The 143,264-nt window shown below is 44.1% G+C and overlaps 4 protein-coding genes, 1 long non-coding RNA gene and 2 other non-coding genes across 20 annotated transcripts; 3 read left to right on the forward strand and 4 right to left on the reverse strand.

Annotated features, from left to right (window-relative positions):
• Positions 1–14,308: 14,308 nt before the first annotated feature.
• On the reverse strand, positions 14,309–21,840 carry HMGB1 (high mobility group box 1). The gene is made up of 5 exons (XM_063332185.1): positions 21,657–21,840; positions 18,588–18,750; positions 18,162–18,307; positions 16,980–17,154; positions 14,309–14,958 (listed from the first exon to the last, which is right to left on the reverse strand). The coding sequence occupies exons 2-5, from the start codon at positions 18,735–18,737 to the stop codon at positions 14,782–14,784; spliced, it is 648 nt and encodes a 215-aa protein (XP_063188255.1). The 5' UTR covers positions 18,738–18,750; positions 21,657–21,840; the 3' UTR covers positions 14,309–14,781.
• Positions 21,841–23,010: 1,170 nt separating this feature from the next.
• LOC134514417 (uncharacterized) lies at positions 23,011–69,946 on the reverse strand. 10 transcript variants are annotated; one of them, XR_010070731.1, is made up of 10 exons: positions 69,759–69,946; positions 63,102–63,259; positions 58,091–58,265; positions 55,755–55,825; positions 53,622–53,745; positions 52,829–52,957; positions 50,138–50,329; positions 49,086–49,219; positions 44,688–44,778; positions 30,934–34,226 (listed from the first exon to the last, which is right to left on the reverse strand). XR_010070731.1 is itself a non-coding variant. In XM_063332245.1 (9 exons), the coding sequence occupies exons 1-7, from the start codon at positions 67,414–67,416 to the stop codon at positions 50,237–50,239; spliced, it is 681 nt and encodes a 226-aa protein (XP_063188315.1). In that variant the 5' UTR covers positions 67,417–68,041; the 3' UTR covers positions 44,643–44,778; positions 49,086–49,219; positions 50,138–50,236. The 10 variants fall into 10 exon arrangements, 1 of the variants encoding a protein (XP_063188315.1); XR_010070732.1 differs by lacking the exons at positions 44,688–44,778; positions 53,622–53,745 and adding an exon at positions 23,011–25,437 and having other exon boundaries at positions 34,116–34,226; positions 69,759–69,938; XR_010070733.1 differs by lacking the exon at positions 53,622–53,745 and having other exon boundaries at positions 63,173–63,259.
• Positions 44,572–50,407, forward strand: LOC134514443 (uncharacterized). Its single transcript, XR_010070737.1, has 3 exons — positions 44,572–44,679; positions 45,378–45,439; positions 50,272–50,407. It is a non-coding gene; the product is annotated as an uncharacterized LOC134514443 (long non-coding RNA).
• Positions 69,826–87,213, forward strand: USPL1 (ubiquitin specific peptidase like 1). 5 transcript variants are annotated; one of them, XM_063332195.1, is made up of 10 exons: positions 69,826–69,964; positions 70,146–70,214; positions 75,522–75,688; positions 76,249–76,377; positions 77,498–78,149; positions 80,986–81,072; positions 81,494–81,623; positions 82,891–83,016; positions 83,693–83,853; positions 85,012–87,213. In XM_063332195.1, the coding sequence occupies exons 3-10, from the start codon at positions 75,590–75,592 to the stop codon at positions 86,874–86,876; spliced, it is 3,249 nt and encodes a 1,082-aa protein (XP_063188265.1). In that variant the 5' UTR covers positions 69,826–69,964; positions 70,146–70,214; positions 75,522–75,589; the 3' UTR covers positions 86,877–87,213. The 5 variants fall into 5 exon arrangements, with proteins under 5 accessions (XP_063188265.1, XP_063188294.1, XP_063188304.1 ...); XM_063332224.1 differs by having other exon boundaries at positions 75,522–75,670; XM_063332234.1 differs by having other exon boundaries at positions 75,522–75,617.
• Positions 87,214–92,066: 4,853 nt separating this feature from the next.
• On the reverse strand, positions 92,067–92,139 carry TRNAV-AAC (transfer RNA valine (anticodon AAC)). Its single transcript has one exon. It is a non-coding gene; the product is annotated as a tRNA-Val (tRNA).
• A 263-nt stretch (positions 92,140–92,402) lies between these two features.
• Positions 92,403–92,476, reverse strand: TRNAN-GUU (transfer RNA asparagine (anticodon GUU)). Its single transcript has one exon. It is a non-coding gene; the product is annotated as a tRNA-Asn (tRNA).
• Positions 92,477–99,140: 6,664 nt separating this feature from the next.
• ALOX5AP (arachidonate 5-lipoxygenase activating protein) lies at positions 99,141–108,589 on the forward strand. Its single transcript, XM_063340395.1, has 5 exons — positions 99,141–99,391; positions 103,997–104,096; positions 105,856–105,926; positions 106,882–106,963; positions 107,321–108,589. Exons 1-5 carry the CDS (start codon positions 99,322–99,324, stop codon positions 107,481–107,483), a joined length of 486 nt encoding a protein of 161 aa, XP_063196465.1. The 5' UTR covers positions 99,141–99,321; the 3' UTR covers positions 107,484–108,589.
• The last annotated feature ends 34,675 nt before the right edge of the window (positions 108,590–143,264 follow it).

The following is a 143,264-nucleotide window of genomic DNA, read 5'->3' on the forward strand; positions in this document are numbered from 1 at the left end:
TCCACCTAAACATGAGGAGGAACTTCTTTACTTTGAGGGTGGCAGAGCACTGGCACAGGCTGCCCAGAGAGGTGGTGGAGTCTCCGTCTCTGGAGACATTCAAAACCTGCCTGGACGCGTTCCTGTGCAGCCTGCTCTGGGTGACCCTGCTCTGGCAGGGGGGTTGGACTAGATGATCTCCAGAGGTCCCTTCCAACCCTATGATTTTGTGATTCTATGATCCTCTTCCACTGAACATCAGGATGCGCTAGGCCATTAATATTACTTTATCACTGGAAACTTCGAGGCCTAAAATCCACTCCTCAGTTTGTCAAACGGCCTAATTCATAAATGTTTTCAGTCATCCAACTAATTAGCACTAAATCCTGCATTGTGGTGAACACAATATTGTGTGGTGCTTCTTGCAGTATCTTCTTTGGAAGTTTGGACCCCTAATTTGTCATGGCCCTCGTAGCAGGGAGGCATTTCTTCTTCTAGGGTGGCATCACACATTTTTGCCCTGGCTTTAAAAGGCAGCCAATATCCCTTCCAGCTTCCCCAGGCAAACAGCAGCCAGAAAATCAGTGTTGAGCTTGGGAACATCAACGTCAGGAGGCACAAAGGTGGTTGTCCCACCGTAGGTGTCAGGGGTACCTTTTGGGGACAAGCCCCACTGTAGCACCTCTCTATTTTGGAAAATGCTTGGTCTTTCCTTCTTGAGCACCTACAAGCTCTTGGGGGTGCAGTAGCACACTGGGGACATGGAGGATGCATCTTCTGTCCAGGCACCCGGGGGTTGGAAGCTGGTTTAGGGGCTTTGGTGCTTTTCCCGCTGTTCCCCTGTGGAAGGCAGGGCGGGCGTGAGGGATTCCTGGGTACCGGCAGCACCAGGGCATCCATCGCTGCATCTTCTGCTCCTCTTTTCACGTGCTGCCTGCTCTTTTTGGAGGATGGCAAAGCGAAGCTCTGTACCCCTGGGAGAAGACATTCTGGAAACCACCAGCCTGTTCCCCAACTCCGTTGCACAGTAATTGCGTTTCACCACGAAACGATCTTTCTACCCGATGCGGAGCAGGTCTGGAGCAGCCCCCGAGAGGCGCGGGGCTCTGCATCCCATTAGGGCTCCCCGGAGGAAGCCGGACAGAGTTTTTATTAAATCAAGCTCAGAGTCAATGCTTAAAGAAGGGCTTTTTTGAACTAGGAGCTGAACCTCATGTTTGGTGCCCTGCCAAGCTCAGGATAGTGCGAGGAGGAAAAGGAGATGTATTTTTGGACTGCATGTCTGCGAACAGGCTGTTAGATAAAATTAAAGAGGCTGTTTATAAAGAATCCTCTGGTGGTGAAGCAGATGTGGAGGCCTGAGTTTATGACAAGATATATTTCTGGTGTTTGCATGAACAATCATTTTCATTCAGGACTTTCCTCGTGCTGTAATAATTTGTTGGTTTGGGGTTGGGTTTTTTTGATTTTATTTTTTTTTTACTTATTATTATTATAACCGAAACTGGCACAATGCCCTCATAGCTTGTGATAAACTTGTTTGTTTACTTATGTCCTGGTAACCGGAGAGCTGGACTCTGGCTCTGCTTCCTTGGATGCTGGTTGTTTCCTACCAGAGTACTCGGGGCCATTTGACACAGGTAGCGAAGCAGAAAAAAAGCGTTTCATTATTTTCTTGCCATGTTCCTCATGGATGATGAACACTTCAGCTTCTGCAGTCCCCTGAGCAGGTGCCCATGAGACCTTCTGGCACTCAAACCCCACGGCACAAGGACCCCCTGCCCTGATGCACAGGCAAAATGACTTTCCACGAGGCAATGGAGTTTCTTCACAGAATCATGGCATGGTTTGGGTTGGAAGGGACCTTTAAAGGTCATCTAGTCCAACCTCCTCGAAATGAGCAGGGACATCTTCAGCTAGATGAGGTTGCTCAGAGCTCTGTCCAACCTGGCCTTGAACATTTCCAGGGACGGGGCCTCTCCCACCTCTCTGGGCAGATTCCCCAGAGCAAACTTCGGGTTCGCTCTGGTACAAAACAGAAGCCGAATTTTCTTCTGAACTGATGTTTTTCTTTACTGAGCTATGTTTAACATTCAAGAAAATGCTTTGGTTTATGCTTAATGTTATACAAATACATGGAATGTGTTTAATAGACACTCCTGCAGCTCTAAATGTGTTTTAAAAATACGCTGCTTTTCTGAGCCTTGTAGGCAGCAAAGGCTTCTCTCTGCTTTTACAAGAAAAATTGAGCGCGCAAGCGCATGTTCGTAACTGAAGACACATTAGCATTAATTATACATGGTCTGGGTTTGTGCTGACTTGCCGTTCCTCCTTGGATCCTGCACCGGGTCCTGCCTTTCTCATGGCGCAGATAATAACTTAAAAGAAAGAAGCCCAACACAATGGCCGTGATCTGTGTCTACAGCAGGGCATTGCATATGGAAGACATAATATTCGATGGTAAATTTTTGCTTTGACATTATAGGAGAAGTTAAGCGAAAAGGTGTCAGCCTTGGCCTAGAGTTTCACGAGTGCCACAGGCGGAACACGCTTCTTCGGGTTCTTTTAAACCTTCTTCTGCTCTTCCAAAAGGAGAAACTCGCAATCTGGACTCAATTGAACCTTAAAACCATAAAATTCCAGGTTCCAATAAATCTTCGTTTTATAAAAACACATCCAGCATATATCAAAACAGAGACTGTAAAAGAAATTAAACATGTGTGGGTCACATACTCTGCTGGATGCTCCTTAACAACATTGCAAAATGACTGGAATAACGAGGTGCAGTTTTGCTATGAAGTTTTGGTACCTCCTTGGAGCTGCCTGGGGCGCCCACCCAGAACACGAGCAAAATACACAGGGAAAGAGCTGGCGGCTCCGATCCCACGTCCCCTCCATCCTTTCCGTTCTCCAGCCAGCATCCCCACGGCCCCAGCGCCTGCACTCCGCCGGGGGTTTCAGGATGCAGCGGCCGCGGGATGCGCCCCATGAGCATCCCACCCAGCTTCCCTCCAGGAGGGGCCCGGCAAAGTGGGGACGCGCTCCTCCAGCCCCAGACGGTGCCGGAGCCGTGGTGAGCAAAAGCGCTGTAAATCAAAGGGAGAGAAAAGTAAAGCGATATCTGGGGGGAGGATTTGCCTGCCTGTTCCCGTAAAGTTGAAACGCGAAGGAAAAACGAAAGCAGCTGGGATCACGCTGCAGAGAAACGGGCTTTAACAAGCTCTTTTTCAGGGCTTTAAAAAAAATTCTGCCCGTGATGTAATCTTGACATTTCCTGGCTCACTGGCGATTTCCTCCGATCAAACACCCGGAATGCCGGGGAGCCGTCACCACGCGCAGCTCGTGTTACTCACGGCATCCCAGCAGACGCCGGAGGAGGGAGATGCAGGAACGGGGGGCAGCTGGGATGGGGGCAGCGACCCGCGTCCCTCTCCCCGCGCTCCTCCTCGTCCCGGCTGAGTGAGACACCGAGCACACACCTTCCCTTCTAGAAATTCCCCTTTATTTTAAGGGGTGAGGTTTAAGGCTCCTGGCGGGGGGGGGTCCTGCATCCAGCAGCCTCGGCAGAGAGACTAAAGCCTGTGAGAGATCCAGCAGGGACAGGACTTCAAACTTTATAACAAGATATAATCTATTTTTTTTAAGCATATTGTGTTATGGCGATTATATGAACTTCCAGGTGACTTGCTGGAGCAGTCACAACCAACTCCAAAAGCAGGCAAAGTCCTATAGACTTTGGGAATCTTCTTATCATGAAGAGCCATTGAGTTTCTGCTAGCAATGTGCTGAAACTAGAAAGCTTGGTGGGGGAAGGGGGGAAAAAACCCATCACACTTTATTAGCATTTTACGGAAGTATTTCAGTTATATTCAGAACTCATTTAACATCTCCAGATTCTCCTGAATTCAAGCAGCCCCAGGGAAAATGCCTGTAAGAGGGCTGGGATGTCTGTCCAGGAGGTCCAAACCCATGGGACCCAGCAGCATTTCCCAGCTGTGGGATGCGATAAGTCTGCCACGAAATGGGAACACTGGAATGAGCAGCGGGCAGGCAGCGCATCCTGGGTTTCCAAAAGGAGCCCCATGGATGCCAAGAGTCCCGTCCCCACCTGCCATCCATGGGGACATGGGGACAATGGGGCTGGCAGGGATGTGAAGGGCTAAGACCCAGGGGCCAGGTCGCCCCTCGTGGATGTCTCTTTGCCACTCCCTCGGTATCCAGCACCACGAACATCCCTGCAGTTTCCATCAACCCCTGGAGGGGGAATATGTTAAATCTGGCAGCTCGGTTACAGCGATGAAATGTAAAACCAAGGGGCTTCCATCACACCTGTAGTGCAAAAGCTCCACACAGTCCTACTGATGCCACACTCCAACCCCCCCCCAGCAGGGCCACTGGTTTGGGTAACGTTTTGTCGCTCCTGGTCCCAGAGCAGCCGCTTCCAGTCGGCTCCATCGCAACCCCGGCTCCACCCAAACACAGCAATTCACCGGCACGTGACGAAAATAATTTTTCTGGGCTGTACGTCTTCTTGTAGGAACAGAGGCTTTTGATTTTTATAGACATGAACTATTCAGTCACCCTAAGTATTGAACCGCCTCGAGGAACTGCAGCTTTTGGGAAAAACATCCTTTCAACAGCCCTGCGTCGAGAGAATGCCAGCCAGTGCCGCACAGCTCCTGTGAACCTCACGGGGACATCAGCATCTGCATCCTCATGGGAGAATGCTGGGACAGGACCAGTATCCCGGGCTCAGCCAGAGAGGGGACCCAGAAGGACACAGTGGTGAACCCCCATTCTGACTTGAGATCCTCCAACATCTGCTGTAGTGGGTGGAAGGAGAAAGAAACCCAGCCTCTTCCCAAATTCTATGTCTTCTTTGACGTTATAACTGGTTGGCTGGTTGAGGGCAGAGCAGCAGATGTCATCTACCTTGACTTCAGCAAGGCTTTTGACACTGTCTCTCATAACATCCTCCTTAGGAAACTGAGGAAGTGTGGACTGGACGAGGGGACAGTGAGGTGGATTGAGAGCTGGCTGTGTGACAGGACTCAGAGGGTTGTGATTAATGGAGCAGGGTCGAGTTGGAGGCCTGTAACCAGTGGAGTCCCCCAGGGGTCAATACTTGGACCAGTATTGTTTAACGTATTCACCAACGACCTGGATGAGGGGACAGAGTGTATCCTCAGCACGTTCACTGATGATACCAAGCTGGGTGGGGCGGCTGAGACCCCAGAGGGCCATGCTGCCATCCAGCATGACCTAGACAGGCTGGAGAGCTGGGCAGAGAAGAACCTAATGAGGTTCAACAAGGACAAGTGTAGGGTCCTGCACCTGGGGAGGAAGAATGTCAGGCACCAGTATAGCTGGGAAGTAGTTCTGAGGAGGAGGATCTGGGGGTCTTGGTAGACAGTAAATTATCCATAAGCCAACAATGTGCCCTTGTTGCCAAGAAGGCCAATGGCATCCCGGGCTGCATAGGGAAGAGTGTGGCCAGCAGGTCAAGGGAGGTCATTCTCCCCCTCTGCTCTGCACTGGTGAGGCCTCAACTGGAATACTGCGTCCAGTTCTGGGCTCCCCAGTTCAAGAGGGACAGGGAACTGCTGGAGCGGGTCCAGCGAAGGGCAACTAAGATGATTGAGGGACTGGAGCATCTCCCTTATGAGGAAAGGCTGAGAGAGCTGGGACTCTTTAGCCTGGAGAAGAGAAGGCTGAGGGGGGACCTTATTATGGCATACAAGTATCTAAGGGTGGGTTTAAGGAGGATGGAGCCAGACTCTTCTCAGTGGTTGCCAGTAACAGGATGAGGGGTAACGGGCACAAGCTGGAACATAGGAAGTTCCCATCAAATATGAGAAAAAACTTCTTTACGGTGAGGGTGACAGAGCACTGGAACAGGCTGCCCAGGGAGGTTGTGGGGTCCCCTTCTCTGGAGACTTTCAAGACCCGCCTGGATGCAGCCCTGAGTACTGTGCTCTAGGCAATCCTGCTCTAGCAGGGGAGTTGGACTAGGTGATCTCTAGAGGTCCCTTCCTACTCTGAAATTCCGTGATTCCATGAAATTCTGTCATCTGGATCTCCAAAGGGTGTCCAAATTTGGGTTGCTCAGGAGCTCTCTACTGCTAATTACCCTAAAAAATTAAAATCAAAGGTAAGCAATAAAGGACCCATCTGGGAAGCACTCATGCCATGACCAGGAACCCCAGCCAGCTCTTCCCCACCTCTTCTTCTTCATCACTGGGGAATCACCAGCAAATGGAGCTTCTGGAGATGGGTCACCTGGAGGCTGGGAGCACCAGGGGCTCGGGGCAGTGGGATCCGCGGGGGTCACCTTTCTCCTCCCAGCCGAGGACACCCAGCTGGCACGGGCTGGCGTTGCCTTTGCCGTGTTTGAACACGGGAGCTGCAGCGGAGAGGTTAATGTGTCACCTTCTTTCCCCTCTTAAAAAGTATTTAGAAAAGGTCATTTAAAAGGATATCACCAATTAATTTAGTGCAGCACCAGCATGGCATTAGAAGTAGTATTAAAAAAAATATACCTTCTAATATTAAAAATAATATTATTTTTTTGTAATGATTTCCATGCAAACAGTGTAAATAATCGAGGGAGGTTGTTGCAACCCTGCAGAGCAGAAAGAGAAAGCGAAACGAGTCCAGCCGTGCAAGCTGTGGAAAGCCCTGGGCGGGCAAGGAGAAGGCAAGGCCAGGAGAAGGCAAGGCCAGGAGAAGGCTCCAGCAGGGCTCCAGCAGGGCTCCAGCAGCACAGCCGCCCACCGGAGCACGGCTGTTTCGGGGGGCCGGGGCCCGGCAAAGGCTCAGTAACAGGGGTTACAACAGGGATGAGTTAAGCGGCACCGCAGCTTTGGCTATTTAGACTTTATTCATATAATCCTCCAAGTCTTGGATTAACACACATTGGTTGGGGTTGGTTTTTACCTTAATTATATCACTTTTTATATCCACTTACAGGCGTATCGTGGTGTTTTCAGGCTTATTTTATTATTGCAGGTGGCCCAAATAAATTTCCATTAGCTTTTTCATGCATGTTTTCTAAAGAAAACTGTAAAAGGAACAGTTTAGGGTTTTGAGGTTTTGAATAAGGATCGGGAGCAACTTCCCCATCGGTTTTACAGTGATGTTCTCCACTTTGCCTCACTCCTTGCATCCAAAGGCTGGAAAAATCGTTCATACTTACGTGGCAGGCACAGATATTCAGATACACAGAGCAACTTTTTATTAAAGACATTTCAGGCATTGAGAATTGTGTTACACACCCTGTTTTCCCGTTTCTTTCCTGCATTTTGCTTCACTAAAGACCTTCACGCCTCACACAAACAGCCTGCTTGGAACCGTGGCTTCTCCCGAGGTTAATTTATTACCAATTAATTTGAGGTGCTCAACATTTTGCAAAGGCTGGTGCGAATACTCTGAATCTACAGCTGGAAATCAAATATGGGTAAATGTCTAATTAAAAAGAATTAAAATAAATAAGGACCATGATTAGCAATCTGTCCGTTCTTGGATACCAAACCCAAAAGCAAGAGAAAAAGGGCATGAGCTTAATGCCCACAACCCCTTTTGAGAGCGAAATTACACACCGAGCGGCGCAGTAGGGTCTCTCTTTTAAAAGGTCTTCTGTGGAACGGTGGAGTTGTCCTGAACTTTCATTGTTTTAAAATTAGCGCAGAAAAATGTGGAAAAAAAAATGGAGTTTCCTCTGCAAAAGTCCTGGGTCGATGATTAAGCACTAGGGATATCAACTCAAACTCGAGTTTTGAGAGCGCTGAACGGGCAGAGAAAAGCCCGTGTAAAATTCACGTTTTGCATGTTTGCCTTTGGAAAACCGCCTGTCGAGTCTCCTCCGCCTTTTGCCCGTTCGCGTTAAAGCCAAGGCGTCTCGGTGCCGTGAGGTTTCTGTACGCCCTGGACACAAGCCATCTCTGGGACTTGCAGGCTCCGTGTTTCTATTTCAGCGCTACGCGTGATTAATCCTCCATTGCATTCATTGTCTTCTTACTTCTCTGCTACTGGGAACAGTAAATAAGAGGGAAGTTGTAACAAGAGCCTCCCTTTTATTCGGAGACCTTCTGTTTCCTGCAGGCTGGCGGCTTCGAAAAAAATCACAGCTCCATTGTGCTCCCGAGCCGTGCTAAATGATTCCGATGGAAAGAAAAAGCCACGGCAGCAGGAACAGGGGACTCAAAGAGGAGCATCGGGGACAGCGGACCAGGGACACTGATCCCGGGTGATAGCACATCCTGGGGATGCTGCACCCCTTTGCAGCGCTGACATTAGGGTTTTCCCCCCATTTTGTGGGTCCATGGAAGGCAGGGGCTGCTCCTGACGTTAGGGGTGCTTTGGGGGGTGTCCCCGTGCACCCCGCTTCCCTCAGCCTCCATGGGAATGAGATGGATGCATTGGGTGGCAGGAAAAGCCTCCTGTGAAACCTGCGGAGCCAGGATGCTGCCGTGGCCGGGCAGGGGGAGGCGAGTCGCTCCGGACCCCCTGAAGCTGCTGGGCAGCATCGGGTGCCAGGCAGGGCAGGAGGACAGGGCAGGGAGGGAGCAGAGCCCGGCTGTCCCTGCGCAGAGGCAGAGCTTGCAGCGCCCGAGGTGGTGTTGCCATCACCCAACATCCGATACAAACGCCCCCCCAAAATAGATCGTTTCCTTCTTCCACCCCAGCGGAAGCAGCGTTGGAAGGAGGCTCGTGGGCTGGTGCGAGGAGGGTCCCTATCGCGAGTGGGTTCCCTGGCAGCCTCCTGCCGGGAGCCGGTCACACATCCTGCAGCGTGACCCTGGGACGAGCCACCGGTCCCAGGCAGGACCCAAGGGATGACTCGTGCAAAACACCCAAACGCCTGGGCGATGCTGCACCCGTCAGCCCCCACGAGCAGAAACCCACCAGCTCTTTGCCATGGGTGGCTGGCAGAGCCAAACTGAACCCTCCTGTCCCCAAATCCTGCCATTACAGCCGCTCCCGTGCCGAGGGGCTCAGGCTGCGACCAGCCCTCACCTGCAATTTCCAGTATCGGTTTTACAACACAGTGCTTGTTCCTGGCATTGGCCTTATTGGAAGGTGTCAGAAGACACGTGTGTCAACAGAACTAAACCGAGCGCAAGCGCCGCTACAGACAAGTCTGATAATAGAACATGAGTCACCATTATTCAATCATTTACTAACGCACGTTTTGCAAGAAAGTTATCTCTTCTAAGAATCATCACCACACAAAGAGGGTTTGGTGTTTTGTTTTTTTTATAGAAAGAGCACCGTGATTTTGCTTTTTACTGGGTAGCTGAGTTGTCACAGGGCTGGTTGGTGCCTGTGGTCCCTACCTACATCCTGCCACCCCGCACCCTTTGCCTCTCCCCCTCAAACCTCGGCGAGGGAGACTTCATCCCATTATGCGCACTGCTTTCTTACGTTTCGGTTTGGGAAGGAGCAGAAAGTGTCGGGGATGTCACGCCTCGGCTGGAATTTCTTCCCAGAGATTTCTTTGAAAACGTTGTTTTCCGTCTCCACATAACAAATGCACTCGCCAACCATCGCAGCACGCGTCCTCGGTTTCCCCTCGATAAGCCTGATTTTTTTGACCGGCGTCTTGCAAAGAGCATTTAAATGGTGATCTCCTGGTCTTTCCTGTTTTTATTGAAGAACTTTTGGGAGGTCAGAAATGTGTGATTTGAGCTTTTGCCGCCTTAATAGATGAAAGGCTGCCGGAAGCACTGGGATGAACTTCCTTTGTGCCAAATGCCGGTCATTTGTCAAACGCGTTTTAACAATATAAGCAACATCTTTAAAGGTGCAGCTAAAAAATCCACACTTGCCCGTCTTGCTCGCTCCTCGCTGCTCCACGCTTAGCTTGGCCTCGAGCAGGGAAAGCTTGAGCTTCTGATGCAGCAAACAGGTAGACTAAGCTAATTTATAGCTCTCTTATTCCGTCATCAAGTAGCAAAAGGGAAGGCTCGTCTCTCTCTCGCGGGTCACCTCTAACAGCAATCGCTTCGGCAAGATGGATTTCAAAATTAGGTGCTCTCGAAGCAGAAGCCAGGCTGCATTTTTCAACAGCACAAAGCAGCTGTAAGAGCAATCTGACCTTCATTCTTACTAATAAATTCATTGGGGGAAAAAAATAAATCCATCTTTGTTTTTCTGCTTGAAGGACTGTCGAAAGAAAAGCTGGGGCACAACACATACGAAATAAAAATAGAAGACAACTTCTGCGAAACGATACAAAACTCTCAGAGATGTACTTTTCCTATTTTTGTTACTCAAACATTGAAAGAAAGTCTGACAGCTTGTCTAAATGTACATTCTTTTGGAATAAAGGATGGTGTTAATTTAAAATGAACCTATTTTAGATCAAACTAATACCATCTCGAAGTGTTTTTCAGATGTAGGGTGCAATCCAGTAGCAAAGTCTGGGGAAAATTTTATTGATAAATGCCCACATTTCGGCACTGAATTGGACCAGCTCATTCGTAAAACATCCCTTAATGCATTTCAGGGGCTAAAATAATGCCTGTCGCAGCCTGACGAAGTAAAATATCACACACTCTTACTTTCTTCCAAAGCAGGCCCAAAAAGATGTGGGATCTGCAGTCAAGTACAGCGTGATGGTAAGCTAAAGAATATAAGGAGGGAAGGTTTGAAAATACTTGGCATTTTCCTGTTATTAATAAAACGATCGGTACGTTTGTGTCCTGTAGTTGGTGAGCTACTACTGGCAGAGCCTGGAAATGGTCAAAATTATCACCTCTTGTATTAAATACCATCTTTGTGTTTTGTTGCGTCTCTGTTACAGACTCAGCATTGAATAACATATTACAACCCAACACGGTACATCGGATTTATTCTTTCACTCTTCCGTCAGGCATAGCTGGGAAGGCAGAACGGGAATGGTCACTCTGACCAGCGGGTTTAACCCTAGCAACAGTTAGGAAAGGTTTTATTTTGAGCTCAGCTTGGCACCCATCTAGAGACCCTAATGCTGCGGCTGCAGTCCGCCTGGATCCTCTTCTGGCGGAGTTAAAGAATCACAGAATGGTTTGGGTTGGAAGGGACCTTAAAGATCATCCAGTTCCAACCCCCTGCCGTGGGCAGGGACACCTCCCACTAGACCAGGCTGCTCAAAGCCCCATCCAGCCTGGCCTTGAACACTTCCAGGGATGGGGCATCCACAGCTTCTCGGGGCAACCTGTTCCAGTGCCTCACCACCCTCACAGGAAAGAATTTATTCCCAATATCTCATCTAACTCTACCCTCTTCCAGTGTGAAGCCATTACCCCTCACCCTATCGCTACATGCCCTTGTGAAAAAGCCCCTCTTCAGCTTTCATGTTACACCAACTCATCCTCCTGCTTTCCAGCGAGCCTAAACCCAGCCATTACTCAGCCTTTTCTCCTTCACGCTGGGCTCGTTACACCGCTAAGAGCTGTAAAGGGGCTGAGTGCCAGCAGCATCACCCTAATTAAGCTGCAGAAATCTTTTCAGCCACTTGATACCTGTTACTTCAGGCTTCACGGGGCCCGTCCGCCTGGACAGAAACATCTTGTTAAACAAACTCAACTTTTTGCTGGAGCTGTGTATGATGAGTGAAAGCCCAGCAGAAGGGCTGAACCCTGTCCCTACGTGTAGTTAAACCCGGTTAGAATTACAGAGCATACCTGGAAAGCCACAACTGCAGCTCCCTTCAGGACCAGTTTGAGATAAACAACCATAAAATCGGTATGCCTTCCTTTGGCATTCAAGATATCGTAACTACCACTTATTAACATTCTAGTTCTCTCCAAACCAATACATCTGTTGTTTTGTTGTTTTTTTTTTTCTTAACAGGGAAAGCCCTTTTTTCCTCTACATCAAGCATTTACGCAAAGGTTAAAGCCCTCCGGAAATGCTTTTCGTTTTGACAGCGATGCCAGTGCTGACCAGTTCCCTTGTTGGGAACCAGTCCCTGAACAGTTGCAGTTTCACTGCTGGTTATACCTCAGCAAACACTGACTTTTAGAGATCCCGGGAAAGCAGAATCACGAGAAAGTGTCAGCAGTAACTGACCTCGGATCGAGTCATCTGGTGGTAGTCAAGTCTGACCCATGGGTGCTGAGAATCAGGCGGAGTTTCGACCAAGAGGACTGTTTGAGTGCTGGAGCTCACAAGGGACCACAGCCAGGGAACAGGGAGGTCCTTTCCAGCAACAACTCTTCAGAAGCTTTTTTAAAAGAATTAATCTACCCAACTACGGCTTTCCGCTCCCGAAATAGTGCTTTCATCGATTCAAAACCATTTCCTAGAAGACACGAGTGAACAGCAGTCCGATACGCATGTGCAAGCTCAACTGATGTACAACCGCTGACGAGCAAACCACGGCCATTCTGGAGAGCTCTGGAGGCTTTGGTCACCTCCCAACCATCACCAGCCTCTGCAGCACAGTACCGGGGTTTTTGGTTTTCCTCAGAAAGTAGCATATATAGTATTACCTACCCTCTTCAGCCTTGCACACGCTGCGTTTGTTACCAGCGTGCTAACCCCAAAGATAAAGGCAAACGCCGCGCCTGGCTGCTGGGTAAGCGCTTGCGACTCATCTTTTGAGATCAGCTGAATCCTCTCCGTTACTTCTGTCAACACCAAGCACCGAGAACAAAGGCACAAGATTACAGGGATCTCATTAAGTACGTTTGTTCCAAGAACAACAAATGTGTCTACTTCCCTCTGATGACCTGGGGAAACAAAAAAACCCTTCAGCACAGACAATTTATTTGTAATCAGTTATGAGCATTGGAACGGGTAATATCCAGTTTAAGAAAAATAAAAATAAAATCTATCTGTCCTAAACTTTCTATATCGAGACCTTGCGAACAGCATCATTGTTCTGTTTGAAACAGAAAGCGGGGAATGTACATAATCTGCAAACACCAACACACATGAAAAATAGAACCCCCAACCCCTAGGATATTAAGTGAGCCACTTAACTAAGTATTTAAAACCTCTGCAATTATTAGTTTATTAGTATCATCCAGGATTCAGATGTTCAATATTTCTCCTGAAGTTATACATAAATGCAAATTGAAATAAGAATCTGAAAGTCAAAATTGTATAACAAAACAATACTCCATCACAAAAGCGTGTAAAATTACAAGAATGCTTTTTTTTTTTTTTTTTTTTTAAACACTGGCACTTAAGAGAACCATAATTTTGTAACCACAAAATCGCCAAATTGTCCCCCAAACTGGTAAGCAGGTATATGTGAAAATAGTTACAGTTGCCAGCACTTGAAGTTTTACTAAATATGCAAAAAAACCCTTAGCTTTGGTTTTGGAAGAGAACTATATTTGACCAAATTAGACATTGTTGGTATACCATAAACATTTCACTTTTTAATGCAAAATTTAATAAAATGTACTTTTCCATACAGCTATATTTAACTTAAAAATGGGCAAACATCAAGAGTGCGGTATAAAACCTAACAGGAAAAATACATCTTATCTCATTTTCAATTTGAGACAATATACAACTTTGTTTAAAGGGCTAAAACTAGAATTTCAAGAATACAAATATGAATTTACATAGATTTAACAAATAATAATGGTACCATTTATAGAAATCTTAGAAAGAAAAATCATTTCTCGTGGGCCATTTGCTACCAGGAGAGTTTCATGGTATAAAGCCCGTGGCCATCACCAGACCTGTCACCAAAAAATAATATGGTAATTTCATGCTTTTAACTTTACACATTTTTAGGTACGCTCATCGCTCGAAGTGTTCAGAGATTTACAAATACAACTTCCATTACATGGTAACGGAGTCACACATGTAAATTTCTCTACACTGGATGGACATACACTCTTCCTATGGGTCCTTCTAGGACAAAATTTAACAGTCCCTCCCGCCTCCCCCGCCCTCCCCACCCTCTTCCCCAAAGTATTAATTTCTGTAAAATTGAACTCTATACTTCTCAACTCTCCAAGACTGGTAAACTCATGCAACTCAACAGAACATTACATTTCACAAAAATCTGAACAAATATCAGCTTGTTGAGACTGAACTTTTTTGTTTTGATTCCAGTTACGGAAGAATATTTTCTTTCATCGTATGCCTATATATTTCTTTTCTTACCCTATCATGATTATGCAGGGTATGCGGATCAAAGCTTTGTTTATCAGCTGGTTATATGAAAGATGAAAACTGTAATATTCCCGTGATCCCATACGGGCATTCAATAAAGCAAAAGATGAGTTCCCCTCAAAAAAAAAAAAAAAAAAAAAAAAAAAAAAGAGAGAGAAAAGAAAAAGTATGATTTTTTCAAGGGCACCTATTAAAAGGACAACAATACTAATAAAAAAAAAATTGTATTTACTTTGAAGCATTCAGAATGTCAACAAAACAGCTGCAACTTTTTTTTTTTCCTTTTTGCAATTACAGAGTGGTATTCAGTTAACAGAACAACAATTATTTTTTATGATGCATCAGAGACAACTGAAGATGAGAAATGAACTACATCCCCTCGTATAACTAATTTGTGCTGTGCACCAACAAGAACCTGCTTTAAAACTCCCATGCCAATTTACAACCCCCACACTGTACCAGGCAAGGTTAGTGGCCATTGAAATACCACTAAGGACAGGGCTATCTAAAGACACATTCGGTAGTGTGTTAACTATACAAAAAAAGAGACACTGTACAGTTTAAAAACAAATCTTACACAGCCTTACATTTCAATTTTTTTTTTTTTCTTTAAAAGGAGTGAGTTGTGTACAGGGGGGTTAAATGCTTTATAGACAAGAAAGAAATTGCTCTAAAAGAGACTTATTCATCATCATCATCATCTTCATCCTCCTCCTCTTCCTCTTCTTCATCATCTTCATCCTCTTCATCTTCGTCCTCGTCTTCCTCCTCCTCCTTCTTCTTCTTGCTCTTCTCGGCCTTGGCAACTACTTTTTTGCCTGCATCGACCTTCCCTTTGGCCCGGTATGCAGCAATATCCTTGGAGGAGAAAAGCAGGAAGAATCTCTCAAAGATTTAACCAGCCAAGAGCTCTGAGCAACTTCCAAACGGCACTTGGGGAAACCACGAGCCACCCAGGTGTCTGTCCCTTCTCTGCATCCACTGGGGGAGCACCGGGAGACACAGCTTCAGTTTTGAGGTGAACCCAGGCTCAACACCAAAGGGGAACCCTCTAACACAGAAATGATACTGGCGCGCTGCGACGTGCTGCTTATGGTTCTTGAGGAAGCTGTTAGGCTTCTGGGAACAGGTTGGAAAAGCTGCAGCCTCAGACGGTAAAGCCACAGCTGAGCCCACAGTCCCATAAGGATATGAAGTAGGGAGACCTCTTAAGGTCCCTTTCTAGCCCTACCTTCTACAAGGCCCAAAGAAACGCACAGGAAAATCCTTGTCTGAGGCGCAAAATTGTAATTAGCCATCCAAAACACGTTAGGATGACATGGCCTAATATTTGCAACGTTTTGCCTCTGCGAAGAGCACTTCTACAGAATTCTGCCTAACTGAAGTTTACAAAATAAAAGGTATAAGAACTTGATTAAAGGGTAGACAGTGCCACCTTCTGCATGCAATAAATTTATTCTAGTGGTTTATAACACACAAAATTCAGTTCCTGTTATAGGGGAGTCAAAACTGTACCTGGGAGACCAAGCCAGAAAAAAGGTTAGACTTCCCAACTTTGTGCCAAAATAATAAAAACAATTGCGTAACAGGATTCATCTACAGGACTTAAAGATACCAGCTACAGAGAAACGTCAATACCTTTACTCAGACGGTCCAAATCTTCAAATATTCCCCACCCAGTTAACATTATACCGCTAATCTTACCAATCCCTCAGACTCCCTTAAAATTTTCAGAAGATACGATATCACTCAGCCAAAGGCCAAGCAGTGAAATACTGAGATTCCTACACCTTAAAACCCCATTGTAAGTGTAAGAAATAAAGACAATACTAGAGATTAAAACATCTGGGAACAAAGATTAATAATTCTACCATTTAAAAAAATCTCTTATGAGTTGTCTTGACTGTAGGTACAATTACCACGCTGAAGAGTTTAAGTTGCGGAGGAAGGACAATGCGGGAGAGCTTCTAGACCTGCAGTTCTTCTCCAGCACATAATTAGGACTCAAAGGGGCCACCTTGCTCACTACAATGCTACAATTTTAAAGTGGTTTTGTTTGCCAGCAGGAGAGAAATACCCAGAGGAAGGTCACGGCACAAGAATGGATATAGGGGGTATACATTAGCTATAGGTGGTTGCTGATCCATTGTAAAACATCACCAGGGGAGGCCAACATGCCTCCCCCTCCTCCCTTACTTTTCCTCTTATTGGGATGGGAATCTGACTCTGGAAATAAAAACATATGTAACACTACTCCATGTGCGCAACACATTTCTAGAGCTTCAATTATGATGACGGGATTTAGCTTTAATAACTCAAGAAATCGTATGACATGCTGCTTCATATGTATTATTAACTATGTTAATTACTAGAAAGGAGATGGACACAAAATAGGTACAGGAAAAACACATGTCTAAAACTAGCATCTCATTAGCATTCTGACATTACCCCAATAACAACTTAAAGAAAGTATCTATGCGTATCAATTACCCTAGTGTTCTGGGATGCTCCTCAATACTTCCAAAATTAGGGGAAACCGATTTATTCTTTACTGGCATTACTTAATACTACCAACTTATCTCAGATCCTGCTGTGACCTATTGTTTTAATAACAATACAGGCACCATGGCATCTATTAAACCATCACTGATGGTCCTGAATTACAGATGAATGTAAATAGTTCAACGCAAAGGATGCAATTTAGTGTTATGGTAATAAACCGTATGCTCCCTCATGTGGTATTTTCCAACAAATATCATGACATTTGTCATTACCATATTATAATCTGTAAAAGCAGGTATCAGAGTAGACGAGAAAGAAAAAACCATCTAAGTTGTGGCTTGACCTCCCCAAACCATCTCCACAAATGTTGATGTTACCTTTTCATACTTCTCCTTCAGTTTAGCAGCCTTTTTTTCATAAGGCTGTTTATCATCTGCAGCGGTGTTGTTCCACATCTCTCCCAGTTTCTTTGCAACATCCCCGATGGACAGACCGGGATGTTCTCCTTTGATTTTTGGACGAAACTCAGAGCAAAACAAGAAAAAAGCCGAACTACAGAGGGGAAAAAAAAAAAAAACACAGGAAAAAAAAAAGAGAAGACTATTTTAATTTTAGACTTTACTATTACAGAAAGTTTTGTGGCCTTCATCATTGTTTCCTAAGGGCATTTTGGAGAAGCACCTAAGAGTGAGACAAACGTTTATTACTGTGGAAAGTATCAGAACTGAGTAAACTACTTGAAAAACTTAACACACCCTTGTCTCTTCAGTAACGCCACACATCTGGTCCCATTTTTGGCAAGACCCCTAGAAGGGCAAATTTTTACATACCACATGCAGAGAAAATCTTAAAAAAGGAGAATGAATGAAATACCAGGGGAGCAAAACGTCATGTCAGAACTGTTAAAGACAGAGAAGCTGCAATATCTGTTATGAAATTTAGGATTTCCAGATGACAGCATCAGCCCAAATAGGAACATCCACTTGTACAGGAACCTGTTCCCTTTAGCATTAGCGCCATTTAAAACACACACAAAAATATATGGCTACAAAGTACTGGTGTCTACTACCGGGTGCACCTCAAGTCAGTAGTTTTCATGTAGTGGCTCAAGTTTTAATTCTCCAAGCTGTTCTTTGTGCAAAACCATCCTTCTCACCTGTTCTGTGCAAAAGCCTCCTAATTTTAAGCGGAGTGCCAATCAAAAATTCTGCTCAAGCCAACAGATGGGGAAAGCAGGGCCTGAAATATTTTACTGTCATTTTACACTAGAATTACCCTCTTAACAGAAACTAGAAACATGAGTCAGAAGTGCATGTCGCCAATTTTTGCATCCCCTTTTAAAGGCTGACGTTATTCCGACTTAAAAGAAAGAGGGCCAACCTGAATCCATAAACATGTAATTCCTAACTAAAATTTCAACCTATCTTTATGCCACTGGTCAGGAAAATCATCTCTTGCATCTCTGAAGCTCCTAAACCCGGATAAAGTGATCATTTAATAGATACACTCCAGGTATGATGCTCCCGAACAAGATAACCTAAAACTAAAGATCTACTCACGGAGGCCTCTTCGGTGCATTTGGATCCTTGAACTTCTTTTTTGTTTCCCCCTTAGGTGGTACATAGTTTTTCATTTCTTTTTCATAACGAAGTTTGTCAGCCTTTGCCATATCTTCAAACTTCCCTTTCTCCTTAGAAGACATAGTCTAGAAAGCAATTAGAATCATAGAATATCTCAAATTGGAAGAGACCCTTAAGAATCAAAACATAGGCATTTTCAAAAGCATATCCAAGTCCATTCCAAAATTTCAGTTGGGGGAGCTAAAGGCAAGGCAAGAACAACGAATAGTTACCGCTAATCTTACAACTGCACTTCATACTTACCTAAAACATGAACTTTTAAATAAATAATTTACAGTCTCAAATAGTATTTCACACAAACCAATTGTTAAAGGTTTTCTGGTGCTTTTAAGCCGTTATTCCTACCTTCCATCGTTCTGAGCATTTTTTTGAGAACTCTGAAAAGTTCACTGAAGCATCTGGATGTTTCTTCTTGTGCTCCTCCCGGCAGGTTTGCACAAAGAAGGCGTATGAAGACATTTTACCTCTCGGCTTCTTAGGATCGCCTTTGCCCATTTTTGATGATTTTCTGTTAACAGAGGAAAAAAAAAAAAAAAAAGACACCTTCAAAACTTTTTACAAACCAATGTGGGAAGGAAGCCACAATGAAGGATCATGCCAAACAAGACACGTCGGAGCAGTATTCCAAAATCATACAACAGGAATAAGTTTCTATTCTGGAAAATTTACTGAAGATTCCTGCTGTCACCGTTTAAGGTGATGTGGGTGCAAGCAACCTGAAATCTCAAACGGCCTTCAAAACGTGCAGTTCTGGTTTCCTGCAAACAAAAATGTCCCTTCCATGCAATCCGAAGGCAAGCACTAGCATCAATGCAGTGGAGACTGCACTCCTTGATTACTGCTAGTGAATCAATCCTATGCTTGGAAGAAAAAAAATCATATTGAAAGGAGAAAAAAAGTACCTGAGTACCCTGTCTTAGGTGGCTTCATGGATTATTTTTTTTTTTCCTTCCTAAAGCCTATATTTCTATCCCCCTCCCCCAGAGGCCTTTGGTGCTCATTTGCAGAAGACATGTATTTTTTAATTTTTATTATTATTTTTGTATGCCATCACTCTCCTTTTAAGTGTACTGCAAAAACCTACTCCCTCTTTGTACATATACCTAGAAATACAGGAATGAAACACCTCACTTGGTCAAACATGTTATAACCAAGCCAGGGACGCTAAAAGTATGACATTTACATACGACTAGCAAAGCTGCACTCAGCGCGAGGACTATCTGATTCTTTCAGGGAGTGAGAGGGAATGAAAAATACCTTCCTGCAACTTTCACACCCAAGTCAGACATTCAGAGTATTTCTTCATAACTCCCTGGAAAAAAAACACTTGCACCCTGACAAAACTCAGCTCTTCAGCAGGAATTAAAAGAAAAAAAATAAAATAAAAAATAGGGGGGAAGCGCACGCACCGCCTGCCCGTATTGCCACAGAAGCAGCATTTCCTATCGGTTTGGCGGATAGACAGAAACAGATTTCTGCTCTGTGACTAAACACGTCCGGTTTGAAGTTTCTATCAAGTAAACAAGAGGGCTGAAGAACCGGGAGCCGCTCCTGTCTGCCATGGAGACGTTTCCAGAGCCAGCCTGCACCCGGGGCCGGGCCGGCAGCGGGGGGGAAGGCGGCCAGGGCCGGGGGACGCGGGTCAGGGGGACTGCCGAGGGGCGGAGGAGCTGCGGGGAGGACCGGGCAGCCCGACCCGCAGGCTGCAGCCCTACGCTGGCCTTTAAAAGCCTCCTTCCCGCCATTTTGGACGTTCCCCCTGCGAGAGGGGACAGAGGGAAACTTCAGGAGTCCCCCAAGAGGCCTGCTGGGGATGGGAGGAAAAAAAAAATAGTAAAAAAAATAATAAAAAATAAGAGTCCCGTTATTAGGGAAAATCTGTGAAAGTTTTATTTTGTCTTCACGCGAGGGCTCGCGGCCAGCTGGCGGCAAGCACATGCCCAGCAGCCGGCCACCGGGGCTGCGGCTGCCCGCGGGCGGCGACCCCCGCTCCCAGCCCGGGGACAAAGCGCCCTCCCGGCCGCCGCCCCCGCCCGGCCCACCCCCCGCGCCGTGCCCGAGGCCTGCCCCGCTCCCCGCCGCCATGAGGCCTGGGCCAGCGACGCGAGGCGCGGCCTGCCCGCCCCGCGCGGCCTGCGCCGCCGCAGCAGCGACGGTGGCGGCGGGAGCGGCCGCCATGGCGCAGGCTCCTGGCGGAGGAGGTCACCCGCCGCCGAGGCTCCTTCCATTTTGTGCGCTGAGGAGAAGCGAGCCGCCACCCCCCCAACCCCCCCCGCCTTTCCCGCCCCCGCCACCACCACACCCCCCCCACGGCCCGGCGGGCGGGGCGGGGAGGCCAGGCCGCGGGACCCCCGCCGAGGGGCCGCGGCAGGGCCGGGCGGCGACCCGCGGCGGCAGGGGCTGGGGCGGCGCGGAATGGCCGCTGCTGGCGTCGCCCGCGCCCGCCGCCGCCGCGCAGAGAACATGGCTCCTTCCTCCCTTCCCTTTGTGTGAGCGCGCCCGCTACCCTGGCGCACAGGCTCAGCCATTGCAGCCGGGGGAGGGCGGGCGGGCGGGAGGCAGACGGGGGGAGGTGGGTGGGAGCGGGGAAGGGGGGGCCCGGCGCGCTTCCAGCGCCTGCCCGAGGAGCCCCGGCGGAGCGGGCTGAGCCCCGGCGGGGAGACCCCCCCGCTCGCTCCCGCGCCCCGCCGAGTTGCGCGGCCCCCTCGGCCCCCGCTCCCGGGCGAGCGGCGGCGGCTGGAGAAAAAAAAAGTTCCCCCGAACTGCGCCCCCGCCCGCCCGAGCGCCTCTCTGCTCCGCCGCCGCCGCTCGCCTTGTTTTCTCGCTCGCGGCTCCCGTCAGCCATGTTATAGCCGGGCGGCCGCGGGGCCAGCGGCTCCCCGGCCCAAGCCCCGCTGGCCCCCCGCTCCTCCCGGCCCCAGCGGCGGCCGGCGGAGCACTGCGGCCCGCCGGAAGCCCCCCGCAGCCTCCGCCGCGCCTGTGCCCGCCGGCTGCCCCGCCGCCGCAGCGATGGCTACGGCGAGGCACCGTAAGCGGCTTACGGCGGGGCACGGCGCGGCCCGCGCCCCCCGCGGCGGGCGACCCTCGGCCGCTCTACCCCCCCCAACCCCGGCCCGGGCGGCTTCCTTCGCCCCTTCTCCCTCACCCCCTCTCGCCGCCCCGCTCCCGAAGTCGCCCGCCGCCCGCGCCCCCGGCGCCCCCGCCCCGCCCCGGCCGGGGGGCTCGCCGGCCGGGAAGGATCTCCGGGGCGCAGCCCGGGCTCGCCTTTGTGTGCCGGCGCCCCAGCCGGCGTTGCCCCGCGCTCGGCGGGCAGGCAGCGGCGGCGGCGCGGCGGGCAGCTCCGGCTCACCGCCCGGCTGCGAGCGAGCGGGCGAGCGCGCCCGGCCGGCCCAGCGGCCCCCGGCGCGTACTCACCCGTGTCAGAGTCGGCACGCAGCCCTCGCTCGGCCCCGAGCCCCAGAGACGCTACCCCGGCCGCCCGCCCGGCCCCAGCGCTGCCTGGGTCCCTGTGTAGCCCGGTGCACCGCAATGGCTGTGAGAGCGGGATCGATACGCAGCCTCCTCACACTCTCAACGCTGGTAACATTACTCTCAACACAGCCCCGTCCCCATTGGCTGCCGCCAAGCCAGCCGCCGCTCCGATTGGTCGAGGCCCTTCCATTGTCCTGACCAGAGAGCTCAGACGATTGGGAGCGACGCGGGACACGTCACTGAGGATTGAAAGGGCGCGCAAATATAAAAGTGAGTGGAGGGAGCCGGGCGGCAGCGGGATGTAGAGTTCCGAGGCGGCGGCTCGGCGCCGCGCTGCCGCCTGTGAGGAGAACGGACCGCCGGCGCCCCGCTTCCCCCCTCCCCTTCCCCCCACGGGGCGACGGGGGCCGGGCGCGGGGGTACCCCCGCGCCCGGCCCCCGTCGCCCCGTGGGGGGAAGGGGGGGCAAGCGGGGCGCCGGCGCCGCGGGCGATCCCGCGCCGCCCCATTTCACAGATGCGGAAACTGAGGCTCGGGGCGCGGGGAGGCGAGCCCGCGTTCTCTGGCTCCTCTTCCACCCCGCTCCGCTGCTGCGGTTCTGTCAGGGCGCACGATCTTACGGAGTAGTTTGGAGTGGGCTCTTTTTTTTTTTTTTTTTTCCTTTTTCCAGAAATGGGTAAATCATGTGTAAGAACAAGAATAGGATGGTCTTGGCTCATCTTCATAACCCCCTGGGTGATGAGGAGCAGGCTGGGGTGGCCAAGCAACCCCCCGGGGCTCCTCTGGAATGAAGTCCCGAGCACCAGCCCGGGCATCCCAGTACAGAAGCAGGCTGAGCTAGCAGAAAGTTGTCAATGTGGGCCATCTCTTGCCCATCCTTCGTTGCCACTCCTCTCCCTGCTTTTTTATACTCACTTGCACTGTACGAACGGCCTACAGAGGCCTATTGAGCAGAAGGGATACACCTTTACACCTGCCTCACTGTTTCCATCTGTTTTACTGGTGCAAAAACCCTGGGAGGAGCGCTGTTGTGATAAATCCAAAACCACTGCCCTTCCCTGGGAGGTGTTATCAGTGCACTTATGAAGTCACAGAAACTCGAATGAAGAGTGCTATATGCAGGTGTACATATTAAAAAGCATTCTTACCTTGTAACTGTTGTTACATTAGCAATATGGGTAGCAGGTAACATTAAGAGAGGGCGTGTATGATCCTTTAAAGTTTTGTAGGCCTCCTAAACATGAAAATAGGACAGATCCTCGTGTGACAGACCACAAACCCTTCCGAAACTTCATGGATAGGAGAAGATTTTAAGAGAACACAATAATTAAGTACATTGTCCAAATCAACTATTTACACATGAACGTTTGCAGCCAATAATAAAATTTAAAGTATTATCATCTGGCAAAAGAAAATAATCGATAAAGTCTCTATCTTTTCTCTGGTGGGACCGTAGCTAATAGCATTCAGTAGCAGGAATTAACTACAGTGGAAAGTGAATCCTACAAAGTCGTGCTTAAGGTCCCAAGTAAAACCAGCCTCTAGATCCAAGCGCAATAATACCACGTGCCTTTTCATTTAGCCCAACACTGCTTGCTTAGATCTTACTAAGAGAGAAACTTAGAGCATACCAGTCTATTAACTTTAGGCCTATGCAAATGGAAAGCTGTACAAATATTGAGAATTTAAAAAAAGCCCCAAACCCACATCTTAAAGTCATAATTGCACTACCTTCCAGTGCAGACAGGCCTAAGTTCAATAAATTAGCTTCCTCTTTCTTTAGATACGAATGTGATTAAAAAGAAACCAATATAGTTATACTGGTCCCAGCTCACTGCAGACACTTTTACGCTGGGATGTCTCACTTCTCTAATCGCTTGCATCCATGTTAGGTGGTTTAAGCCACTTTAATTGTATCAGTAGAAGAGTCATGATAAAATCCTGTGAGGATTCACCCAAGTGGTCACTTTGCGTGGTTCGTCTCTAGGAATTAAGCCACAGAATTATCCTGGGACAAATCTTTGTTCTCGTTCTTCCTTCTTTAAGTGGGGTGGTATTTCTAAGACGTTTATGAGACACAGTTACAACCACAGTAAGTCTCAAATGAGCAAATCCCCTAGCAGAGGCCACAGGTGCCGATCTGCTAGACGGAGTTACCATGTCGGATGGAGTGCAGCGACACTCTTTACACAAAGTCTCAGTCCGGAGTGTTACACACCAATGACTGGTCTCTGTCACTTTGACCTCTGTGTCATATTGGGCGATGTGAAACAAAAATTGCAATTTGTTTTCCTCTCTGGCTTACTTTCAATATGCTTTTGCGCACAGTACCATTAAGTCCCATGGAAGTAATATATAGGTTCTATGAAAGGATCTAATAGGTTCCTGTTTAGGAAGCTGGCAGCACATGTTAAGATGTATTAAGCTGAGAGTTGTTCAGCCTCACAAGATGTAAACCACCTCCCAATAAGCATCTGAATACGCAGCAGGGCAACTTTATCCTTCAGGAAGTTTATACCAGGGCTGCTTCTGAATGTCATTCAGACTCTCTACCCTTATCCTCTGCAGACTCTCCCATCTGAGAAAAAAATGATTTCTCCTCAAAGTTTTCCTAAGTTACTGGGCTCCTCGTGTCTGAGGAACAGGCCCCACAAATCATACACATTTTTACACATCTGCTGAGAGAATATTTGTATTAGTATTCCTTTGGTCTCCTTAGTTAATATGGAGCCCAGTAATTTCTATTCCAGATCCAATGCCCCAGCCAGTTGCTGCCGCTTGGCTGTGATTGTTGCCTCCTAACGTTTCTGCTCCTCCAGCTGGTGCTTCTTTCAAGATATTGCCAGTGAGAAGGCAAACAAATTCCAAAGTTTCTATCACAATTGTTTGGCAAGGGCTAGTGGTGCTTTATGGAAGTCAAAGATCTAATTCTAAAACTCTAATTCTAAATTCTCTAATTCTAAAATTGCCTCATTTGCAAAGAAGTGCCAATGGACACATGAACACAGCAGTTCTGCTATCTGGAACCATGTGAAAATACGTGAACAGTAAGGAACACTAATGTTTCTGTCTCAAGGGAAGTATTATTTTTTTTTTTGGGCTGGTTTGTGTCTTGAAGTTCAAACCTTTACACAGAATATGGAGCAGAGGAAAATTGTAAAAAGCAGAGGCATTTATGTGGCCTAGTGTATAAGAGCTGATAGCTTTGCACATGCTGAACTACTTTAAAAAGTTTCTGCCATGAAAACCAGGCCTGAAAGGAAGGAAAAGGAAGGCATTTATTCCCAGCCGTTGTCTAGAGCTAACATATTTAGTAAAGGGCAAGCAATGAGGAGGTTCTGATTACATGGCGTATTCCTGTAAAGGTTTTCCTTCATCTCTGCTAATTACATATATATATATAAGGCCTGTACAGGGTTCCATAGTCCAGTGGGTTTCTTCTGCCACCTTTGATGACAGAAATAAAATGAATTTACTCATCAGTTGCAGACCATAGAATTTTTTACAGAAACAGTATATGTTTCTTCTCTTGTTCATGCTGTGCCACATCCCTTTTGATACTTTACAAACGTGCCTTCTTCTGCAAACCTTATTGAAGTCCAAATCTGTTTTAAGTTACAATCCACGTGACAGGTGCAGTCACTGAGATCACTTGGATAACACGAGCCACCTTCAACTTCACGCACAGAGGCTTTGTCAGGTCATAACAGCACAATATGACTGCTCTGGAAAAAGAAAAAAAAAAAAAGTATGTAGCTGCACAGGAAGTTTCAAAACCCCTATTTAGTAATTTCGCTGTTTTGCAAACAAGAGCATACTTTGGGAAAAGTCACACGGATTGGATGTCATATTGCAAAGCAAGGAGTAAGACTGATTTCTATTAGATACGTGTTTTCAAATACTTCAATCTTTACAATATCCTTTGTATCTACTTATTTGAAAACTAGCAGAAGTGTTTGTAAGGAGCTTTTTGGTTCAACTTCTTGTCCACGCAAGGCAAGTTGAACTTGGATGAAAACATCAGCAATGTATTCTTAACCTTTTTTTTAAAACATCCTTCTGTTTTCCATTTTCTTTAGAGGTAATGGAGAAAGGCCTCCCCAAGGACAGAACTGTTCTTCTAAACAATGTATTGCTGAGTAGGAACAGAAAAGTCCAACTGAATGACGAAACCAGAGTTTTATTTCATTTATTTAAAATTATCCTCTCACTTCAGATCATCTCCCGTGTAGCTCACAACTGAAGACTTTCTAGCACAGACAAACAAGGATGGAGAATCCCAAGCACAGACCACCTGGCTGACAGTGAAGCCTGACCAAGAGATAGCTGCAGAGTGGGGATCTCCTTCTCTGAAGCTCCCAAAATAACATCGTGAAACACCTTGATGAGACTCCTCCAGCAGAATTTTTGAGGAAGTCACAGTATATAAAGAGCCAGACCTTAGAAAGCCTCTGCCCACTTGAGCACTGCAGTTGCTGACAGAGGTGAGACAATTCCATGAGATTCAGGAGACACAGGACGCAGGGCAGCACATCTTCCCTGGGGCAAGAAGGTTGCTGCTCCATGCCACCACCTTCTCTTGCAAATTTTGCTTTCTGTGAAGGACACCGATTACTCCCCAGTGGTTTTGGATGGAAGGTAGATGATTTCATAGCTTGCTTTGACAATGACAAGATGCAGTGTCATCACTGGACCTCCAGATTTTGTCACTCTGTCCTCCCTCCCAAGGAATAAGATCATTGTTTCTTCAGGTCAAAATTAAGAGAATATTACAGTGAAAACGGCACAACAAAAACGAGCTTGTCAATCAAATCCAAAGCTACTATTAGGCTATTTTTAACGAGCTCTGAAAGCTTCTCTCAACAAAAATGTTACATTTTCAGCTCAAAACAAGAGCAAAACATCTGCAGAGACAGGGCACCTGGGCACATGTACTTATGATGGGGCTACTGGTGATTTAGATTGTCACTGTTGCTTTCCAACACTTCAGCCATACAGCAGGTAGGTTGTTCACAGCGCACTTGGAAAAAGCACTGGCCCTATTTGCCCTTTTCCCGAGGCTGCAGTGCCAGCCTGTACGCAGCCCAGATGAACACAATTCTCAGTTGCTTATTAGATGCAGACTTATAACCAATTTTTCCCTCCAGCATCTTATTTGAAATCTTCAGGAGATACTTCAAATATTTCCTTAAAATAATTTCTGGAAGAGAAAGACTCCATTCAAAGAAATGAGACTTAGCGTGTCTGCAAATAGTAACAATGCACGGAATGTGCTTTGCTTTACCTTTCCGGCTGGATTTGCTCAGATTGCGTCAAGTAATCGGCATATATTGCTGGCTCTCTTCTATTAGTAGTGTGCATTATCTAGAGAACAGGGTTTCAGAAGGCCATTTGTCCTTTCAGCATGGATGAGTGGCTGGCTAGTCTAGATGTGCGAGTAAGTGGTAACTGCGGAGAAGCAGCAGCCAGACAAGGTAACCTCGGCTGACTAAAGGAAGTGGTCTGGTTGAGGCAGGCAGGGAGCAGGGATGGCACCGGTGCCGCTGCAGTGATTTCCTCACCAGGCTTCATGCACGAACCAGCTGATTTTTGTTGACATGTGAGCCCTGCAGACAATTCCATCATTTCTAGAGCTGATACGTTCTTAAATCAGGGTCAGTACTTACACAGTGCTTTTATCCATTGAATGGGTAACATTAAAATTTGTATGCTTTTTGAGGAATTAACAGATATACAGTAAAGTATACAAGAAAACGTATTTCCATAGCAGAAGTGTATACCCACTCTGTGCATCTCACGAAGTGGGCAAAATGGATGAAGATACATCAGTATGGACTTTTCTTCTGATGATTAGTATGCCAAGAACATTTTTTTTTTACAGTGAAAACATGTATAGAAAGTAACCATTTCATGGTAATGAAATTTATTTACTATTATGACATGTGATTCCTTTAGCATCTTATTCCTTATAAGTATATAACTTCTTTAAGTGGCTCTGCGAAGCTCTCAATTCAGAGTTTCAGACAGATGGGAACCGTGTTCAGCTTCAACAGCAAAAAGAAGTTCAAGAAATGTTCTTCCAGAAGTGCACTACTGAAATCACTGACCTGTTGAGATGTTTGCTTTGCTGAGAACACAACATGCGGTGCAACATCCATTCATCTCTTCAACTTTCCGGAAACCCAAAATGCTGCTGTCCACCTTCACAGACACTTTCCTCTAAAGGTATCAGTACTCAGCCTCCCTCACTCCAGTTTAGAGGCAGATAAGCTTCTGATGGTGACACTGCTATTAGACTTCTACACCTGAACAGGCAGAATCCAACCAGGTCTAAGGTGATGAAAAATATCTGAGATTCCTTTCCTTCCTATTTTATCCAACAAGATATGCGGTCTCACACCCAGGACTCCTTTAGATAGCCCTCAATGCTACATGTTAAATTGGAAAGATTCCTTGAGCCAGGTATAGTGCTGGGACAGAGCTACTATTCCCTTATCTATCTGTATTCTGAAAATAGACAATATACAAACATCACTCTGACCCTTTATACAGGACTCTATCCGTATCTGCAACATCAGCTAAACCATCTGCTTCTGAATATGTAGAAGACACCTTAACACCAACACAATCCCTGATATTAGAAATCCTAGCACAGTATTATCTCCACAAAAGGGGAAAATAATGTGAATTCATGGGATGCTGATATCCAAAGACATAGGGGATGCGGACACATCACTCCATCTGGTAACTACACAGGATCCACTGTGATGTCTACACTGCATACAAGCAGTTACAGGAACTGCTAGGGGAAATAACCATTAGCTTACAGCTTCAGAAAGGAACTTGCAGAGTTTCACAGGAGAGTCTTGCCCTTTCGCTGCATACAGCCAAGTGTATAAGGTTGTCACTGAGTAGTGTCCCTCTCATCCCCGAAAATGCAGTGGTAGACAACGGAGTGTTTCTCATTCATTCAGGGAATTGTCCATATATTCAGCAGCTTCATTAACACTTCCCAATGAGATATGGTGCTCAAGGAAGATTACAAGTACCACAAGTTATCAGAGCAAAATCACTTAAGGAGGGCAAAGAACATACCCTCATACCCTGGAAGAGGAGAAGAAGCCGCAACAAACTGTTACACTTTCTCCATCTCTCTCCTTTCTGTCCCTTTTCTCTCCTCTTTTCTCCATACTCTTGTGCAAAGATAAGCTGGAAAATGCACTGTGGCAGCTGTAACTGCTCACCAAATACTCATCAGTAGCATTATTTAGTGGGAAAGTAATTTTCTAGCCACCACCCTTCTCCTCCCACCCTCAGAATGGTTATCCAGTATATATTATACTCCAGTGGCTGCTGCATTGGTCGAACACCTACCATTATATGCAGCCATCCCAATTTATTTCTGGTTCAGGAAGGAGGATCACCTCTTAAACAGCCATTCAGAGAAATGAAGTCATGCTAGTATTCTTAAAGAGACTGTCTCCAGCTTCTGTCATATCATCCTGTTTTTTCTACCATCTTCTTTCCCAGTACTATCATCTCCCTTTATTTAAGGCTTCTATTCCAGGACTTAGGAGACTCAGGAGAAGAAATTGAGGCAACCTAGGATGTAAGAAATTACACACTTTATATCTACTAAGCCTGTGGTACCAAAAGGCATTCAAGGGAATGCCCACTTCTCTCATCTCTTTCCAACAACAGATAGTTGTTTTGAAAAGGGCTCTGAGCGCTCATCATCGCAGGGGGAAAACTTCTACCCCAAGTCACCCTGTGCTACCAAAATCCTAGTATTTACTTTTTCATTAACACACACTTGTAGTATAAATGTATTTAGATTAGTACTTAACTAGAGGCCATTTGGCTTTCTATTCTGTCCTTATTCACCTTTACTCCTTTTTCAGGAGTTTTAGAGGATTGGAAGTCTGTTACATTATTTTAATTCTCTTTTTTTTCATCATTTACCTTGTTTCCATGAACTTTAAGGTTGCTGAAACAAATTAAGTCCCTTATTGATTGTGCCTCAAATTTCACTGAGGCAATGCTGCCACAAAGGAAAAGTGTACTCTTTTCAAACTCAAAAAGCAAGACAGTTCAGACAGAAAGTTAACATGGTGACCTCAAATTTGTGCAAGACACAATGTCAGACAAACTTTCATTAAGTCTATCTGCAGGATTGAGAGTTTTAACAGTCTGTAGTTCAATTCAATGTAAATCTGATGGTTTTCAGGATGGGTAAGTGTGGATCTGGGAGTGCAGATTCAATTCAGATGCCGATATGCATGATATGCATAAAAGTCATTGGTTAGGCTGAGATGCTTTGACCAGGCAGGCATCTAATTAGTCTCTTTAGGGTAAAAGTCCTAAAGTATGGATAAAAATCAAGATGAATTGCCACTCCTTTGTTAAGAAATACTGAAGCAGTAAAACTTTCAAGAGCCTCTTTGAAGCTCTTGAAGTTTGAACTTTTATATGACTTAATGGTGACAGCTTTTATAAGACAAGAAATTCTTGATGCTATGTTATTTCTTCTATTACAGCATAACAGATCACAGAACTGTTCTAGGGTTTCCAAATACAAACAAGTGGCTACTTATGGGATCAGATGGATGTCAGGGATGCATATACTCACATCCATTCACAGTCTCTATTTCCATTGGCCCACGTAGTCTGCTACCAACAAAGGTTTTGCATTCAATCCTACAAAATTTTGGCAAGTACATATTACCGCGTTATCCACAACACTTAAGGTTTTGATGTATTACTGTTGCGTAATAAAACTACGATTATTATTTTTATATTACTTCTATCTCCTCAAAAACCTCAACACAAAACCAAATACTTTTGCAACCCCTCCTGCACGCTCGCTCTTGCTGATTTGATAGCTCTTTTGAAATTTATCAAGCATTTAAATGTTTTTACGATGATCCATCCTTTTCTATCCTCTAATAATTACATACTCAGATGTGTTGAAGTCATATTAAATAGTTGTTTATTTTATCTGACCTTGCAAAACCATCCATTTCTGACCATACCAACACAGGAGTAGCTAGTGAGGTAATTTCACTTCTGTGTATGTCACTAATAAAATACAGATTTATGTCTCTTTTTTAATAGAAAAATTAGAGAAGGGATAGAAGAGAGCCACAAAAATCATCTGAGAATATGAAAAAATCATGAGAACCATAAAAAGCTGAATCTGTTTAGCTTTTTTTTTTAAAAAAAAAAAAAAAAAAAAAAAAAAAAAAGAAAGATTGAGAAGTAACTTGATTACAGGGTAAAAGCACCTTCCTGGGGAGAAAATAGTGAGTACTAGAGAGCTCTTTAATCCATCAGAGAAAAGCATAACAAGAATCAATGACTGGAAGCTGAAGGCAAACAAATGCAAATGGAAATAAGGTAGAAAATTTTTAGCAGCAGGCATGATTACTACTTGTATTATCCTAGTACCTGGAACCCAAGTCATGGATGAAGGCTCTCTCACACTAGGTGCTGGTAAAAACACCAATAAAAACCCAACCCTAAACCGAAAAAAAAAAAAATCCAAACCAAAAACCAGGAAAGGTTACAAACCACGCATATGATGAAGTAACATACTAAATCAATGATAATATTATCTGATATGACAGGCAGCAGTTTCAGGCCATGGTTTCACGATACAAAGTGTTGAGTGGAAATACTGGCTTAAGGTGATTCCATCTATCAGGTGGTGATCTATTAAGGTGATCAATCTATCAAAACTGATTCTTCCTGCTCCCATAATTTCTCTACAGCTATGAAACTTTGAAAACTGATCTTTATTTAAAAAAACAAAACAAAACGTGTTAAAAGCAGGGTTTTCATTTTTTCTTTACAACAAAATGCCAGTGGGACCGATGTACTTCTGCAAGCATTTTAATTTTTATGAATTTCAGTGAATGGCATGACCAAAATTTTCCTAACTACTCATATATCTCAGTATTGTTTCCAGCGTCGTTTACAGGACATCTGAATTTACTGCATTATTTGTGGGAAAAGACTGCGTAACCCAGAGAAAAATAAGCAAAAGCAAAGCATGAGGTTGCTTCGTTTTCCTCATAGCAAATCACTCGCCTGGTCACCAAATCTCAAGCGCCATCCATGGATAAACTGAAACTTACCCCACGGTCTGGCAAGATTTCTCTGAAAAAAATAAACCAACCCTATCATCCTAATCAAGTCTAACACAAAAGATAAAGAGATGGGCTTGTGATTCCCAACACCACTGCTCTGGCACTGGAGTCTACACACCATCCTTGGTAACTTACAAACACAACAGGCCACTACAGTTTAATGGGGAAGAAGATTAAAGGGGCAAGTGGACAGCAGTATTTTCTATTAGAAAAGCTTTTGCTACCTATTTTTGAGACCAAGGATCATACTGATCGCTTCTGAAATTCATCTGGGAGAAAACTGGGAGACTTGAGGAGCGTCTCCTCTTATTTTCTGACAGAAAAACATAGATAGGAAAAAAATCCACCTTTGATTTCCATTTCTTTACACTATTACCAGACTACAGCAACACAGTGCATACCCCCAACATCTACTGCATTGAGAAACTCTGGAGGAGCTAACTTCTTGGGCTGGGAATGCTGAAAAGAAAACAAAAGCTAGAGTAAACTCTCCTCAAATAGTCTCTGAGACTCAAGGCAAACAGGGTATACCCATGGCATTTACTACCCAGCCTTCTTCCTTCCCTTCCTCTCTGGAGGTGGCCAGCCTCCTCCTACCGGCTGATGTTCTGCATCTCACTGAGCTGAATATTCATGGTTACAAACAGATATAAAAGCACTCATTTCTTCTTGTCCCTTGTTAAAAATGCTTCAAGCTATAGTTATAATAACTACATTAAAAGAATGCTATTTCATTGCAAAGTTTAAATACTTAATAACCTTAATACTTGGTCTGATCCACTCTGCTAAACTTTTCCACAGGACCATGGCCGCCCTGTGTGTGCAGGACACACGCTGCGCAGGAAATGAATCAGGGTTGTGTATCGAATTAGATTATTTATAGGTTGGTATATGTGTTTGCTCTAGAAGTTCTGCAGAGAACAAGACAGACAACTACAGGAAGAGAGCAATGGGCATGTGGTTAAGGCAGTTGAACGCCACACAGGAACACTCAGTTCTGCCTCTGCCTTTGCCATCGGCTTCTGTGAATGAGGAGCGAGTCAGACCGAGCACCTTGGCAGAGGGCCACCAACCTTGTCTTCCTCACTTTCTGGGAGTCCAAACCGAAACACCTTGGGCCTTTTACATAGAAATGCAAAGCAGCTGATTATAATGGAAGCTTTGGCTTTTGAGGGAGAAATGGAGATGGAGGCACAAGGTTAAAAGGCAATTAATAACATCGACTTTACTTCTGACTGCACAAGTGGCTTGGTTTTCTCCTTGGTCAAACAGGACAGCAGTGCTTTTCTGTCGTTCTGGGAATATGCAAAAATTCAACAAATACTGTGAAGCTCTTAAATATCATTGAAATAAGCCTACATAGAAAAAAAAAAGAAGGTATTTCTGATTCTCTATATACAGCAAGTTTTAATCCGTTAATTATCCTATATTGCTACATACTCGCTTTAAAAAAAAATCTATACAATATAAATACTAACATGCATAGAGATGGAGCATATCCATTTTTCCCCTTAAACTCTATTTTAATGTGATTTCATAAAGTCCTTTTCAGCTTCTATGAGGGCTATTTAACTTTAGTACTCAGTGAAACTGCAACATAGTCATATGGAATAGGAGAGGGAACAGCACTCAGTGTAAACAAAAGATATTCTCCGGTTCACAAAAATAAAAATATCCTCACTCTCAGCTGTATAGTATGTCATGTAACCACAGCCACAGAAATAGAAAAGCAACAGGAGAGCTAGTAAAAGTTAATGCCTTTTCCTACTTATTTTATTGGTCTGCATCACAGCGTATCATTATATTGAAGGCTTTCAGTAATAGTAGGCTACTAAGAGAACAGCACATTGAAAAATAAAATAGATTTACTTTGTGTCCAACAAATAAAAAACAAATCTACCAAGATCTTTAAAAAATGACCTGAATAGAGTTCCAACAGTTATTCTCTATTGAAAATCTGAGTTGAGAGACATACCACGACAACTGAAAACACAGGTGATTATCTCCTCTGTTTTAGGTAGGAAGCCATTGAATGTTAAAATATAACACAATAATCACGGCGATCCTGAGTTTTTGGCACATGACAAACAGACATATTTTAACAGTGTCAGACAACATCCCAAGCACACAGTGTCTGAATGCTACTAAAGTAAACATGCATGAGACTCAAAGACAACATCGTTTTGTAGGATGATTTTCATGAATTAGAAGCAAATAGACAGGGGAATAAGACAGAAATTTAGGTTCAGGCCTACAGTCTGATCTTCAGGGTAGCAACCTGCAGTCATCCAGAGTCCCATTTACTCAGTCAGGCCCCATGGCTACCGAGCTCCATTTCATATAAATCCAGTTGGCAGGATTAGGGCCTAAAACATGTAAAAAGAAAAAGGATGAAGTCAGGTACCATAGTGCACAAGTCTACCGAGACACCAACTAGTCTCACAAAAATAATCTGACTGTCTAGACCATTACAAGATTTACATTTTTACCACAAAAAGCTGCAGCTACAAAAAAAGCTACAGTGATATCTTACATTGAGAGATTTATACAGCATTAATTGATCACAGCATATTCCCCTTCAGGCGAACATGAGTACCTGCAGTGCATTTGCTCACCTCCTGCGTGCTGCTGCTTTTTCATATTTATATATAATTTTTTTATTATTACTTTAAATAAAAGAGAGTGGTCTAAAATCAATATAGGTTATAATCTTTATCTTCATCGACTCTTCATTTCTAGACATGTAGATTTTTAACCTCTTAGTAACATGGTGGCAAAAACTAAAATGAGATTTTTCTTACCATATTTTAAAACACTGTAAAGCTGACAAAAAGTAATATTATTTCCATAAAAATGTTCACTGTTATGCCTATCTGAAGGTTGTGAGAAGTTCTAGTTTGGCAGTGTGTGAGATGAAGTCACTTTATATGCTGTTTCTCCTACCATACCAATAAAAGCCCACGGTAGCATACACCTAGTATCATACACAATTGCCAATGAGAAAATAGACTGTCTCAAAAATATTCCTACTTTGTGAGAAGGTTTGCTTACTGAAATACAGGCTTTAATACAACAGGAATGTGCAACAGCAGCAGTGAAGACACTACAAGGCTATCAGGTTTATGGTGCAACAAGCACACAGAGCCATGGGCTACACCGTGGAGTATCATGTCATCTGAACTTCAGCAGCAGCACTTATCAGCCACCCCAGGAAGGGGTCCGTGCCGTCTGCTGCACTTTGCGCCTTCACCAGTACTACGTCTTTGAGACAGCAAGACCAAAGACAGGCTGTCCAGGAGTACGATACTATTCTTCCCTTTACTGTAGTAGAGTTATACCTTCATACGTCAGCATGTAAACAGACAAATCAATATAAACACACTTTCTGTCAAAAAAAAAAAAAGTTCAGGAGAATCAGCCATCTCTGATTACTTTTACTTCTCCTACTTGATGACTTCAGATGCAGCAAGATCCTTTACATGAAATAAATTAATAAGTTTAAAAATTCTTCCAAGATAAATGAGGATATGAACATCTGAAACTCATTGAAAGAGATGTTGATTTGTCTATAGCACTGATGGAGAGGCAAGGAATCAAACTGTTGTTATTTCTAGGTGGAAAAAAAAAATACTATATACAAGGTTTGCTATTCACTATGCCCACAGACATTAAGACATGGTTTTTGCCAAGATGTGACACTGACTTTACTTAGCCAACTTGTATATCAGGAAACTCATAGACAGGCAAGACAGATGTGATTTCCAAAACTGGTGCGAGAAGGTAATGGTTTCATCTTCTTAGTGTTGGTGTTAGCTCAGGATAGATATCAAAATCTTTATTTCCGTTTTAATGTTGAATTCCCACTTGCATACCACACGCATGTCAGAAACTGGTAATTGATAAAGAACCTGTAGCACCACGTTTAGAATACAGTGTCATATTTTGGTTATTTCATCTCAAGATAAGACAGACTAAAGCCCGGCTGTGGCTGAGTAAGCACCCTGGGGTGGGGGCAGAAAGTCCACCCCAGCAGGGCTCTGCCTCGCTGGGTGCTGGTGGAGGTCCTAGTGGGGACCAGAGGGACGCCTGACCTCCCGCCTCATCTCTCCCCACTACCCGTGAGCATCCAGCTGCTGAGATCCCACACATACACTGCACTTTTCGCCTGCAGATGTCTGGCATGCCATGAAGTGCACTTGCTCACAAATTTACACATTTTTAGCAAGCAAAAGGTCATTTACTGCCTTACCTGCCCATCACTGCTCTTTCTCTGAATAACCTGAAACTACTGAAGAGCTATTAAAATCAAATTCCTTTCCAAAGAGTTATATTTCTGAGTAAAGGCAATTTTAAAATTTCTCTTCCCTGAGCATACTATATACTTTAGTATTTTAATCTGGACATCTAACTACTAGAGACACCTAACTACTTAAGACAATCTTTCTTCTTCCTCTTACAAAAATGCATTAACAGTTATATTTCCACACCTGCCGGAAGTGTATCTATTATAAAAATAACAAGAAAGAAAATAAAAAGCTGTTTGTTTTTCTTTCTTTGGGTTACACCTCCCTGATACCAAAGTTGCCTCATCTCTGATTTAAGTGAGAAAAGCATAGAAACAATTCTAAATTCACACTCATTTCCTACCATGCCCATACAACTCTGCCAGTGGAAAATAAGCCAAGAGCAGATGTTATTTCCTCTGCCCTTTCTCTGGTCCCCTCTTCTCAACCTGTAAGTTCTGGGACATGCTGAAGCAGGAAGGCAAGGATGACTGCGGCTGGTACGGGACCTGGCTATAAAAGCCCCAAGCAAACTGAAAGCTTCTTCCTGCTGAGTACAACTCTTACATCATCAGGCAGGACCAGAGTAAGGAACTGAATCAATTAATTATATTACGGAATTACTACGGAATATAGTTATTAGAAGACTCGACTTAATAATTTAATTATAAAGAAATTATGGTACTCGGTGTTCACTATTACCATAAGCCAAATAAAAAGATGAGTGCCTTCCCAGCAAATGCAAAACATCTTTTTATGACAGCCACCCCCCTGTGACATTACAAATCAAACCAAACAATTAACATCCAGTCCTTGGTGGCAGGTGGGGAAATATTCTAAACAATATCACATGGGAAGCAATTGCAGGAGTGAAAAACTCGAAATGATAAACAATATTATTACATTTGAGGACAGATCTTTAAGATCTTTCATATGAATGACTTAAGTGCTGGTGTCACATACAGAGCTGCACAGCTACACCATCATCCTGTCTATCACTCAGACACGTAACTCTAGCATCACCTTAGATACCAAATTTACTCCAAAACCTAAGATTCGTATTGATAATCTGCAGACGCTTTCAGTGCAACATTTCCAAGATGGTATTTTTAATTCCCCCAATCAGCTGAAGCATTCAATCCAGTTAACACCATCATCACGTTTTGATTCAGCAACATTTTTCTCCCTGCTTTTGAGAAATGCAGCCTAACCTCACTCACACTCATCCAGTAAACCACTGCAGAGACCTGTTTGCTAGTCGATCCCTTGGAGAACACCTCACTGTCTCTACAGCTCTTCCTGACTCCTTCTCTAATATCTATTACTTGTCTTCACTTTCAAGGCCCTTCCTCGCTTATCACCACTGCACCTATTGTTCCTTAATCACCGTCAGGAAGCCAGCTGTTGTTTGCTTGCATTTGAAGCTAGGCCAATTTTCATGAAACAAAGTTGAAAAGACGTATAGCTCATACTATCCAATTTGTTTATTATTGTGTGTTCGGCTAAAACACTTTCAAAAACCCTCACTTCTTACTGAAAAAAAATACTTTGGAGATACTTCTTTTATCTCTTCCCTTCATATCTCCCACCTGTCATTCAGTGCCAGGAGTCTAGCTTCCAGCTTCTCTCACATCCACATTTTATTTTCAAACTAAGCTCTTATGTCTTTTCCCACTTTACAACTTACACTTTAGGGAAGCTCCCTTAAATATTTGAAAACATACTTCATTGCTCTTCTTCTCTTTTCTCTGAAATTCAGCTTACTAAGATGCCCTACAGCCCCTATGAGCACAACGTGTGATAAGAAGGTATGTACACACCATCCAGTTTTAAGTATCGAAGGTAGGCAAGTGTGAGATGTAGGAGATGGATCCTCCTATACAGTAAATGGAGAGAAGCTACCATTGAGAGCAATTTTAATGAAGGAACTCCTAAAGTATTCCAAACTGTCCTCTGAAGGAGTCTGGTTAACCTCTGGAAATGGCCTAGGGAGATCAGTCTTTAGATTTAGGTACATGAATTGGATGCCTGAAGTACCACTGTTCCCCCTCAACTCCCAGTATTTCCTTTCTCATCTATTTTCTCTTTTCAACTCTATTATATTTACATTGCAAACATTCAGAATTGCAGTTAATCTTTTCAGCCTGTGTTTGTGCAGTGCCTAGCATTCAATGCCCAAATAACATTATTTTAAAATAATGCAAAAACAGTCTTACAATGCTATACAGTATTTTATTAAACAGTACCTGATCACATAATTATCATAGAATTATGCACACATGGCAGGTAGAAAATGCACAGCTATGTATCAACTTTGTTATTTTCTAAATTCCTTGATGCCATAATAAAGAGCTGGAATGTTTTCATGGCTGGCACCGATTGGTTTTCTCCCCAGTCTGAATGATGGGCAAATCCTCAAGACAATTCACCACAGTGAAAGAGAAGGGAGAATAAGAGTGATGGGAAGGTGTATGTGGATCCAGGATGCATACAGAATTTTTGGCAGAGGAAGCAGGCTGGGAGAAACAAACCATGGAAACTCTTGTCATGTGCATGACAGATACCATAAGCTATTTTCTGAAACAATCAATGAGAAAATGGTAAAATGTAGGACTGGTAAGGTAAAAGTAAGAAGTATAAGGAGCTCTTTCATATATGCAAAGAGTTCATGCCCCACAAAGCATGCATCTCCCTGTTAAACTTATTGGACTTTAAATATACCCTATTAAAAAGGAGATTTGAGTAACATGAAGAAGGTCCCTATAGCCCAAAATAAGGAAGCAAAACCCCTAGAGGTCTATCTTAGATGCTAAGAAAAATCTCTGAGTCTCTAAAAACATGCTTATTGCTGGGAAAAAGATAATAAAACATTATGAAGAAACAATGAGCTTCAAGTTATTTGACTCAAATAGAAGTCTCACACAAATTTGGAAAGCTAATCCTAGTACAAACAATAAGCAAAAGTCATACTAGGCACCGTGTGCAAAAGAAAAGAACAGAACAACTACTAGTGCTGATGATCTAGTTCTTACTCTGGATCTATTCACCCAGATAACAGAAACGAAGTTCTTTCAAAGCCCAAAGTAAGAGAATTCCTCCTGAAGCAAACAAACAAAAAAACCTAAGACACAGACAGTCATGATGAGAATAAACAAGGCAAAATATTAGATTAAATGATCAGTTATAATAAATTTCATTAGTGGCAAAGAGGTAACTGCAAAGTGTCTCAAAAGAATGGATTTGCTCCTGTGTTATGGTATAGTTGTTAATCATCCAGAAATTGGGGTGAGTTCCATGGCATAAAATCTACAGTTACTTAGGATACTTGGAATCATGGAAAACTGTTAATCTAACCAAAATGATTAAGTGGGACCCAAAAATACAGATCAAGTTTAACTGATGATAGACAACAAACACATACTAAAATAAACACAAGAGGAAAGTCTGTGTTTTATGAGGTTTCAAATTAAAGGTGCAACTGTAGGGAACTTAGTGTACTAAAACACAGTATGTTAGGCAAGGGGAAGGCAACAGTTACCTACAAAACATCCAGAGAAGTTGATGCTACCCACTGACATTTATTCTCCCAAAGATTTAATTCACTCACACTCTTATGCTCACGTACTCACAAGCACCAAGACTGATCTGCCCAGGAGAACTTAGGTGCAAAAGAGAGGACAAGGGCCACCAGCTATTAAGTCCTCATCCCATTTCAGGAGTTGTTCTTAATTAGCAATAAAAACTGGGGGTTTTGAGCAGATCCTTTAGGATATCCTTCAGGAATCATCAGCTGTGACAAGATAGTCCTTTGCCTCAGGATCTTGCTTACCACACCTTCCATAAATCTTAGGCCATATTGCTGCCCATTGTCTTGTTTTTCCTCCTTTGGAATATAAGTCTGAAGTGTACATCTGCAGTCTCTTCTCCTGCTCAGCCAACAGGAAAAAGAACAGTGTTTGTGATATACTACAACCTTGTTGCCATCCTCCTGCTGTTAGGATGCAAGGTCTTCTGCTGGCAAGTCATCTGTGCTGTGGCACACGGATACTGCTGGGAATGGTGTCCTGGAAACGGTGTCTTTCGTTATCAGTACAGGCCATTTCTTTAACTCTTTGTTTCACTCTTTCTCCTTATGCTTACACACACATTTCCATCCATCCTGCATTCGTAACAATTTTAATACTTCTATTACAACATTCTGCATAATGTTATGTTAGTTAAACTGATCCGATGCAGATCACTGCAGAAAGGATACGTTCCATATTTCTATCTCCTCCTTCCTTTGCCATGTGCTCACTCTATTTTCCTTGCAGCAACAGCAGCAGCCATCACTGGTAAGCTGCTCAGGGGGCAAACTAAGAGAAAAATCAAGGCTTTACTGGTAAGACTAGGATTTCTTTCTTAACGGTGCAGTTCCATGAGCTGGATCAGTGGGGCAGATCAACGCCAGCATCAGGTGCAAGGGAGGTGGCAGGACTGCCTCTGTTTAATGGGAGTTGTTCATTAGATTGGTTATGCCGTATTGTGAAAGAACACCAGATGCCTTGGCCTCAGGAAGGAACTAGGGCACCACTTCAGCAGTTTAGTGAAAATCTCTGCTCAATATGCCACTACACTCAAAACAAAAATAATAAAACAGGCTGCTTAAACAATGTTAGAGAATTAGATGAAAACCAGTGTAACAGGATTACGAATATCAATGCTGTGACCTTAGCAGAAAAAAACGCACATGACACACAGGTCACCCGTTCTCCAAAAAGATAATAAAGAACTGGAAAGAGTTCAAATGTGAACAGTGATAAACATTGAAAACATCATACAAAGAGAAACTGGCAAGCTTAAATCAAGAGTGCTACAAGTGGACATAAAAAAATAATAAATGCTCTGATCAGATATTTCTATGCTTGCTATCTTATAACAGAAGAAAAAAATACTGAGAAACATCCAAAGTGTGGAAAATTGAAACCTGATCAGAAGAAATGTTTTTCACATCATATGTAATTTATTCATATTGATTATCAAGGAAATTCAGTTATTAATGTAAATACAATGCCCCTATCAACACTAAGATAAATCAAACCAGTTACTACATAAAGAAATTAGGAAGAAACTTAATTGGAGTTAATATCAGCTGAAGCATCAGGATGTATTTACTAGTAAAACAAGTAACTGTATTATGGTTTAAGCCAATATGATAACTCCTATGTAAAAATATCAATTAAAAAAAGGAATAGCAACTCGATTTCACTATTGAACTTGTATTCACAATCTCACACTAACTTTTCCTACAGTTTGCATTAACTGCCATTAATAGCTCAATAACAACAGTATTGTCATAGTTAGAAGATTTTGAAACAACTAAAATTTGGACACTTTAAGCTCTTATGTAAGAAATAAAGGCAAATACATGAAAAATTAAAATCGGCATGATTATAAACTCATTTTCTCCATCACTGCAGGTTCCACCTAAATGTATTTTTCCTGATTTCCAAACACAGCCAGCTTCTTAGAACTTTGTCTATTTTTCAAAGAGCTGAAATGGAACATATTTCCCCTTACTATTTTTTTGTTTTTAAGGATTCTCATCACAGATCTTGCTAACAAGCACCCAAAAAGTGACTACTTAGTGATCACCCACAAACGAAGGAGCTAGAAACAGCTTAAGCACTAATTCCTTAGTATGCCACCACTATACTGTTTGGTTTTCTTGATTAGATCATCCCATTTTAATTTGAAACGCATGTTTTCACAGCACGTACTAGAAAACACATTACCCCATTGTATTAATCATTACAAAGACATATAGAAAATTATAATTCTTTCTCAAAGAGCAAAGAGTCTTCATTTTATTAAGATGGGCAAGGGAAAAAATGAAAGGGAGCATAAGGATGGGGCTTCATGTATTTTGTTTGAATTTTTCCATGGTGTCTGTGAAGGTAAAGAGAATATAATATTATCTGGGGGCAGTGGTGGGGGGGCAGGAAGGAAAAGCTGCCAGCACTGCCAACACAAAGATGGGACTTCATGGTTTAGTAAGTGTCTGTGTCAGGTAAACAGGGCCTGAAGCAACATGCAGTACAATAGAGGGTATGAATGAAGACTCAAAACGTCAATAATACAGACAGCACAAAGAACGAGAAAGATCACCTGGGAACTCTTTCCTGGATAGAGAGAATGCAGCTGGTACCAGAACAAGAGAAACTGGGAAATTTAAATAGCTAGATAAACTTTGTGCAGTGACACTTGAATGTAGGCAAGGGTACTAGTTCTGTTAGAGAAGGGAATTTCAGTTGATGCACAGCTGTGGTTCCGAGAAGACCTTATTGCCAGACAGCTGTTCTGTCATTGCAGGCATAAAGGCAAGCCAACAGGTTGCAGAAAGGTACTATACAATTTCTGACCCCAAAAGGCAACATACCTTCCACCTATGTTCTGAAAGCAGCAGACCATGCACCACCAGGAAATCAGAACATAAAATTTTTTCCCCTTGTTTAACTTGCTTTGTTTTGCAGACAACACAGCCTGTGAATTTGTGAGTAAAAGAATTGTTGCTTGACAGATTCACCTTTTAGTTGTATAGCTTTTGCCTGTGAACGTTTTAGTAACACACCCCACTGACAAATATTGATCACTTTCTAAAATACAAGGGACATTTTGCTTTTCTAAAGCTATTTTATTATATGCTTGAAAATACGTACTGAATATACATAACTTGAAATACACTTCACTGTACATTTACCTGCAAAGTTGCCCCACACACGTTTTTCCCTTTTAAGTAGAGGGTGGGCAATTGCAATAAACTAAACTTACAGGGGAGAAATTGTAAACTAACTTCATTCAGATGTGAAGGATTTTCTTGTTAAAGACATTTCTTTCCTCGTTCCAATAGTATGAAAGCTATTTTTTTGTTAATAAAAGTTTTTGGACTGAAACAGACATTTCTGAATTTCTTGTTGATGATTAATGCACAGTTTAAGAGAGCCATTACTTTGTGACAGGCACTATAGAAGCCAAGTGTCAGATAATATATCAGCTTCTGCTCCACTTTAATTCTAATTTAATGATCACAACTCTCTTAACATCTTGTTTTAAATATCAAACTGCAAAGAGTTCAGCAGGATACACAGTAGCTACCGTAAGAGTAGAGCACCTGTCTTGTAGTGTGTTGTGCCAGAGGACGTTTAGACTGGGTATTAGGAAAAATTTCTTCATTGAAGGGGTTATCAAGCATTGGAGCAGGCTGCCCAGGGAAGTGGTTGAGGCACCATCCCTGGAGGTATTCAAAACATGAGCAGGTGTGATGCTTAGAGATATGGTTTACTGATGGTTTTTGACAAGAGTTAGGTTGATGGTTGGACTAGATGATCTGAAAGGTCCCTTCCAACCTCAGCAATTCTATGATTCCATGTAGGCGTTAAGTGGAAGATACCTTAATATTAGCCAAAGCATATTTTTGAACACAAACATTTGCCACAATCCACTGTATATCCATTAAAGGCAGATCTAAGTTTACGCTATACATGCACAAAAGAAAACCGACATAAACAAAGCAATAAAATTACTTCAACTCACATGGTAAACTTTCCATTGTACTTATCATTCGGTCTGTATGCTATGCAAATTATTCTCCTGAAATGAGCAAAATATTTCTTGCTATTTTAAATGCTTTCATCTATAATTATTTATGTATCTTTTCCCAGGGTAGACAAAAGCTCCAGGCAGGAGTGTGTCTCCATTCTAACATATGGCGCTGAAACACGTATGAAGGCATGTTCCCAGCACCAAACAACTCACAGCACGCTCCTATCTGCCTTGGAAAAATGTACTACTTAACTATGATATTACTAGAAATCTTACGGCAATACAAGGACATCCCCAACACAAGCCTATTTGTGGAAAGCGCAGCCCAAATACACAGTAAAAGACATCTCTAGCCAGCCGGACCGGACTGCGCCACGGAGAAGGCCGGGCTAGCTGCAGGCAGCACCACGGAGCCAGCCGCCCGCGCGGCCCGGAGGCGAGGATCCCGCGGGGCAGAGGGCTTGTGGCGGCCACCAAGGTCGCAGCGGCCCCGGCGCTACCGAGGGCGCGGGCGGCCATGAGCGCGCGCAGCGCGGCGGGCAGCCAATGGGGAGCGCTGGCGCCGCCCGCCCCGCGGGACAAGGTCCAGCTGCGGCCCCGGCCGGCTGCCGGCGGCTGCGGCCGCCCCGGGGACGGGTGGGGAGCCGAGAGGAGCGGCGGAGCCGCCCGGGTCCTAGTGTCCGCCGGAGCCGGGCGGGGGCCTCTCGCCTCCCGCCCCGCCGCTGCCTCCGCTGGCGGGAGTCAGTCGGGCGCTGCCCTGGTCATCCGCACGGAGACCGTCTTCGGATGGCGCTGACAGATGGCCCAAGACAAGGCTTGGCTCGAGTGTTGAAGGACCGGAGAAGAAGCTAAGGCCACCTCAACGTGCGCTGGGCGATGGGCAGAGCTGTGCGCAACGCCCAGTGAAACCACCACCCCGGGAGAAACGGACAGGATTCGACAGGAAAAGGGAAAGGTCAGTACCTTCAGCACCTGGCATCACACCTGGCTGAAACCCCGATTAGATCCTCGGAACTCAGATCTTCGTCACGCAGAACAGGAAAGGAAAAACCGCCTGAAAACAGGTGGGAAAGTGAGAACAGAACTAAACCCATACATGCTGTCATGTATCACTAGTATGATTCCAGGATCTCTCCTGGCAAACGAAGGAAGGATCTTGACAAGCCAAAAACTCAGAAACAGAGAAAAGTGCAGGAAGAACAGCCTGGGTGAGGCGACTTTTACACCTGTAGATGTGGAATTTACCAGCATGCCCGGTTCCCGTCCTTCTGGTACTACTTAACATATATTAAAAGCGAACGCAGCCGAACAGGAAGGCAGAGGTACACCCCTCTGCATCTACACCCCATGCTCTCAAACACATCAGCCAGTGTGGCACTTTCTGACGTATTTTCATTTTGCTGCCTCCTTCCTCTCCTTGCCTATACTTCCACACCACTTGAAGATCAAACAGTAGTATTCTCTGATATTTTTATACCTTTTTATACTCTTTTAGTGAGACATCCTTAAGTGACCTGAGTTGACTTAGTCCGGGGTGCTATAATTAGAAACAGAATTAAAACCGCTACTTTTATTGCCTGCCAGCGTTTCCTATGAGAATTTGGGATCAATTTTGTTAATGGTTGCACATAGTTTTCATTAATGTGTCTACAGTCCTGTAGCCCAAACCAGACAAGGAACGGACAGACAAGCTCCACATCGGTGGAAATAGTTAGGTGAGTATTGACAGCCTCCTCCTGAAAAGCAAGAGGGACATAGAAAAACTAGCACACAGCGTAAAGACATGAGTAGTATTAAGTGAAAAATTTATGGGAAGACCACTCTTTAATATAAGTGTAATATAAACGTATCTGTTCACTTTGGCATAAGCTCCTCCACTACATAGCATGCGTGGTAGAACAAGACTGTTATTTAAAAGCCAAAGTAACTGACTCATGATATGTTCTACCTATTCTATCTAATCTGTCTTACTGCTATCAAAACCACAGGTCTGTCATCTGGAGAACAAAAATTCTGGAGCTATATACGTATTTTCAATATACAAATCAATGCAGGCTTAGGGTTAATACCACTATATAGCACATGAAAAAAACCCAAACATCCTAAAGATTCAAAACGGTATCTGAAAAATTTTACTTCGCATACTGTTCAAAACCATTCCTCTCACCTTGCTGCTGTGAGTGCGCATCTGTCTCCATATTACAGATACTAAAGAAATGTAGGACTGGAACCCTGAGGCAGTTTTAGACCTGCTTCTTGCAGTGTTCCAGTATGAAGCTTCTGTAATGCAAGTGATAATTTGTGTGACGCTGTCAATAGGTAAACCTGTTTTCTCTTTCACATTTTTATTAAACAAGGAAAAATTAAATTTGTAAGAAAGCCAAAATTCAAGGAGAGCTAAGATAACCTAAGCTAAGATCACAACTGGTTCACTCTAATTAGTGTTTTCACAATATGGAGAGTATTAGATCTGTGCTACCAACTTCCCAAATAAAAGCATTTCTGAATCTGTCTAAATCATAAAAAAAAAAAATAGATGCACAGGTGGCAATGCAAAGCAGATACTTTTATAGTCTCTCATCAAATAGTCCAGAAATGAATACACTGAAACTGTGCCACTTTATAAAAAAAAAAATAAATAAATCACTGTTTCTTAGTTCCAACTTATGCTCACATGATAGATATAGCCTACAAACTCAGCAAGTCAACAGTGTGAAAAAGAGCAATCAGACATGGTAAAACACAGCTTTTTGAAAGAAAGTACATTGAAGAAGTAATTTATAGCATACATGTCCAAGGTGTACAAAACTTCGAAAGGATTCAAACGGGTATGAGCATCTTCCACATTTTTGTATGTAATGGCATCAAGTTTCACTGTGGGCTGCAATATTGAGGGCATGCCTTTAGGCTGGCATGTTCATTTAACATATGAGTCATTCAGTGTGGAAACAACATAACAGAAACATCCACAAACTAATGAATTGTGAAAGAACTATAACATATTCCCCCTCAGGCTTCCACCTACTAAAGTGTCACAAGTAAAGTTAATATCACAAAAATGGTTTAGCAAAAGAGGAATTAAACACTAAATGACAGTCAACTCTTTTACAAGTCAATCACTTGTTTTAACTGTTTTTATTTGAAACAATACCAGACAGTACAGTCACCTCAGAAAAGATCAACAGAGAGACACTCCAGCCTTGATTTTTATAACTATTGCAACTACAGATAAGATACCTCTACAACATGGAAATTGCAAACAAGGTTTTTCTTGGTTGATATCATCCTTCAGAATTTGAGAGGGTTTAAAACTAAGAACTCACTCTTCCTTCCCCACCCCGCCAAAAGCTGGTTTAAAATATAAACAGATCAAATAAATAACCAAACACTTGCCATGCAATGGACCAGAGTGAAAAATTAGCCTGGCAAAAAAAAAAAAAAAAAAAGAAAAAAAAAAAGTTGCGATCAGCCTAACTTCCTCATCCGAAGTTACTACGATAGCCTATGGAGCAGTTTAGAAAACTACTTATAAATATATCTAAGCAGATATCTAAGCATATATTCATATATCTAGCATGCGTACTTGTCCAGTGCAGATAGAGGAAGCTAGTATGGCCTTACATTATAGTTGCTGATTTGTGTTTTGTATTTTGTCACTGGAATGAGTGCATTGCACTTTAAGGGCCAGATTTTATCTCCCACCCACCTAGAAAGTAAAAATGAAAAGCTGAGTGTTGCGGAACAGGATATTAAATAGAAGTCACTATTAGTCACTTCCATATGAATATAATTTCAAATGAGGAGACTGCTTGCATTAATCTTTTCAGAAACTGCCTTAAAGCAGTTATATCAGGTGTTTGTAGTCTGGCTACAGACCTCTCAGGAGTTCATCTACCAGGCATTCTCCATACTTCCTCTCCCATATCTTAGTGAGGATAGTCTGTTTTAATTAACGCTGCCTTAAGTACCTGTTAAGTTATGCTGCATGTCTATACCGTGCAACTGAATACGGTACAACTAGATTCTGTCAGCCAAGCTAGTACTCCTCATCGCCCAGGACATGCTACAGTTTTGCTGTTCTCATCAGATGCCCACAAGAGGTATCTGTATTAGCACAGCGATGCATCTGAGCTCCTTATCCTTGCCTCTCAATGGGGCTAAGGCCTCTAACAGGCATGCAGTGGGCCAAACACTGTTACCACTCTCAGACATTAACCACCATCCCTCTGACCAACACTGAACACCCAATTAATGCCTAATCTGCTTGTGAATCAGCTCCTGAGCCACCACAGCTTTCAGCATAGCATGAGAAAATTAAGAGTTCTTGAGGTCTGTCAAAACCCTAATTTCACGGGAAGTGGCATGCTGCTGGAACAGCTACCTAGTTCATCAGAAGAACGCTGAGTCTCTGTGCTGCTCTTTACTACATAGTGTATGTATACCCAGGACCTCAAAATACCTTTAAGAAGCAGCTTTCAGAACTGCCAGCTGTTATCAGAACAGGTCCCACTGCAATACCAACCACCAGTGGGATTGAAAGAGTAGGAAGAAAAAACAAAGGCACAGATTCTTTGTGAATTTTGAGATATCGGTATATACATGGAGAAGAACATAATTTGTTTTAGTAAAAACAAGAATTTTTGCTTAAGGAATTGTTGCCCTAAGCTATTTCAAAGACTAAATTAAAAGGAACCACTTCTACTATAGTGTAGTTAGAAGAAAACTTCCACTGGTGTTTCTACTTGCATTTTCTAATTGTGCACACTATTTAAATAGCGTGAAACTTGCAACAAAGTGGTACCAGTATAGTAACTTAGCATGCTGCCATTATACTTATTTTTTTTTAACCTATACAAGGATTAAAAGTTTCCAGCTAAGATTAATTTGTCAATAATTACATAAGTGTGTCATATCTCTTGCAAAGTTGAATGCAATGTCTGTTAGAACAGTTAACATGTGTAGTGGTGAAATATGCCACCAGAGGTTAGTTATAACATACTCTTGGGTACACTCTGACTGCAAAAAAAATTTTTAAATGACAGTTCAAACATGTTCCATTCTAAATATTCAGAGAAACAGGCTCACAAATAGTAAGCCAGAAACTAACTACTCTAAAATAACTTGCTTTTCTAAAAAGATATTTTAACTGGGTTTACATACAAGAAGTCACTGCTAAGTAAACTAAAGTTGTTGTACACTGTTTCAGAATTTAAAATACTGCATGATATAGATCAATCTTCCTACTTTTCACATTTTAGAAGAAATTTTCATTAAACAATCAGACAAATTGTCAGAGGTACACAAACACATTTTACTGAGAACTATCACATAGTTTTTAATAAATTACATGCAAATTCTTACCAGAATGCCACTGCTTTTGAAGATGCCATATCCATTGTTATCCTTAAGATATCCATTATTAGTACCTTGCTTGCTTTGCACTCAAGCTTCGGAATGGATTTCTGACAAGAAACCCGCACCTACCAAAATGGTTTCTAGAAAGCAAATTTAAAAGCTGTAAAACATGGAAAACAAAGCAACAATTTGCAAACCACTGCAAGTGCAATGCTAACATAGTCAATATAAAATTCATTCTGAAATGTTCGTCATATGATTCTATATTATGCTGGACTGTAATATAACCACAGTTATAACATTATACTTTTAAATCACTAGTTCACCTAGTGATTTAAATCACTAGAAAATCACCAGAAAAACTGCAGGAGAAAAGTTCCTCTCACGGAGAAAAGTTCCTCTCACCCTGTTAAATCTCATATACCTCATCTCGTTAAGGGTAGTCATTTGCCTAGAAATGATTTGTTATAAAAATGCAGGATAAAGGAATATTATTCGTAATCATATTTAAGGTCTTCTAAGGACTAATGAAAACTGAAGTTCCATTATGCTGGACAGCGCATGAACACAGCCCAGTAAAAGGTCCCCGACTATATAAAAGACAACAGTCTAAACAGATAAGACAGCATGGGGGAAAAGTTCACAAACAGCATGGCTGTAGTAAATGTAACAGTAGTTCTATTTTTGGGGTGGCTTTTGCTTGCAAAGAAAATGGAAGAAGATAGAGAGTAATGAGGGCAGACTAGGGTAAAAAAAAAAAAAACCATACGAAGTAAGCAGGATTGAAGCAGAAGTAAAGAGGTAGAACAGAAGGAAAGAGAGTGGAACAGTCAATGAGCACAGGACAGAGAACAGCGAATTAAAGCTAGTTTGTGTTCTCTGAATGGTCAAAGGTCCCTGGGCTTTTGGCTCTTTCTGCTCCTGCTAGTTACTCTCTGACTAGGTCCTTCCTTTACTGCTCCCAGGCTTAGAACAGAAGGGTTATACTGATTTTCAGTCTTTTCCTCATCACAACTCCCTCCTCACCTTTTAACATGGGATCAAGATCTCTCCCTCACCTGTAGCTTTAAAATGGGAGTCGTCTGAATCTGCTCCACATTATCTTTATAGAATGAGCACATGCAGATCATCCTTATTTGCGAGTGAGTCAAGTTCTGCTATTCTGACTTCAGCTTTCTTAATTCTTTCTTAGGTAACACATACTGGACAAAATTCATTTGCACAGCAGAAAAGCAAGGCAAGACACTGATCTACAAAACAGCAATTGAAAGTTTGGTCAGAGTACGTAAAACATTGTGTTCCATAATGAAGAACAGAGTTAAGCTAAGATTCAGGGGGGACAGCTTTGGTGCACGCAGCTTGTACTTGTTCTAGTATTAACTGAATAGATTAGGCTTATGTCAGAGAGGAAGATGCATTTTTATTGTCAAAACACTCGTTGTTTATATCGTCTAAGATAGATGGTGATAAGTCCGTGTAAAGGGCAAGTTTGCCCACAGAGGCAAATTGAACCTATGAAACTGAAGTGGTGTAACTTTTTATGGGGCTCTATGGATAAGGGCAAATAAACTAGAATGAAGTCACTTTCTTCTGGTATAAGGTCTCCAATACAAATAGTTTATACACGCATAGCAACTGCAATGTAATTAAAAACAATTTCTGGAACTGGGCCAGCCCTCCTAGGTTGTTTCCTTCTATGCGTAAATAAGCTACCAATATATACAGTTTTATACTGATACAGCTCTATTCACACTATGGGGAAAGACGGCTGATACTTTAATTATGCCAGTACAGATAAAATAGCAACACGTCTGATAGAGAACTTAGTGTCTGAGATATAGTCCATTTAACTATTGTAAGATAGCGGCAATATTCCTAGAACAGGCAAGGCTTTAGAGTACTAATTCTTAACTTAAAAAATAATCCCTCCTGTGTAATTCCCAGAACATCACCAGCCTTTGAAATGTTAATGGAATTACTAGAGACAAACCAGACTTTGAATTTCTGCCAGATTCTGTCAGGAGTTCAGCTGACAAGTTTTCTGCGTGACACTCAGGTGTCACTATTTTTTTCATAATACTTTTTCTTTTAAAAATAACTTTATTCAGCAACAATGCTGTGATAATTTTGAGTGTTGGTAAAAACACTGGTGGAAACAAAGTGTGTGTTTTGGCTTGAAAAATACACATAAAAGCAATTACTCCTCCTCAGCCAGACTACAGCTTTGGAAATTACCTCTGACTTGCCAATGACAGTAACAGGCAAGTAGTTATCCAACAAAATCCCTTTAGTTCAGCTGCACCATAGTACTTCCACCACTATCTATCCTTTATTTGGTTGTTTGAAGCAGCATCTGCAAATTGAGGCTGCAGTGTTAAAAAAAACCCAGCCTTTTTGCTTCTAAAGGAACAAACTTCAGTTACTTCCCCAAATATTCCTTAGAGGAGAAGAGAGCTAAAAGAAAAGAAGTTTTAACTAGTATGTTCCCCTTCAGACACTATGAATGGTATCTCCCAGACAACCGAGTTGAGACATCAGAATCACCTGATAAAACAAGAATGCATTTTCCCCCTTACTTATGACTTGTTTTACAATAGCTTTCAAAACAGACTCAAGATAAATGCACATATGTGGGACAGAAATTCAGTAATTAATTTAAGCTTCAGTTACAATGTGCAAGTCTAGAAAATGTACCAATTATGTTTCCATAAACTAGGAAAGCTATATGAAACACGAAGGCATGCTTCGGTCTCCCTATCTCCCTCTCCCCCGAAATTAAGACCCCTAGTCCCAGAGATCTTTGGATAAAGTAAAATATCTACAGTAGTAACTTGCTTATTAATGGTGAACTGTATGTGTTTCATTAAGAATAAAAACTGTATCAACCGTAACCTAGCTAGCACATAGAAAGTACTGATAGGTATATCAGTTATATTAAAAAAAAGTAAAATATTTATTTTTATAACTTAAACTTGTTCTGATCTTAGGGATTGATCTGTATTGCAAGCTGAAGTACTTAAATTTGGGTTGTTTGTTTGCTAGTTGGTCAGCCTCAGGAAGAACAAAAAAATTGAAAATAAAAATCAACCATACAATCCTTGTAATAGTACCATCCTGTCATAAATAAATGAGAAGCACATACTTACACAGAAAATCTTGTTAAGCAAACACGGCACCTCTGTGTAGAAAGATTATCTCATTATAAATAGTTAACAGAGCACTTTAAGGACTTGCCAGTAAATGTAGTCTATAGTACATAGGAATTGTAATTTCTATTTATCAAAAAAATGCTATGAAATTCTTTAACAAAGTAACTTCATCTAAAATATTTCTAACTTACAGATAGCACCTTGAAGGATGCAATACCATAAGGTATTACTTTTAAATCAACTTCCCTGCTCATTTTGACACATGCAGAATTTTTTAACAATGGACTAATTTTTCCAATAGACTCAGGAGGAAAAATGAGGAAAATATTTTTATTTTTTTTTCCTGTAGATTCCAAAGCTTTTTTTCCCCAAAACCCTCAGCCAAGATTCTCTTTCCAGTCCTCAGAGGTCTTCCTTTCTTTATTACTAAAGTGAGATTAATCTTGCAGATTATATATATACACACACACATATTTATTTTTATAAATATATATATATATATTTTCTGCTAAATAAAACATTGCTAGGAAATTCACTCCACATAGAACTTGCCTTTGGCCCCAGGTTGTGCCCCTAGAGGTGTATGATTCTATTCATTACCCTTTGTTCTGTGAAGGAAAGTCAGATAAACAAGGTTGGAAGTTGGGAACATATATGACTGATGTCTCCAGGATTCAATGGTCCAGTAGGAAGTTAGTCCACAGCAAGTTGCAATGAAAGACACTGGCCCTGAAAACGGAGGAGAGAAAAAGCAGTAGCAGAAATAGGTTAGGCTCTAAAATAAACGCCCTTACTTGGTGTTTAGAAGCAGAAGGCTGTGCCAAGACGGCCACTGCTTATATGCTTAGCAATCATGATCATATTCATCAAAGAGCTAGAGAGTAAATCAATTCCAGAAGCAGTCCTGAAAACAACTGGTAGAACTTAGCAAAAAGATACGTCTCCAACCACAGTCTTTAACTAAACCAAAGCAGAGGGCGTTCATCCATCTACAAACTGAAATACTTTGCCCCTTAATTTAAGAGTGTCTTCAACTGAACCACTTGTCCCATTGAAGTACCTGAAGTTCCAAAGCCAGGTCTCTAAATGACTGCTGTATTCACACTGCCACATACAATGAAATTGAAGTCACTGACTATCCCTCTCTGATGTGCTGATTGGAGTCCTCATTTGATATCAAGTACAGTATTTGTATCCTGTAAGATGGGATTCCATAACTTGGACTGTAACCCCAGAAAATGTATCCTTTTCCTGACCCAAAAAATACTCCTCTGTAGTTCTTTCCTTCTGCTGTGCAGCAGCCTCTACTATCTTTGGAAGAGATGTGTTACTTCAGACTAACTGTTCTGGCCATTGGGTATTGTTAAACCAAGCAACCAGAAAGCTGTACTACCTCACATTCCACAGTAGGATAATGAAGTTAATCTTCAAGGCACTACACAGCCTTCAACACCTCTTCTTGGCGAGCATGTCAGGATCCCATAGCCAGATTGCAGATTAGGCAGAAGAGTCTCCTCCTTCAAAAACATAACCAACCTGCTCAATATGAGAATATTGAAATGGTGGGATCCAAGAGGAAAGTATTTAAGCTGGATGTTGATGATCAGGACAATAAATTTCTGGGCCTGCTCTCAAGAGAATATCATGATGCTGGGAATCAAAATCGGCATAGTTTGTTAGGTGGTATCCAGTCCTGCTATCATTGTATAGCTTACCATAGGGCTTAACATCAGCTCTCACAGCCAACGAGCCCTTCTCAGACATTCTTGGATCACAAGCCACAACAACAAGGTAAGATATGTCTCTCAGGCAGGGGAGAAGCAGCTAATTGTGTTCCAAAGAGAAATGTAACAAAGATATTCCATTATACATCAATGTCCTAGGCACAAAGAGAGGTATGTGCACAGCTTATATATTGCTCAGATCCTGTGCTTCTAATTTACAGTGCAAATGGCACATATATACCTACAGTGATATGTACTGTCTCTTAAAAGATGTCACTTCTCTAAGATTGAATGTGCTGTCTACTGTGTGATTTAATTTTTTTTTAATTATCAAGAACATTTAGTAAATGTTGCTCAGATTTTATATAACTTTACAAATTCAAAAGGTGCAGAAGTTTTCCCCCAATTGTTTAAGATACCTGTGACAACAATTACAGGGATTACTGAATATTCTAGGGAAACAAAAATTCTGTATTTTTCATCACCCCTGAAGAAACATGCAACTTACTACAACCATGTGATATCTCTTCCATTTACTTAAATTAATTAAAGGACTACCATGAAAACACTTATATTTTAATAGTTTTGTTTAAGCAATTACTTGACAGGAATAGTTGCTTACTTTCTTAAACCAGATGATCTACTTCAGATGCACCTGTTTCTCTCATAGTCTATATTGCCTACAGAACTGAACATAGAAAACCCAAAATATCTCATGGATGCTAGTGGTTCATTGAATTTAAATATTTTCTAAGAGTAACACATGTATTTCTTTGATTTGTTGTAATCTTTTTTTCTTAAAATACTCTGCATTTTTATTCATGATCTTGATCTCAAAATACTTATCTTTTACAGCATCTTTGTTTTTGGCGAAGGCAAGGACTTAAGTGTATAATTGAAATTGGTTAAGTCTTAAAAAAAAATATCCCAAAAGCTTTAATGTTTTCCTCTTTGAAACATTATCATGCAGAAGAAAAACTTTTTGCTTTTTAAGTAGGAAAATTTCTTGCTCTTTTTTCTACCAATTACAGAACTACTTTCCACCTTCCCCCCTGCCTATCCCCCCCCCCCCCAAAACAAAGAGTGAAAGAGGACCTTGGGTGATAAATTGGGACAGATTACTGGAGATGGCCATAACAGTTCCTGTTCCCATTGCACACCCTGTTCCTCTCCAAGTTTCCTGCCTCCACTACTGAGGTGGCAGTACCTGCTGCACCACTGTACTTTCCAACAGCAGAAATAAAAGTAAAGTAGTACCAGTTCCTGGTGACTTTAAGGCTCTAGGTTACAAACTGCACTGGGCTGTTGCAACACAAACAACTGAGCTACCCTTTCCCTGGAGAAAGCGGGGACCAGCTGGAGCAGGAAACAAACCAAATTAATCCCATGATCTGAACAGAGCCCCTAACACTTACTCCGGTATAGAAGCTGTTCCTTCTAAATTATGCATGCATTACCAAAAGACATCTCAGTCTTTGCAAAATGGAAATTGCAGTAGCTGAACTAGCCACATACTCAGAGCTACATGTTGGAAAACAAGTTAAAAATGTGGCTGGGAGTAGAACTAGACATTTGTGTTTCATGCCAGTAAAGAAGTCCTCTTTAAAAACAGCACTGCTGAAATGTTAGATAACTATATAATGCTCAAACTGTAACTAACAAATCCTCTCACAAATATAGGCATATCTATTTAAATGTTAAGTGGAAAATATTTATAGTTTAAGTTGCACCCTTTGCTACTTAATTATCATAATTTAAAACAGAAGAAACCTTTAAGTTCCTCCTCCAAAGAAGTTATTTACCTGAACTGTAGCTTGGGAGTTCCCAGTAGTCAGTCTGTTCTGAGATTCTCATCCCACTGAATGTCAAAGACCTAGTATTTCAAGGATGGAATTTCAAAATCACTTAGTGATGACTTAACTTTGTCTCACTAAAGATAAATGAACCTTTATTCCCACTCAGGTCATCTCATTGATTTCAGGGAAAACACATTTAGCATGCATCAGAGCTGAATACTTTCAGAAATTCTACCCATGAGATAAAAAGGAAAAACAACAAACAGAAACTGATATAAACCATTTGAGACTTTTTGATGCATGATAAATCAAGTATTTTTGTATATTTGTGTGCATTACAAGTGATTGAAATTACTTTTAACTGCTCACCGAAATAATATAATCTCAAATACCTTACCTTCCTTACTTTTCAGATACAGAACTGTTTATTCTTTAAGGAAAACACAATTTTGTCCATGTACAGGAGGTTATGCTAGGAACAATAATAGTTCTGCTGAAAGACTCAGAAGAAAAATACACTCACTGCTTTCAATATCCATATTATAGACATCATAAGCATTATTATTGAATAATACTGAACTTGCTTTATGTTTCACTGTTGTCCTACTTGAGCTTCTGTGGAACTGTGTTCAATAACAGTTTGAGTTCACGTACTGCCAGAAGCCATTCTCACCAGGAGGAAAACCTATTAACCTTAAGAATATTGTTCTTTATATATATTAAAAATAAAGTCAGATGCATTGAGCCCTTGGTTTTTATAGTTCTGTAGCATTTATAAAAAAGCATTTTCAAATTGGTATCTGGTAGACACTATTCGTAGCATCCATAGTGCAAAAAAACCCCAGAAAAATTAACAAGTATCTCCAGAATGAATTCTCTTTTGTGATGATTTCATTTAAATGCATTTCAACTTTTAGAACCTTCACTGAAGCAACAGCCTCCTTTTCGCTGGTGCTGTCCCTGTTTGGAGTTCCTTACTAACAGTTCAAAAGTTTTTCTCAACTAGTTTCTAATTTTTAATTACCCATTAAATTTATAAAGCATTTATTTAAAACAGTCTCTTCACATTTTCTCTAAGTATAAGGAGACTAAAGTAAAGGCTTACACTAAAAAAGCGCTGTTCTTTCTATGTCACTGAAAGCCTTAAGCATCAGTACTGTACCAGGATGACAATGATATAAAGTTAAGCATGTGCACAAAAACATGCAGAACAGAAGCCTCTGTTTCTGGACCCAAAAAATATGATAGTATTAAAGTTTAAAAATCTAGTACTTTTCATTCTGTAGGACTTTTAGCAAGACAAATGGTATTGTTAAGACTTCTCAGATCATATATGCATCTATAAAGATATATTTTATATATGCAAGTAATCCAGTAATTTAGCAACAAAGCAGACGGAAATCATAGAAAAGTTCTATATTTGTGTGCACCACTGAAAAGTCTGACAAACTGTACTCTGCCTTTCTGATAAGAAGCAATTTGGTTATTTTTTTTCAAATTATCACTTGTTTGACTGCTGGTTGGAATACCAAGCCCATAGCAAGTGAGAAAACCCCCGCAGTTTGCAATGAGAACACAGGAAAAGAAATTCAAGTACCTGTTTAAATATTCATAATTATTTTATTACTCTACTGCTAACACTTCTTATTGAATGTACATTGCATACAATTCCCATGCAGAATATGACTATAAACCGACTTCTGCTGTGAAGTCATTATTATATTATAAAAATAATTGGATGTCTAGAAAAAATAAACACAACTTACAGTAACCATTCATCTAAAATTAAATCCTGATCCAGTGTTACCAGGCTAAGATTTAAGGATCCATTGTAGAAAAAAAATCTGACTGGCAGAAAATTCAAAAGCTGATTTTTTAAAATAGAAAATTTGAAGATATTCCAAGTTGTGAAAATATGACCATGACTTCTTTTTTATTTCCCCTGAATTATTTGAAACTTAGTTATTGACAGTTATATCCAAATTAACAACTCTGGCTTAGCAAAATATTGAATTCAGAAAATAAAGGAACGTGCAAGAAAACTCTGAAAGAGAACTCATAGCAAAAGGGAATTGTGTCATTACAATCATTATAATCTCCAGCCTCAACAGCTACTCCAGAGATAATAAATTATGCTAAAACAATTTCCCTCCATGCATCTTGTAAGCATACATGCCACTGCATGTACCTTTTCATTTCAGGGTACTTTACGTGTCAAATGACCAACACAAAGGCCGACATGCTCTGACGTGACACTGCATGTATGCTAATTTAAACAAAACGCCAGCGTACCAAAACCCAAATAAGTATAATTAAAAAAATAACAAAGAAAAAGTACGTACCTGAACTTGACAAAGCACCTCTTGGCTGCATGTGTACTACTTCCCAAATGAAGACTCTTCCTTACAAGTAAGTGAGCTTTCTTCAGATCATTATTCTGTGGCACAGGCTCCTCCAAATGGCAGAATGAATGTATTGCCATTATTGAAAATTTACAGATAATCTGAAGAAATTGAACTGAAAGCAAGAAATACAGCGGGCATTATTTTCTGTAAACTTAGTGAATTTACTTAGTTTTCAAGAATTTGTTATTTATCAATAGCATTAAAAAAACCCACACAGAGGATATGTATATGCACTGATCGATAAAGCGAGTATAAATGACTTTTGCAATTAAACCATATGGACAGTTCATTTGAGCAGCAATGCCCAGGTAAAGAACTTCCATTTAATGCTACTGTGGAGCATCATTTCAATAAATTTTAGGGCTGCTTCTTTTACAGTGAGCGCACTGCAAAGAAGTTTTCATCAGGGCATCACATGTATTTTTGCAGAACATTTCCTTGTAATTTAGAATTATCTTCAAGTAATTCAAGTTATTCCTTCCACTGTGAATTATTTTTGTAACTGCAAATAGCAAGTGACATCTACCATTATTGTGCTAATATATCCAGCCTTAGAAGATTGCCTTCAAGTTCCTCACAACTTTGTCAGATTTTACAGAATATATATAGTATTTTACTTCACATGCTTATTTCATGACAATATTAATCACTTCTAAAATAGTTTCTGGAGGCATAATTTGATGAACGTGTATTTTGGTAAAAGTGACAATTCAAACAGAGATGACCCTCCTACTGCTCATTCTCATCCTTGTGCCACAACCTCAGTTGTGCAGATGTATCTGCTGGTGGAGCCACTCGCTGTACCATATTGAAGAACTAACTTGGGTTAAAAATTGTCTGCTTGCCATAGACTCCTCTTGAAGTCAGGATCAGTCTTCTGATCCAATCACTGCATGACGACACAAATGACCGTGCTAATACAACAGAAGGAAAAATGAGGAAACAGGAGCACATAGCTAATTGCAGCTACAAATGGGAGCACTTCAGAAACTACTGTTGTCACCGAACTACACACAGCACACAAGTATATGAATATATATATGTGGGTGCATCTCTCTCTTCCACTAACAGAAGCAACTTAGACCATTGTTTAGACAACTAAAGACAGATTAATGCCATTTATTGTGTCTGCCTAGGTTATGCCTGACCCATTCAAACTTTTGAATCCACTATCTGATTTCAAACAGTTTTGTCAAAGAGGAAGATTCAAAAGTCATTTACAGTTTAATAAGAATCAGAGATTTCAGAATTCCAAGTACTGGGCAGGTAGATAGAGAAGACCAATGCACAAACTGCCAAAACTGAAGGAGAAGCTGCAGCATATGCCCGTGTTATTAGAAAACAAACACATACACAAGAGACACACCTTAAAAATACCCCATCTGCAGCTGGTATTTTTCATTACATCTAGGATACCACTACATAGGAAACTAGGTGCTGTTACGTCTTGTGCTCACAGAACTGCTTGACTATCCATTCAGCATTCAAATCTACTTATGTGGCATTAAAACATGAGTCCTTGCTCTGCAAATTACGGACTGGCTCCTTGAGTTCAGTTTAAAAGTACAGAATGTACAACACTTGATAGCTTCTGGTGTTCTGGCACAGCATCTCAACCTAACGACAGGCATTATTCTTAGCAGATCATCCACTTCGTCCTTTAGAACCAACTGGATGAAAGAATTGCATAGAGTCCTCATGAGTTAGGGGTCTTTAACACCTTATTCTAGCATTCAGTTTTTGGATTCTCTAATCTGATTATCAGATAATGTCTTATCAACCTTATTTGAAAAGGATAAAATGTTCACAACATCTTTGTGGTGAAGAGTAGCATAAAGAAATCACTCCCGCTCCTTCCTTGCCTTATTGCTCCTTATTCCCTTTAATTGCTCCCTGTACTCCCTAAAAGTCCAGGAGACCTGTCAAGTCCTTAACACGTTACTTACTATGTTACCATCCCCCTTTTCTTTTTAAATAAAAGCATACAAATAACCAAGTATTTCCCTGAAATATGCTGCTACCAATAAGACATGATAACAACTATATTCTGTTACTGTGGTTAATTCACATATTTGGAAGGGTTAAAATGTGACATAAAAACATTTGTGGTCACATGCATGTGAAAGTGATTAGCCTTTTAGAGCCTGTAATTTCGAGATTTCCTCCCTTATCACCAACTTCTTTCTTAAAAGCAAGCAATTAACAATACTAAATGAGAACAGAGAAGAGGTATGAATAGATACAAATTTTATCCAAACACAGGAAGGAAATTCATATGAATTCCCCCTACATCTTAATGAGAAGGATCCTAATACTGTTAATAAAAATACAATTGCCTAAATAATGGTAAAGACTGTTCATCTTAACATGTATTGTTTATTAAACTCAACCAGTTGTGCCTCGACATCTACATATATTCAGAATCTACACAGTATATTCCATGAGAGCTTTTGTTGGTTTTTCTGGGAGGTGGTGGTGTTTGTTTGGTTTGGGTTTTGGTTTTGGTTTTTGTTTGTTTTTTTTAAATATAAGAATGCCCTCTCACATTATGAGTCCTTGTTTTGGAAAGTTTTTAGGGCCTCAAGCCTTTCTTAGACAGCTAACCTGCACTGATAGCTTTGGTATTGTAGTCTCAGTGCTGGCAGTACCTGAAACAGGCAGAGTAAGCTTAAGTCCATTCACACAGCTCAACTGCAACTGCACATAAAGCATCAACTATTCAGGCACTCTACTCTGGACTAGTTCCAGAACTGAAACCAGGTCAACTGTATGCTAGGAAAGAATTCCTATACAAGGAATTCAATCTGATATAAAACTGTATACAAGGAATTCAATGCAATAGACAAAAAGGCATGGGTGTATTTCTCTTACCATTTTAAATCTTAAACTTTTGTCAAATTTACAACTCCATGCTACAACATGATGCAATAGGTAAAATAATTGCGATGATTTGCTAGGGCTTAGCTTATTCAATTAATATGGTTTTTATAAATGAAATATCTATTTACATAATAAAAGTGTGATAATCATAAAATCATTCCAGCTGGAACAGACCTCAAAGGTCATCTAGTTCAACCTCCTGCTCAAAGCAGTATTAATATGTGAACATTCATTAACGATACAGGTCGCACTCTTAACCTTGCAGACCACTAATCGTGTGTAATCCTTAATCAAATGCACTCAACTGCCTTTGATAGGATTACTTATCTGCAGAAGGGTTGGTGGGACCAGTTACTTGCCAGACATTATTCCTAAGCATGGCACATTATAGTACTTCCCAGCTACCCCTGTAACCAGTATCACACTTTCATTTCCCTTTAGACATCTTTTAAGCAGGTACCGCTTTGAGAGCGGTTTTGGAACTGGGCCTGCTGCCCATGAGTAGATTTTGGTATATGAGAACAGGATGAAGTGAAGTGGAGGGTGATAACCAGTCAGCGAGGCAGGAAGCACAGACTTGGGTCCTGGTTTCAGGTGTGCTTCACAGGTTGATAAATGTAGGATAGAGGTCCTGCTCTGAGAGATAGCTATAAAACCACAGAAATTAACTACTGGCACCAGTAGTGTCAATCATCAACACCAGTGACTGAATTTCAGCAAAGTAAGTTTGGGAACCTCTGCTTTAGTACTACAGTGTTATTTTGTTGCTCTAATAAGGATCTCCATTTTGGATTTGTATTCAAGTCTACACCATTTCTTTCATGCATGAAGTGACTTAATATGGTACAGCATTGCTAATAAAAAAAATAAAAATCACTGAAACAATCCAGACACAGCAAGAAAAAAAAGTTGAAACATTTTATAAAACCATGATTACCAAACAACACACACTGAATTACAAAAGAAATTTACCTTATATTAATTCAGTAACATACCTCTGTTCTGAAGCATGAAATACAGTAAGTTTATCTATGCTGTGTGGCAATACATGAACTCTGCCACAGTAACTAAATAGAAAAGAAAAATTAATCTTCTAAATAATGATTTTATTTAAACATTTATTCCCTGCTATCGTAAGTAACTTCAGATATTAATACAACTTAATTAAAATTAGGTTTATTTAATACAACTGAAGGAAGACATAACATTTTGATTTACTTTGTTCATTTATTAGGATTTCATGGTCATTTTTGTTTACTGTAGGCACTTCAGCGTAAACCTTAAAAATGCTCTTTAGGTGGTAACAACAGCAACAAGAAATAAACAGCAGCAGGATATATAGAAAGAAAGAAATTTACTTTAGCAGCTTTGAGAACCTTGCTCTTAGGCCCATCTGAAAGGCATTTTTAAACACCGGTATTTAAAAAAATACACTGGAACCCATTTAAATTCTACAGTTATTTACATGCCTTCCCAAAGCATTCATTAATAGCCACTGGCATATGCTAGGTTGCATGGAGGGCCTGTCCCTATTTGACCTGATATACTAGCTCTTAAAGTACAGGGTACTTCACGAATTTTCCTCTTAATTATCCACAAAAAGAGATAAATTTAGAGGTCACACGATGGTGCACATGCGTCAACCACACAATTGTGAAAGGGACATGACTGAAAGATGCAGTTAGGAAGCAGCGAGAGACAGGAATCAAGCAAGCAATTCTAAAGCCACAAACAAAGAGTTCAGATGGATCCAAAAACTGAAATAATACCTTCACCAGCAAAATCTCCATCTTAGTTATCTTTATTTTTGTAGTTTTTTCAAGGAACTTTAATATTTTTCTGATTAATGAAGCTGAATAATTGATTCTACTAAATATTTAAGTTCCCTTTTAATACCAAAATATATTGCTTTTGTGCTTTAGAGAGTAAAATTGTACTAAAGAATACTTGTTTACAGCAAAACTAACTGCATTTCCATGGTTATGGACCCTTATATACTATTTGGCATTCTAGTTGAGCCAGGAAGCTCAGTTCCTGACTACCAAGTAAAAAGTGACTGTCCTGGTACCTTAGGTCTGAGGGAGGAGTGAACAAATTGCAAGGAGATGCACTCATGATATCTTACAGAGATGCCCAAACCTTGCCAGGTGCTGCTGCCATAGAAAAAGCAGATGGTTGGTTTTGAGTTTTCGCCAAGGTGTGAAACTACTTTCCAGACAACTTTGACTAGAAAACAAACCAAAAAAAAAAAAGAAAAAAAAAAAGTTATGTCAGTTATACTGTACTGCATACAGACAATGACAGCAGTCTAAAGGTAACATGACATCAGCACTCCTCAAAAACATCTGCATTACACATCACAGCTTATATGAAAAATACCAGTGTGGCCAGTTAATAACAATTCTGAAATAAGGAAAAAGCACTGAAAAGGACAATTACAGTGGTTCCCTTCTGTTTTAAAGGCAAAGGTAGAAATTATGCTTTGTGTAGAACAATTACTGAACATTATCACAGCTTTAGAACATATCATCTCTAATTTTAAAGTATAAAGAAAGGTTGAGAGATTGACAGGGAAGAAGACATACAATTAGATGCATTTAACAGGCCAGTAGGTTGCAACACATGAGAATGAGAGGGGTGATAAATTTACATTAGCAAACAAGAAGGTATTAATATTTGGTTTCAATAGAAGTTGAACTATTGATATTTTAGACTCCAGGGAAAAAAAAATAAATATTTTTTTCATCATCACCATCATCCCTCCTGTCCACTCCCCACATCCCCTGCCAACATAGGACCTAAGAATTATAGAAAAGGGCTCTACACACAGTTTGGGAATTTAAATAAAAATATTTATTTAAAGAAGGATAATGGTCTCCAGGCCCAAACTGTTTGTTTTTTGAGGGTGAAGCACCACATGTATTCTTATAGCACCCAGCATAACAAAACTCAATCATGATGTGGCCTTTCAGACCACCACAAAACAAAAATTGACATATAAAAATATCTGTGTCCTACACTTCATAATGACAAATAATTTTCTTTGATTAACCCTACCTTAGGAATGAATTCATACCATCAGATTTAGTAGCCGTTTCACAAATACACATTAACACTGAGCCCGATACTATCTTTTCAGCCATTAAAGAAATCACCAAAGAATAATTCAAAACCAGGAAAGATTTTGCAAAGGCTTTAAGTTCACACAGAATTAGTCCCACCGAGTTTAACAAACTACCTAGACTCAGGCAATTCTATGAAAAATCAGGGAAGCTGGCAATATGTTGGCAATTCAAGATGAGACAGGACAGGTATTTTTAAACTCTTCAGAATAACCCTAAGACTTTCTTTGCATTTATACAGCACTTATTAGAAAGAGAGGCCAGCAACTGAAGCCTCTGCTTATGCATAGTGTCAGTGGCTATAACAGTACTAGCATCCTTATACAGGATGTTTTTTTAAATGGGACTGTAGAGTACAAAAAAATCCAAGACTAAATAAGAAAAGGACCACAAGATAATGGTGGTAAAATTTAGCTCAAGTGCCTATAAGTATCAAAGGGAAAAGTCTCTAATGAATAGGTAACTATGTCAGTGTAAGTTTAACTAGATAAGTAAGAATGGATAGTCTGTCACTTTTTAAACTTTTCAGGAAATACATCATTGCTCCTTCTTTCTCACCATGAACTGCCATTTTACCAACACAGAATCGGTTCACTTGAAGAGACTCCTTCCATTTGAAAACACCAGAAACTGCAATACAATCTATAACATGCCTCCAGACATTTTTCACATAGCAAGAACTGGTTAATTTCTTGGACAGCAAGTGTGTTACTTAATAGTCTTCATTCTGCTAACATCTGAAACAAGTTCTGCAGGCAAGATATTTAGAAACTTTTTCCAAGAGTCACAAGGGTTCGACTTTAATTAATGTTTGATTACTGCTTATTTTCAAGAAAACAAAACAACCAGCCTTCAAAGTTACTTTGAAAACAGAATGAAACAATTATATCCTTTTTAAAGAGTCATATGTTACATCAAATATTGCATACTTGCATAGACAGAATTTGGAGTTGGTTTCCCTTTTATAAATACACACAAAAGAGAAATAGATATTTTACATCATCCCAATTTTCCTAAGTCCTGTAAAACACTACCTTCAGCTGCTATTGCTGAAAAATTTTCATGCAGAAGAACCGAAAGTCAGTATAAAGGCCAGAGAAAGCGGAGAGTCAAATATAACCTGCCTTTAAAGAGCAACACCAATTAAAAAACCCAGTATGAGACCAGAAACCAATATATCATATTTCGACATCAAATATTATCCATTATTTGTTCACTTAATTTCAAAAACACTTTGCTTGCTCTAGTGCTTTTTATTTTGCATGTCATTTAACAAATACATCTCCAAACTTCCCCATCAGTGTTTAAAGGCCTTACCATGCTACCCAAGATCTTTGCCGTACAGAGACATGAGTTTTTTTGGACTGTTATTATATCATCTCATGCTGGGTCCAATTCAATTTCTTCCATCAACATTAAAATGTATTTTCTATTTACACTGACTTGCACTAAAAGTAGCAACACAACACCATGATGCCACAGGAATGTAACCTAACTATTGGAAGAATCTTAAGGACACAAGTGCACAAGATAGTGCCCATGATCATACCAAAGATCGCCCATCTTTACGTGGGTTTCTGAAGCTACATTTCATCATTGATATTTCCCACTAGAAATATTCCTGAAAATAACTCATTCTGGAAGCCCAAAAGCTGCTAATTTTTGGCTATTTTTCCCTACTGGAATGGAGTTAGAAGTCTACAGGCTGTAGGACAGGGAGATAAAATAACTCAAAGAATACAAAAATTAAGAAAAAGTATTTTGAAGGCCGGCTTCAATTCCCAAAAGGAACACTTTGCAATGATTTCTGAGAACAATGCATCAGGCCTGAAGGGTTCAGCTTCTCTCTTTACTACAGAGCAAAGATGATGCTTCTGTTAAGGATGACAAAATATGAGATTTTATAACCTCTGTCTCAAAAAAGATCTCCCTCTCCCAGGTTAAAACACTACGATGCAATAGCCAAACATTACTACATGTACATATTAAAATCAGAAATGTTAGTAGTTTGTGGACTTAAAAGACGTTATGAAATGCAAGGAAGTTTACATCATGGTAATCTTTACTTTATATACACAAAAGTTATCAAAGTTGAGATTATTGTGACTGTAAGCTTTCCTGTGGTACATATTTAACAACAGAACGTTAATAACGTATTTAAGCATTAAACCAAAAAAGAGGTATACATTTAATTAATTAATTACTGTATTCTTCTTGCATTTCCAAAATGGCACTTTGCAAGTTTAAATTTTAATGTTCTTTTGTTAGTTTTTGGAAAAAGAAGGAAAGCCAAGCAAACATAAAACCTGAGAAACAAAACCTTCAGAGAAAGTTTTCAGTTGGTACCTCCCACTCCATATTCAGTTTCTCAGGGACCATCATGCAGCAGCAATCTGGTTAGAAGTAAGCAGCCAACGGGTGTGTAATTTGCATGTGAAAATATTTTTAGAAGACACACATGAATAGCATATGTTCTCAGCCTGAGTACAATCTTCTCAATATATGCCCTGAATATTATTTCCCCAACATTCATAACTATTTTACAGATAATGATTCCTGGTACAGATATGTTACTCTTTGAAAACAACATACATATCAAGCCCTAAGCAACACTCATTTTAGAGTTCACCTTGGGGACTGGAGGAGAGCCTCCATATGATTAATTTTTCTCCTCCATATCTGAACATACTAACAGAAAAAGAAAAGAGGTGGTTTTTTCCTATTACACTACATGCTTAATGTACATGCCAAGAGGCTTCAGTCATGGAAAGTGCCCATTCCAGATATGCCTTTTAGAAATATTATAATAAATCAAAATTAATTAACAAATACTTAAACTGTTTTAAAGTCTTTACTGCCGATGTAATTACAAAGTTGGCAAATTATGCTTGAAAACAGAGAGCAACAAGAGGATACCCTGATTGAGAAGATAAAATCAGATATGTATGTTCACTCGCCTGAACCAAAGCGGCTTCAAAAATTGTATGAGAAAACCTTTCTGCTCTTCCAATGTTAACAAAAACAGTTTTAAAAGGTAAAGACCAAAGTAAATAAAACCAGAAATAAGCCATGTGCTAATACATTGTTAGTTAAATCTAAACCAAATCTAGTCAAACTGACAAAACACGCTGGAGAAAATGTTTGAGCAAACAGCAGTCTAACTAGATGCCAAAGTCATTACCAGTCCACATCTGGAACACCAGTTCCTGGTGACTCTGGAGTTTGCATCATGTAGTAATTATTACTTGAGGACTGTTTCATTCAGGCCAAATGAAGTTCTATTGTACTGTGAGATGAAAAAAACTCAGTTTCTTGTCTTTGCCAACATGCAAACTCTCTTCCTCAAGCACGTGGAAAAACTCAGGTCCGGATTCTTTCTTTAGCCCAAGCTTTCCTTTATTCAACTTTAATGGCAGGAAGGTAAAAAGGAAGGATGCCAGTAAATTATACTGTAGTACTTAGCAGTATATAGCAAATACCTGAAATCATAGAATGGTTTGGGTTGGAAGGGACCTTTAAATGTCATCTAGTCCAACACCCCTGCAATGAGTAGGGACATCTTCAACTAGATCAGGTTGCTCAGAGCCCCATCCAACCTGACCTTGAATGTTTCCAGGGATGGGGCATCTACCACCTCTCTGGGCAACCTGTTCCAGTGTTTTGCCACCCTCATAGTAAGAAAAAAATTTCTTCCTTATACCTAGTTGAATCTATCCTCTTTTAGTTCAAAACCATTACCCCTTGTCCTATCACTACAAGCCCTATCAAGAAGTCTGTCCTCAAATAGATGTTAACTTACCAAAAAAAGCTGGGAGGTGCAAGGCGGGGAGACAAGCAGGAAAAAATATCTATTTAATCATTCTAGAACACAAACACGCACACACAAGCAAACAGCTTTTACCACATCATCTGTTAGGCAGTATACACTTGAAACAAAGGCTTGTGCTTGGTGGAAGCCCAAAACAAAACAATGGACCCTAGTCGCCCCTAGGAAAAGTAAAAACATAAGCTACAATGAAAACAAGCTAAAAATTTATTACTGAAATTAATAAACAGAGCATATATTAATTTTTATGCATCCAAACACTGTATTTAAACCATAAATAAGTATTACTAGGGCTAAAAACACAATACTCAGAGTCCTAAAATGCCACAAGGAAAATCATTGCATACATACAACTACAAATGAAACTATTTAACAACATTCAGTGGATTGCATTATTCGACCAGTTTTAACAATCCAATAGAGCAACTGAAACAGAGATGAAATACACACACTGCATTTGATGTGTATGTAGAAACACCAGTCTCAGTGACTGCAGAGCCAGTCAGTTCCTTCTCAACTTACCCAAAAGCGCTTTACACTCCTGATGAAAGTACACAGAAAAAATACATTCTCCACAATGAAAGCACTAATGAATCAAAACCCAAGATCAATCTAAAAGAAGTACTCGTCACAAAATTATTACCAAGTTTCATCACAATCTTTCTCCAGTCAGGCAAACAACTTCCACCTATAGAGCAAAATACCCTCAAACATTAATTCAAACTTCGAAATATTGCTGTACAAATTAAAGGAATAACTACAGCAAGAAGCTAGATTACAGACGTTACAATGGAGCCATCATACTAAGAGATTATTTCATGATGTAAATCATACAATGCTAAATGCTTTTTAAAAGTGCGATCAAGAGGACGGTGTCAGCAGCGCAGAGGCAGGCAATAAGAGAGAAGGCATTTTCCGTGCTATCACTAGAACCATTTCCTGACTCATTCCATCCTCCAGCCCCAGGGACCAGGCTGGCTTGGTCCATGCTGACAGCCTTCTTGACGTAACTGAAGCAGAGCCCTGACCTAAATGCTGTTTCTGGTGAGCTCCTTGCAGCTCACACTGAAGGAAAAATGGGCCAATATGGATTCAATAGCTAGTATCAAATACTCGAGATATTTCAGCCTGAGACTGCAAGTGCAGAAATGCTCATTGAGACTGAGAGCCCCCCGTCACCTCAACCTCTTGAGACTGAAATCTTCAAAAATGACTGCAAGACAAACTCTAGGCTGCTTAAGAGATCTGCAAAGGAGAGCCTGCACATCACCGCAGCACTTCGGCAGAAGCAGAACTGACAGAACCAGCGTCTCGGTGCTAGGACAGAAAGATAGGACCCGAGGTACCGAACCTCGGAGGAGTTTAAACCACACCCGAGGCGTGATTTTAAGCAGGTATTCAATGAATTGCAGATTAATCCTCAACTCCCTGCCCCGAGCAAGGCGCAGAGGCATCGCCAGAAACTGTGGGGCGGCAGCGCCGTTCCTCCCATTACCGGGTGGGCACTGCGGGGCACGGGGCTGCCGTCTCCCCTCAGTGAGCTGCAACGGGCCCGGCTGCTGCCCTTCGCTCCTCCGGCGGGTTGGGGGGGAGCAGGTGCGGGCCCCCTCCCTGCTCAGGCGCCCGGGAAGGCGGCGGAGGAGAGCGGCCGCTCGCCGGGCCGTCCCCCACGGAAGGCGGGCGGGCCGCAGCCCTCATCGTCCCCTCCCACCGCTCCGCACGAGGGAGCGCGGAGGAAGGGCCAGGGGTGGGGGGAGGCGAGGGGGAGGGAAAATACCTCAGGCGCTTCTCGCACCTCCGCCGCGCAGCCCCGCTCCCGCCCGCCGCCGCTGCCTGCCGGGAGCGGGGCGGGGCGGACTGGCATGGCGGCGGGGACGCGCCGGAAACTGCGCAGCACCAGCAGCCGCCGGGCGGGCGGTGGCGGCGGCCGCCAGGCCTGAGGCCGCCGGCCACTCTGAGGTAACGACCGGCGGGTAACGGCCGGTGAGTAGCTGCCGGACTGTAACGGCCGCGGGGCGGAGGGGGAGGCACGCGCCTGCGCCCGCCGTGCGCACGTGCGGCGGGGGCGGGCCGCGCGGGAAGGCCGCTGAGGGGAGGCGGGAGGTGGGCGGTGGGCGAGCGGGCGGGCGAGCGAGCTGGGTCTACGGATTCCTGTGCTTCGCAGGGCGCCGGGGAGCGCGGCGGCAAGGGCCGGGAGCGGCGGCGTGGGGAGCCGGGGCTCGGCGGCCGGCAGGTGAGAGCGGGGCTGGGGCCGCGCCGCCGGGCCCGTCAGGCCGGGTGGCTGCCGGAGGGAGGGGCGGCTGCGCCGAGCCCCTGGGCAGGCCGGGGGGGTGCCCGTGCGTGGGCCGCGGTGGGAGGGCTGCCTGAGGCGTTCCTACATGCCGACTGAGTATTTCATGTCAGTAGCTGTGTGGTTAGGGCGCGCTTTCCCTCTGCTCACTAAAACTGGCTGAAAGAAGCGTTTCATGAACCACAGAATGGTTTAGTTTGGAAAGGGCCTTAAAGATCATCTAGTCCCAACTCCCCTGCCATGGGCAGGAACACCTCCCACTAGACCAGGTTGCTCAAAGCCCCATCCAGCCTCGCCTAAGGATAGACTCGGTGAGGTACTAGTGCATCTGTGTAGACAGATAAATCCCCCTTGCACAGTTTTCTTATATTCTAACAATTAGCTCTATAAACACTTTTTTCTTCTACAGTCTTTCCATAGCACACGGATCACTCTGGATGTGGATTAAAAACCAAGGAGGCTGTTTAACCATACGTTTATGTGGAACAGTTGAGCACCTTTTGGAGTTGAAGGAAGGGCAGCCGCTAGCACAGCCCTGGCAGCTGGCTAGCTGGCATCCCAAACCTGTGCCCCTCGCTTCCACTGCCTGGCGTCAGAGGCTGAGGTTCTGCCTACGCAAAGTCCCTTCCTGAAATCTTGCATCTCTTAGCTGCAGCTATAGTAAACAGCACGAGTTTAGGCTACGTTTTTTTCCCCACATTAGCTCGTGTTTTTTTCAGAAGGACTGAATGATTTCTCAACAAGTCCCTGTCCCTTCTCGTACACCCGTAAAAGCATTTAATATGAAAAGGCTTTAAGAGAAGTCTGACAGCGGAGTTATAACACTGCACACAGGTTTATTTTACAACTTCATCAGTTTTATCTTTATTTGCCTTATTCTGTGTTAGGGTTCTTGCGGGGAAGAAGTTTGCAGAAAGGGAGATTTGCAATTCTGCCTAGCACTTACAGGCTGCAGTGTAGAGAGAGTTACTTTGTGACAGCAACGATGTCTTAGTACTGTTGCACTTAGTGGAATATATTTTGTGGCCAAAATTGTAATTTTTGTGGAGGCAGCTGGGATTTGAATATTTATACTTATAACTTCAGATAAAGAAAAAACTTGAAACTCTGATTTCTTATTGCATAAAGAATAGATAGGTAACAAATAACACAATGGAAGTTTTTCTCACTTTTTTGTTTTTCTTCTCAGACTTTTGTTTCTTTTTTAATCTTTTCAATATCCCCTTGATGAAGGAAAGAAGACTTGTAAGACTATTTACAAGCAGGTCATTTTGAAGTGTCCCTTTAGCCTTTAAACAAAGAGTAGATGGTCTGTTCACTGTAATGTAATGTGTTCTGTCACCTGCATACTGCAGTTTGTAACTGATTTTTATTTATAAGATATTGTTTCACGAAGTACAGCTCACTATTATCAAAAGGTCCAGGTTCCTTTTACCATAGAATCATAGAATGGGTTGGGCTGGAAGGGACCTTTAAAGATCATCTAGTCCACCCTCCCCCTGCAATGAGCAGGGACATCTTCCACTAGATCACGTTGCTCAAAGCGCTGTCCAACCTGACCTAGAACACCTCCAGGGATGGGGCATCCGCAGCTTCTCTGGGCAACCTGTCCCAGTGTCTCACCATCCTCATTGTAAAGAATTTCTTCCTTATATCCAATCTAAATCTATCCTCTTTAAATTTAAAACCATTGCCCCTTACCCTGTTACTACAGGCTCTGCTAAAAAGTTTGTCCCAATCTTTCCTGTAGGCCCCCTTTAAGTACCAAAAGGCTGCAATAAGGTCTCCCCAAAGCCTTTTCTTTTCCAAGCTTAACAACAGCTACTCTCTCAGCCTTTCTTCAGAGGAGAGGTGTTCCAGCTCTCTGATCGTTTTTGTAGCCCTCCTCTGGATCCACTCCAACAGGTCCATGTCATTTCTGTGTGGAGGGCTCCAAAGCTGAACACAGTTCTCCAGGTGGGGTCTTACCAGTGCGGAGTAGAGGGACAGAATGACTTCCCTTGACTTGCTGGCTACGCTTCCTTTGATGCAGCCCAGGATGTGGTTGGCCTTCTGGGCTGTAAGTCCACTTTGTCAGCTCATATCCAGCTTTTCATCCACCAGTAGCCCCCAAGTCATTCTCGTCACAGCTGCTCACAATCCCTTCATCCCCCAGCCTGTTGCTGGGGTTGCCCTGACCCATGTGCAGGACCTTGCACTTGGCCTTGTTGAACCTCATGAGGTTCACGTGGGCCTACCGCTGTAGACTGTCAAGATCATGCTGGATGGCATCCCTTCCCTCTAGCGTATCAATTGCACCACTTGGTTTGGTGTCATCTGCAAACTTGCTGGGGGCGCACTTGATCCTACTGTCCATGTTGTTAGTAAAGATAGTAAACATTACTGGTCGCAATACAGACCCCTGAGGGACACCACTCATTACTGGTGCCTACTTGGGACATTGAGCTGTTAACTGCAACTCTTTGGATGTGGCCACCCAGCAATTCCTTAGCCATCTAACAGCCCATCCATCAAACCCATATCTCTCCAATTCTTCACCTTTTCCTTCTCTTCTGTCTTTGCCCTTTCAGCTCTGTAGCTCATGAGACCTTTTCACAGGCCAATTTAACTGACTAGAATAGCAGAAAAACTTGTGCTTTACCGAGTTTTCTGCTGGTTTGTGAGCTCAGTTAGCTTTTGGAAAGTCTGACGAGGATGTGAACTGTTGAAAGGTGGGGCGAGAGAAAGAAAAGAGAAGAGAGACCTGCCTGTTTTGCAGCAAGGAGCCATTAGATCAACTCATCTACTCAAGGAAGCATAACCATAGCCTTAATAATTACACCGGGTCCATAACATATTTTGCATTACATTTTTCAAGTATCCAGGATAAAAGAAGGAAAGTAGCATGAATGGTTTATAGCATGACCCAGTAAGCTTGAAAGCACATTCCTATGTACTTTCCCATCTGTAATGCAGATATTGCACATTGCTACAATGGCTTGTTTCAGTACTTGGTACAGCAGTCTTTTGCTTGGCTGTTTTTCTTGGCAATTGTTGATCTGATGCCCAATTTTTGTACGTTGTGCAAAGATCACTAATAACTTGCTGTAATCTTACGAATACTGAGAAGTACAGGCAGGCTAGTTGGTACTACTCTGCATATCTAGTACTGGCAGACACGTTTTATTTGCTTGGTGTGTTAATGTCTTTGAAATAAAAGGAAAATTAATAAATTTTTTAAATGTTTATTATATTCGTAAGTGCAATAAAAGTCTTGGACTCCAGTACTATAGTACTATTGCTGGGTGATTATAGTTGGGGGAGGTATTGTACATCTCAGAACAGTATCTAAGCTTTAAAAAGAAGAGCAGAAGTAATAGGGAACATCACTGAAAAAATACTTGCTTTCCTTTTGAGAGGGGTGACAGGGAAAACAGGGACTTGAAAATAAATAAATATGTTTTATAAAACCAGGGCATGCTTACAAAGGAATAACTTGCAGGTTGATAGTGTTACTAACCTTTTTGAGTGTGTGTTGTATTTATGTGGTGAGAAATTGCCTAGAGTTCCAGTCATGTGATCTATGTGTTTTATTTACTTTGGAGAGCTGAGACTGCTTCAGGCCAAGGAATTGACTAAAAGTTCCCTGAACAAGTTAAAGACATTTTCTTACTTGCTACAGCACGGAGAGTAAAGTTGTTAAGTGTTTTAGTGTGGCTGGTATCTGCATAACTTGTAATTGTATAAAAGAACTCAAGTTCCTGGCTAGACTAAATATATGAAAATAGAGTTGAGTCACAGTGTGATAGTGCTATTGCCACTGTGTGAAAAACTGGAGAGCTTGCCTGCATGTGGGTTGATATTTTTGTTCTTACCTTCCATTACAACCATTAGTTTTATAAGCTAGGGTATACTGTCTTTACACGCTGCAGCCCAGTAATTCCGAAAAGTGCTCCTGAACACATTGAAAGTGTCAGTAGGATACACCATCATCTCATTTTGACCCTCTCTTAAGTTGCCACTGGGGACTGATTTGAAATGAGTTGTTACATTTTCCTACTGTGCTTTTTTAATTCATTCTCTGTTGGTTTTTAGCATTCTGTCCAGTTCTGTATGGTCTCTCCTTATCCAGTATTATAAATGCTTTTGGGTTGAACTGCTATTTACACTGGTCTCCAAGAATGCCTTGGGAAATTTCTATTTTCCAAAAGGAACTATCGTATGAGTTAGTGCTGTAGCATAAGAAAGGGTTGAAAGGATATCATGGTCAGTGGAAGTAATGAAAAGGGAACAGTCATGTCTGAAGGAGAGATACTGCATTGATGACTTTGCAATTCAACTTACCTAATTTTCCCTGTATCTTTAAGAGATATGTATTTATTCTGGTTAGTTCCATTTGAAGTCAGCAGGAGCAGAATTGGGTCCCTGTAGTTCTAAACCTCTGTGTTTTTTCTGGCCGATTCAAGGTGTAATTAGCCTCAGTGCCAGTGAAGGAATGGACTGAAGGAGCTGCCATCTGATGTGTACCTGGTTCATACTGAAGTTGTCCTCCATAAATGTGTCTGTGTGTGATATGTGAGAAAGGGAATATTTGGCCCTGAATTTGAGAAATCTTTTAAATAGACTATTCAACGCCACTTTTAAAATACACAATACAATTATGTAGCAATGATACTGTGAAAGAGCTTTAGTTTGCTATGAAGTCTGTAACGTTGCTAAAGTAACATCAGAAGTTTCCAAAAAGTGGCAGTAACGGCAGGATGCCCTTCTGTAGTTAACGTTTGCAGTAAAAACTTGTAATAGTTTATTAAACACTAAATTCACTGTTTTGAAAGATGCAACAGTGTGAGTTTTTTTGGTTCGTTGTTTTTTTTAATGTTCCTCAGCAGCAATCTATAACTGTATGGGATCTTATTGTAGCTGTTTTTAAAGAAGTTCATTCTTTCTGAGTGTTAGATGCAGTAAGTTGAGATGCCCAGACAAGACATCTACATTTCTGTATAGTGCACTTGGAAAATATGTAAGACCTTGTAGAGTGCAAAGAATAGATAAGCTTGCAAATTCAGGGCCTAAAGCTGTTAAATCTATTATGTGCCTTAATTTAAAGTTTTGAGTTCATAATCTGCACTAGAACATAAGTATTTTCATTCAAGAAAATACTCTTCTGAATTCATTCTCACAGAAAATACAGGCTGCATTATTGTTGGTGTATTTTCCCCAAAATTTAATCTAATTTTTCTTTAATTGTTTTATTCACTTCTTATTTTTCAGGAGTCTTTGAAAAATCCTTAGTGGTCATGACATTGTTACAAGTGACATAAATTAGCCAGTGGCTCAGAATGATGGATACCCAGAAGACTACAAATGGTTTGCAAGTGATTGGAGAAGGGACTGGTATAGGGAAATCGACACTCCACATGGTGGGGTATTTGGGAAAAGTCAGTTGAAACTTGTTTTACATGTGTGCAAAGTTCATATTTTTCTCTGCTTTGAGAGATTTTTTAATTGGTCTTAATTTTACCAAAAAAAAATTCTCAAAATTATTTTCCACGGAAATCTATAACAATGGCGAAAGATTATTCTAAGTAAATATGTGCCTATGATTTTTTTACTGGCACTATTTTTACAACTGTTTGCATTCCTATGAAAATTGATTTGTATTTCAAAGATCTGAGCTTGTGTTTCCTGGCAATAAGCATCCTGTGGTTTAGTTCAAGTAGAATGAAATGTTGCATAATTGTGTTGTTAAAGATATCTTATTAAATATTTGAATATTTAAAAACTTATTTAGAACACTCTACCATATGAATATATATCTTATAAATATTAAAAAAACCCAATCTAGTTTACTTTTCTATATTGTATTAGGTATTACATTTAGAAGTTGCACGTTGATTTTCTATCTTGGTATGTATATATGTCTTACTTTGGGATAACATATGAAATAGATAAGTTTATTCTGCTTTTTCTTTCTTTCTTTTTTTTTTTTTTTTTTTAGAACTGTAATCCTGTGGAAACAACTGCACATGAGCATTGTCCAGTCTGCAAAGAGAAGGGCCGGATCCAAGTTTTACGGACTTACCGCATTAATTTTCAAGAGTCTATTTTTCTTTGTGAAAATCCTCAGGTATTAGCTAATTAACAGTTTTGTTTGGTAGTGCAGAGGCCTTCACCTTCAGCAGTTACACCTCTTTAAGTTCAAGGTTTTGGTGGTGATAAGCAGACTGTTGAAATAGGACCACTTTGAGTCCATGTGCTGGATGATGTTTGCCTGTATATAGACAAAACCATAACTAACCTGTGTACATGCAGTGTTTAGGCACAGCTAGCTACCCTAAAGATTTAAAAGGAGTAGATTAAAATGAATGGAGAGTTTCGCTTATGTACAAGGGAACACAAGTGGTACTAAATAAGTCTTTGTATGAATCAGAATACACGATGAAAATTTGATGATCCATGTAACTAATACGCAACTCTTGCTGATGTGAGTCTCCCATTTTCCCTTCCTTAAGTCTAGGTAACGCAGATAGGTTCGTAATTATAATTACAATGTTTAGGAGTTCCCCCCACCCCTTATAAGTTTAGCCTTAGTGTATTTCTGTGCCGCTTAATATTCGAGTTGTGATTTTGCTGCCTCTTCCTTCTCCACTGCTCCGTGTATGTGGAGAGGGTATAGCAATCCCACATGGACTGGTGCCCTTAAATTAGTAGACAGAGACTAGACTAGAAATGGGTCTCTGAGTTTGTTTTCCTATCCCTCTGCACTTTTAAATAATCATAGTATCTATCGGTCTTGAGATTGGTAATAATGGATTTGACTGTATTCTCATTGCAGAATAGCTATATATGTAAGTCTCTACCAACACCTGGTTTAATGCAGCTGGCTAGTCTGAAAGATACCCTGCTAGTTTTGGCACCAGTAGTCTCTCAGGCATGGGATGATAATGCCAAATCTGTACCCTAAAGGAATGAATTTAGCAGAATAAGACAAAATTAGGTTGTTTTCAGGGGCTGGAAGCATTTACTGGAAAAGTAGTGTTGATTATCACTGCTGATGTATCTACTTCACAATTTCTTATACGATAGTGGCTGGATAAAACACCCTTCCTTGCATACATATGTTGAATTTACGTATTGATTTCATTAAAATATCACTTTACAGAAATCCTACATTCTGTTTTAAGAGTATGGTTTGTACTTGTTTTAGCTCTGTAGATTTCACTATAACTTTTTTTTCTTTCCTTTAGTGTATCTACCCACTTGGTTATAAACCATTAAACAGCATAATTACTTCTGCTGATTCAGAAAATCATCAAGTTCCATCTACTCATAAGAAAAGGAAATTGTGTGATATCAGTGATATTTTTTCTGTTGAATCACATTCAAAAAAAGCAAGGACCGATAATGTGGTAAATGTTGAGCACGCTGTTAATACAGACCCAGTTGTCAAGTGCTATCAGAATAGTTTATGTATTCCCAAGTCAAGCCTACATGATGTGTTGCAAAAGGACCATCAAAAACCTACTAACAATGTGGAGACCTGTGTACAGAAGGCAGATTTTGAAAAAAACACCAACAACTACCACAAAAGTCCGTCTAAGACTCCTAGTCCCAGAACACAACTCTTGCCAAATTCTGAACTTTGTTCAACAACATCTGAAATTTTGCTCAAAAAGGATAAAGGTTCCACTAGTAACACAGAGTTCTGTCTTCAGTGGAGAAACATGCATAATCTTTGTTGGCTAGATTGTATTTTGTCAGCACTGGTACACTTAGAAATATTAAAATTTGCTCTGGCAGCAGAATATAATGATGGAAAATGTTTACTTCAGAAACTTTTAACAAAATATAATCAAGCAACTGTGCTTCTGAATACCTGTAAAAGGAGTAAAGTAAAAGGTGAGTACATTTAGCTGCTGTTTCTTCATATTCAGAGTGATCTGATCTGATCTGGAAAGAGACCTGGGAGTCCTGGTGGACGACAGGATGACCATGAGCCAGCAATGTGCCCTTGTGGCCAAGAAGGCCAATGGCATCCTGGGGTGCATCAAGAGGAGCGTGGCCAGCAGGTCAAGGGAGGTCATCCGCCCCCTCTACTCTGCCTTGGTGAGGCCGCACCTGGAGTACTGTGTCCAGTTCTGGGCTCCCCGGTTCAAGAGGGACAGGGAACTGCTGGAAAGGGTGCAGCGGAGGGCTACGAGGATGATTAGGGGACTGGAACACCTCTCTTATGAAGAAAGGCTGAGGGATTTGGGTCTCTTCAGTCTGGAAAAAAGACGTCTGAGGGGTGACCTTATCAACGCTTATAAATACTTAAAGGGTGGGTGTCAGGACGATGGGGTGAGGCTCTTTTCAGTGGTGCCCGGGGACAGGACAAGAGGCAATGGGCACAAACTGGAACATAGGAAGTTCCACCTAAACATGAGGAGGAACTTCTTTACCCTGAGGGTGGCAGAGCACTGGAACAGGCTGCCCAGAGAGGTGGTGGAGTCTCCATCTCTGGAGACATTCAAAACCCACCTGGACGTGTTCCTGTGTAACCTGCTCTAGGTGACCCTGCTCTGGCAGGGGGGTTGGACTAGATGATCTCCAGAGGTCCCTTCCAACCCTATGATTCTATGATTCTGTGATTCTATACAAATATGTGGAAATTAATATAGTGCACTTAGATATGTGTCCTATTTCAAGATCACAAAAGAATGAGTTACAACTCATTACCATGAATTTGCAGAGTAGTGTGCTTTATCTGTCAGAATCCCGGTAACCTCTGAAATTGTTTTTCTTGTGGCAAATGTGCACGCTTTGAAATCGTCAAACACTAAGCATCTCTTGATTTTTATTTTTTTTGTCATATCCCATATAGAGAATATGTAAATTGTTTATGTAATTGAGCTTGACTGTTTCCTTCCCTTCTGTCTGTTCCCTTCTTCCTGACTGTTTCCTTCCCCCATCCTATTAAGATTCTGTTCTAATCTTAATCTTCAGAATAATTTCTGTTGTGGATTATATCCTTGTATAAATGGGCAGTTGCCTTATTACACCAAAAATAGTAAAGTTGGGAACATGTGTTCTCTTCTGGCTCCAGCTGCGCTCATTGAAGGAACGCTCCCCCTGAGGTCTGCAAGCTGTGCTGTGGATGATAGTACTTCCTAGCCTGTTTCAGTGAAAATTAATCAAACACATTAACCTGGTTCATACTAACTGGAAAGGGCTAGTGAGTAACTTGCAGGTTGCAGGACCGTAACTCCAAGCACAGGGGCAGTGGTGGGCAGCTATGGGCAACCTTCCAGGCAGTACAGCTGGAGTCAGAGGAGGATGTGGCACTGTAATGTGTCACTTTGATAATTTTCTGTATTGTGGTTTCAGTTTAAGACTCTTAAACTAGGATATGTTTTTCTTAGCCCTCTTGAACTGACCCATTCGTGTCAAAAGTCTGAACTTCTAAGAGATCACCTGTTAGGGAATTAATACAGATCTCTGGTTAGCCAGTACCTTTCATGGTTTTTTTTTCAATAGATGTTCCAGGAAAAGTGTCTGTTTGAATATAGAGACTATAGTCCCAGAACAGCATTAGATAACTTGAAGAATATCGTATCTTTCCTGGGAACAATAATGGTATATCAAAAATGGTTTAATTCAGTTTGTAGCAGAGAAAACATACTATTTTACAGAGGGGAAAAAAAATAATCCAAAAATATTCTGAAGCAGTTCATATATTCTGCCTGGCAGAAAGTCAGGCTGCTTGATTTTAGGTTCTTGGGTAATATTTGGAAGCCCTCTACCATACAGAACCCGTCTGAGATAGGTTTTTTCCCCTCTGTTGTGCTGTGTTTGCAAAGGAGCTCTGGTGTGCAAGAGCCCATAAATGGGGATGTTAAGTGTTGGAATATAATGTCATTTGAGATACTAAACCTTTTCATTTCCAGGAATTGCTGCAAAACAAGTTAGTTTATTTGTGCAACAGTGGAGAAGGGATTGGGTGAAGAGTGTTGATGTAGAAAATAGGTGTAGTATTTATTGTGCCCATCTGTGTAATTTTTCAGTGTCTCTTACATACGGTTGTTTAAAACAATCAAAAGCAATAGAGCTGCAAGAAACTTTTAATTTGTGCAGGTTATGATCGTAATTGTGTAGTACAAGTTATGTTATTTCTTGGGCTTTCAGGATGGGTTTGTGTATGAAAAATGTAACTTCTAAATTTAAAATACATAGATATATAATGTACACTATTTTAAAAATAATTACTGTTTTAAAGGCTAACTTAACGTATTATTATTTAATCTGGAACAACACAATTTAATTTTTTATTGTGAATTGTATGACATCATTACAAAGCATGTAAGCAAATTTTTTGCACTTTTGATATTAGTGTTTAGGTTTTAAAATCTACTCTTAATCTCTGAATCTCCAGTGTTTGCAATGTCTGGTTACTTTATCCTTAAATGTCATTACCATCTAGCTATTGATAAAGACTCTTAGCCATACTTTAAGTCAGGTCAAGTAATTACTGGTTAGCAGACTGCAGTAAAATGTGTATAACTTCTGTAAATTCTTCTGTAATTTTCAAATCAATTAACACCAAGCATGGGCTATTTTACCAACAGTTTTAGGCAAATAGGTCAATATGAAAGACATCAGTTTGGAGAGAGTGAGTGCATGTTAGGGGTACATGGGTGTGTGAAAGGGTGGGAGTGTTACACATAAATACATGAAAGCATATGTATTTTTTCTTTAGATGTTCTTCCAAAAGCAGAAGCACATCTCAATGAAATCAGAAACAGAATTTTTACCCAGCTTCAGCCTCGGCTTAAGTGTGAATTGGGTAAGTAATTACTGCAGCATCTCAGCATTTACTTTCAGGAAACTCTATATGTAAAGCCATGTAGTATGTCAGTATGTAAAAATATGTATGTACGTATGCATCCAAGACAGCTTGCAAGTCCTTTTTTTTATTTTATTGGTGACAAATATATACTTTACAGTGTGATCAGCTGCTTTGTCCCTTAACTGTTTTTGACTTTTTAGAGAGTGTATTTTTGTCTTTGTAACTCTGCTGTGGTCATGGAATTGTCATTGATAACAACCTAATAACATGAATCAATCCCTTTGCTGTGAGGATTAGAAATACAGCCTTGAAGGGATAACTGGAATTAAAATCAGCAATAAGCTTTTATTCTTCATTTTCGAAGTACTGAAAGCGGATTTCAAATATTCAGTGACATTTCTCTGCCCCATCTTTGAAGGTAAGAAGGAGAGTCCAGTGTTTGCACTCCCTCTACTCTTACAACTTGATCAACAAGCTGAGAAACTATTCTTGCATTCGTTTTCATGGAAGTTTGAATGTGTATGTTGTGGCTACAAATACCAGGACCGGTGAGATTTATTTTTTTTTTAAGTAGCTTCTATATAACTGTTCTACCATGCCTTTTTAAATCTGCACGTAATAGTTGATTTTGTTCAGATCTCTAGGTTTTGTACAACTTAAGCTTGTTGGTGAAGTTTTACATGATCCACTTTTTTAGGCTAGCATTTGCAAATAGTTTACTGCTATGTTATCTTTTAGGAAACCATGTCGTCTCTTAATTAAGAAAGAAATAATAGGTAACTATGTGAGTCCCTGGCCATGCTGACTCGTATTTTATTGAGTGCATACAAATCATTGTGGTTCTAAAGAACATGTGCCTAGTACACTTTTGCTGTTGAAGAATATCTCTAGCATTCATTTGGATTACAAAGAATCAGATATTCTCTCACATAATTTATCTATTTTATAATAGTATTCCAGGGAAGTAATTTCTTGAGAATTGATTTAGTTCTTGCAGCTGCAGGTACAAGCTAGTCATTTAGGTTCCTTTTAAAGTCAGCAGAAATAGAGAGACACCTTCAGAAGACAGCTCACTTTACTTGAAAAATGCCTGTTTCTCTCCACTATCTTAGGTTTATACAGTAAAATTCTAAATCCACAAGTGAGATGAGATTAATGCTGTCCGTTACACTGCCAGCTAATGTGTAGTCCTGGTTAATAGGATGTGTTCAAGAGCATTTGTTACATACTGTGTTGGGTTTTTTTTTAAGTTGAAAAATCTAGGTTAGGTTGAATATAAAGCAAGTCCTTTCTGTGGCTGGTGAATGAATAAACTACGTTATTTCACTTTAATATCCCGTACATTGTATTTTCATACAATATAACCTCTGCGTAATCTCAGCTCTGAATGTACTGTTTTTTGAAAACAAGATCTTGTATAACATGGATTCTGAGGTAATTTGTTACCGCTTCCGTCTCTCCTTGAGATTCTGTATTAGCTAGTAAATTATGCGAATCCTGGTACAAGCTCTCTCTTACGTTGGAAAGGAAACCGAGATAACGCGCTAAGGGAGAAGGAGCAAATAATGTGAAACTGAAGGCCACAGAGCTGCTGCGAACAAATGGTGACTGATACTGTTTGGCAGAACTGAATTCAGTGCTGACTTGGATGTGATGCAGTCACAGTGGAATTCATACAAATAGCATGAATATAAATAGAATTTGGCTTTGTCTGAACATTTTTATAACTTTTTTCTCCTAGTAAAGTGTATATAGTCATTGTTTTCTGATCAGCAACTCCACTTACTCCTTTTTTGTGTGTGTATGTGTGTCCAGATTTAGGAAAACACTAACAACATTCATGAATATAATCCCTGATTGGCATCCACTTAACGCTATTCATGTTGGACCATGTAATAACTGTAGCGACAGATCTCAAAGACGACAGATGATTTTGGAAAAGTAAGTTTGAATATGGGAACTTGAAAATAAAATACATAAAATTCTGAGACTTCAATTATTGAACGTATCACTTTCAAAACCAAACTATTATCCTGAGTTTACAAAGATTCTAAGCTTTAAACTCTGATAAATACTCACTTTTAAAGATTGTACATCATTCTCAAATGCTGTGAGATGGCAAATAGTGTTTAATAAGCATGAAACATAGAGCAGTGTTTAGCATGCTGACCAGCACATGTGTTTGAGCCAGGTCATAAATACTTACTACCAAGTAGTAAATATAGACAACTGATACCCAGTGTGAGCCTTTCCACAGCCCCTGCAGTTGGTGGATAAAACTGTTGCCTGATCATGTGTTTACTAGTTTGACTTGAGAACTGTGTCCCTTCCTACTGTGGTTATGGCACAGTTGTCTCCTGTTGGGTTTTTTTTTCACTTTTTCCCCACTCCCAAAATCCCTTATGTGGTCTTTGTTTTTTCCCTTAATCTATAAAGAAATGGAATATCCAGTTGGGATATTCTTATCCCTTGACTACTGTGCAATCTGAAGAGTCCTGTGTTGAAGTAGAATAGTAAGGGCAGGGCTACATATTCTTTCATATGCCTTGCTTTTTTGTTAGGAACTTTTCCCACTATTCTCTTGTAATAAAATGGTACTTCATTGTCTCTTTATTAGAGTATCCTCAATATTAATGTTACATTTCGTAGAAGGCTTGCCACATAACAACCTGAACCACTATTCATTTCGGTTTGAAGAAGATACCTACCAAATAACGTCTATTGTTCAATATCAAATAGATAAGAAGCACTTCATAACCTGGTCTTTGAATCCTGATGGTAAGAACCATAAATTCTATTATACTACTTCATGAGCGTACATCAAATACTGTTTTATGGGTTACTGCAATAGTCTCAACAGTCCATATATAATAACAAGGATTTCTGTATTCTTAAATTCATATTAAAATTTTGAGAATAATTATGGGAACTCTGTTACTCAGGGTGAAGGTTTCAGTTTAGTTCAACTGATTTGTTCAGCAGTGTTCTGTCCTATACTTTACTCGTTGGCAAAAGTTATTTGGGTAGACTTGTTTCCTTCCATAACTCTGTAAAAGTTAAAAAATACAGTCTGAGCATGACTGTGGGACAAATGGTTATTTTGAAGCCAGTTATTAATCCATTTATGGCTGGAAGCAAGGGAACCTATGGAACTACCAGCATTAATGAAGTTTCTTTTAATTTCTGAACTTTACTGCACCTGAGGCACAAATTCACGTTAGAAACATTACTGATGGTATGATGGTTGTACCATTGATGGGAACGCAATAATCAGAGAAGGTGAAAAATTGATATTTTGATTCTCATGCTTCTATGGAGAGAATGGAGTGCTGTCTTATCAAGTGTTCTGACAACATGAAAAATATCTAAATCATACTGCCAGAGTTTAAGAACAAATAGGAAGAGGAAGCAGCTGGGAAGTGCCTAGTTAGGAACATCCTGTACATCATCTCTTTCTGTTTTTAAATTCTTAAAGCTGTAAAATATTTGTTCGTGATCTATGAACAATTTGCAGATGATGAGGCAGATTATTAAAATGAGCAGTTTCTCTTAAACCCCCATGCTTCCCACCCAAGCAATGTAAAGGTCTACGGAGAAACTTAAGTTGAGAGGTGGTTCTTCTGTCAGACCTGTGCAGGTATTTTAAGAGAAGATGTCAGCATCATTAGTTCTAACAAACAAAAAAACCCCTTAGCTTTGTTTTTTGGTTGACCTACTCTGACCTGTAATAATATTGCTGCAAATTCTGCTTGTGTGTCATCTTTTTACAGTGGAAATCTCCCAGTTTTCTCTGATGTAATAAAGAATGGAGAAGAAAATCTTTATTTTCTGCTTGTCAGGGGAATGGGTTTATAAAAATGTTTGACAAATGTCTGAGGATAGTGACTTCAATTTTAAAAGTCTCTGAGTCTCTACTGGTTGCTATTTATTTTTCAGGAACTTGGCTTGAATGTGATGATTTAAAGGGGCCATATTGCAAGAGGCATAAAAGATTTGAAGTTCCTCCTTCAGAGATTCATATTGTTATCTGGGAAAAGAAAACATCCCATGTGCCAGAAGAACTGAATTCACAGAGTAAAAATATTGAAGGTTTTTCTCTTAATAATGAACAGTCAAATTCCACAGTGTTGCATTGTGGTTTTGATAACACTGTAGACAAAATAGCTGCAGAACATCGCAAAGAGGATTCTGTAAGAACTCCAGATAAGAAACAGCAGCAGGTAGCTGAGGGTGAAAGTATTGTTCATTATGGTTTAGAAAATCTGGCACATGATGATCTTGTGACACTGACGCTTGAAGAAATTCATGTTGACTCAGAAGGTAAATCGCTGCTGAATGGACAGATGGTGGGAAATAACCTTGTTGAAATGGGCACACCACAACAGCAGGAATCAGCCTTTTCACCTAACACTCCACATACAGGAGAGTTTGCGGGATCTAATCTAGCTGTGAACAATGAATCCATGTTATATGAAAATTCCAGCATTTGCTTACCTCTAGAAGAGTTGAATCCAGCAAATATTACTCCTCCTGTGCCCAAAACACATGACCCTGACTCGTTGCTTGCTCAAAGAACAGATGACAGAACTGATTTTCCTAACAGCAAACGTGGATCAAATTCAGAACTACAGCTAAACAAGAAGTTGTCACCAGTAGAGAATATTATACAAAAATTACCTGACTTGAAAGATGCAGGCAAAATTGTAGTTAATTCTCAGGTTGCCAATTCTCCTGCTGCCAATAATTCCTTTCAGCCTTCACACAAAGACCAAAAAAGAGGATTTGTTGGAAGCTGGGTAAAGAAATTATTAAGCAAGAATACTTCTTTTATGCCTTCAAGTGCCTCAGCTCTCAAGAATGAGAGAAGTTGCAAAACTCCCTCAATGCAAAAAATAAGTGAAGTGCGGTTGCCAGTTAAGGGAGCAAGTAACTTTGGTGGATTTCAAAGCAGAGGTACAAAGAAAACAACGGAGACCCCGGATCCAGTGGTTCCTCAGAGTAATAATACTCATCCTTTATCCAGTTTCAAAGGATTTTCTCAAAGCACTCGTCTTCCAACAGCAAGTCATACCGCTATTGAAGGTCCAACTTGGAATAAGTCGGGAAGTACACTGGGTACCTCAGGTAAAGCGACTCAGTTGCATTCACCTAGCTGTAACTCTGGGAAGGCAGAAGAGTCAGATAGTGACAAAACAAAAAAACTTCGCCTAAAACTGTTAAAAAAACTTAATGCTAAAAAGAAGAAGTTGGCGTCGCTGGATAGGCTAGCAGTGGAACAGATGAAACATGAAAAACCTGTGAGTGGAGATGTCAGCACCCCATCACAGATTGCATCTCACAGTGACAGTGAATTATTGCAGAGCTTTTTAAAGGAACTACAGTATCAGATCGATGTCGCAGATAATGAATCTGAGTGCACTAGCCATAATAACAGTGATGAAATACTGGCGGAATTACTGTCCCCTACTTCAACTGTTGCTTCCTTAGAGGCTCCAAAAAGTGAAGAGGAATGCATGTATATGGAAATGGTGGACAGCAGTGTTGCAACAACAGCGGCTGATGAGAAGACCAGTGTGCCACATGCAGCAATGACAAGCGACGACCACAATTATTACAGTCCTGTAAAGGACAGTAACTCGGAACTTCATGCAATAAACAAACCCAGTGTGAAAAAACTTGCTTTTGAAAGCCCTACACGGGAAGATATCCTGGAAGACTTATTCTCCATTTCAGCACCGAGCTCAATGGCAGGTGACATAGATTTACCTCATTTTGATGAAACTCTGTTTGAAACATGGTAAATATTTGGTTTCTTGGTTTCAGCTATTTGTCGGTATTATGTATATTTTGAAACAAAGCACTATTAAATTATATTTTGTAACTAGTGTAATTGCACACTGGCTGTACTTGAACAATTTACATTTGAGGTATTATTTTTCTTAAAATTTTATTGTAGCAGACAAATAAGATTTTAATGCATTTTATTTTTCTGAGAAGCCGTTATTTTAGCTGTAAGATGTGATGCTGATTTTTTAATTAAAAGCTCCTACGACTCTTAATTTTTGCTGCTTTTAATACGGAAAACTTATCCATATTCCACTGAGTTTGTGAAATAATAAACTTCAGTATTCTTGGTGATGTAATGGTGTAAGAAATATCATTTAGATAGTAGGGATTTGTTTTACAAGATCACCCAACTCCTGAAGTTTTTGTCTAACATTTGGAAAAAAAAAAAAAAAAAAGTAGAATTGGGGATGTTTGTATCATTTGATACAAAGATCTTCTGCAACACTAAATTCAAAGCTGGTATTCTGTTAGGAACTCCACTCTTTTCAGAACTACTGTCCTACAAGCTCACCCCTTGGGTCCAAGGAAGGATGGATACATGGTAGAAATTTTCCTATTTAAAATTGTGGCATGTACTGAGTTTTCATCCTGGGTAACTGAAAATATAATTTGGCAGGATATTCTGAGCCAGGTTATTTTTCAAGTAAAATTAATAAGATTTGGGACAGGGTTTGCAGCACAAAGAGAGAATATCAGATGTAACTTTTAATTATTCATAGCTGTAAATTCATGAATAAAAAAAGGTTTCTAACAATTAAAATTAACTGTAAGTTAGCATCCATTACTGTTGTCACTAGGAATTCTTCATAGAGCAGTGCACGCCTGTCCGTGTGTGAGAGTGCCAAGGGCGGACAAGGTCAATAGGAAGAAAGTAATGGAAAATGTGTCAAGACAGCAGTGAGTAACCAGAGGGATTCACATCTTGGTGTTTCTGGATTTCACTAGCTTCCATTTTGCTAGATGGGAGTCTTTTTTAAATTCATAGACACAGAGCTGAGGGTATTATATGCTAAATTGGATGAGCTGTACATTTTTCTTATACTCAGAAATAACAAGGATTTTATCAGCAAGTCTTTGTTTCAGCCCTTTTCGGAGGTATTCTGCATTTTTTCATGGGTTTAGGTCCCAAGTTCAAAATGTTACGTTCTCAGTCTTATTCTTCTGATAGGTGCAGTTGAACATAATTGTTCCTACAAGGCATGGCTACATATTTGAATGGTCTTGGATAGTTTGAACCAGCTTCAAAACGTGTTTGAAAAACTGTCAGTGGCACTGAACTCACCTTGCCAAGCTATTTCTGTTGCTATTATGTACATGTTTGTCAAACTGGCACTTCACACAATGAATGGTTTCATTCTTGAAATATAAGCCTTTGTAAAGAACTTGAGCTCCTCCTTTGTTTTAAATGTTGTAATTGGTAACGGTACAATAGAAAACAAACCAATGGATTCTGAATGTAAAGTGCCAGTGTACTGCTGGTGAAGTGTTTGCCTGTTTGTGAATTCCCTTATTAAAAGAGTGCTGACCAAAATTAGAGTTTGATTGATCAGTGAACAAAATAGGTGCCTCAGCATGACTTGAGGGGGTGATAGGATTTTCCTGCAGCGTTTTCCAACCAGTGGTCTATATGCAATCCACTGAAAAGCAGTGTGTCTCACTGCCCCCGACTACTTGTTGCAGAGGTTTCCCCAAGCGGTGGGGAGCTGCCTTCAAGTGTAGATACCATCTGTGGCCAACTGGATTGCAGCTACCTGCAGCTGTGAAGTGGGAGCTCCTTCACCACTGGTTTGGGACGGCACCGACCCAGGGGTGAGTGAAGCAGCAACGCTGGGTTTGGCGTGATGCAGAATGCATAGGGCGACATGAGGAAGGGACCCCACTAGAAGATGAGAAAGTCCAGGTGTAAGGAAGGAGTATCATAGAATGGTTTGGGTTGGAAGGGACCTTAAAGGTCATCTACTTCCAACCCCCCTGCCACGGGCAGGGACACCTCCCACTAGACCAGGCTGCTCAAAGCCCCATCCAGCCTGGCCTTGAACACTTCCAGGGATGGGGCATCCACAGCTTCTCTGGGCAACCTGTTCCAGTGCCTCACCACCCTCACAGGAAAGAATTCCTTCCTAGTATCTAATCTAAATCTCCCCTCTTTCAGTTTAAAATCGTTTCCCCTTGTCCTATCGCTCCACTCCTGAATAAAGAGTCCCTGCCTATCTTCTCCTGTAGGTCCCCTTCAGGTACTGAGAGGACAACAAGGTTAGTAGCAGAAAAGGGGGGGGGGGACGACACATCTGTACGTGTATGTTAGGAGTCCTTGGTCTGCAGCTGTGTGGGATACAGTATGGGGACTCATATGTATAGAAGCTCCAAGAGGAAATAACACTTGAGATTAAAGTTAGTATGAAACTAAGTCTGTTAATGCAGTAAGTTCTTTGCTGCCTTCTTTTCTGAAGTAGTTAACTAAAGATGATGCTGTGCAGATTTGTTTCCATAAGTGTTTTACTGCCTCAGATCCAATGCAGGTGAGAATTCAGCTGCGAATGAATGAAACCCCTGTGCCTGAAGAAACCATTTGGAATTTGGTGGTTACTGGACTCCTTGTTTTGAGACTAGATTTAAAATGCAGCTTTTTATTTGCCGTAAGGAGAACACAAAGTATTAGTTTTCTGTCAATTAGAAATAAACTAGGTGGGCATAGAGGAAATACGGTGAGTGAGCAGAAGTTAGTCACAGTATTTTGGAGGTTTTATCAGTGTTAAGGGGTAAGTTTCCCAAAGTTATGGCTTTGAGCACTTGAAGGGATTATATTTTACATGTTTCTTCACTTCTTGCATCGCATGATCTTGTCAGTCTGTGTCTTCTGATTTGGGAAAGGCACAATTGTGACACAGATTTACAGCTTTTAGTTCAGAATCAGCTCTATGGAGGAGGTGGCACTGATTCAGATCTTACTACTTGATGGTATATTAAAACAGTTTTTATCAAAGAGTATAGGAAAAAGAAAGGGCTGCTTTCTCTCATCCTGCCTGCAATAAACCAGTCCATGTGCGGGGGAGCTGCTGGGATGGATTTTTGGCTGTATACCTGCTAGGGCACTGTTCTAGAAACTCATTGTGGTGCTGATTACAGGTCTGATTTTGATCTTGATGTTGTTTTTTTGCTTTAAATAATTATTCCCTTCCTGACAATACATCAGCGGAGAGCAGTTGTTTCTTGTCCCTGTTCCTTTTGCAAAGCCAAGCAGCTGCTCTTCTCTTCGTCAGCCACTCTGTGCTCAGAGCAAAGTGTGTTACTTTGCGAGCAGGTTATTCTCCACGCAGCTCCCCAAGCGTGTGCCGTGCTTTAAAGTCCACCGGGATTCAGCCTGGGAGTGGAAAAGCTTACAGGCTAAGTATAGACCTAGGACAGGGTGCAGACAGAGTGAGAGAGAGACTAAGGTGAACAGAATTACACAGCCGATGAAGTTTGCAGCATGCGTAGTTTCGCACCGCTGTGCACAAACACAGTGTGGTTGTTTCTGAGGGAGACGGTGAAGCTGCGCTGTGCAGGAGAACGCGGCGGAGCCACGGGGCTCACGAAGGAGAGTGAATTCCAGGAGAGGAGTGTACAGAAGTAGGCCTGGCCTTTTTAACATAGGGACTGGAAGAGGAACCTGTTGAGGGCTGGGTGCCTCCAGCTTACGTTTTCTGGAGACAGGCTGAAGAAACCCTCAGGAGATGTTTCTCCCTGGACTTAGGTCTATATTACTGTTTTATGTAAATGACTATCTAAAGGAGCTTCTCTAATCATAGAATTGCCTAGGTGGGAAGGGACTTTTAAAATCATCAAGTCCAACCATCAGCCTAACTCCGTCACCACTAAACGATGTCCCCAAGCACCACGTCTACCCGTCTTTTAAATACCTCCAGGGATGGTGCCTCAACCACTTCCCTGGGCAGCCTGTTCCAATGCTTGACAACCCTTTCTGTGAGGAAATTTTTCCTAATATCCAACCTAAAATGCCCAGGACAGGGTTTGGGCTAGCTGTAATCCTGTCCAATTTAGAAATAGGCAACATGTTAAAATAACCCGTGAGCTGTAAGGGTTGGCAATACACTGGGAAACCCTCTGTGGAAGTACCTGGCGAGGAGGCGTCTCCCCTTCCTCCTTAGAAAAACGGACTTTGGTCCTGGTGACTGGTCCTGCTGCAGAACCTTTTGATGCAAACACCAGAGGTGGAGAGCCCCGAGCTGGTTTATATCCCTCTGTTAGTGGACTGTGTGTTCAACCTCTTTGGCTTAGAGAGGGGGTGGCCCGTAATTTCTTTGTAAACGATATGTATTTGAGTTTTAAGCAGTGTTTTACAGTACTTCCATAACTTTACCTTTTGTGTAGGTTGTTTTGTTTTTCTGTATCCGTATTTTCACTGGCTTGCCCTTTCTACTGGTGTAGCAGAGCCAGAGATTTAAGTGACGGGGAAAGCTGTGAGAAAGAAGCTGTGCATTTGACTTTTTTAAGATAGCATGTTACACTATTTCGCTGACTATCCATCCCTCTTTTTTCTTCCCTCTGCCTTCGAGCCTTGCTTTGCCATGGGAAGAGAAGATTTTTAAACCCTTTGTGCCGCAGCACCATAAATGTTGCCATGAACTGGCATAATCTCCAGTCAAAACTTCATGTTTTTTGTGTGAACTAGCCAAATCTTCTATGCCTACGTCCTGCCCAGGGGGGCAAGCAGTGAAAATGCTATTATTTGGTGGTGGAATCATACTGTTTTTGAAGTTTTTGTCCAAAGTTTCTGTCGATGCTCAGATTATGTCAGCTCCTTGAAGGAGCTCCTTTTTCCTCCTTTGGGTCACCCTCCCAAGCAGACGAGGGAAAAGTCTGAGGAGGGGGAGTTCGTGCGGGGGAACGAACTGAATCTTCCAGCTAAATAATCTTCAGAACGAAACTTCCCCGCCCGTGCCCTCGCCCCTCCCCTGCAGCGGCAGGTCGCCATCTCCCCCTCCCGAGCGGGGACGCGGCTGTGCCCCACGGCGGGTGATTGTCCCCCCAGGCCGCGCGGGGCCGCCTGACGAGCTGTTTTAAAGGTAGACCAGGGAGAACTGACGTGTCCGGTAACACAGAAAGATAAGCGATGATGGGGGGGGGGAGGGAAAAAAATTTGGTGTTTCCGCCCGGTTTCGAACCGGGGACCTTTCGCGTGTTAGGCGAACGTGATAACCACTACACTACGGAAACGCCCGCTGATGTACGTTGTAACTGCAGCCCCCCTTGACAGAGAAGACCCAACATGGCGGCGCGCAGCTGCACGGCAGCGGCCACCGGGAAAGTTTCTCTAGGTAAAGGGCGACACCCTGGCGCTGGAGCGGGTCTCGGCCAGCTCCCAGCGGCATTAAAGCGGCTCAGGACGGATCCAGCCGCTGGAGAAGAAAAAGGGGTATCCCGCCCTTGGTCCTTCACGCCCACCCCAGGGAGCGGGCCCTAACAAAAGAGCTGCGCTCCGTCCCTGGGTGGGCTCGAACCACCAACCTTTCGGTTAACAGCCGAACGCGCTAACCGATTGCGCCACAGAGACACGCTGAAAACAGCCGCCGCCGACCCAGTCCTGATGGCCGCGCCGGGACGGGTGGGGAGCGGGGGGGGGCTCTGCCCTCGCACCCCCGGGGACCCGCTGTGACCCCACGGAACAGCTCCCCCCTGAGACAGTGCCCCGGAAGAGTTTCCCTTTGAATTCCTGCCGCTTCTTCTGCCGCACTTTGGGTGTCCATTCACTTTTTTAATCCGAAGAATATTCCTTCTCTTCTTTCCCCCCGTTTCTGTGGCCTTTCCCATAGGAGCAAGGGAGAGGAAAACAGCAGACATGCAGAAAAAAAACAGGGTTTAAAGTTATGTATTTTGGCGGGACAACTGCAAGGGGAGCCTGACAGCTCCTTTGTGACGCAGAGCAGTTGGCAAGTGAAAGCTCTCCGAGTATATGCCAAGGTCAAGCAAGGCCAAAATAAACCTTAGCCTATTAGTTAGTAGTAAAGTATCCAATGCCTTTTCTTCCTGTAGTTCCAATACAAAAGGACTAGTTGTGACCAGAGACTTGAGGAGCAGAAGGCAAAATTCATCCCGCACCATCGAAAGGCGTGTGATAATTATTTGAAAGGGTTAACGGAAAGTGGAATCACCAGCAGAAATGAGTCAGGGCAAAAGAAACATCTCAAAGGGAAGGGAAACCGCTGCCCAGGCAGCCTCGCTTCAGCTCTAAGTCCATTAAATTAATTATTAAGCAGTCAATTTGCAGCCACCTAAAAGGTCATAAGGTGTTAACAAAAACCAACAAGAGTTGTGAAAACCAAATGATGCCAAAGTAGTGTAATTCGCCTTCAGGAATCCCAGGTCCCAGAGACTGAGGGGAAAGGCCAGAGCAAGGAAGGGATGTACCCTTGGTGGTTGAGGATCAGGTCAGGGAATTCTTAAGCGACTTCCACATACATAAGTCCTTGGGCCCTGACGGGACGTACCCACAAGTGCTGAGGGAGATGGCAGATGTCATTGCAAGGCCACTCTCGATCCTCTTTGATCAATCATGGCAACTGGGAGAAGTGCCCAAGGACTGGAGGAAAGCACATCACCCCCATCTTCAAGAAGGGCAAGAAGGATGACCTACAGGCTGGTCAGCCTCACCGCAATCCCTGGGAAGATGGTGGAGCAGCTAATGCTGGACAAAGAAATCATCAGGAGTACTTGATAATCAGAAATCATCATCATGGCTTCACCAAGGGGGAGTCATACTTGACCAACTCAATAATATTCCATGATGGGGATGGTAGCTGAGGGGAGAACAGTGGATATTATCTACCTGGACTTCAGTAAGGCTTTTGAGACTGTCTCCCATACAATCCTCACAGGGAAGCTGCTCATGTACGGGCTGGATGAGCAGACAGGTGGATTGAAACTGGCTGAATGTCCAGGACCAGAAAATGGTGATCAGTGGCACAAAGCCTAGTTTGAGGCCGGTAACTAGTGGTGTGCCCCAGGGATCAATACGGGGTCCAGTCCTGTTCAACATCTTCATTAATGATCTGGATGATGGGGCTGAGTGTACCTTCAGCAAGTTTGCAGACACCACCAAACTCAGAGGAGTAGCTCATATGCCAGAGGGTCGTGCTGCCATCCAGAGGGACTTCAACAGGTTGGAGAAATGGGCTGACAGGAACAGCATGAATTTCAACAAGGACAAGTGCAAAGTCCTGCACCTGGGGAGTAACAGCCCCATGCACTGGTATATGCTGGGAGCCGATAGCTGGAAAGCAGCTTGGCTGAAAAGGACCTCAGGGTCCTGATGGACACCATGTTGAACATAAACCAGCAACGAGCCTTTGCAGCAAAGGCAGTGAATGGTATCCTGGGCTGCATTAGGAGAAGTGTTGCCAGCAGGTCAAGAGGACACACCTGTTGTGCTGTGTCCAGTTCTGAGGTCCCCAGCACAAGAGAGACAGGGACATACTGGAGAGGCTCCGATGAAGGACCACTAAGATGATGAAGGGACTGAAGCGCCTCTCCTAGGAGGAAATGCTGAGAGCTGGGACTGTTCTGCCTGGGAAAGAGAAGTCTCAGGAGGATCTCATCAATATCTATAAATATCTGGAGGGAGGGTGCAAAGAGGATTGAGCCAGGCTCTCTTCAGTGTGTCCAATGGCAGGACCAGAGGCAATGGGCACTAACTGAAACACAGGAGGTTCCACCTGAACATCAGGAAACACTTTTTCACTGTGAGGGTGACCGAGCACAGGCAGAAGTCACCCAGGGAGGTTGTAGAGTCTCCATCCCAGTGGGTTGGACCAGATGACCTCCAGAGGTGCCTTCCAACCTCAGCCCTTCTGTGGTACTGTGAATTTCCTCCTGTGACAGGGTGGCCGGTTGCTGGGGCTTCAGGATGCCGCCACAGTGACACATCATGGTATCACAATGGCTGCTGAGAAGCTGCTTCTTGGGAGCAAGGGGGGAAGAGACAAGAGAGAAGAAACCCCCAGGAGGTGGCTCTGCCACTCACAGGGCACCGCTCAAACCCTATTGACCAATAGCTCCCTAGGAAATCAGGGGGCTTTGCCAAAAAGGCCTCAGAAGGGGCTGTCCTGGGCCCTGCTCAATTCTCTGATCTCCTGAAGGCAGAGAAAATACCAAATCTGCAGATGTGCCCAGGTCGGAGGCGGGTTTCCAGCATCCTTGAGATGGGCTTGAGCCCCCTAGGAGGGGCTCGGATTTAAACTGGTCTCACTACATTGCAGCAACGCTCCAGGCTCAACCCACGGAAATTTAATAAAGACAAACCCAAACAGGCGCTGTGGGGAAGGCGAGCCCCGGCACACAAACTCGGTTACACGGGGCTTGATGGCGAGGCGGGGGCCTGCAGAAATGGACCAGAGGGTGAAGCGCAGCCGCAGGGATGTCAGCGGCACACGGTGCTCCTAGAAAAAGGCAAATTTTACTGGGGAGAGCAGTGGGCGAGACACGGAGGGTGAGGAGGAGGCTGCGCCAGGGGGTTCTGTCTTCAAGCGCAGTGTTTTGAGCTGAGTTTGGACAAATGGAGGACGGAGACAGTAACGAAAAGGATGAAGTCTGGGAAATGTGGAGAAGGAGAGGTTTGCACAGCAGCGCTCTGACTGCTCCCACGGTGCCATTCTCTTGGCCGCGCAAAATGAAGACAGCTTTTAAAAAACTGCAGCGTTGCCCTTCTCTTCATGTTGCACTTCCCGTTTCCAGCTGTGTTCATGCTGGAGATTCGTGGGTTTGTCGGGCTTTGGAAAGGATGCGATGCTGAAGCAGGCTGACGTGATGGCAGGTACTCACACACACATACGTTTATGTACTATCTATTTGGTGGTTCTGTGGTGCTTTTAAGTTTACAAAGCACAGTGCTAATATTAACCAACCAGTCCAAAAGGGTTTTGCCCCACCGTATTTATGACAAAGCATGCGGCTGTGTGTTGACTGACACTTATATATAGGCACTTCCCAGGAACAGCTTTTATTTTATTAGGACACACACTTTCATTGGAGTCCTTGCAGCCAAGTGCTGAGCAGAGCGCACGAGCGGAGAGGCGAACATCCCAAAAGATATTTATAGATCTGTGTTCCTCCAGTCCTTTCCTCTTCAGTATGAAAGCAATTCTCTGAAAGGATTATTTTGACTGGCTGTTCAAGATTTCCAGAGGAGGAGATTAATGTGCGGGAAGCCTCGCAGCGCCACTGGAAAAGCTGGCTGGCTTTGCACGTTTTCATGAGCTTCATGGCTCACTGTGCCAAGGTTATCTTCCTCAGACAGGGAGAGGGGGATGTCAAATAGCGATGCAGCAAGCAGAAGGGCTGGGGGCTGACGGCAGCTGCTGAAGCGCAGAATTACCTGTGCCTGGGGAGCACCGACCGCAGCTGGGGGTTGCAGCGGGTGCAGGCATCGTTCCCCAGGGTGTCCATCCCTCCCCCCCCCCCGCCTTTTTTTTTGTCCCACTTGAGAAAATCCCCTATTTCAAATGGCCAAATGGGACATGACGGTGGTGATCTTTCTCCCGGGGGGTCAGTGTTTTCAGGTGGTGCCAACTTTGATCCTTGCAGTGATCCTCTGTGTATCCTGCAAAAGAAGGGGAGGCAAGAGGCACCCAGATGTTTAGGTTTCAGGGTCAGGGAACAATTTAATGTGTAGATATGGCAGAAGCTGTTTGCAGAGTCATTTTGGCTCCACCTTATCCCTCCTTTGCCAAGGCAATTCCCCAAATTGCAAAAAAATTGCCAGAGACGCCTTCCGTCCTGCAGCTATTCCAGTGCCAAGGGGTATGAAAAGGTAATATTCCCCCCTCCAAGGAGTTTCTGCACTGTCCAACTATATTTACAACAGTGTTGCTCTGCCGGGTAAAGGGACAGGGCTTCTTTGGTGTCTCTCATACCCCTTTTATTTCCTCTCCTTTTTCCTAAGTAGAGCCCTCAGAGTGATGTTGCACTTAAAAAAAACAAACAACAAAAAACTAAAAAACCTGCAGTTCTTAAGTCAGCCATACCAAACAGATTCTTGTTGGCAAAGCTTTTTTCTTCCTGCATACCCAGAAATCAGCTTAGCAAGCCCCTGGAGTTGATGTCACGGTTGGGGTTTTTTTGCAGGGAGGAGGCTGAAGGCCTGTTTTCCTCCACACGTCTGTGAGGGATGACTTTGGAGCTGGCCTCAGCATGAGGAAGTAACGGGCTGGGTTTCCAGCGAAGTGCCGGTGCCACCGGCGGCTCCCGCAGTGCCGGGCAGTGCCAGGGGACAGGCAGCAATCGGAAGGGGGAGAGCAGAAGAGCAAAGCGGGGATGACAATGTGGGGAGAGGCACCGAGCGGCAGCAAAGCCTGCGTTATGGCCATGTCAGACCTTAGCAGCCTGATTCCTACTGCCTTAACATGAGACTCCTGCCAAATTGAAGCCACCTTTGAAAGCCTTTGAAAGTAGGGAAGAGCGTGCATTTTCATGGCAAGTTGGAGGCTTGCTGTCTCAGAGCGGTCTCCGTCTGCTTTTACTGCTCCGTGTAAATCAAAAGCAAGCTGCAAGCTGCCTGCTAGGTTTACACCGGCGTAAGAAAAAGAAGGATCAGTGCCTGCTGTGGGAGGATGACTGGGATTCATCCAGCTGCAGATGCCCTGAGGATCTGTGCTCTCTCCTTCCCCCTCTCCCATCAGCAGCTCCCTCCTGCCTGCCCGTGTCCATGCACCGGTCCTTTCTTCACGGTCATGGCACTGGTCTCTGCTTGGAAAATATACCTCTTTGGACTTAATTCCGTAACCGCTTTCAGGTGGTGGGTTTTCCTCTTCAGGAGATTAGTCGAAGCTTAGCATTAAATACCATCCTCAAATACCGGCTATGATCCTGCGCTCAGTAGACCACAAAACACAAACTTTGAAGCTCCAGTAAGAAAAGGCCGTTTTGTGGGGGAAAAGAGAACTTCAGCCCTAATAAAAGCATTTGGCCTAATAAAAGGCCCAATCTCAACCTAGATACTATTTACAGTCTTGCTGCTCACACAGTTGTGTCTGCATGGACTATAGGGAAAGTATCCTGGAAAGACAGCCTTCTGTTAAGTTAACAAAGAGGTCACAACTCACAGTGTTAAACACCTGTCTCTCAACCAGCGTGTTTCTGTTTATTTGCTTGTACCCAAAGTACCTGAGAGTTTTTCATAGCTAATAATACAGATAACAATAATTTGCATGATAGAAAGACTGGATAAAAACACTGATGTAGGTAAAGGTGCCCCCATTGAACAAGATGGATTTCACAGCTTGGCACCTGCTGGGAACTCCTACCAGGCTGTGTCCCATCCAGAGACAGAAAACCAGTTATCTGGCCGTGGTTTGGATGCTGGGCGGCACTCAGACCTTCTGGATGGCATGTGGTGGAGTACAGACAGACAGACAGACGGGGCAAAAGTTGTCCAGAACTCAGTCCAGTGAAAATATTACTTTTATTAGTGTTAAATCCCTACTAAAGGTAAGGATTTTTCATAAGGCTTCTCCCCATCAAAATACGGGCAAAAGGGTGCAGAGTGGTCAGCAAGTGATGTGCAGTTTGGGTGAGGATGCTTTCCAGTGATCTGACAGAAGCTGTGGGACTTTCTGCAGCCGTCCAACACCGCAGCCTGTGCTTCCCTGCCATCTCCATCACGGGGTCAAACCCAAGACCTGAACGTGCTGCAGCAATTATGTTCAGCCGTGTTGGGCTTCGATTACTAAAACTGGGGTACAACTGTGGAGTCTGAGCCTGTAAAATGCTGAATGCTGGCAGCTGTCACTGTCTTCCAGGGAGTTATCTGTAGGGGGAAGGATGCAGAATCCATTCCTGGTAAGGAAAGACGTGTTTCTGTAGCCACCCGTGATGCTCACAGCATTTGTGTACTGCCCGTCCAAATATGCCTGGTGGACCTGGAGACCTGGTGTCTCCTCACTGTCGAGGCTGATGGAGATGTGACGAGGAAGGGCACACACCTGAGAGCAGCAGGCATGAGACTGGGTTACTGAGACTCGCCAACACTATTTCTCCTCCCAGCTACTTTCCGCTGTTCCACACAGCTAGCCAAATGCTCAGATGTACTTGAGATATCAAGGTTGCTATTCTGCTCCTGTGCAGGAAGGGCAGCAGTTATCTTTCCACATCATATACCCTCTTAGATCACGGACGTATAATCTTCTGTTTCTCTGGGTTTCATCTGTATATGATGAGTGAGTGAGCGAGTCTGTGGCTGTGTGGCTGTCACAGCCACCCGAGCGCAGGGTGCTGCCACTCTCCTGTGAAGCCATAGGAAATGTTTCGCGATTCAAGATAAGAAAGACCTTCACTTCCTCCTTCTGCGCTTGCAGGGCTGAGCTGCCACCGAGGCTGCACCGTCCACCCCACCAGCCCACTCGCGAAATGGACCAGGAAACCCTGGGAAGTGTTGTCCTGCTCGCCATCGTCACTTTGATAAGTGTTGTCCAGAACGGTAAGATGAAAATAAGCATTTATTTAAGGGCTAAAAGGGAGCTGAGAAAAGTTCAGGATGATGTATGCTGATGTGATCTTTGGATAAATAATCTCTGGTTATAAGTGCATGTGTGCTTAGGCATGGCTTTGGCCTTAGAAATTATCTTCTAAGCATAAAATCTTGCATGCCGATGTTGCAGTATCTTGGCAGTCGCACGGTCTTACTGTGATATTCTCGAGTGAGTTTGTTGTACATATGCCAGCTAACGAAAGGACTAATATGCTGAGATATCCTGTGAAAATATGCTATTTGATTTGTGGACTGAGACCTGCTTTCCTGGCTAAAGTCCCTAACGTGGGCAGCTGGGGCTGCTCCCCAGCCATGGGCAGGGGCCGGGGCCCCGGGGGCTGCCATGGGTCAGCCCTTTGCACGGAGCTGGGCGAAGGGGGCGAAACTGCACCGACTCCTCGGGGGAGTCTGTCCGGGTTACTTGTGGGCAGGCAATTCTTCTGCTTTCCTGCATCTCCAGGTCCTACAGTCCCACTAATCTCAGTTAACTGCAGCCCCAAGGAGACTGCGCATTTCCTGCAATGGAGAAGTTTCCTTTTTTAGCTCTTATTCAGTCCTCTGTAGTCCCTACTGTTCTTCAGGCTTTTTTAAACAAACCAACAAGTCTTGTGCAAAACTGATTTTAACCTGATCGTCATCTCTTACAAAATACTTAATCATTTTAGCAGGAAGTTCTGCCCAGGATACACAGAGAAGGCAGTGGGCTTTGCCCCAGCTGCACTGAGATTGCCCAGGTCCAAGGAGAGTTACCAGTGGGACGCGGGGAGCTGACACAAGTGCTAGAAATCTTCTGTGAAGGCTTCTTGGTATGAATGGGAGATTCCCGCTGAGCGCAAACCTCACGTTCGGTCCTAGGAAATGGGCTGTTCTTGGGCTGCTGCAGAGAGGGGAAGTGGTGGGAGCCTCAGCGTGAGCCTGGCTGTCAGACAGCGAAAAAAAAAAAGAGGTGCAGACGGGTTTCGTTTCGACACAGGCGCTAAATGCCACATTCTGTAACCCAGTGCTGTTTTCTGGTAAATGCACAGTGTGTGATGTCACAGAAGACGGCACGTAATAGAGATCAGAGCACATACTGCAATTGAAAAAGTGTGTCCAATATACATTTCTTGCTATTTAAGCAGATGACTTTATACACAGTTATTTCCTCTCACTCTGAAACTTGAGCATTTGCCTTCCAGCCTGATGGGCATTTTCATCTCATGGAAATCTGTCTGTGAGATTATTGACCCAACCGTCACGAACGGGCAGCGCAGCGCTTGGCAAGGGACCCTGCGTGCCAAGATAGTGGCACACAGCCCCAGACCACGATTTCAGACCTCACGTCATTTGATTTCCTCCTCCCTGGCTTTCTGTCTAGGAAGACCGGGCTGATATGCAGTCCTGCAACGAATGCAACACACAAGGCAGTAGAAATGCTCGTCAGGGCGTATCAGTTGTACTGAACTCTTGCTGTGCCTCTGGTTCAGCAAACTACTTGGGCATCTGCTTAGTACATGAAACCAGTACCAAGTACATTAGGGTTTGTATTCTTTCCTGCAGGATTAGAAAACAGTTCGGGTGGATGCTGTTGTTGCCAAAGCTGAAGGTGGGCTGTGGTGCTGTCCATTTACTGTCACCTTGTCCATTTACTGTCACCTTGTTTGTGTCAGGAATCTCCATATCCTACAGAGTGGTTTATGTGGCCGGATGCCACTGAGTCACACATGTAGCTTTAGGTTTTGTTCTTGCGTCAGAGAAATGCTGCAAGTCAGCAGCTTTCAGGGCAAATCAGTGGTCATCGCTGAGCAGATCAGGACGGAGGAAGCAAAGTGAAGTCCACAGAAAGAAGGGGTAACCTGCACATTTGCCAGCACTGGCTAGGTTGGAGTATCAGCACATGGTTTGTGTTGGAATGAACTTGTGAAACAACCAGGCTTGGATTCAGCTCTTGTACCAGAGCGGGACTGCAGTGGTTCAGGCTCAGGGCAGCCTGTGCATCCCTGGAACCTCAGGGCATCAACTTCTGGTGCAGCTGAGCTGAATTAAACCCCTCAGCTCCAGCCCTGCTCCACTCAGTCGTCTCATGTCGGCTTGTGAAACCAACTTCTTGCCTTGGGGTTCAGGGTAAAGACCAGGAAATATAACCATGGTGTTGCAAGCTGCTTCATGCTGTAGTCTCCCATTTCCCCAGTGCCAGGCTAACAGGATCCCAATGCTGCTGTGATGTGACTGCAAACCTACAGCGAGGGCCACCCCTGGATGTGATCTGTCAGCTCTGTTCCAGTCCTTTGCAGAGCTTCAGCCTGGCTGAGGCCCAGGCAGCTGGGACCCACCTCTTGGGCTGCCTTCTGGGGAGATTTTGGGAGGCTGCAGGGCATGTGAGGTTGACAGGGCTAAGGAAACACACAACTGGGGAGCCACTCCCAGGGTGAAAAGCTCACTTGAAGCAAGAGGCTCTACCTCTCCATCTGACAGTTACATGCTGGGTTCCCTTCCAATTCACTGCCCTCATCTTGGGGGTCCACGTGGTCCTGAGGAAAAACAGTGGGTTGGAGGTGATCAACCCAGGCATTTTCTCTAAAGAAAAGGTGGATGTCTTGTGTGAGGTGGTTGTCTAAGCTCTTTCTTGAGTCAATGGACAAAGATCAGCCCTTTGGTGGGGTGGTTTCTCTCATGCCACTAGCTCTCTGAGGGATGGATTGACCTCTGGAGGTGCCTTTCCTCTATTTCCCTCTGCCACCCACTGTTTACAGAAGGAAAACGTCCATCTCCCCAGTGTTTCTCAATGTCTCTGAAATGAGGTGAGACAAAGCCTGCCACTCATCCGTGATGTGGGTGTATATGATAACCGTACCCTAATGCCCAGTCTGTTGACCAAGGATCCATAGACCATGCTGGAGACAGTAAGAGCTTCCAGGACAGATGCCTGGACCTCCACAGCCAGACCCTTCCCAGGAGACCCAGCACACCCATGCCTGCCCAGCCCCGATCCCAGAGACTGTGCACCAGGAGTGTCATCACCAGCACCTCCAAGTTCTTGTCCTCAGTGACCTCTGTCACGTTGGACACGTCTGTGTTCAGCCTGATGGCTCCTGGCATTGCGGAGCCTCTCTGCAGTGGCACACTGGCATTTGGGAAGTGGAAGCAACTGCAGCAGCAGAAAGGGAGATATATATAGTTTACTCCGTTATAAAAGCTGTGGCATGTTCTAGTGGTTTCACATACATGCTAAAAGGAAGCGAGGGGGTATGCTACATATCCCACTGAGCCCATGCAGTCCCAGACCTGCAGGAAGTGGTTTTCCATCACAGCAGCTTTCCACTGTACAAAAAATTGCCATCCAACCTAGTCCTCTTCAACTAGGTCCTCTTAGACACCGTAGGCAGGTTAATAGCTCCATGCCAAAGGCTGGGGTGGCATGCAGATGGAGATGCCAGGAGCTCTTGGTGGCTGTGCTGTCTGCTCTGGGTCCCCCAGGGCCAGGTCCTCCAGGAACCGGCCAGTGCACCCCGCTGGTGACAGTGGGAGGGTCTGCAGCCTGGCTTAAAGTGGGAATGCTGGCTTAAAGCACAGTGGGTTTTTCTGGAGAAAGGCTGTATGTACCCAGGAAGTCACTCAGTACCTTTTAGTGAAGGCAATGGAAATACAAAAGACCTACTTACAGAATCAGGGAGGGGGAAAAATTCAGATTCTAGGGATTAAATCCTGCAGTTTATCAAGATACACTTTTATTGTTATAATAATATCTTTCCTGATGGGTTATCTTTTATATATATCTGGCTGATATTCTAAACTGGAGAAAGATTTGGGTACACCGAGCTGGGATGCATGACCATACGAAGCTTGCAGCTTGTAGCCTGTCAGGGCTCTGCCTGGTCCATTTAGACACATGATTGATGGTCTCTGCTTTAGTGTCATCAGGTAAACTGTGTTTGTCAGGCGCATGATACATTATCTTGAGGTGCTGCATTTTTGCAGCAGCTAACACTCTGACGCAGCACTGTTGGTTAAAAGGAGGACACACACCATACGGACACATGGCAATCAGCCATCAGGACCAGGTTCTCAGTGAGGCCTTCTGGGAAAGGAACCACCTCCACAGGGTGCCCCTGGTTTGGCGAACGGGTATCACTGAAAAAGAAGAGACTCCCTTGTCTCCCTGCTCTGTTAGAGAGTGAGAACTGGGTTTGGCAGCTTTGTCTAAAAAGCTTTTTTCCTGCTGTGGGGGCACAAAGGACGGAGTCTGGGCTGTACTTCTGCAGCAGCAGAGGTGCGGGCTGCCAGATGTGCCGTGCAGGGATGAAGCAGGGCCCAGAGGTGAGGCCTGCTGTCAGTCACATACAAACACGTGGGGATGTCTGAGGTCACATCGCACCATGCCCTTGCACAGAGGGCCTGGTTATACCACGGTGATGGAACGAGCGCCCTGGCCACATCCTGCACCTCCACACACTCGCATCCTCTCCTGCCATCCAGCCTTGATGCTCATGAGAACAGAGCTGATCCCACAAAGACCAGCTGCTGCAGTATCGCCAAATTACATCTCAGATCGAATGCTCTGTGTTTTTTTAACAGCTTTCTTTGCAAGCAAACTGGAGCATGAAAGCAAACACTGCAATGGCAAAGGGTTCCAGCGGCCGGGATCTTCAGCCTTTGACCGCGTCTACACGGCCAAGTGAGTAGACAAGCCCTGAGGAGCCAGTGGGGGCAGAGTGGAGTTCATCTCTCTCTTTGTTAGGGTTTAATCTGAACCCTTTTGGGGTCCAAAGGTGGGCTCCAAATGCCCTCAAAGGCTTTGCTCTGCAGTCCCACTGCTGTGTGCATTGCTGTGATGGTTTAGACCTGCAGTTCTCCAGTATGTTTGCTGGTGAGCCCAGCTCCTTTCTGGACATCGGGTGCTGTATTTATATTGGACTTGCAGCCCTTAGGTGTATTATGTCCCTTAATTTGGGAACCCGTTCCCCCGGCTGATGCTGGCAGCGTGATATGAGCACAGCTGGGGTCCCAAGGGCACTGCCGCTCACAAGGAAAGAGCCATTGGAGAGACGCTGACTTGCTGAGGAGCAGGTTGGTGGCCAAGCTCATACAAACCCCTCGGTCCTTGGGCAGCTCCCTTGACATGTGGCTCTCCGCTTCTCCGCCACATCCGTACCTCCTGTCTTTGACATCCCTTCAGAGAGAGCAGAGGGGAAAATTAATTCCAACATAGAAGAGAAAAGAACATAAAATATTTTTTATTACCCATGAAGTAGTGATGCTGTGCTTGAAACTGGGTGGGATGTCCAAGTGCTGCCCTTCACAGGTGTGCAACCTCTGCCAAGGGCAGAGTACTTCCCCCTCGGAAAGAAATCCGGGACAAAGGAGGCAGCTAGAAGTCATAGAATCATGGAATCATAGAATGTGTTGGGTTGGAAGGGACCTTTAAAGGTCATCTAGTCCAACTCCCCCACAGTAAGCAGGGACATCTTCAACTCGATCAGGTTGCTCAGAGCCTCATCAAGCCTGGCCTTGAATGTCTCCAGGGATGGGGCCTCCACCAACTCTCTGGGCAACCAGTGCCAGTGTCTCACCACCCTCACTGTAAAGAACTTCTTCCTAATGTCTAATCTAAACCCACCCTGCTCCAGTTTAAAACCATTGCCCCTCGTCCTATCGCTACATGCCCTTGCAAACAGCCCCTCCCCAGCTTTCTTGTAGGCCCCCTTCAGGTACTGGAGGCTGCTATGAGGTCTCCCCAAAGCCTTCTCTTCTCCAGGCTGAACAACCCCAATTCTCCCAGCCTGCCTTCATAGGAGAGGTGCTCCAGCCCTCTCATCATCTTCACGGCCCTCCTCTGGACCTGCTCCAACAGGTCCATGTCCTTCTTGTGCTGAGGGTTCCAGACCTGGACACAGTACTCCAGGTGGGGTCTCACAGTCATTCCTGCTCCCTTGCCGTTAACTCTGTGAGACACTCCCATTTGCGGTGCGATTCTCCTTTTGTTGGTTTCATGCACCTTTCAATGCCAATAACTAACTTGATTAACATGACTTAATTACAAGGATTTTCCAGGCCAATAAAGCACACAGCATCTACTATACACGTGCCATGATCAAACAGGTTGGGGGAGGAAAGCAGTTTTGCAGGTGCCAGGCGTGTGCGCGGGGCAGTTTGTTTTCCATATCAGCCAGGACAAAGGCATCCTTTATCCCAGTGAGCAAACAGGGAAGCAGACCCGGGGGTGAGGTTGCCACCGTGTTTGGGCACGGACACACCAGCCAGCCCCTAGCTGCCGCCTGCTGCAGGCAGAGCAGGGGCCTGGGGCAAAAACCCACCCGCAGCGGCATTAGCGCAGCTCAAATTCACCCCCCGCCACCCTTGGCTGGTGAAACACGTCAGTTTTGCTTCTCTTTCCCCCGTGTCCTGATCTCTCTCTCTGACAAATTCCTTTCTAGCCAGAACTGCGGACACGCGTACCCGACGTTTCTGGCCGTGCTCTGGTGCGCCGGCCTTCTCTGCAGCCAAGGTAATTAACGCACAAGCTTTTTCCCTCTTCGACCTTGCACTGCCTTCAGCAGGGGATGATGAACATTTCGGAGGTTATGCTCCCAGGGAACAACTTCTCCTGCAGTGGGGGGACCAGTCTCACTCGGCCGTCCTGCAGCTACCCGTGCTGTTTAATTAGCAGCACACTCCCTGGCACGGTTTATGCCAACAGATGTGTTCCCAGGCATGATTCTGGACAGTGGGGGCCAGCGACATTTCCCATATAGGTATTATGGATGAGACACCTCTGGTTTGGGTGGAGGGTTTAGTACTCAGATGCTGGATGCTCCATTATTCACCCCTGGGTCTGCAAATGGGCTCATTTGATTAAATTGCCAGAGCTGCCAGCCCTTCCCGGTGCTGAGGGCAGCCCAGGAGTATTTACCCGCATGACTAAATATGATCCCTTTTAATACAATTTGAGTTTTACTAAAATTAAGATGAGTACTTTCCTGGGGTCCGTGGCTGTTCTTTCTGGAAGAGAGGAGTTTCCTAACCAGGAGGAGGGCTGTTGCCTGCAGGTGTGGGGAAAAGGGGAAAAGCCCCTTTTTATGTGCTCAGAAATGGGTATTGGACCATAGCACAGTCCTCCACCTGCTCCTAGAGAAGTGCCTCTTTCGGCTGCCTTTTATTTGTGGTGAGAGCAGTGCCTGAGATGGCACCCTCCGTCCTGAGCCCAGCGCGACCCACACCGGGTTTCTGCCGCGGGCAGAGCTGTGGCAGGATTACACCCACAAAGGCTTCAGAAAAGCTGTGTGAGGGCAAGGCAAGTGCTCTTTTTCCCACGCAAAGGTCTCTGTCCTCCTTCCAGTACTCATCCCACAGCCCAAGGCTGCAGGTTCCCATTTCCCGGACCAGCCCGGGCGGCAGATGGGGACAGTACGTACAGAGAGGTCTGTGCTGGTGTCTAACGCCTTGTTTTACCCTTCACCCAGCTCCTGCCGCCTTTGCCGGCCTGATGTACTTGTTTGTGAGGCAGAAGTACTTCGTGGGCTACCTCGGGGAAAGGACTCAGAGGTGAGGACTTTTTTTGTCTTTTTATGTTAATAAAGAGCATTACACGCACATGGAACAGGGTTGTCCCACAGCCTGTGACAGCCGAGAAGACGCACAAGCCCCTCTGAATAGCCACTTTTGTAAGCAGCAGCCTACGCTGAGCACAGGAGGCCAAATCCAGACCCAAATGGATGCCAAAAATGGCATTCGAAAGCCCGCAGCTGCCTTGCAATGCAAGACAGAGCAGAAATTTGCCCCTTCCATCTCAGCCCCCAAGACCTTTCAGCTGGTCTCAACAGCAGAGGCTGAAGTCTGAGGACTTCTCGCGCGATGTGACGTACGTTAACGAATTGCTTCCCCCCCTTTCTGTCTCCTCAGCACTCCCGGTTACTTATTTGGAAAGCGCATCATTTTGTTCCTGTTCCTCATGTCCGTGGCTGGAATACTCAACTACTATCTCATCTTCTTTTTTGGAAGTGACTTTGAAATGCACATAAAAACGATAACCAGCGCGATCTCTCCATTGCTGCTCATCCCCTAACTCCCTGCAGCGCTGAGGGGGTCAGCGTGCTTAATATATCCATACCCAGAAGCAGCCATAATTCAACTGTTTAAGAAATGAACCCGTAACCCTTTTAGATTGCTGTAAATCTCATGCTTGATGGGCTTTGTAGTTTGATTTAACCTTGCTTTTTCCTTCAGGAAAAAGATTTATCGTGAGCATTTGGCACGCCCAAGGAATGGTAACAACTTCCAGTTAATTCTTTAGAGTTTTTTTTCCCTAAACTGCAGCTTGCAAGCTGATTGCATGGCTGGTAGAGGCATCGTATGCTTGCTTCATAGCTGTGTTGTACTTAGCTTTTGTCCCAAAACCCAGGAGCCTCTCAGCGTCGTTCCTGACCGATGGCTCCAGCGCAGGCACGGCCTTTTGCCTGCGTCCCGCATGCCCCTGCCCAGGCAAAGGCATGGACCAGACCCTTCTCCTACCCCTTCCCTCCCACTTGTTGATGACCGAGCTCCTGCTGCTGCAGGAGGGCATCCAATTTGCCCCTGTCTGGTCTTCCTTGATAAATATTCATGTGCATAATGCTCCCGACACTGATCTCATTTACGCATCGGCCTTTTTTGTTCCCCCAGAGCTGTGGAAAGGGGTCTTGCGTACATAAGGAGCTGGCGTATCGACTGGTGGGGTTGGTTTTGTTTTGCTTGGCTTTGTTTAATAAAACAGTCTAAAAGGAGGAAATCTGTTTGCTCCCATCTTCTTTGCCTGCTGCGTGATCCCAGTGCTCCACGGCTCGGCAGCTGGCCGGGGAGCGGAGCACAGGGAGCAGCACCGGGCTCTTCGTGAGAGCTGCTAATTGCCCTGGGCATGACCTCGCCAGGACAAGAATTTAACAACTCCCCCTCTATTAGCAAGTTCAATTTTCTGCCTCCATCGCTAACAATGTGCCCCTACAAGTCCTTACCGAGGAGCGGTTTGATTAGAGAAATGGACCGAGGTAGGCAAACAGGCGAGCGCAATCTTTTTAAACATTGCTACCCTATGAGTGCTTAAGCTCTTAAGCCTGCCTGATTACTGCATGGAGGATGGATAAAGCTGTATTTTATGACTCCTTTGGGAGGGACAGAGACTCCTTGCTGCATGAGAAGCGGGTTTGCAGAGCTGTTCGCCGAAGCAGGCACAGAAATCCGCCTGCCTTTGTGCCACAGCAAGGCTGGTGGGTTTTGTTGCTGCCCGATGGGGCAGAGGCGCTTGTGCACGGCTGCTCTCCTTCCCACCCGACCCTTTGCGCTGCCAAAAAAACACACCCCCTGCTTTTTCTTATCTTCTGCAGGAATTTTAGATGTGAAAGATTAGTAATAAACATATTTATTGCATGATGATTAGCTAATACATGTTCTCACTGGTTAGAATAGGTAATTCAAAAAATATAATCTAACCTCCTAACCTATGGCTGCTGAGGTGCCTTATTCCTGGGCACAGACAGCATTTAATGTTCCTTCCCTCCCCTCCTTCTTAAACCACTGTAAGACACTCCAGACCCCACTTCATACCATGCTTCTCTGCCACCCTCTCTCCATAGCTCGTCAGCAGCTTGGTGGTGACCCACCACCCCTCTGCCCCGTGGGGACAGCCCACCAAGGGATGGCAGCACCTCAGGATGAGAGGGGTAACCCCTGTGGTCTGGAGCAAAGGCTCATGCTGCCACCACCGTTACTGGGTTCAGAGGAGGAGACGCTTCAACAGGACCACAGTCCCTGCTCTCCAGCCAGTCTGGTCTCCCTGAGGTCTGAGACTTGTTTTTATGAAGACTATAACTTGTGGGAGGTGGCACTCCCAACCCTTTGTGTCCACCTTGCAGGTCTCCCCTGGTGCCTTTTTGTCCTCTATAGTAAGAAGCAGCTCACTTGACCTCCTTCTGATGTCTCCTGCTAGCATGAGAAGAGGCTCTCCACCAGCCGGCTATAAAGGGCAGAGGATTCAAATGTCAATTTTGTGTCAGGTGATAGTCTATGCCAGCACCCTCAGGCCTCTCTGTTGGCTTGATGACTGGTTTCTACACAGCTGTATTTAGGTAAGATCAGGTCATCTTCTGAGGGAACTAAGGCCCACCTTTTGCTGTAATCATTTATTTTGCAAGAATATCTCCTACTTACTTCCTCAAAGCCTTTCTGATGACAAGAGATGAAAATGTAGGCAAAATCTATTTTCCATCTATCTATAAACGGAAATGGTGATGGTATCAGACAAACAGGTGGTACATAAATCAATCACTATGTAAATGCTCTGTGAACGTCATGCTGTGTTTTCCATGTTGCAGGCAAGCCTTGTGGTTGCATTTGCCTTCCCACTCTTTCTACAGAAGGAAGGCAACGTCAGTGCTATTTGGGCTTTCCTCACTGTGTTAGACAACTCCAGTTTCTAGTTTTGGCAGTAAAGCCACCCTGATCTGGGCGGTCCAGTTGCCAGCACTTTGCACAGCAGAAAGCCACAGACACAGGCTCATTCCAGAGGGCTTGGACTAGATGACCCTTAAAGGTCCCTTCCAACCCAACCCCTTCTATGATTCTATACATCCATATGCAAAAATACGTACACTACTGTAAAAGATGTATGGGTGCATACTGGGGCTACATGCACATGAATTCATTAGGACCTACTGAGCTGCACTGGATGTGGGGACATGACTGGTGGCAGAAGTGGCAGTCCCTTCTGATGGCTCCTGTTAAAGGCTGGCTTGCAAGCTGCAGGGACCAGCACCCATGTTTGGTGCAGAGCCAGAACCCAGGGCTGTATGCAAACGGCTCCCACTTTCCCATCCTGCTGATTGCGTCGATGCTGCTAATTGTCCCACTCGCCGCGTTGCCGGGCTGTGGGCTTTGCTCCGCTGGCAGTGCCCCGGCTCCTCGTGATGGCATGCCACCACATGCCTATTTGCACATCGAAATCCCACGTACACAAATAAACATACTGTCTGTGTGTATATGCATAGACACAGTGTGTTTACTTACTATAACTGTGTTTATATATGTATATTTATATTTTTATATATAGCTAGAGAGAGAGAGAGTAGGTGCTGAGTCATGTGAATGCTACAGGCTTTTCAGGCACCAGCCCTCTCGCAGCTTGCCGGCTGTGTACATCAGAGACTGCGGAGACTGCTGGAAGCTGGGCTATCACAGGATGCTTTTGATCTGCTGACAAAGGCCTGGAGTACACACAATATTCCTGCCACAGTAACCGCATCTGATTCCGTACAGCACTACAACCCTCTAGTGGAAACTCAGCCCTAATCAGCACACCGATGCTTCTGGCCATGGGATGAGCCGTTCCTTTGCGGTTTGAAGCCTGACGGTGATGCAACGGCATCCGCATTTCTGAACAGATGTGTTGTTGCTATTGAATGCTATTTTTTATTATTATGGCATGTAGGAGCCCGGTCCTGAAGCAGGACCCCCATCCTACCCATCACAAAGCAAGGAGTCCTGCTTAGCACATGGTCCAAGCAAGCAGGTAACATCCAAGTGGGATAAGAAATCTGTGCGCGCCACCCACAAGGATTTCTTGCAGTATTTCCCAGATTCCCAGTTTCCCAGAACTTTCAAAAACGACCTGTGCAGTATCAGCTGGGTCTGAGTCACATCTACGCCAAGTCAAGTTTCCAAATGTGTCTCTGAGGATCAGGAGAGCAGTTCTGCTGGCATGGAGCAAAGACTGGCCCTGGGCAGCTTCTTCGGCCCTCACCTGCTCTGGGATCACTTTCTTCTAACAGAGCAGTTGGTTTAACATTCACAGAAACCTTTCAAATGCCCATTTTCAAATGCTGCAAAGCATTCAGCACCAGCCCAAGTCAGTGCTGTGCCTTTTGCAGACTGCAGTGGGAGCAGGATTAGGCCATGCGGGGAATGCTTGGGAATAGTCCACCCTCGATAAGCGAAAGAGCAGGACAGAATGAGAACAGTGGCAAAACCATTCCCTGGATGATTTCAAATTCGTCTCATGTCCCAGCCGGAGTGAGCAGCGTCAGCATTCCCATGGAAAAAGTCCCTCAGTGAGCTGCAAAGCCCAGCAGCTCCTGCCCAGCATCCTTACAGAGGACATGATGATGCCCAGGAGGGAAAAGGACCTTAGAGGCTGTGACATCCCTTTGAGGAACCTGGGGGACATGTACAAGCTTCACTGTTCCTGTGGGTAATGCAGACTGCTGTCCCCAGGACAGTCGCGGAGGGTGCAGGACACCTCAGCTGCGGCTCCTCTCAAGGCAGTTCGGTGCCTGGAGGGATTAGGATGGAGAAGCAGCTTCTGCACCGACTGGCTGCAGCAGAGAAAGAGCTGCTTTTAGCAGCGCTGCCACGAACACCAGGAAAACACATCCCATGGAGAGGAACAGCTCGAGCTGGTGCCCAACCTCTGCCCCTTGGTGTACCTGCCCCAGCGGGGGGAGGCTGTGGGCAGGAGAGCCTCCGCGCTCCTCCATCCATCCTGCCTGCCCGAGCATCTCCCTGCTCCCAGCCAGCACGCGGAGACACAAAACCTGGCAAAAGTGAGATTCCTGCCCCAAAGGACAAACAGCCTCCACAGCAAGCTGTTTTTCCCCTTTAGAGGAGAAATAAATAACTTTTCAATTTCATCTGTGAGGATCTTCACACTGTGAGATGATTTCATCAGACAAACGAGCTCCTGGGGCTTTGTGCCGCCTGCCTACTGAGCTGCTTGGATGCCGTCCCCTGGGCGCTTCCCACTCGTCCCCGAGGGAAGGGGACCAGACACCAAAGGGCCTGCTGCGATGTGGGGCGCGGAGAGCAGATATGGTGTATTTTTCACCTAAAAAAAATAAAGGCGTGATGGCATTGCAGTGGAATTAAACTCACGGTTACAGCAGTGCCATGTGGGAACTGGTGGGGACTGCTGGCATGCTGTGACCTCTTACAAGGACAGGGGATGCTTCGGGAGGCTCAGGAGAGGGGCTGCCGCCTGCTGCGCTGCTATTTGCCACCACTCGAACAAGCATACGGCTGATTTATTGTTCCTGTGTTTTCCCAAGAGAGTGCTGCCACTGCCTTCATCCCCCAGCAATGTTTCCTGTGCTTGTGGCACAGCACTTCAGCGGGGAACAGCCTGACCCAGCGAGAGCAGCCTCAGCGCTCGGGGATTAAGCGGAGCAGCACGATGATGTCTCCTGGCCAGCTGCTTCACGCTTCTCCAGTCATTTGTGCTGCAGCAAAGGAATTTTCTTTTCAAAAGGCAGCACCGGCCCTGCCCTCAGCAGATGGGAGGGGACGGTGCATGTCCCCGCCAGCAGCCGTGGGGCCACGGTCCTGCCGGCTGCTGCATCCCTGTGCTCTCTCACCTCGGCGGGGACCGCGTACCCTTGCTGGTGGACAGAGGCTGGTGGATAGATTTACCTCTGCGTCTGAGACTAGACAGCTTCAGCCATAAGCCAAAGCAGGCTGTTATTTATCAGAGTTTAAGTTACAGCTCAGTCCTGAGCTCTGTTTAACAACACTGTGGTTTCTCGCAGCGTGTCTCACTTCCACGTGCCTTCAGCAGAGGCAGTGCTGAAGGGCAGAACGTAACAGTTTTCATGGCATAACCCCGCTGCTCAGCCCAGCTCTGGCTTCATTGCCTGAGTCCCATGTACCGCCTCTGCCTGCTCCCACCAGGCTTCCCAAGCGTCCCCTTCAGTGCCAGCCCCACTCACTCATCCCTCTCCCTGTTTGTTTTCCCCTCCACATCCTTCTGTCTGGTTAAGACGCCTGTTGGTAGAGCAGCCTGGTGAACCAGTGCAGGAGCTGAGCTGGCTGAAAACAACCTTTTTTTTTTTCTCCCCTTTATTTGCTTGTTTTTAACCCATCTCAGCTCCCCGATCCCCACTGCCACAGGTGGGGACCCCAACAGAAATACTTGTGGAGATTGAGGGGCTTCCCCTCTGCGCGGTGTAAATGCCGTGCTGATGTATCAGCCTTGAGGCACTGCTACGTGCGTGATGTTTCCCTCCCCTAATTCACACTGAGTCATTGCAGAGTCACCCAGAGGCCAAACCCCCTTCTCTCACCTCATACGGTCCGTAGGATTGACACGGCATCCCGTGCAGCGCAGAAAACATGTCTCTACCTGGATCCTGCCAAGCTTGCAACCTCCGCTGCAGATCTCTGACAGCACAGACCCTCCCCGCGACATCCTAGTGGCACAGCTCCCAAATGGAAAAGAGCAGCAGGAAACTCTGCCCAGGCATGTTATGGGCACCAAAACCCCTGCCAGACATTGCTTGTCCCACCCACTGTTGGTTTAACGGCTCCCGGGCTGCTGTATTTCAGAAAAGTACTTTCATTTCCCAAACAGGTGGTTAACTTGGTAATTTTATTCTTTTTTTGGACTGAAGTAGGAGGATGTAACCCTTCTGACAGGGCTTCACTGGCAGGAGCGCAGTCTCGGCTCAAATTTAAAGCGGTTGCAAATAAAACGTCAGCTCCAGCTCTCTGGGAAAAGTGAGATGAACTTTTCCAGTTCACACGCACCCCACACTGCCTCGGAAACAGTCTTTTATGCAAAGGGAGAAATGAAAAGCAGATAGATAGATAAACAGTCATACACCCCTAACCTTTCACAGCCCAGTCTCCCCAGCGAGGTGCCCTGGGCTGTTTGCTCCCATGAGGTGACAGCAAGTCCCCATCCCACCAGAGCCATCCACTTCCCAATGGGACTGCACGCACTCCCCGCCCCGACCCCGGCATTTCTCAGCTGCTGCAAGCCCAAAGCTCAAGGCTTACCACGTTTGCACCTCGGCTGCACCGAGCTCCAGTATTTTGCTGTAAAACATGTCTGCAAGAGGCTGCCCTGGCCTCTGAGGTGTTGAGTGTCCTGCGTCACCTCTCACTCCGTGGTGGGCTGCTCCAGAGGGCTGGATCACCCCTTGGCTCCCTTCCCTCTACACCCCCACATCTCCTGCGACACGTTCTGGTTTCCCCCCGCGCTGTGTGGTCTGAGGAGCTGCCAGCCGGCAGCGTGTTCAACATCCTAATTTGAAACAGCAGGACCCCACCAGGGCCACGTTTCCGGCGCTCATCAGGCATGGGGCACGTTGTGCTGGTTGTTTGCTCACTGTGGGACATGGAGACGCTCGTCTGCGTGGCCATGGGCAGTCCGGACCGGCTGACAGCTGTGTGGCATGCAGGGCTGCCCCTGGTTAACCTTTTGCACCGCAGAGCTGGCATGAGGGGATCTGATCGGGTCTCCCACACGCTGCCACCATGTACATAATGAGTGGTGGGTGAAAGTCGGGACATGAGGTTGCACATCACACGGCAAGGCTGCGGTTTCACACACCACTGAGCACATTTGATAGCTTGCAGGCGCTGGAAGATGGTTCGTAACTCCCTGTGCTTTCCCCAACCCTTGCTTTCCCAGTCCTGGTCCTGGTGTCTCACCCCCACCTTTGATCCAGCTACAACGCCCAGCAGATCTTTCCCTGAGCCACGCCACCCCTTCAAATGGCAGCAGACGACCCATTTCTGTGGGTTACAGATGTCTGCAGAAAGCCTCTGAGAGGCCAGAGCTGCTGCAAGATTAATTGCAGGGTGGGAAGCGAAGGGTGCAGCCTCTGCCGGTGGCTGGGAGTTGTGTTCTGCTCGGTGTAGCCAAGGTTGTGCTTGCATGAGGCCTGGGTAGTTATGGCGTTGGGCTTGACATCAGTGGTGTCAGCCTGTGCAGGCTCAAACACTGCCAAATATCATAGGAGGCTTGGGGAGTATCGCTGTGTTTGCCTTGTGCTTATACCCGTTCACAGGGATCTGTTCTGGGCCACCATCAGAGGCAGGATCATGTCGATGAGGATTTTTGGTTTGACTCGGTACAGCTGATCTTGTATTTTGATGAATTTCTGCTCCCAGCTAATTTTGCAAAGTGCACCAGGGCTCTCCACCAAGGTGAGGGGAACAGAGCGGTGATGCATGCTGCAAATCAATTAAGAACACCCTGCCAAATCTGTTCCTTTGTCAAATGATTCAGCAAATGACTATGGGATGGTACAAGTGGGTTTTATGGGTGTAACATGAAAAATTCAGCACTGTAAATGAAAGAAAGATTAGTCCATAGGCCTTCAAGAGTGTAGCTGGGCAGGGCTTGGTCTCTCCCTCCACCAGGAGATGACCATCGGTTGCACACAAACAGCAAGCCACCAACTTGCTCCAGGGCTTGCAGTAGCAAAGGAACCGCCTCCTCACATTTTGCAGGGAAGGGGACCTCTCTGCTGGCACAGGACATGGTGTGGTCCTTGTACAGGAGCTCCACACAGCCGCAGCCCCAGGGGCAGTAACAGCGTCGAGGCAAGTGTGAACAGTCTCCTCGTGGCTTGGGTGAGGAGACAGGTCCTGTGACCCATGATGCTGAGCAGCACCCACCCCACCAAGCAAGTAAGCAACCCGACCTGCAACCCATTGGCATCCTCAATCCAACGGGGAAGCTCACACAAGCAAAACCTGCCCTGACCTCCTGTCTTGTTTTCACTTTACAGCAGCACAGGGCAAAAGCTCCTGGATGCAGCTTGCCACGTCCTGAGTCACTCTGCCATCTCCCAGTGCCTGTCCCCTCTCGTCACTCCATCCTCCGTGCCGTGGAAAGGTGATCCCCCACAGACAAACGCCGCTGTTCCCATGCTGAGGTCCCTCCACTGCAGCTACGTGTCACTGCTGGTGCTCAGCTCTCTTTGCCTGGACCCAGAGCCCATGGGACATGGTGCTGCCCCTCTGAATCTTTGTTATCAATGAGAAATTTAGCAATGCAGACAGTGGAAGCTGCTCTGCTCTGAGCCTATTGTGTTACGTGGGGGCTGGAGTGAGTAGGAAGCCAAGCTTTGTTTGACCTGCTGAACTGCCGCTTGCAGGACTGGTGGCACACGCCAGCCCACGCTGCTGGGCCCGCTGCAGCTTGCACAACAGACTCAGTGCCTGGTGGGGGCAGGAGGCTGGGACCCTCATTTATGGAAGAATTGGCATCCTGGGCACTGGTGTGCTATCTTCACCCAGGTTTTTTTCATATAAGTACGGAGGGAGCCACGCAGAAGGCATGAAAGAGAGGGTGCATGCACTCTGCAGTGCCACCCAACACACCGAAACCTGCACTGCTGCACCCACTGCATCCCGTGGTCAGCCTCCTACAGCAAAAATGCCACCGAATGCAGGCTCAGGGCAGACCTACATCAGATGAATGCCTCCAGAAAAGCCAGCACAAATACAGGGCCAGCGGCTGTGGAAGCGTGGGTCAGGGCAACATTCGGCAGGATCCTTAATGCTCCCCTCCCTCCCTTCTGGGCTGAGAAAGCACAGAGGGTGATGCAGCAATCGTTTCTTCAGCGCAGCCTGGGTTGTAGCTCTTTGTTTTATAGTGGAGGTGTAGCAAGCCCAGGAAGGCTACACATCCCATGAAGCATCTAGATGTGGACAGCTTTCGAAACCTAGTTCAAACCAGTCTGTGATGGGCCTTGGCAAGTGTCGATTGGACAAGGTTTCATGAAAGTTTCATTTCCAACATGGCAGTGTTCTTGACTGTTGCTGTCTGGGGTTTTCCAACCCAGATGGCAAATGCTAATTGGCTTTTTCCTGCGCTTCACTACTGTGATATATTTTACACTAACAAGGGCTCTAAAGTTCATTACTGGTCCAGTTTCTTGGTCTTTCGTTATAAAGTGCAGTAGAAATTTGTGGGAGGTATGATTAAGATATCCCTACCATAAGTGTACAGTTGTGGTCTAGCCCTGTGGAAACTCTACAAGGGTACATAATTCATTCTTTATATTCACCACCTATGTGGGTAAAGCTAAAATTATGGCATATATCTGAAGTTCTTGCACTGGTACTCTGCTCATTATGCAGGGTACTACTGATTACCTTATGGAATTTATTTCTTTACCATTGGCAAATGTCTAGTCTAGTGACATTGAGATGTTGGGTACAGGAGCCTTCCAGGACTAGGTGTGCCTTGGATGGAAGGTGCAGAGGGCACTGAAACAGAGCCAGTGCCAGCTTCTAGCAAAGGACCCCTCTGTGCAGCATCTGGGAGGGAAGCAGAGCTGTGCCCCTGCTCCTGACGACCTGTCACCATCCCGTGCCTCAGACGTTGTAGCCTTGGGGCCGGGATGGGATAAGCTGAGCCTGGCTGACTCACACACTCCTTTTCTGCCTCAGCACATACTATATCACTTAGGCCGATGCTCTTCCAACAGGTCTCAAGATTTAGTGCAGTTCATATTTGATCAGGCAGATCCCCAAGGAACCGTTTGAACAGCAGAGGATATGAGTGCAGAATGTGAAGGGACCACCTGGGTCATTAAACCCAGTCCCCTGTTGTCCCTGGCAACTATATAATAGACATTTAATCCAGAAAGGCCCAGCTACCTCCATTCCTCCTCCCCTGTGCGGCTGGAGCCAGTAACACGATATTAAAGCCGTCGCTGAAAGCACATTTCTTGCTGCAAAAAGGCAGAGCTCCCAGAAAATGGAAATTCTCTGGTGTCTTTGGCCATAATATATCAGTAGGAATAACACAGTTCCTAGCAATAGCGTTTCACACAGAGCCAGACTTGGCATTTCCCCAAACACTTTCTCAGCCATTTTAGAGATTTATAACTAATAATTGCATAGCTGGATAAATAATTAGACTCTGAGGTTTTGTCTTAGCTTTTTCCTTATAAATAAATCCCTTATTCACAAGCTATATTAAAACACCTGTCAGTACTATAATGTGCATTTCATATCAGTGAGTCGCTTATTTCCTGCCTAGGTACATTGGTTTTATTTCCATTATCTGTACTCTTTTATTTATGTAATTATCAGCCCTGTCATTCACCAGAAATACGTCTATTCTATGTGAATAGGTGTATATCACTATATTGGAGATGATTCACATACACAAGCACACACGCACAAAGGGTTACAGAGAAGCGAGTCAGCACAAGGCAGAAACCCACCACAGAATGACGGAGCCGTCCTAAATTGGATCTGATGGCCCTGGGTGAGTGCTGAGATACAGCAGAGCTATGGCAGAGCTGTAGCAGACCACGTTGTCCCACTGGAGGAGCACTCTGAAGGGAGAGCAGTGACTCCCAACAACAAACTCCAACCCTGCAGAGGAACCGTTGGTTTACGTCTAGAAATACCTTCAGAAGGTCCTTCCAGGAAGAGGAAGACTGAGAAGGCCGAGAGAGCTACTGCAGCACTGAGCTCTCATGGGACCTGGTGTTAGCAGGTATATATTAAGCGTCTAAGAGAGTGAGGGATAAAGAAAATAGAAAGAGCAGCATTAGCAATATATTTGCCTCTCAGAAACGTACACTGCTCCCGTTTCATTCTTGGTGGGCCTAAGATTTGCGCAATTACTTGGAGTCAAGGACAGGAAAATAGTTATCAGGTTAGATTTATAAAAGGACAGGCACCCTCAGCACTGGGAATAGATGAGCACATCGCCTTTTGTCAGCTGGAGGCGGATTTATGGGAGGGAGGACGTGGGAGGCTAACGGGGCTGTTGCTCTCCCCCACCCCGTCACTGCTGCCTGCTGCGGCACATGCTGCGTCCATGTCTGCGGGGATCTGCTGCCCCTCGTCGCTACCGCAGCCTTATCTGGCCACCTTTGAGTTTCCCCCAATGTCAGTCCCTCCTGCAGCTTTGTCCGCTCTCCCTGTCTTCACTCTTCCTCTCGGGTTAGATGAAATCTCTCTTCCAATTTAGGGAACGTGGTTTGCAGCCCACAGGAATTAGCATCGCCTCGGGCAATGTGCTGGGGGGGAGCAAACAAGGCAAAAGCTGCCCAGGAGCAGACTGACTCTTACGTAAACAGAAACGTAACTCAGAAGACCCAGAAGATCCAAAAGCCTGTGTTTTCTCTGCACTTAAGTTCCCTCTCCATTTTATGCTGGCTGGGTTCTGTGGTGACCTAAAGTCAATGGAGCTGCAGCAAGTGGGGCAGGGAAGACCTGCAGCCGTTACTGAATCCCACGGCAAAGACTGGGTATAGTTGACACGGACCTGATTCCACTGACCTCATTACTGAAAACTGGGCTCACTTTTGTGTCAGTCAACTTGACTTCATGGTTGCACTGGGACACGAGAGCAAGTAAAGACACTGGCCTCAGGCTCATCATCTCGTGCCTCTGCTCTGACCCTGTGCAAGGGTGACAGATTATGTGAAAGAGATATTTCCTAATGACACTAATTTATTTTTGTGCACCTGAAGACCTTTGGCACAACACCAGCAAATACCAATGGTAAAGCAGGTAGGTAAGCGTTGCTTTTTTTCTGTATCTATCCTAAGGATGGGCATATTTCGTGAGACCCTGCCTGGAGTACTGCGTCCAGCTCTGGAGCCCCCCAACATAAGAAGGACATGGACTTGTTGGAATGGGTCCAGAGGAGGGCCACAAAGATGATCAGGGGGCTGGAGCACCTCTCCTATGAGGACAGGCTGAGAGAGCTGGGGTTGTTCAGCCTGGAGAAGAGAAAGCTCCAGGGAGACCTTATAGCAGCCTCCAGTACCTGAAAGGGGCCTACAAGAAAGCTGGGGAGGGACTTTTTACAAGGGCATGTAGTGACAGGATGAGGGGTAATGCCTTCAAACTAAAAGTGGGTAGATTTAGATTAGATATCAAGAAGAAATTTTTCACTATGAGGGTGGTGAGACAGTGGAACAGGTTGCCCAGAGAAGTTGTGGACGCCCCACGCCTGGAAGTGTTCAAGGCCAGGCTGGATGGGGCTTTGAGCAGCCTGGTCTAGTGGGAGGTGTCCCCACCCATGGCAGGGGCTTGGAACTAGATGATCTTTAAGGTCCCTTCCAACCCAAACCATTCTGTGATTCTATGATATATTGCATGACACAATTGTAAAACCCAAACTCTAATGGGTTGAGTCAAACAAAAACAATATGTAAGACCTCATTACTATGTCCTCATAACCACATTTTTCTTTTCTCCATCAGGTCCAAGCCTTGCAGCAAGGGCCATTGCAACACTTCTATAAACACACAGGGATGCAATTCTGCTGGAATTCCACTCAAAGCAGAGGGGCTGTGGAGCCAGCGATCAGGCCTTGGCTGCATGCTTTCCCCTTCCCAGTGCCCCAACCACAGTCTGGGCTTTATCTCCAGACCTTGGGAGACCTCCTCAGTGTGGGCTTGCATGGACAAGTTTGCAGGGGCCCAGCCGCTTCCTGCGTGTGTTTTGCTCACACTCCCTCCATGTAGGGGTTGGTCTGAGCGGAGCCCTGAGGACTCTGCAAAATTTAACATTTGGATTTTGCTGGCTGGCATGAGGTTCACTCGCTCCTGGCTTTCGCTGAGGGACGTTGGGGAGCAGCCGCTCCCCCACAGCCATAGCAGGGCTGTCAAGCGGTGACAGTAGGTGGCCAGCTGCTGGAAGGGGGCCAGGAGTTTCAGGAAAGACATCAGTCATGCTATTTACCGGAAAAGTCTTCGGTCTTCGGCTCTCCTGGCCATAGGAGGGTGGGTTTTTTTAAATTTCTTTGCTGGGTTCTATGTTTGCCTTGTGTCTACCTTGTGAAATGCCCCAGAGAACCTCTGCCCTTAGCAGCTCAACCTGTCTTCTCCTTCACGAACTGGGCGCCCGTCCCCATCGTCCTGTGGCCACAGCATGGCTGTTCTGTGGCTGCACAGCCCTAAGTGAAGCCACCTGGGCAGCATTCCTTAAAGAGCGCCCAGACACCACAGCCACTGCCTCGTGCTCATCTGTCCTCTCAGAAGGGCAGTGGCATCGTAAAAATGTCAATCTATTCTTTAGGTGCCTTTGTGGTCACTTCACTGTGTACAGAGAAGGGAATGAGGGGGATCAACTCACCTATGTTTATCACAAATTTTCACATAATTAGAAGGACTTTCTGCCTAGGGTCCATGCTGGCCCATGGAGACCTGTGCAGTGAGATGTAGTCAGGGCAAGCACGATAAGAACAGCCAAGCTCTCCTCTGATGAGGTGACTTGTGGGACTGAGAGGCTGGAGCACGCTTTGCACGGGGCTACTGTGTCCAGAGGTAGGGAATTGCACTTCATAACCCACACGGAAGATGTTTCCAGTGATGCTAAGCCATGTCCACTCCAGGATGTGATGTAGTTAGAGAAAGGGCAGAGAGAGACAACTAAAATGCTCAAGCTGATGAAACAACTTGTAAAGAGAGACTAAAGAGGCTTTGGAGAGGAGGAGGCTGGGTATTATGACTTACATTTACAAAATCATGAAGACGGTGGATGAGGTGAATGCAGAATGGTTATTCACCATATCCCACAAACTAGAACTAAGGGGAACGGGATCAAACTAGTAGTAGATTAGTTTAAGACAGATAAAAGTGCGTCTTCAGGTGATGGGTAGTGAGCCCTCCTCAGAGCCCTACCTGGGATTCATCTTGGAAAGTGCTAGGTGGACCACATGCAAAACTGAATGGAGGAATGAGCCAGAAATTGAGCGGTGGATCGGTCAAGGATGATCAGGGTCCAGTATCTCCTGTTCTATCTATCACTGTCGTCATAACCATTGTGTACATGTCTCTGGCTTACATTCATCAACAATTTTGAGGTAAGCCTTTTAGGTACTCTATTTGGCTTTTTACAAGAAGACATCCTCAGTCTGTAATTCCTGCATGAAAAGCAAAATAAAAATTAAGAGTTGTGATTTACAAGAATGAGTAAGGCGGTGTTTAACCTAGCCAGCTAATTCTCCTTTAAATCTGTGCTGAAAGCCACAGGCAGGCTTCCAGCATGTGAGTCTGTCTTCAGTATTTCCTACAATTTGAACAAGAGTTCAGCTGGAGTTCTAAATTACTGGGGGAAAATGGCTTTTCTCCATCTGGTTTTCACCAGTTCTGCAGAAAAATGGGTTTACACAAAAATTGAAATTAATTTCCTAAAATTTCAAAACATGCTGCAGCCGTTGGAGGTTAGTGGGAAACACTAGTGCAATAACCTGCCAGCAAGGTCACACCGCAGAAGAAACTTGACCTTAGGCTGCAGAGTGACTGGAGTAGTGTGAGGAGCAACAACTGTCAGATCACTCATGAGGAAGAAGGAGAGGTTTGGGGACTTCACTTTCCATTCAACCCACGTGGAAAGAAATCTGGAAACTGCCAGCCGCCCCCTGCCCCCCAGTCTCTAGGTCAAACCCAAATTTTGGCAACCTTGTTGGAAAGATGGTTTTTAGCTAGAAATTTTGGTGCCTCTGCCCATGCATATTTCCAATGAAGGGGCCCAGAAACATCCCAAAGTATGTATCACGCCTTTTCAATATGCTCAGTAGCTATTTGTAAGAAATTTTGTTGGGGGTGAGCTACCGGGCAGGTTGCATGGAGCTGCTTGCCAAAACTGGAGCCTGGCAGAGCATGGAGAGGAGAAGGAAAGTGAGCATGGAGAGAGCCCAGCGAACACAACAAGGTATTGTTGTACAACTGGGGATGCACAGATCATTTGGGACACAGGAGGCTGCAGGTTCAATTTTACTTACTGTAGAACACTTCACTCTGGAGACTTAGGTACGTGTAGATTTGTTTAACAGATCTGTGAAGAAAGCCGAAGGATGAACATCTATCATCTCTCAGGGCTTCTCAGTCTGTAAGATTTACTTTTAACAGTTAGTTAACTGTGACTCTCAGACAGAGAATAGGGCAGAGCTTTGGGCAGTGAATGTGAATCCTGAGCTGCTCCGAGCTTGGGAGGAAGATAGGCAGAAATCTGGGTAGTTGCAGCCTTAGGAGAGACCTATGGAACAGCCATTTTATAGGTTGGTCCCGAACTTTTACAAATTTGGGTAGTGGCTACAGATTTCTGTTCCACTGAAAGCCCTGGTGACATGGTCAGGAATTTCTCACAGCAGCAGGGCAGATTTTGGCAGCTCTTACGGGTGCCCTCTTCTCTCAGCTGTGCTGTGTTTGAAGGAGGACACAGAGACGGATCCTGGAAACTTACGCAGCTTTTGAATGATCTTGAAAAAAAAAGAGCAGAGGGGTTATTCCTTGTCCATATCAGTTTGCTTGTTTGGTGTATGGTGCTGTCTCAGAAACATTAGTTAATAGATGTACAGCTGCAGCATGGCCATGGCCAATTAGCAGCACAAACCGCTGAAGCTGGCATTGCTGCAGAGAGAAATAGCTGTACACCCACAGCCTGAAAAGTTAAAACTTTGGCCAGTACTTCAGCAAAGGGCTTAAACTGATAAACAGAGCAGCAAGTATGTAATATAATAACACAGAAAAATAATTTTGTCTCCCCCTTTCAATTTCTGAAAGATGATGACATCACACTTGCCATTATAAACAAACCATCCTTTCTCAGGAGATCTACGTCTCAGTGGCATCAGCCATTCAAGGATTCTCCCAGCTCCCCACGAGATTTCAACCAACAGATGGCAGCAACCCTATTGCTAATGGCACTACAGCTAGGATTTTTGTTCTCATTAAGGCACGTAGTTTCCCTGGGATGTCTCAGACCTCACTGCTGAGCCTATGGTCAGAAAGACACCAGAAATGTCCCCATAGCAGAGCAAGCAGCCGTCAAACACAAAGAGCCTCCACTGGCTGCACTCTCCATTGCATTCACGGAGACAGGATGGCTTAAACGAGACTACAAATGCCTCCCAAAAACACGGCTGAGTCCTACCAGAGCCAGCAAACACTGCAGCCCCACCAGCTGCGCGGCAGCTGGCATTCAGCATCACTGGTTTTTCATGCCTGAACTCTGCCTGTTTTGTGTAACTCATTCATTTACACACTGCCTCCAGCCTGTTTGTGAAACCGCACCTGGCACGAGGCACGTGTAGGTGGTCCTTTTGGTCCAACACCGCAGGCACTTCTCACTTCTTCTGGCTCTTTGCCACTTGCCCTGTAAAGGCATTTGGCCATTCACGGGCAGCCACAGGCTTTTCCCTCTGAGAAACCACTTGAAACCCAATCTCCTCACATAAAAGTTTTCTTTCCCAGCCAGCACTTACATTTTACATCCGTTCTTTATTTTAAATGTATGGTTAAGTTGGCCACACGCGTTGATGGTATAAAATTCATTTTTGTGGGGACATCCAACAGACACCCCCCTGTATCTTATACACATTTTGCTGTATGTGCAACGTACAGCCCCAGGGCTAGACGGGGCTTGCTAAAAATTTCCGTGGCCTACCACACCGTGTTAGAGCAGGGATCTGGTGGATTTGGGAAACAGGAGGGAGTTGGGTGCTGCAGAGCTGGCCCTGCCTAGCTGAATTTTCTTCCTTCTTCACAATGCCACCATGATGGTCACCAGTCTTTCGTGGGCACTGGCTGTTGCTTAGCGTTTGCTGCATGACTTGTGGTGCAAGGGGAAGCACAGGGACAAATAGGGAAAACATAGTTGGGAGATGCTGAGGAGGAGAGGACAGGGGAGAGCAGGGGCAAGTCAAGTTAGGCTGCAGTTACCTTCCCACTCATCAATGTGCTCCTAATTTGAACCCAGACCTCAGGCAAATGAGCAGCAGTCTCAAGCATGACTAACCCAATTTTACTCAAATTTTGCAGATCTGGAAAATTGCATTAAATGACTGAAAACAAAGCAGAATGGATGTAAGTAATTTCTTAATACACCATCCTTGCTCAAATAGTTGCTACTCTTGTAACCTAAAAAAAAAAAGAAAAGTAATTTCTTCAGGGGACTGGAAGAAGCTGCCCAGTCACAGGCCCTAGTCCTCATGGGGGCAACAGAGCAGGGCATAATAAAGAAGTCCCTGGAGTACACCGACAATAACCTCCCGACATAGGTGACTGAAAACATGAGAAGGGGAGGCGATCTGCTGGACCTCAGAATTACAAATAAGGAAGAAACGGTCAGGAATGTGAAGGCTGGGGCAGCACTGGCTGCAGTGACCATGAGATGGTGGAGTTCAGGATCCTGAGAGGAAGGAGCACGGAAAAGAGCAGGACCACAACCCTGGGCTTCAGGAGGGCAGACCGTAACCTCTTCTGATTACTGCCTGGAAGAATCACATTGAAATATGTTCCTGGAAAGAAGAGGGGTCGAGGAGACCTGGTTGATTTTCAAAGATCACCTCCTTCAAGCTGAAGAGTTCTCAATCCCCACATGCAAGACATCAGGCAAAGACAGCAGGAGTCCTGCATGGATGAAGAAGGAGCTCCTGACAAAACTGAAACACAGAAAAGAAGCATAGAACAGGTAGAAGAGGGTCAGGTCACACAGGAGTAATACAGAGACTCTATTGGAGCATGCAGGGATGGGGTTAGGAGAGCAAAAAACAATACAGAGTTAAATATGGTGAGGAATGTGAAGGACAACAAGAAGGTCTTCTATGGCTCTATCAGCAGCAAAAGGGAAACTGTGGGCTTGCTGCTGAAGGTAAAAGGGGATCTGGTGATGAAGGATGTGGAAGAGGCTGAGGTACTCAATGCCTTCTTTGTCTTGATCATTCTGCTAAGACCTGCCTTCAGTGATCCCAAGCCCCTGAGACTCATGGAAAAGTCTGGAGCAAGGAAGACTTACGCTCACTGGAGAAGGACCAGTTGAGGGAACATTTAAACAAACTGAACATACAGAAGTCCATGGGACTTGATGGGAGCCACCCACGAGTGCTAAGGGAGTTGGCCAATGTTATATATCTTTGAAAGTTTGGGGTGATCAGGAGTCATCCCTGAGGAAAGGGAGAAAGGAACTGTCACTCCTATCTTCAAGAAGAGCAAGAAGAAAGATCTTAGGAAATACAGGCTGATCAGCCTCACCTCAATCCCTGGGAAGATGACGGAGCAAGTAATACTGGAAACCATTTCTAAAAATATGACGAAAAACAAGGTGACTGGAAGAAGTCAGCATGGATTTATATGGGTTATGAAGGTGAAATCATGCTTGGCAAGCCCAATAGCCTTCTAAAATGAGATGACTGATGGATAAGGAGAGAGCTGTGTCCATTTTGTATCCTGACTTTGGTCAAGTCTGTTTTCACAAACTGATGAAGTATGGGCTAGATATGTGAATGGTAAGATGGACTGAAAACTGACTGAGCTGCTGAGGTCAGAGAATTTTCATCCATGGCACAAAGTCCAGCTGGAGGCCAGGCAGTAGTGGAGTACCGCAGCGCTGATACTGGATCCAATACTGTTTAACGTCTTCATTAATAAACTTTATGATGGGACAGAACGCACCCTCAACAGGTTTGCAGAGGATACAAAACAGGGAGGAGGTTTTCATGCACCATCTGGTTGTGCTACCATTCAGGGGCACCTCAACAGGCAGGAGAAATGGGATGGCAGGGATCTCAACAAGTTCAGCAAAGGGGAGTGCCAAGCCTTGCCGCTTGGGATGAACAAACCCATGCACCAGTACACACTGGGGACTGGCCAGTAAGAAAGGAGCTTTGCAGAGAAGGACTTGGGCGTCCCGGTGAATACCAAGCTGACCATGAGCCGGTAATGTGCCCTTGTGGTAAAGGTGGCCAGCTGCCTTCTGGAAGCATTAGGAAGCATGTTGCCAGCAGGTCAAGGGATTTGATCCTTCCTCAGCCCTGGTGAGACACATCTAGGGTGCTGCGCCCGCATCTGGGATCCCTAGTACAAGAGAGACTTGGACATACTGGAGACAGTCCCTCAAAGGACCATGAATATACTTAAGGGACTGGAGGACCTGACGTATGAGGAAAGGCTGAGGGACTGTTCAGCTCAGAGAACGGAAGCTCACAGGGATCTTATCAATCTGTATAAATACCTGATGCTGGGAGAGAGTAAAGAAGACAGAGCCACACTCTTCTTACTGGTGCTCAGTGGAAGGTCAGAGGCAATGGGCACAAACAGAAATACAGGAAATTCCGTTTAAACGCAAAAAATATTTTATTTTACTCTTTGAGTGATTGAACACTGGAACAGGTTGCTCAGAGGGGTTGTGGAGTCTCCATCCCTGAAGATATTCAAAACACAGCTGGACATGGTCCTAAACAGCCAGCTTTAGGTGGCCTTGCTTCAGCAGGTGGTTGGACTCGGTAATCTCCAGGTGCCTTCCAAACTCAACCATTCTGTGATTGTTATACTCTTTAAATAACCTCGTTTTCAGTGTAAGTCAAATACGTATTTTTCCTGAAGTGAGAGCTGAGGCCAAGAAATGACACAGAAAGATGAATCAGTGGAATCTTATGATTTTAGAAAATGTTTTTAGTGATTTGACTGTTCCTTAAAGTAATCATGTGATTAAGTCTTGTTGGTGACTTTATTCCTTGGAAACCGAAAGCCTGCTGAATTCCAATCCACGTAAAAATCAGCCCTGCCAATACCCCAGACACCAGACTAATAACCTTCCTCCTCCATCACCACTTGGGCTAAACAAAATATATTAGGCATCTTAATTAGGTACATGCAGTCATCTTGGAAGGCACATAGAAAATGACCTAATCCACAATTAGCTCACTGGGTCTGGTTTCTGTGGGGCTTTTCATACGCTCCTGATTATGCTGCGTACATCAACGTACCCCTGCAAAACACCTCCGAGGCTGACAAGAATACACAAGCACACACATGACTGCACTGTCCTTGTCCCTCCGGTCTTACCGCCGGTCTGTGTTTTGTCCCTGTGGTGTCCCCGCAGCGGGAGCTCTCTGGAGCTCTCCTTGTGCTTATCCCAGGCACGATGGGGCCCTCTTGACTCTGCTGCACATAAATACATCAAATTGCTGCTCTCCATCTCAGTTGTGCAATCCCCAGGGGAGCGTTAGTGGCGCTCTCCTCAGAAGAAGATAGATAAGAGAAAGCTTACCCTATCAGCCCTCGCTCGGGGGTGAGGTACAGCTGTGGTCACTCCACCGAGAGAAGGACAACGCTCAATGCTCACAGCAGAGCCCCTCTACACAGGGAAGGAGGGAGACAGGGACAGGCATGGCTGTGATGTCCACAGAGAGCACGGAGGTGAGAGCAGGCGTCGTGGCCACGGTTCTCAAAGAGAAACGGGTACACGTGTGCAGTACTAGAAGACATTTCATTCGGGTTTGCTCTTTGGAGCAAAACCAAAGCAAAAATAAATCAAAATAAACATTGCAGCTTCTACAGGTTCACTGAAAAACAGCGCAGCTGTAATAACAACAAATCATACACAGTGCATAGCTCATTTTTCCTTCTGTAGGTTAACCAGAGAAGGTCAGAGCAATCATGTTTAATAAAAGAAGGTTTCCCTTATTTTCTGGCACTGGCTCTGAGCAATTGGCCTGTAAGAGCCGCTTTCAAAATCACTCCCTGCTTGTTCTGTCTCTTTTCTGCTTAACATTCCTCAAGGCACTTGCAGCCAAGTAGATTATTTCTCTTTTTTAAAAGAGAAAAAAATGAAACGATTATATTAATTTAGCTCAGATTTCAACCAACGCACATTACAAGTCTCCGCAGATTGTATATTAGCATGGGAATTTTGAATACACAGTAATTGAAATATATTACATTCAAATAAAGTCTCAAGAGGGCAGCTTCAAATGCTGGTTTAATTCTTCTGCATTTTTAAAGTCTGTGCATGGTATGAAAATAAGTCACTGAAAGAGGCTCTCCCTGCACCGATGAACTAGTTCACTCTTTTCTCCTAACGGTGCCTTGTATTTTTCCCTTGAGAGCTACCCCCGAGCATTTGGTTTGATTATGAGCAGGTCTTTAAGACTCTGTAATCCTGGCTGGAAGTGGTCTGTGTGATGAGGATGGTCAGCATTCCATGCCTTGCCCATCACCTAGCACACAGCCACTTCTTGGTACCTGTTGAGGTACGTTACCTGTGGCTACATCTGTCCTACCCGAGAGCAACCACACTGACCACTCACCCAGAGTCACCACAGGCTCTCCTGCAGCTCTGCTGGCAGGACGCTCCTGCCAGTCCCTTCTCCAGGATGGCAGCAGGCTCTGCAGACACCCTAGTTCTTGTCTGGACACATCACCCTTGGGGTCTTCTTCACCAGGACTGCTGTTCTGCCAGAGCTAGCAAGTGCCACCAGGCCTGCAGAGTCTTGTTAATGCCCACAAAGGATGATTCACGCGGGCACAGCTGCCACTGCCGCCTACCCAAGGAACGGAGAGCCGTGGTAATGGAAAGCAAGCCTGCAGCTTGTCCAAAAAGCAGTGCTCACAGGGAGTGGGTGGTCATACGGGCTCCCTGGAAGGCTGGCCACGCATGAGCCCCAGCTGTAAGTGACACTACCTTTGGGGCAGCCTGGTCATGGCTGGGTTGAGATGCTGGACACAGAGAAGGCATCTGGAAAAGGAAGGGAACCTCAGGCTCCCTAGCAGCTGAAGGGCAGAAACTTAGGGCTTTACACCATCCTGTTACCCCAGACCCATCTACCAGCTCAGGTCCTGCAAACTGCCAGGGATCTCCTAACTGTCAGCGCCCTGGCCTCCTGGCACTTCTCCAGCCTAAAGCAACCCGTGGACCTGGGGGAACTTCTGCTTCCCCTCCCTCAGCCCCATTTGCCTGTGTAGTAATAGAAAAACCCCAACTGTTGGTCTGTCTTTCAAGACAGCTGGGTGCAGCTGAGCTGTGGGTGCTGGGTGCCCCACTGGAGCCTCTGGAGAGGTGGTATGAGAAGAGGAAGACAATCCATGATGTGTCTGTGCCTGCATTTCCCCATCCTAAGTCTGTCTAGATCCCACGGACACCCCTTTTGCTTGGGAGGTTTTAGCGGAAACCGCAATCCAGCAGCTTCAGTCCACAGAAATCAGCCTTTCTCTCCTGCTGATCTGTGTTTCTCACCCCTGCTACCTCTGCCCCAGCAGCTAAAGTTTCCACCCCAGCCTGCCCACACGTGGACCTCACTGCTGCTGTCCCCAGGCCAGTTCTCTTGCCTGCGCTCTGATCACTCACCCCTGCTCGTACAGCAAGCTCCTGCTCCAGCTCCTGTGGTTCACGTGCTCTAGCTTGCAAATGAATGTCATCCACATCAGGAATTTTAATAGAAGTTAGCCAGCAGAAGAGATTGAAGGATACTTCAAAATCTTCAGGCCCTAAGGAACTCTACAGAAATGAAACTGTTGAGGAATGAATTAAACGCTTGCACATTTTTCTTAACCCTAAAATCAGTTTCAGCAGCCAAGACTGATCACCAGCCTGAGCCCTTGTATTGGTAATCTCCAGTCAGAGGTGGGAAATTGGGAAATGGAACGGCTACAGCACACGGAAAATGCTGGGAATCGTAGTACTCTACTAGCGGGAAGGCAGGGTAGGGAAAAGCCAGCAGGAGAAACACTCCCCTTACTGAAGTCGGTTAGAAATGGCTCCCGGATAGCACTAGAATGTTTCCGAGGAGGAAGTATTGTTTACCAGACAAGGCTGGGAATGCCAGCCCGGATTACCCAGAGAAGGACAGTTATGGTGACTTAGAGAGCTGGTGAAGAAAGTTTGTTGTTACAAAGACAGAGGTACCAAGCTTCTCTCTGCAGAAAGCATGGAGAGAGATGGGGGTGCCACGGTCAGGCATTGACAGCCGTGGTGTGGGGATGCTGGCAGTCCTGGAGACATGTGCGGACAACATATATACAAATACAAATACGAAATACAAAATGGATGAGCTCCAGACTGCAAACACCTGGGAGACCCCACGTATCTGAAGGCCGTGGACAGGACACACCACAGCCTCAGAACAGACCCTCACTTTCTAGGGTCATTTCTGACTGGCCTGAGATGGGGACCCATGCAAACAAGTCAATGGATGTCATTGCAGTGCCTCAATCCCAACTGGAAGGGTGGCAGCAAAGTCATTTTATGAACATATCCCTCTGAAATCCCAGCACCTTCTGCAAGATGCTAAATGAAGCGATAGAGCCCAAACTGCTTGAGGTTTCTGAGAAACAATTTAAATATTCACACAGGCAATTACGCCAGGGTTTGGAAGGGAATGGGATATTACAGCTAATTAATTTTTGATGCTACAAAGCACTGTTATTCTACTCCAAGCCACAATAGGACAGCTGAAATCACTCTCTCCTACAGCTCTAAGTTCTTAGAGATAGTCTGGAGCAAAAATGCTGACAATGCTCAAGTATGTATGTTCCAAGATATGCTAGTCAACAGATGTTTTTCTACCCGGCAGAGGTTTATGGAAAGTAGGAGGGACCTTTCAGGATAGGTGGGCAGAGAAAATAACTTTGAACTGATTAATCTGAATTTTTTTGAATGTATGAACACAAGTAGCCTTATGGAATAAAAGATTTGCTGATTCCAAAAGGATAAATTTTGATAAAATGAGGAGAGTTACTTAATGCTTTTAAGAACTAAAGGGCTTGACTGTGAAAAAGGCTGAGAGTAACTTTACTGTAAAGATATAAAACCTATATATATTAACCATGGTAAGTTTACGTTCTAACCTAAAGGGAGAGGTCTCCATGGTCAACTAGATGAAAAATTATCGTTTAAAAAAATATCAGGAACAAGGAAAGAGCCTACTGAGAGTGCAAGGAAGATATGAGCAACAAAGCAGCCTGTTTCCTGTTGGTTAAGAAGTACTGTGAAGAAGTAAGCTTTGCCAAATATCAAGCTGAGTTAGAAACTGAACAACAAAATAAGAAAAACATGGCAAAAGGCTCTTAGAGCAAAGGGGGATGCCCGCAATCAATATAGGGTAAAGATTAGAGATTACCCAGGTATAGCCCCCAAAACCAATACCCTTTTATAGGCCTGCGCTGGGATATTATCTGGAATACAGCATACAATTCCCATAAATCAACTTCAGGGAACATCTGAAATGGAATAAGTACAGGGTGTAAATACAAAAGTGAGAGAAGAGCTCTTCTAAATGGGAAACTGGCTGTGGATGAGTCCTGGCTGGAAATCAGAGGACAGTTTCCAGCTCACAGAGGAGAGGGGTTCTATAATAGTTTTTCAGGAAAGGTAGTATGACCAAGTAGATTAAATCATTTTGAGCCTGGCTCCTACAAATAATTTCAAAGTATTCCTGAAGGTGCTATAGACAGCATATTTCTGGTGCCTGAAAGTGCAGAGCATCATCAATGCAAATAAACTTATACAAAAAAATCATAAGAAGGTTCAGCTCTAGTAAAAGAAACATTATATTCTCTAAAACATTTTCACCGCACATCAAATTGAACTATCGTGTTGATGACATTTTCATTCAAGTATTTCAACCCAGGGGGTAGAACCCAAAAAAAAATCTTGGACTCACGGAAGAGATGTAAGTGGTATCACTCACCATGCCCAGTACAACCTGATTACTGACTGTCATAAAGATGACCTCCTGAAACTACAAAAAGCATTGCTTTGGTTTGATGAATTTCTTAGCGCAATGCTTAACTGCAGTGATTTTTTAGTTCGTATTTTTCCAAGATCCTTGTATGCTACGTGCAAGTGTTGGCAAGTTTTCAGCTCAAGTTTCCTGCGTTGTCCTCAGTAGGGTATTTGCAACACTGTGAAGTTGAAGTAATGTAGTTTCTCCAAATAGTTATTTTGTTCACTGATAATGAAGGTACCTTGGCCCTTTCCTTTGCATTACTTATTATCAGGATAACTGAGGAAGAAAGAAGGAAAAAAACACCAGCAGTGCGCTGTCTCGGCACCCAGGCTGCGTCCTGGATATTCCTGGGGTAAAGGCATTGCAGAAAAGCCTGTCCCGCTTGGATGGTGCCCTACACTTTCCTGTGCTCCATGAGGCTGCCTAGCTCCATGGACCATGGACTTGCCCAGGCTTCTCCTGTGCCAGAGACAGTAGCTCTCACTGCCTTCTTTGCCAAATGCGGCTCCACACTGATTAATGCCACATGGCCCAGCAGGACAAATCTGATCCCGATTAAGAGCAAATACCCAATTTCCCTTCTGTTAGATTAGCCAGAGCGCATCAGGGTATTTATTCTGACTTTATGCTTCATCCTGTCTCCTCACGTGTTGTGGAAGGACCAGCAATGCCTTTTCTGGCGCGCAGTTACAATGGCCGGCAGCAAACCCCACCAGGCGTGAAGCGCGTACGTTTGCGAGGGTGGGTGGGCACTGCTTCTGTACCTTGTGTCATATGGCTGCAGGAGCTTTGATTCATTATTAGGCCATCTAAAACCAGATTTACACCTCTTAGAGCTCTGCTGCTGCTCTGATTATTGCAGTGTGGAGCCATATTTTCTCTCCCTACCAACACACAGTGGTGTTTGATGGGAAGGATGTTGCTCCCTCTCAGGAGCCTGGTTGCAGAATAATGGTTCGGACTTGGGAGGCACGTCAGGCTCCTTTCTGCCCCGAATTGTGCAGCATTTACCCTGCTCTCACCTCGTTGCCCCGTGGTATTACTGGCAGTAAGAGAGGCGAGCCCCAGCTTGGCACCGCAGTGATACTGGTGGGGGGAATAACGGAGGGGAGGGCTCAGCTCTACCTTGGCAGAAGAGCAGAAAGTCAGGTGGGCGGCACAGCAGAGAGGCAGGTTTGGGAGAAAGTCTGTCATGCATTTTCGGATGAATTTGGTGTGGCCTCCTTGGCTCTCATTGCAATGTCTTCCATGCTGTTACAGTTTGAGAAAACCCATAACAATTTATTGCCATTTAGACAATTATTCTATCAGCCGATGACCCCTCCCCACCTGGAAAGGGGAATCAGGGAAAGCAAGGAAACACAGGGGCTGAAATATAAATAGATTTAATAGGATAAGACTAAATAATTAACAATAGTACTAAAGAACCAGTATTAATCCCGATACTAATATAAGATATACAAGGGTTATGCTCAGCCCGTTCCATCAGCAGGAAGCTGTGCACTCCCGGCAGGGGACAGCAAATGTGGGACACTGCCAGCGCTGAGGCTGCAGGAGGAAGGGAAGGGCTCAGGGCTCCGGCACCGGGGCAAGGAGTTTCTCTGGACTGCCACCATCAAGGGAGAGAGAAACTACGCAGCAAACTTTCTAATTTATATCAAATGTGACGTTCATGGTATGAAATAACCCTGTTGGCCAGCCTGGGTCAAACGCACAGGCCTTGCTCCTCCTCATCCCTGCACCTGGCAAGGCTTGAAAACACTGAGACCTTGAATCCCACATAGCCTAGCTGGCTATAAAGTCAATATTTTCCTGAATTCAGACACTAGAGTCTTTCAAAAGTGGAGTTTTCCCCAGCATTAGAAGATAAACTAGTCCCGTGTCGCTTGACCCAGGACATGCGCTTGTTTCAAAATACATTGATGGCAGCTGAGCAGTGACTGAAGTGGGCAGCCCGATGTGCCGTACGAGGGGCAGCGATAGCAGCGTGCCCAGGCTTGCTTCTTTCCCAGAGGCGCTCCTGAAGTCGCAGTTTTGCTGTTGGCCATGGGGACCCAACTCCGGAGGTGCTGGCGCTTCCGAGCTGAGCACGCTCCAGCTTCCCCACGCCTGGTGCCTCCAGCTGCTGCGTGGGCAGCCGGGGGCTTGCTGGCAAACCACCTTGTCCTGCTGTTGGCTCCGTTTAGTGCACAATTTGGTTGCCTTCAGTTAGAAACTATACTTATATAATTAGTACTAAAAATAAGCTTTTCAAGGAGTTTTAGCTTCATTATGTTCTTAAAACTTAGGTACTTTAGCTCTTAGAAAGAGTACTTCATTGTATAAAACCACAAAATAATAGTGAAGTCCTCCAGCCTTTAGTCTCATGTATCACAAGTTCCTTAAAATCCAGCTAGCTTTAGAAATAAAGCCTTCAGTTATTTTACATTAGAAAGAAAAAAGCTTAAGGAAAAAAGTGGAAGCGTATTTTTGCTGCATGAGCAGTCTGTGGACATTGGTTGGTGCTCAAAAACCTCTTTCTGAAATGTTTAATGTGAATTCTTGGTGATATTGTTTTGCTTCTATCACATATGCTCCATCCGTAAGATTTGAGTCATTCTTGAAGAAAACAGGAGGGTCTCCATGGTGACAAACTCCTGTGGTCTGAAAAAAATGTGACAACATTTTCTCCATATCCTAACATTTTTATTTTGTGATTTTTTTCCCCCAAAGCTGAGTTTACAATGATAAACACATAATAGCATGGGTTTTAATATTCAGTATAAACAAAGTCTTCTCGAATGTGCAAAGAAACTGCCCTCGCTTATGTACACCTGCAAAAAGTTACCGGCGTGCTCCTGTATAGTGAAAACTCTCCAGGAGGGATATGTTAACACAAAGTGCTGCAGACTCACCCACACAAAAGCTACCAGAATGTTATTTCCTTAGCCTTCCCTTTTCAAAAATTAACACAGAAGCATCTCTCTCATAGATCCTACCAAGATGGAGATTGTAGCATCTCATGTGTTTATATACCCTGGCGAGTGATGGCTGGAAGGCTGGTCTGAGCAAGCAGAATGTTGGGAAGCCCCTAGAAGAGGGCCAGGATTTGCCCCCCGCTACGATGCCACCAACACTCAGAGTCCCCTCTCGCACTGAGGACCCACTGTGCAAAGGTCTGTACAAGCCACCGGAGGAAACGGACCGTTTCTCCCAAAGGCCTCACATTCCTAGTAAAAAACATTGAACTATTATCCCCAAATCACTAGAAATTCTAAAAGACGGAGCATCCATCCAGGTGAGGATTAAAAAACAGCCTCTCGTACTTCGCACCAGCTTGGAACGGGTCGCTCTCAAAAATACCAGGGGATGCAACTGTGATTTTTGCACAGACTCAACTCACATTATATACGCAAAGTAATTCTAGCAGTTGTTTTGTTGTTGGTACACTGTACAATCTGTGTGAATAGAACTATTTAGGTTTTTAACTGGAGGAATATATGATGCAAAATGGCTGGCAAAGAAAGTTCAATTGTGTTTTGTTCTTCCAGTGCTCTGTACTCACATTGATCCTGTTAAAAACACTCCAGGACTTCAAAGCCCCTGTAGAACAGGAGCCAGCTGACCATATACATTTTCTTACTGCTCTGAACGCATTAAACAGCAAACTCATTTATATTACTGCTGCTTGTAAATATTCCAGATCATGCTTTTCTCAGTAAATTGCTTTTCGTGTGAAGTTTTTTTTAGTTCCCTAAGAAAATGGCCTTGGCTTCACCTAATCTTACACAGGATTTATAACAGAATATTTATATTTATTCAGTAGGGTAGCTCCTGATTTATACTTGTTTGTTACTAAAAGAAAAAAAAAACAACAAAAAAAGAAGGGCCAGTGAATTATAGGATAGGGTTTTTTAACTTCGATTTCTGAAAAAAAAAAATAATCTGGAGCAAATGAACAATTTCTAAGTGTGAAAATGAGGAACAGATAAAATACATCTGTCAAGGACAATCTGTCCAAGTAAGCCACATCTCTTCTGGGTGATAGGTCTTGTAAGTAAGGGAAAAGAAACAGAAGTTACGCATCTAGAATTCAGCAAGCTTTCCGCTGTCTTATGTGATGTTTTCACTGGCAGAACAGGGAAATGCAGACTAAATGAAACTGTGACTACAAGGTGCAAAAATAATTAGATCATGTACCAGACTGCAATTATCAAAGACTAACTCATCAAATGAAGGCATATAGTGACTGGAGTACATCTGCCGCTTGTCCTGAACTTAAGTCCTTCGCCTTAAGTCTAAGCCTTAAGTCTAAGCATGACTTAAGTCATGCGCCTTCGTTAGTAGCCCGACAGCAGCACCGAGTGCTCACCCAGCAAACCTGCCTGGGACAAAAGGCAGGTTGCAGTTGCTTGATGCCTGTCCAATGTGGCATTGGTACCGCTGATCCTGCCATCCCTGCGGTGGGGGGGATGAGCTAGACCTGCGCTTGAGTAACTACGGTAGCTCACCTCTTTGTTAATGGTTCTTTCCCAATGCTTCCGTTCTCAGCAGCGAGCGCTGGTTCTGTTAGTTCTTCTTTGCTCTCGGCAGGGTGGTAAGAATTTAGCATCAGTCAGTAATAAAGCTGTCACTGACTTCAAGCGGAGTGATGGTGCACTGCTCTTGTCTCCATTGTCAGTGGAGATTCTGGGCTCAGTTCAGTGGTCTAAGATAGGGTTCATAGGGCATGTGAGATGTGTGGGGTTGTCAGAGGTTAGGCAGAACTCAAATCCTTCTGCAGGAGCAGCTACACACTAACTGGGGTGCCCAGGGCATCTCAAGCAGCACTGGATGCCTATGTTGAGGCAACACATCCAGTGGAGCCTAGCAGGCACCTCCATTTGATCATCTGAGTCACTCAGACTGTGCTGATGGTACCAAGTAATCTCCATTGACTATAATAAGAACTGAGATTCCTGTCTCATACGTAGAGCCTACATTTTTTCTTAGTCAAAAGCTGAATCATACCTCAACCAATTTCAATAGAAGTTCTGTGGGACATTCAGTAGTACAGGTCCAATACCAAACCACTAAAGAGATTAAGAGTTTCGCTCTACCCTTCATAGATGAAAGAGGCTTTCAAGTCTTGGACACAAAGTTCCTTCATTGTGTTCATTTTATGGTTCTACTCTTATTGACAAATGGAAAATATTATCTCCAATTAACTGTTTTCTCCCCATTATCACCAAGCACTTTACAGACAGGGGTAGGTAACCTCTGCAGATGCTGAAATAGCGACACCAAGACTTGCTCCCGGGTACATGGAAAATCAGTGCAAAACTGAGAACAGGACCACACGATTCTCAGCACATCCACCCACTAAGTCTTGGTGACCTGTGACAAATTTTAATTGCAAATTAAATGGTTTGCTGATCTAATAGAAATCTGCGTTAAATTTCCTTGCAACAAACCCCAGAAGCAATAAAGAAAAAAAAAAAGATATGGAAATAGGAGAGGTTTTAACCTACTGCATATGTATTCAAAGTATTATTGCTGTCTTGCACTCCTCATCAGGGATTCCAGCTCTGGACACTTCACTCGCATATGTTTGGGATCGTATCATGTTAAATAGAAAAGCCTTGGTGTCCCCCTTCCCTCTTTCATTACATGAGGTTTGATCACGTTGTGTAAATGTTTGACCCCCAAGTGGAGCAGGATTAGGCAAGAAGAGACCAGTCCTTTTGCCATGCTTCTAGCATTCTTGTTCATTAAGATCATGGTGGGGCATAAGTACAAAAATGAAGGCTTCCAGCCAAGCAAAATGTATTATAGAATATTGAGAAATTGTGAGTAATGAGATGTATGATCCAGCATCACTCAGCTTTCTCATTTCTAAATTGCAATGAGATCTGAAATTGCCCACTTCCACATCATTTACTGAGGGTTAACAAAAAGATCCATTCTCTCTCACATTGCGCTCCCCAGAGAATTTCTGAATCGTGTGATTTTGCCACTGTGGTCCTGTTCTGCTTTCAAAAGTGCTTCTGGAAAAATGTCTATTGTCCCCAAGTGCCTGTTAATTGTGCTCAGTTTACTATGAAATGATTGTTTTTTCTTCTAATGGCATATCCTGCAAATCAAACAGAGATCAGCTCATCCATCTGAGCTCACGCTTTCTTGCACATTAACAACAGTGCAGAAGAAAGCCAAATTATGCCACGGTTATTGCCGGCAGTCATGGCCTTCCAGCTAATCTCAGAGTAATGTCACTGGAATCCCATTATCTTCAGCAGTAGAGATTAGGCTGAATTAAGCAGCTATTTTCCACCAAGTTCCTCCTCCATCATTTACTGAATTTGCAGGGCTAATATACAGTATTAACAGCTTTCCAACACAGCCTGGATTTAGCACTTCAACGAAGCGCACACTTTCATGGCTACATTTGCAGTGTACATGTGTATTCAAAAATTGGGGTGTTGAGGGCAACGCAAGCAGACAAAATACATCTGTATCACACTTCAGCGGTACAGAACTACTTGTTTTAAAGATGGTAAACATAAGCCATCACAGAACAGATCAAAACTGATCATGAACAAGGCCAGAAATTGGAGTTCTTACCATCAGAACAATGAGGTCCTGGAACAGTTTTCTTCTAGAAATATGAGGTGTTAAAGTGGGAATAGCCCAAATGCAACCCTGGTCCTTCACGAGGGCTGCAAGAGCAGTGTGCTCCAGCCTGCCCGCCAATGGGCAACCTCTGGAGGTGTCTCCGTGTACAAAGGCTACCTGTGCACGCATGGAGACTGCAGTCTTCCCACCACACCACCACTTGCCTGCACCTGCCAGGCCCTGTCCATGGGGCTCCTGGGACAGCCTTGGAGCTGCCACAGGGAAGCATACGCTGCTCATCACTAAATACTCTCCTTTTTTGGTTAAACTGCTCTTTCATCTGGGCTGTTAATTTGCATACCTAGAATATAGACTCCAATTAAATTAAAAAGGAAAAATAAAGTAACTACAAATTTATGTGAAAACAAAAAGAGTCTGATCAGCAGAACCCAAACCCAATGATACATTTTTAATATTTCAGCATGCACACAAAAGGTATAAAGGTATAAAAAACTCCAACTGCTGCTGTAACAGAAACATGTTCATAAGTGATCAAGAAAGTTGTGATTGGGTATTTAGGCATTTGCAGACTAATTTGCCCCCAGAGCACTCAATTTCCTCTCCTCCTCCCACAATTTTCTTTATCTGTAATTTCATTTCAATTCCTACTCCCTGTAAGACCCACCAGGTTGTAGCATTCGCTACAGTTGCGCTCAAAGCACTTGCCAGTTTGCCAAAGGCTCTTCTGAAGTTGGTCACAAGATACTTGGTGCCAAGACATGTTCAATAGCTCAATTAACCTATCAGTCATATTAAATTGAAGTACTTGAGCATGAATGGTTGGATGACATTGAGGTGCCGGAGCGGGTCCAGAGAAGGGCAATGAAGCTGGTGAGGGGTCTGGAGAACAAGTCTTAGGAGGAGCAGCTGAGGGAGCTGGGGATGTTCAGCCTGGAGAAAAGGAGGCTGAGGGGAGACCTTATCGCTCTGTACAACTACCTGAAAGGAGGCTGTAGAGAGGTGGGGGTTGGTCTCTTCTCCCAAGTAACAGGTGATAGGACAAGAGGAAACAGCCTCAAGTTGCGCCAGAGGAGGTTTAAGATGGATATTAGGAAAAAATTTTACACTGAAAGGGTTATGAAGCATTGGAACAGGCTGCCCAGGGAAGTGGTTGAGTCACCATCCCTGAAGGTATTTAAAAGACAGGTAGATGTGGTGCTCAGAGATATGGTTTAGTGATGGTTTTTGTTAGTGCTAGGTTGATGGTTGGACTAGATGATCTGAAAGGTCCCTTCTAACGTAAGCGATTCTGTGATTCTATGATTCTAACAGCACTGGCACTTCTGTATCTAAGTAAATATACCTATAACTTAGTTTTCCTGGAGTTAAAATTCTCCCTGTTCTCATTACATATGGAATAACTCAAATGTATTCTGAGTTCAAAACACCACCCCTGCTACTGCTACGACGGATCAAAATTGCACTTGCTTGGCTAGCACCGGGGAAACCTCTGGTATCAGAGAGGTTGTGTGGAAGGGAATTAGAAAACCTGAAAGTCTCCAAGAGGGCAGAAGTTTGTAAGCTGGGAAACCCATGTCTCTTTAAGATGCTCTCTGTGAAAGCTCAGAGAGCTCCTTCTCAAATTAATTTTGCATACTTCTGGAGGCCACTAATGGATGTGAACGCTGATGTTTTCTCTGGCAACTGCGAATAGAGGATCATGCGTGAAGTCTTACTGGAGCCAGCTGTGGGCCATGTGGTCTAGCTGAGCAATTAAAATTCCTAGATAGTGCACTCAGTGCAACGCGTACGATTACCGCATCTTCTTACCAGCTCGTAGTCTTGAGACTCTCCAACAACAGAACCTCTGTTCTGGCTCTTGAACACGACCAAATAGCAGCAATTCATTAAAAGAGTTGTTAAGTTGCCTAGAATAGCTTCAGTGTTGTGGCATTTCTTTCATGCTGAGAAATCAATGAAGCCTTTCCAAATACCCATAAATCACCTTGAAATATTTCTTAATAATTTAAATTCCTGCCCAATCCTGCTGAAGTCAACAGTATTAAACAAGCAGGGTTGTACGACAGAGCTCGGCAAAGGAAGACTCAGCCGAGGAGGAGATTTGGGAAGAACGACAGAGGTCTGAGTAAGGCTCCCAAGCAAATCAGTGCATGCTGGCACTGGGACACCTCCAGCAGAAATCCTCCAGCAGAAAATGAACATTTTTTTAAAAATCACTTGAAATTTTACCAGTAGAGGGAAACAGAGCACCTTGGCTGCAACCTGCTCAGAGATGCAGGGCTGTCACTGGCTTTTCCAGTGTCCTTTTTCCTTGGCGATGAGCTGCTCTCCTGCCTCTTCTCCCAGCGAGCGCCCAGGTTGTCCCCTTGCTTCCCGCAGCCGCACACTGCGTGCAGGCAGCCCCAGGCCTGGGACCAGGCAAGGGCCCTGCAGGGGCCACCCCATCCGTTCAGCTCAAGGGACAAGCAATACTTTCAGCATCTTGCTGTTCGGGCTTGTCTCTTCCCGAAAATGGGATAGTGTTTGCCCTTTGTACGTAAATGAAACCGTCAAAGTTTATTTCGCAAAGTTAGATTGCTAAATCTCCATTAAAGCACTTAAATACAAGTAACTTAATCTTCAAAGCTGTTACATACCTCTGACTTAATGGAATTCGTGGCTTCTTAGCACTTCCGAATATCAAGTCCCTAAGGATGTACTTCAGCACTTACATCTGGCATTAGGATCCTGGCTAGAGGGACGGAGTTGTTTGGGGGCATGGGGTTTAGTTTGTTTTTTTCAATCTGTTACAAAATAACACTTTTATATGCAACCTATAATTGGTATTTTTGCTTGCTCTTCAGCCTTTCTGCCTTTTTCATAGTAGCAACTGGAGTGTACAAGTTTAGATAAAAAGACAGCGTACCTCTACCTTGCGTTGTACAAATACAGCAGCAGTTCCTTGAAAAAAATAAGTTCATAAACTTTCAAAGGAAGAAGAAAATTCTTGCTTTCCCTGGGTTGGATCCTATCTTTGACAGCTGGAGAGCAAATAGCGTGATCAGAGATATTTTCTACTCATGCACAGGCATGTGCAACCTGTGCTTCACCACCCATCCCAGATTTCTCTTCTCTGTCCCACGTCCTGCAGTGGCACCTTCATGTTCCAAAAAATGACTCCTCTTAGAAGTCATAAAGGAGGGAAGCTGGCAGGCTGTGTTTTAAATCCGCCATTCTTAGTCCATTATTATGGGCACCTGTGCCTGAAAGGCACTCCTGGATCCTGCAGCTGAGAGCATCCCTTCGATAGACCTAAACGTGCAACCCATTATCTGCATATGCAGATGCGACGGCTTAAATTGACATTTTAATTCTGGAAAACTGCCAACTCACAGCAAACTAGTCAAGAAGTGTGAGTTATACTTAGTGGAGTTTTTACAGGTTCAGTTTCCCTGTTGAGTAGTCCCATGCCCATTAACATGCTCTTCTTCTTCAAGGAGTCAATACTCTACAACCATTCAAAAGCCTTTTTTTTTTAAAAAAGAAGAGTGTCTCATGAAGAGGGTTATCATTCCTTACAGGAGATCAATAGACAAAGCTGATTTTTCCAAGAATCGAGGTTATTTTTGAGTTTAGTCCTGTCCTTGAAAACTTTTCTTGCTGAAAAACAGGTCTTACAGAGGAGCGATGAGGAATTACTGAAAAGGAGACATTCCGAGAGTGTTGCACAGGAAACACGTGCTTTCTCAGTTGTACTTTTACAGGCTTGTTCAATGAAATGTGTAGATGTAGCACCACATCTGCATTTTATGGGCAAGAATCTTTATTTTTCTTCTTTCATGAAAGCTATACTGTTATAATAATCACTGCTTATCACGAAAAGTTTGTACGTGGCTGGAAAAATGTAGAACAAATGATACAGGACATTACATTATCAGCATCATTTGTTTTATAGTGAAAGTATGCAGAAGATTATTTTAGAATACTCATTTTTTACAAGCTTTGTCTGTGTTTTATTCTGTTTGGTTTTAATACAAG

Source organism: Chroicocephalus ridibundus, chromosome 1, assembly GCF_963924245.1.
Source record: "Chroicocephalus ridibundus chromosome 1, bChrRid1.1, whole genome shotgun sequence".
NCBI lineage: Eukaryota > Metazoa > Chordata > Aves > Charadriiformes > Laridae > Chroicocephalus > Chroicocephalus ridibundus.

Excerpts from the sequence above, each read along its gene's own strand:
- HMGB1 (XM_063332185.1), bottom strand. The coding sequence starts at position 18,737 with ATGGGCAAAGGCGATCCTAAGAAGCCGAGAGGTAAAATGTCTTCATAC. Across the intron at positions 18,308-18,587 it reads AATGCTCAGAACGATGGAAG|ACTATGTCTTCTAAGGAGAA; the intron begins GTAGGAATAACG and ends ATTGCTTTCTAG. Across the intron at positions 17,155-18,161 it reads AATGCACCGAAGAGGCCTCC|TTCGGCTTTTTTCTTGTTTT; the intron begins GTGAGTAGATCT and ends TCCCCTCTGTAG.
- LOC134514417 (XM_063332245.1), bottom strand. The coding sequence starts at position 67,416 with ATGAAACAGTCCTCAAGTAATAATTACTACATGATGCAAACTCCAGAG. Across the intron at positions 52,958-55,754 it reads ACTCCCAAGCTACAGTTCAG|GGCCAGTGTCTTTCATTGCA; the intron begins GTAAATAACTTC and ends CTCCGTTTTCAG. Across the intron at positions 52,258-52,828 it reads TTTCCTTCACAGAACAAAGG|AGGTGCCGTGTTTGCTTAAC; the intron begins GTAATGAATAGA and ends CTTTCTACACAG.
- USPL1 (XM_063332195.1), top strand. The coding sequence starts at position 75,590 with ATGATGGATACCCAGAAGACTACAAATGGTTTGCAAGTGATTGGAGAA. Across the intron at positions 81,624-82,890 it reads GGCTACAAATACCAGGACCG|ATTTAGGAAAACACTAACAA; the intron begins GTGAGATTTATT and ends ATGTGTGTCCAG. Across the intron at positions 83,017-83,692 it reads CGACAGATGATTTTGGAAAA|AGTATCCTCAATATTAATGT; the intron begins GTAAGTTTGAAT and ends TCTCTTTATTAG.
- ALOX5AP (XM_063340395.1), top strand. The coding sequence starts at position 99,322 with ATGGACCAGGAAACCCTGGGAAGTGTTGTCCTGCTCGCCATCGTCACT. Across the intron at positions 99,392-103,996 it reads GATAAGTGTTGTCCAGAACG|CTTTCTTTGCAAGCAAACTG; the intron begins GTAAGATGAAAA and ends TTTTTTTAACAG. Across the intron at positions 105,927-106,881 it reads CGGCCTTCTCTGCAGCCAAG|CTCCTGCCGCCTTTGCCGGC; the intron begins GTAATTAACGCA and ends CCCTTCACCCAG.